This window comes from Lepidochelys olivacea (genome assembly GCF_965140295.1).
Source record: "Lepidochelys olivacea isolate rLepOli2 genome assembly, chromosome: 2".
NCBI classification, from domain to species: Eukaryota; Metazoa; Chordata; order Testudines; family Cheloniidae; genus Lepidochelys; species Lepidochelys olivacea.
In genome coordinates, this window is record NC_140412.1 from 269,879,973 (window position 1) to 270,024,151 (window position 144,179).

At 45.9% G+C, this 144,179-nt stretch overlaps 1 pseudogene across 1 annotated transcript; it reads right to left on the reverse strand.

Annotated features, from left to right (window-relative positions):
* Window positions 1–4,240: 4,240 nt before the first annotated feature.
* Window positions 4,241–101,509, reverse strand: LOC311516810 (GTPase IMAP family member 1 pseudogene; annotated as a pseudogene). Its single transcript, XR_014714669.1, has 3 exons — window positions 101,056–101,509; window positions 12,331–12,881; window positions 4,241–4,264 (listed from the first exon to the last, which is right to left on the reverse strand). The product of XR_014714669.1 is annotated as a GTPase IMAP family member 1 pseudogene (transcript).
* Between the last annotated feature and the right edge of the window lie 42,670 nt (window positions 101,510–144,179).

The window sequence follows — 144,179 nt, forward strand, 5'->3', positions numbered from 1 at the left end:
CCAGCATTCTTTCCGGTCCATTACATGGGTGGTGCACCCCAGAGAATGGTGGGTGGACCAGGTACACCCCAACTGCAGCACATACAGAGAAGGGTTGAAGCAACAATTTGATTGAGCAGTGAGAAGACGCACATAGAAAGGTCGCTGGAGAAGGGATGTGTGGGCAGCACGAAACACAGGGTTGGGTGTATGAAATCGGGGGGACCTTTTGGTAGCTAAAAGCAACTGATAAGCCAGTATGTAAAATTGCAGCAGCAAATCAATGAGCGACTGGCACAGCAACGGTCTGCAATCTCAATGGGATGGAAAAGGGCAGCAAAAGTGAACCTGTGGCTCACACAGTGGACAGGAAACCTCGCGACATGGGTGGGGGATGGCTTCAGAAGGCTAACTTGGGAAGGGGAGGTGTGTATGGGGATACAGAATGCTCAGCTCTGGGGCTGGCACCTGTTTAATAGTTACCATGGTGCCTTGGAATGGGACCGCTACTAAGGTGGTCCCCATGAGCTCTATGGGAATAATAAGACAGCGAGGAGCTATCTGGGAACCACTGGAGGATAGGTGGGGAGAATGGAATGGTGTAAAATGGACAATAATTCAGTTAAGTAATTGTTTGTCCAGAGAATATATTTGAATGTGTCCCATCCCAGTGGCCATGGAGGTGCAGAATTAATGGCCTGTTGCAAATGGGGACCATTAGGGGTGATATGTATGGAGTGTTTTCTGAGAATGTACACAACGCTTGGGGTCCAAGCATCTGGCACAGTTACAGACATCTACACGCTGCCATCAGGACTATGGTACACGAATGGATCTGTGGAACTCATGGCTGTGAACAATTGAACCAGTGTGTACTACCCAATTCCATACCATGTGGTCAAGCTGGCTTGGACAAAACCCCATTTTTCTGTGAATATCCAGTGGACTTGTGATATGGACAAAAGTACATGGACACTGCAGATGCAGCTCACTGCAACTGCCAATAACTAGACACATTTCAAATATACACTCCAGAATGGTGTTACCGGGTTTTAACCCTGTCAAAAGAGAAGAAGCAGGGTTTTTGGTAGTGGCCTGAATGTTGGACTATATCACAAGGGTCAGGGTTCCCGATGTTACTGTGGATCATTATGGTTGTTGACCTATTATTAAGTACACTAATCCTGCAATGTACACTGTGCTGGCTAAGGGGCGCACAGCCCCACAAAGCACAATCTCTGCTTCTCACGTATAAGTAATGTAATAGGCCCTCCACCAAAGTGTAACGGATAACCCGGCCCCAACCTTCTCGGCCCATCACTGTGGGGAGTCTGACACACTAATTGCACTCTACGTGCAGCACATCCGTACAAGGGAAGGTGCAGGGCACTATACTGCATAGGGAGCAGTGGGGCAAATGGAGCCCTGACACATTCCATCTTAATACCTGGCCCTCTCAGGAAATGTGCCACCACGTGCCCTGTGTTTTTCCCGGATACCTGGGCAGGAGGATCCCAGAAGAAAGAACGGGGTGGAGGGTTAGCATATAAGCCTGTTTGTTAGCCTGAGCTACAATTTTGGGTTTGGCTTTTGATACTCTTACATCCTTCCTAATGTGTGAAGAACAAAGAAACTGTGCTTCATTTTCCACAGCCAGCTGGGTTTGTCAGTATAATGGGAAGAGAAAAGGGATGGAGCAGGGCACGGTGGGAATGCAATGTAGAGGCGCACACTGTCTCAGCTCCTATCTTGAGGCAAGGTCAAGCAACCAGTCAGGAGGGGCAAGAGGGATTAGGGGGTGGTACAACACACTAAAAGACCAGAGAAATGCCTGCCCCTGACTGGAGTATAACCTCACGCCTGACTCCTCCCGTGGGGTACAAAAGAGGTGGGACAAAGACCCCAATTCACGACTTTCCAGAACAGAACATGACCAGAAGTGGTAAGGGGTGTGACTAGGGGTGTACAGTACAGGTATATTTGAGCCTGCTAAGAAGGAGGAGGGGGGAGTGGGAAGGGGAATGGTAATGGGGCAGTTGGGAGTTGGGAACAGGGGAAGTGGGCCATGGGGTAAAGGCCTGTGGTGTCAGAGCTGGGAACAGACTCAATCAGCGTATAGAGATAAGCCCGACAGGTGTGAAGGGCTTCAGAATATGCTTGCTTGGAAACTAAACCCCAATAAACATTGCATTGTCTGCACTTGGACTTCTGGTCTTTTGCTGCTTGCTGTCTGCATGAGAAGAACCAGGGGAGGGGGTGAGGGAAAGCCCTCCGATAGCAAGCAGTCAGAGCAGCTGCTTTACTAAGGGCCATGTGTCTTGTGTCAGTTGTAAGAAGCAGAGCTTAGGAGCAGAAAGCAGGCTGTGTTCCCTAACGCCGAAGCATTTTTGCAGCAGGTTAGTTATACTGTTAACCATCTCCCAGGGAAGCATGGGCAATGCTAATGATAGCAAGGAGAAATTGGGAGGGAAAAATAACTTCTTCTATTTTAATTGTATGCATTGAATGTTTTGATTGTAGCCAAATGGTTCTAGTGACTTTCTCAACCAGTCTGATTCTCCAACTCTTCTTTAAATGTAGTAATGGGGAAAGAGTCATTTATATTTTGTTATTCTCCGTTTTTGTATTTTCTTGTGACCGTTTTTTAAAAAATCTATAGACTTAACCTACTGGTTGGTTAATCCGTTAGCTGACTGGCTAGCAGTGATTTCAGCGGAGGAAGAGGAAGAGTCTATGTGGATTCCAGCGGAAGATTCTGTTTGAGACTCAGCAGACTGTACAGATTTGGTGATCAAAGACTCCAGCTGAGACTTAGATGAACTAAACCTAAGCTTTTGGGGCTCTCAGTTTCTTCTCACTGTGTGTTTCTGTGGGGACTGAACGGTTCAGATTTTAATTTGTTTTCTGAAGATAATGTCTGTGGGTTATAAAATAGTCGTGCTGTAAAAATTAGTATTATTTGTTTCTTCATCAAAAGATTTTATAAAGTTATTTAATTAAATTAATTTCTTTAGTTCCTTTTGGGACTTGAATGTGGGAAGGTTGACCCTGTGCAATCCTTGCTGAAAATCCTGAGACTGAACTCTGGGTCTACAGCTACTATTCTGTAGGAGTTGGAGTTTCTTTTAGGCACTGGAGAAGGGCAATGAAATGAACTCTAGCCCACCCAAAGGTTACATATGCATGCATCATTTTTGTATCTGAAGTTAGGAATATTGACTATGTATCTGTATTTCAAATGTGCTACTTTGGGTGACACCCACAGCTAACCCTTCAGGTACAGCAAAGAAAAAGTCAGACAGGGCTGATGGCCCATCTGCAAGGACAATGGACTGTGAAAGAGCGTAGTCTTCCTGTTGACACTCTAACAGCCTCTGCCTCATAGCGGCCGTGACACTACAGATGCAAGTGACCATGTCACCTGGTCCTAAACTCCATCTTGAACTGCTGGTATTTTTCCTCTAGCAAGAGTGAGGATCAAACAGGGAAACAAAGAGTTTCCATTTTATGGAAATCCTTTCTATTTCTTTGGCTGTAGTATATTATTTCTACTTTTCTTAACTGATAAATTCTGCAACAGAGGGAGGAATATGTCATAGGGTATGTCTTCACTACGAAATTAGGTCGAATTTACAGAAGTCGGTTTTGTAGAAAGCGGTTTTATACAGTTGATTGTGTGTGTCCCCACACAAATGCTCTAAGTGCATGTAGTCAGCGGAGTGTGTCCACAGTACCGAGGCAATCATCGACTTCCGGAGTGTTGCACTGTTGGTAGCTATCCCACAGTTCCCGCAGTCTCCGCCACCCATCTGAATTCTGGGTAGAAATCCCAGTGCCTGATGGGGCTAAAACATTGTCGCGGGTGGTTCTAGGTACATATCGTCAGGCCCCCGTTCCTTCCCTCCCTCCGTGAAAGCAAGGGCAGACAATCGTTTTGCACCTTTTTTCTTGAGTTACCTGTGCAGATGCCATACCATAGCAAGAATGGAGCCCGCTCAGCTCACGGTCACTGTATGTCTCCTAGGTGCTGGCAGACGTGGGACTGCATTGCTACACAGCAGCAGTTTATTGCCTTTTGGCAGCAGACAGTGCAGTATGACTGGTAGCCGTCATCGACGTAGTCCTGGGTGTTCTTTTAATTGGGCACCTGGGCAAACATGGGAGTGACTCAGCCAGGTCATTTCCCTTGTTTTGTCTTGTGGCGATTGAGTCCTACCGGCAGTGCACTGTCTTTTAACCTCCAGCCAGCAGAAGATGATGGCTAGTTGTCATACTGCGCGATCTTCTGCCGAGCACCCAGGAGATGATGACGGCCAGTGGTCGTACTGCACAGTCTGCTGCCAGCAAGATGTATAAAGATAGATGAAGTGGCTCAAAACAAGAAATAGACCAGATTTGTTTTGTATTCATTTTCTCCTCCTTCCCTCTGTGAAATCAACAGCCTGCCAAACCCAGTTTTGAGTTCTATCCTTGAGGTTTTGAGTTCTATCCTTGAGGGGGCCATTCAGTTTCTCGCAAAGCCACCCCCTTTGTTGATTTTAATTTCCTGTAAGCCAACCCTGTAAGCCATGTTGTCAGTCACCCCTCCCTCCGTCAGGGCAACGGCAGACAATCGTTCCACGCTTTATTTCTGTGCAGACGCCATACGACAGCAAGCATGGAGCCCGCTCAGCTCACTTTGGCAATTAGGAGCACATTAAACACCACATGCGTTATCCAGCAGTACATGCAGCACTGGAACCTGGCAAAGCGATACCGGGCGAGTAGGTGACATCAGCGGGGTAATGTGAGTGATGAGGACATGGACACTGCCTTCTCTCAAAGCAGGGGCCCTGGCAATGTGGGCATCATGGTGCTAATGGGCCAGGTTCATGCGGTGGAACGCCAATTCTGGGCTCGGGAAACAAGCACATAGAATCATAGAATCATAGAATATCAGGGTTGGAAGGGACCTCAGGAGGTCATCTAGTCCAATCCCCTGCTCAAAGCAGGACCAATCCCCAATTAAATCATCCCAGCCAGGGCTTTGTCAAGCCTGACCTTAAAAACTTCTAAGGAAGGAGATTCTACCACCTCCCTAGGTAACGCATTCCAGTGTTTCACCACCCTCTTAGTGAAAAAGTTTTTCCTAATATCCAACCTAAACCTCCCCCACTTCAACTTGAGACCATTACTCTTCGTTCTGTCCTCTTCTACCACTGAGAATAGTCTAGAACCATCCTCTCTGGAACCACCTCTCAGGTAGTTGAAAGCAGCTATCAAATCCCCCCTCATTCTTCTCTTCTGCAGACTAAACAATCCCAGTTCCCTCAGCCTCTCCTCATACGTCATGTGTTCCAGACCCCTAATCATTTTTGTTGCCCTTCACTGGACTCTCTCCAGTTTATTGCCCTTCGCTGGACTCTCTCCCACAGACTGGTGGGACCGCATAGTGTTGCAGATCTGGGACGATTCCCAGTGGTTGCAAAATTTTTGCATGCGTAAGGGCACTTTTATGGAACTTTGTGACTTGCTTTCCACTGCCCTGAGGTGCAAGAATACCAAGATGAGAGCAGCCCTCACAGTTGAGAAGTGAGTGGCAATAGCCCTGTGGAAGCTTGCAACGCCAGACAGCTACCGGTCAGTCGGGAATCAATTTGGAGTGGGCAAATCTACTGTGGGGGCTGCTGTGATGCAAGTAGCCAACGCAATCAAAGATCTGCTGATATCAAGGGTAGTGACCCTGGGAAATGTGCAGGTCATAGTGGATGGCTTTGCTGCAATGGGATTCCCTAACTGTGGTGGGGCCATAGACGGAACCCATATCCCTATCTTGGCACTGGAGTACCAAGCCAGAGAGTACATAAACCACAAGGGGTACTTTTCAATAGTGCTGAAAGCACTGGTGGATCAGAAGGGACGTTTCACCAACATCAGTGTGGGATGGCCGGGAAAGGTACATGACGCTCGCATCTTCAGGAACTCTGGTCTGTTTCAAAAGCTGCAAGAAGGGACTTTATTCCCAGACCAGAAAATAACTGTTGGGGATGTTGAAATGCCTATAGTTATCCTTGGGGACCCAGCCTACCCCTTAATGCCAGGGCTCATGAAGCCATACACAGGTAGCCTGGACAGTAATCAGGAGCTGTTCAACTACAGGCTGAGCAAGTGCAGAATGGTGGTAGAATGTGCATTTGGACATTTAAAAGTGCGCTGGCGCAGTTTACTGACTCGGTTAGACCTCAGCGAAACCAATATTCCCACTGTTATTACTGCTTGCTGTGCGCGCCACAATATCTGTGAGAGTAAGGGGAGATGTTTATGGCGGGCAGGAGGTTGAGGCAAATCGCCTGGCTGCTGGTTTCGCACAGCCAGACACCAGGGCAGTTAGAAGAGCACAGGAGGGCGTGGTGCATATCAGAGAAGCTTTGAAAAACAGTTTCATGACTGGAAGGGCTACGGTGTGAAAGTTCTGTTTGTTTCTCCATGATGAAACCCACCGTCCCTTGGTTCACTCTACTTCCCTGTAAGCTAACCACCCTCCCCTCCTCCCTTCGATCACCACTGTCAGAGGCAATAAAGTCATTGTTGCTTCACATTCATGCATTCTTTATTCATTCATCACACAAATAGGGGAATAACTACCAAGGTACCCCAGGAGCGGTGATGGAGGAGAGAAGCACCAGGAGGGGTGGTGGAGTAGGGAAGGACAAGGCCACACAGCACTATGAAAGTTTAAAACTTTAGAACTTATTGAATGCCAGCCTTCTGTTGCTTGGGCAATCCTCTGGGGTGGAGTGGCCGGAGGCCCCCCCACCGCGTTCTTGGGCGTCTGAGTGAGGAGGCTATGGAACTTGGGGAGAAGGGCGGTTGGTTCCACAGGGGCTGTAGCGGCGGTCTGTGCTCCTGCTGCCTTTCCTGCAGGTCAACCATACGCTGGAGCATACTGGTTTGATCCTCCAGCAGCCTCAGCATTGAATCCTGCCTCCTCTCATCACGCTGCCACCACATTTGAGCTTCAGCTCTCTCTTCAGCCCACCACTTACTCTCTTCAGCCTGCCACCTCTCCTCCCGGTCATATTGTGCTTTCCTGCACTCTGACATTGTCTCCCTCCATGTAGTCGTCTGTGCTATGTCAGTGTGGGAGGACACCATGAGCTCAGAGAACATTTCTTCATGAGTGCGTTTTTTTCGCCCTCTAATCTTCACTAGCCTCTGGGAAAGAGAAGATTCTGTGATCATTGAAACACATGCAGCTGGTGGAGAAAAAAAAGAGGCAGTAGTATTTAAAAAGACACATTTTCTAGAACAATGGGTACACTCTTTCATGGTAAACCTTGCTGTTAACATTACATACATAGCACATGTGCTTTCGTTCCAAGGTCGCATTTTGCCTCCCCCCACCACGTGGCTACCCCCCCTCCCCCTGGCTAACAGCGGGGAACATTTCTGTTCAGCCACAGGCAAACAGCCCAGCAGGAACAGGCACCTCTGAATGTCCCCTTGAGAAAAGCACCCTATTTCAATGAAGTGACCATGAATGATATCACTCTCCTGAGGATAACACAGAGAGATAAAGAACGGATGTTGTTTGAATGCCAGCAAACATACACTGCAATGCTTTGTTCTACAATGATTCCCGAGTATGTGCTACTGGCCTGGAGTGGTAAAGTGTCCTACCATGGTGGACGGAATAAGGCTGCCCTCCCCAGAAACCTTTTGCAAAGGCTTTGGGAGTACATCCAGGAGAGCTGCAAATGCCAGTGCAAATTAATCATTAAACATGCTTGCTTTTAAACCATGTATATTATTTTAAAAGGTACACTCACCAGAGGTCCCTTCTCCGCCTGGCGGGTCCGGGAGGCAGTCTTGGGTGGGTCCGGGGGGGCATTGCCTCCAGGTCCAGGGTGAGAAACTATTCCTGGCTGTCGGGAAAACCGGTTTCGCCGCTTGCTTGCTGTGAGCTATCTTCAACTTCATCATCATCATCTTCCTCGTCCCCAAAACCTGCTTCTGTGCTGCCTCCATCTCCATTGAAGGAGTCAAACAACATGGCTGGAGTAGTGGTGGCTGAACCCACTAAAATGGCATGCAGCTCATCATAGAAGCGGCATGTTTGGGGCTCTGACCCGGAGAGGCCGTTCGCCTCTCTGTTTTTCTGGTAGGCTTGCCTCAGCTCCTTAAGTTTCACGCGGCATTGCTTCTGGTCCCTGTTATGTCCTCTGTCCTTCATGCCCTGGAGATTTTGACAAATGTTTTGGCATTTTGAAAACTGGAATGGAGTTCTGATAGCACAGATTCCTCTCCCCATACAGCGATCAGATCCTGTACCTCCCGTTTGGTCCATGGTGGAGCTCTTTTGTGATTCTGGGAGTCCATCATGGTCACCTCTGCTGATGAGCTCTGCACTCACCTGCAGCTTGCCACGCTGGCCAAATGGGAAATGAAATTCAAAAGTTTGCGGGTCTTTTCCTGTCTACCTGGCCAGTGCATCTGAGTTGAGAGTGCTGTCCAGAGCGGTCACAATGGAGCACTGTGGGATAGCTCCCAGAGGCCAATACCGTCTAATTGCTTCCACAGTACCCCAAATTCGACCCGGCAAGGCTGATTTCAATGCTAATCCCCTTGTCGGGGGTGGAGTAAGGAAATCAATTTTAAGAGCCCTTTAAGTTGGGAAAAAGGGCTTCATCATGTGGGTGGGTGCAGGGTTAAATCGATTTAATGCTGCTAAATTCGACCTCAACTTCTAGTGTAGACCAGGGCTAAGTCACCTGGCCTCCACCTATTGCTTTGTTCTCCAACACGACTGTCTGGCTCTTTCAGAGAATGGGCATTGGTCATCAGTTGCCAGGATACAGAGTGTCAGGAATTACCTGGGACCAGGAAACCATATGGCAGTCACACCAGCCCTCTAGGCGGTCTCTGTAATGATTACACACCCTTGGCCCACCACCTAGAAACTTGAGTAACACATAAGGGAAAGTGAGTTAATTTGCAAACATCTAGCAGATAATAAGGTGACAAGTAATAGCATGGATTTGTCAAGAGCAAATCATGTCAAACCAACCTGATAGCTTTCCTTGACAGGGTAACAAGCCTTGTGGATAGAGGATAAGCTCTAGATATGGTATATCTAGACTTTAGTAAGGCTTTTGATACTGTCTCACATGACATTCTCATTGAAAACTAGGGAAATACAACTTAGATGGAGTTACTATAAGGTGGGTGCATAACTGGTTGGAAAACCATTCCCAGAGAGTAGTTATCAGTGGTTCACAGTCATGCTGGAAGGGCATAACTAGTAGGGTCCTACAGGGATCAATTCTGGATCTGGTTCTGTTCAATATCTTCATCAATGATTCAGATAAAGGCATAGATAATTTGCTTATAAAGTTTGTGGATGATACCAAGCTGGGGGATGTTGTAAATGCTTTGGAGGACAGGATTAAAATTCAAAGTGATCTGGACAAACTGGAGAAATGGTCTGAGGTAAATAGGATGAAATTCAGTAAGAAGAAATACAAAGTCCTCCACTTAGGAAGGAACAATCAGTTGCACACACACAAAATGTGGAATGACTGCCTAGGAAGGAGTATTGCAGAAAGGGATCTGGGGGTCATAGTGGACCACTAGCTAAATATGAGTCAACAGTGTAATACTGTTGCAAAAAAGCAAACATAATCCTGGTATGTATTAGCAGGAGTGTTGTAAGCAAGAAACAAGAAGTAATTCTTCCCTTCTACTCTGTGCTGATTAGGCCTCAACTGGAGTATTGTGTCCAGTTCTGGATGCCCCATTTCAGGAAAGATGTGGCCAAATTGGAGAGAGTCCAGAGAAGAGCAACAAAAATGATTAAAGGTCTAGAAAGGTCTATGTGGGAAGATAGAAAGAATTGGGATTGTTTAGTATGGAAAAGAGAACACTGAGGGGAGGACAAGATAACAATTTTAAATTACATAAAAGGTTGTTACAAGAAGGAGGGAGACAAATTGTTATCCTTAACCTCTGAGGATAGGACAATAAACAATGGGCGTAAATTGCAGCAAGGGAGGTTTAGGTTGGATATTAGAAAAAAAACTTCAGGGTAGTTAAGCATTGGAATAAATTGCCTAGGGAGGTTGTGGAATCTCTATTTATGGAGATTTTTAATAGCAGCTTAGACAAACACCTGTCATGCATGGATGATCTACATAGCACTTAGTCATGTCTTGAATGCACAGGACTAGACTAAAAGACCTCTTGAAGTCCCTTCCAGTCCTTTGATTTTATGATTCTGTGAAACGATGTATGTTCATGAGCAGATTCAAGTTTTTGTTGTGATCTTTTTGGACATTTTGGACTGAACTAAGTAGTTAACTGGTGTTCAGCAGCATTCTCAAAGGAGAAACATGAACTTGTTGACAACTTCCCACAGTGCTTCATGGTACTCCCTCCAAACCCTCACTTGAACCTCAATCTCTTTTGCACATGCAGCCACCAACAAGTCACAAGTTGTACATCTCTCTGATCCATCCACCTCTCCAATAAAACAGACTCAGACTGCTTGAACTAATGTCTCCAGACACCCAAGGCGGCAATGTGTCCTTCCCTCAACAATACCATTCTCTTGTCTCCCCAGCAGCCATGCTGCCAATCATGTCCCTTCCTTCCCACACTTCTACCTCATTCTCTTACGCACCCATTCATCCCCAGCCTATGGCCATGGGTCATCAATCATAGAATCATAGAATATCAGGGTTGGAAGGGACCTCAGGAGGTCATCTAGTCCAACCCCCTGCTCAAAAGCAGGACCCATCCCCAATTAAATCATCCCAGCCAGGGCTTTGTCAAGCCTGACCTTAAAAACTTCTAAGGAAGGAGATTCCAATGAAGTGACCAACATGGGAGGTCTTCAGACAAGTTTCCCCCTGAATTGGCATGTTATAGTGAAGCTCCTGACAGCAAGTTATACTGCATCCTTCACTCGTCAGCAAAACTGTGGCCCAGTCATTATGCATATTTTAAAATTTATTCAGTACCTGTGACTGTGTAGGGAAGCAGCCATCAGCGTCTGGTCAGCATCTTTTAAAGTCACTGTGCAGTAACAGGACTTCGGTGTGTGTGGAGCGTTATTTCTTACATGCACAAAGCAGGGGTCTTCTGGATCATAACCATGTTGGGCTTCCTATGGAGAACTGTGGGAATGTTGGTGCTACTGTTGGCATTCTTGCTTTGCCTCATCCATCCTTCTACTTGCCCAGACATTTTGCAGGGTGATGAGACAGTCTCCCCTCCTTCTGAGCCAGTTTGCTAGTGTTTACCCTTTAATCCCCTGAGTATATGCATGACTATGAATATACTACATATGGTTTTACACAGTCAAATCAAAGCCATGCTGAAACCCTTGCTGGCACATCAGGCAAACTAGAAGGGTTTGATTCCTGGCATCAGTGAAGAAATACTCCCACCCCCATGACAGCAGAGCATTCTCTGGGAGGGGCTCTGAGCTTTGGAATGTCACCTTCTGCACGCTGGTCTGACACAGCCTGACGCTGCTCACCTTCTGCACACCCTGCAAAGTTCACATTCTAAAAGACGGAAGCAGTTGTAGGGGGCGGCTCTATTGGGAAGAGAGTCTGGTGTGAGGGGAGAGTTTAAATCTACACTGGGCGTGCTGACTCTTCATCGCTATAAATTACGTATTGTTTGAAATGACCAAAATTTGATACAATGAGATTTTAATGGAAATGCCGCCATGTTTATTATATTGCCATCATTTGGTTTTCCGTAAAAAAGTACAGATTTGACACATCTGTATACAATCTCTTGCGTGAAGTTATTGTAAAACAAATCTAAATGACTTCATCTAATCATAATTTGCATGTTTGTCTTTTGCTGTACTCGTGGTAAGAAGCTGAGCTATAGAACATAGGAAGCTGTAGGATTAGAATGAAGAGAAATTCTGTCCATGATTATTAATAAACTACATTTCAACTCCAAGAGGAAAACAGATAGGAAACTGAGTTATCATCATTAACCAAACCAGTAATTATACAATGAAAGAATGCACCTCCATCCTCTCCTACATATAGCACATCCTATCCTACATATAGCATATATCACAAATATCACAGGTCTCCATAGATAAACTGGAATTATATGACAACATACTTTCCTAATTCTGTTTAATACCCAGTGATGCTCAGCTTCTGCTATGTCTTTTTGGTTTGTGATGTGCTGTTTCACTTTTTCTCCAAAGTTTCTGCATTTGTCTTCAAAGTTTCCATTATCATAACTGAGCATCACCTCTGCCTTGAAATATAATTCACTAGTATAATATGAGTTTCCGTTCTCCCACACCATTCTCTCAGCTATTTCTATCAGCTTACTAACCTGCTCTTTCTGTTCTGCTCCAGTTGCTTTGTTATTGAAAGCACAGTATCGGTCCCCACACTTTTGAATCAGCGTCTGGAGATCTCTGTTATCCGAGTGTCTCACATAGTCACTCAGTGAACCATCCCCTAAATCTTCTTTTCGGGTGAACAAGACGATCATGTACCTCATGGCCTCAACTCCAAAAATCTCCTCTACTCTCCTCACCGCGTCCTTGTCTTCTTCAGTGTAACGGCCCAGCTGGGTCACCAGCACCAGAGCGTGCGGGCCTGGGACAGAGAGCGCGATACAGCGACTGATCTCTTGGTAAGTGTCTGTGCTACAGATCTTTGGATCAAAAATTGCAGGAGTATCAAGCACTCGAACTGTCTTCCCATTCCAGATCCTACTGCCAGCTTTACAAATCTTAGTTACTGTCTGTGCTCCCAGTATGGATGCAAACACTCTCTCACCAAGGATGGTGTTTCCTGTTGCACTTTTCCCAGCTCCTGTTTTACCTACAAGGACGATTCTCAGTTCTGATTCCCCGTATTGGCTGTGGTAACACGAATCTGTTCAGAACAAAAATAGTAATGTCACTTCAGAGATAACAAAGTTCAGCCATGGGGGAGAGATTGATGTTTTGACATTACAGCAACGACAGGGATTTTTTGGGTGCAATCTTGCCTCCCGCTGCTTTGCTGTGTGGCCTCCCTGTGTCTCAGTACCACCACCCCGTAATGGAGTCGCAGTACTGCTATAGTTAGGGCTGAGAATCACTTATTGTTTAAAGGATGACTTTTCTAAATCCTCTAAAACCTGCTTGGATTGTCTCCACATTTGCTGTGCCTCCTGGAGATCTAGGGCAGGGTCATTGATCTACATTTGGGGTAATTTGAGCCAGGAGTTCCTGACAGAAAGCCCCCCTAAAAATATCATGTGACATCAACACTTTTTGATTCTTCTAAGATTTGTTTTGCCTGCAGCTGGGGCTCCGACTGTGATGCTGATCCTCCCTAAACGGGGATATAACCCATTCAAGATTGATCTCGGCTAGTGCACCCACCCAGGTCTCCTTTGGGGAAGGAATACTGAACCAGCTATTGTGGCTAAAGTGTAGAACTCCAATAGGGGTTGACTCAAACTGATGCTCTCGAGAGAGTGAAATGGGCATGTGCGGCAGCAATGGGGCTCTGTTGCAAGCCAGAAGCTTGCAGGCTCTGTAGTCACTGCAGCTTGATGGCTCCAGGTGACATGCTGTGGTCATTGAATCTGAACACTTCTGGTTTAAGAAGATATTTTAAAGTGCTCTAAAATCCATGTGCAGACTCCAATTTTAGGGCATGTTTTTGCAGCAAAATTAAGTTGACCTAACTTACATTGGCATAAGCGGCTACAGTAATTAGATCTCTTGTGCGTGTCTATACTTAGCCCCTTGTGTTGGCGATGTACGTCCTCACTAAGAGCGCTTGCACCAAGTGAACTGTCAGTGAGGGGCATTGTGGGATGGATTCCGAAAGCCAACAACAGTCAATGTGAGCAAAGCAGCTTCTACACTGATACTGCATCAACCTAACTACGTCGATTTTGACTCTACGCTGCTCATGGAGGTGGAGTTATTAAATCAGTGTAGTGGGAGAGTTTCTATCAGTGAGAGTGAAATGTTAGTGTAGACACTTACAGAATTAGTCGACGTAAGATGCCTTGCATCAACCTAACTCTAATGTAGACCAGGGCTTACTTTGGAAGTTTTGTAAAGGAAAACAGCATTGATTTACTAGAGGGAAGATAAAAGATTCTGGAGACCAGTTAGGCTCATACAATCATGACTCATGCTCCTCACCTGATTCTGAAAGGGCCAGGGTTCTGTGGCTGGAAGGAGCTGACGCAGGCCAGAACAATGGAGGAGAGAGACAATTTTCAAAAGAGGATATACAAATGCCCACAACTATGCATAGCCACCCATTAGCATTTCATTATCATAAGGAAATAGTCATATGTTAGTGATGTCTTCATGATCAGGGAACTGCTTGGAACCCAAAGAGAGTTGTTTCCAGAGATGTGTTCAGTGTCCTACAACACACACACATATATACACAAAGACACAGCTTGATGCACCAGGTGCTGGAAGTGCTGTGTAACAACCTCAGGGTAAGGATGGGTCTGAACTAGTGGGGTGGAAAGAAAGGGGAGAAAATTCAGTTTGTTTTTTAATTTTAAATTTTTGAAACATTCCAACCAGGTCTTGTCTGGCCAGCACAAGAGCAGAAGGAACAAGAAGAGAAGGGGAACCTCTCGGAGGATGATATTCCTGTATGAGACTTATAGGCTTTAAGACCTGAAGGGACCATCACAATCATTTAGTCTGACTTCCTGCACATTGCAGGCAACAGACCTCATCATCCACTCTCCAGTTTAAACCTACAAGTGATGCAGGTCCCATGCTGCAGAGGAAGGCTAAAAACCCACCAGGGTCTCTGCCAATCTGACCTGGGGGAACGTTCCTTCCTGACCCCAAATATGGCGATCAGTTGGCCCCTGAACATGTCAGCAAGACCCACTGGCCGGACAACTGGAAAAGAATTCACTGTAGTAACTCAGAGCTTTCCCCATCTAGTACCCCATCTCCGGCCATTGGGGATCATAGAATCATAGAATATCAGGGTTGGAAGGGACCCCAGAAGGTCATCTAGTCCAACCCCCTGCTCGAAGCAGGACCAATTCCCAGTTAAATCATCATTGTTCATTTTGGTCAGGTACCAGCGAGGTTATCCTAGCTTCTTAACCCTTTACAGGTGAAAGGGTATTTCCTCTGGCCAGGAGGAATTTTAAAGGGGTTTACCCTTCCCTTTAATATTATGACATGCCCCCCAAATCACAGATAGGGTGAAACGCTGGCTGGGATTTCTTCCTGGAGCTCTAGGAGAAAACAGAGTTAATCAGACACATGCACTTCTAAATATACTACCAAGAATATAAAGACTAACAATCTTTTCCACATCTCAAGGACAATTTTAACCAGTTGATTCTGGGAAACTTTCACGGGAGAGTGCATCAGCCATTTTGTTAGAAGCTCTTGAGATGTGTTGGAGACCTAAACTCCACCGAATAAATTTTTTGTTAATTCCCATGGCGGTATGAAGCCACTGTAGCGCAGCATGGTCTGTTTGCAGGTGGAAATGCCACTTTCCCTCTCAGACAGTTTTTTGCTGAGAAACACTACAGGGTGGAATTCTTGATCTGGTCTTTTCTGCATTAAAACTGCTCCCACACCACGCTCGGATGCATCTGTGGTTACTAGGAATGGTTTGTCAAAGTCTGGGGCCCTTAGTACAGGGTCAGACATGAGTGTCGCTTTAAGCTGGTAAACGCCTTCTGACACTCTTCGGTCCACTGAACGGCATTTGGTTGTTTCTTTTTGGTTAGGTCTGTCAGTGGGGCGGCAATCTGGCTGTATTGTGGTACAAATCGTCTGTAATAACCAGCCAAACCAAAGAAGGATTGAACCTGTTTCTTTGACTTTGGGACAGGCCATTTTTGGATAGCATCCACTTTGGCCTGTAGGGGGTTGATAGTTGGGAGGGATAGCTCAGGGGGGGAGGGATAGCTCAGTGGTTTGAGCATTGGCCTGCTAAACCCAGGTTGTGAGTTCAATCCTTGAGGGGGCCATTTAGGGATCTGGGGCAAAAATTGGGGATTGGTCCTGCTTTGAGCAGGGGGTTGGACTAGATGACCTCCTGAGGTCCCTTCCAACCCTGATATTCTATGATTCTATGATTCTATATATTCCTTGACCCACCTGGTATCCAAGGGAAGTCACTCTGTTTAGGCCTATTTGACACTTCATAGCCTTAACAGTTAGTTCTGCCTCCCTTATGCGCCCAAAGACTTTTTGTAGATGTTCCAGGTGTTCTGCCCAGGAATCCGAAAATATGGCCACATCGTCAAGGTGGGCGACTGCATATTCTCCTAATCCCACTAGGAGACCATCTACAAGTCTTTGGAAGGTGGCGGGTGCATTTCGCAGCCCAAAAGGGAGTACATTAAATTCATACAGCCCGACATGGGTGGTGAAGACTGACCTTTCCTTGGCGGATTCATCTAGCGGTACCTGCCAGTACCCCTTGGTTAAATCCAAGGTAGAGATGAACTGGGCCTGTCCCAGTTTCTCTAATAGTTCATCTGTGCGTGGCATTGGATAGTTGTCTGGGTGAATTACGGCATTTAGCTTACGGTAGTCCACGCAAAAACGTATTTCCCTATCTGGTTTGGGAACTAGAACCACTGGAGATGCCCATGCACTTCCAGAGGGGTGGATTACACCCACCTGTAACATATCCTGGATCTCCCGTTCTACAGCAGTTTTAGCTTGAGGAGACACCTGGTAAAGTTGGACTTTAATTGTGTGAACATTACCTGTGTCAATGGAGTGGTATGCCCGTTCAGTCAGTCCTGGGGTGGCTGAGAATGTCAGCGTGTAGCTAGTGCACAGCTCCTGGATCTGCTGTCGCTGTATACGCCCAAGGGTCATGGAGAGGTTCACCTCTTCCACACCACCAGCACTTTTCCTTTCGTAGTAGACACCTTCAGGCCACTCAGCGTCATCTCCTCCCTGGGCTGTAAACTGACAAATCTTTAATTCTCAGGAATAAAAGGGCTTTAGAGAATTAATATGGTACATCTTAGGCTTTCGGTTGGCTTTTTGCTCTTTTTGAGCATCCTGTAAGTTTTCTTTATCAAGGGCTAAAGAGGTTCAGAGGGTGTTTTGTACCTCATGGCCATATACAAGTTCAAATGGGGAAAACCCTAAACTGGGGTGTGGTACAGGTCTGTAGGCAAAGAGCAACTGCTGCAACACTAGGTCCCAATCATTGGAGTGCTCATTTACGAATTTACGTATCATGGCCCCCAAAGTCCCATTAAACTTCTCCACCATGCCATTTGTTTGATGGTGGTAAGGAGTGGCAACCAAGTGATTTACCCCATGAGCTTTCCAAAGGCTTTCCATAGTTTCTGCCAGGAAATTAGTTCCTGCATCTGTGAGGATGTCAGAGGGCCAACTTACCCTGGCAAAAATGTCTGCTAGAGCCTGGCACACACTTTTAGCCCTGGGGTTGCTTAGAGCTACTGCTTCCGGCCATCGGGTGGCAAAATCCATGAAAGTCAGTATGCACTGCTTCCTTCTGGGTGTCTTTTTCGGAAAAGGACCCAGAATATCCACAGCTACTCGCTGAAATGGAACTTCAATGATGGGGAGTGGCTGGAGAGGGGCTTTGACCTGGTCTTGGGGTTTTCCCACTCTTTGGCACACCTCACAAGACCGGACATAGGTAGAAACATCCTTGCCCATTCCCTCCCAGTGGAAAGACCTCCCCAAATGGGCCTTGGTCCTGTTCACCCCAGCATGGCCACTAGTATGATCGTGGGCTAAGCTCAAGAGCTTGACCCGGTACTTAGTTGGAACTACCAACTGTCTCTGAGGATGCCAGTCTTCCTGGTGTCCACCAGAAAGAGTTTCCTTGTATAGAAGTCCTCTTTCTACAACAAACTTGGATCAATTAGAAGAGCTGAGAGGTGGCGGGTTGCTCCATGCTGCCGTCCAAGCTCTCTGGAGACTTTCATCTGCTTCCTGTTCGGTCTGGAACTGTTCCCTTGATGCTGGAGACATCAGTTCCTCATTGGATCGTGGACCTATGCTTGGTCCCTCTGGAAGCGATGTAGGGGATGGGGCTGTTTCCGTTGACTGTGAACCGCTCTCCGCTGGGGCACTATGTTGGTGTTCAGGCTCCGGCTGAGCCTCTTGTGTAGGGTTATAGGCTGCTGCCGGTTCAGGTTCGGTGGGGCCCTCTGGTGTTGGTGTTGCAAGTACTGGATTCAGTGCTGGCAATGGGTCTGGTGCTGGTTGTTCCGCCGGTTCTGGTTCTGGGACTGGCTCTGTCTGGGTGTCTGAGACTGGATCCACTACTGCTGTTGCAGACATTGGCCTGGGGTCCAGATCCATCACCTCTGACCGGATCCTGGTAGAAGTTTCCAGAACAGAGCTAGGCATGACGGCCTGTTTAGCCTGGCTGCTGGTGACCATTCCCACCCTCTTGGTTCGCATCACATGATTGGCCAAGTGTTCCCCCAACAGCATGGGGATGGGATAATCATCAGCCAAATCGCCGCCCCACTGAGAGATCTAACCAAAAAGAAACAGCCAAATACCGTTCAGTGGACCGAAGAGTGTCAGCAGTCCTTTAACCAGCTTAAAGCAACACTGATGTCTGACCCTGTACTAAGGCCCCAGACTTTGGCAAACCGTTCCTAATAACCACAGATGCATCCAAGTGTGGTGTGGGAGCAGTTTTAATGCAGGAAAGACCGGACCAAGAATTCCACCCTGTAGTGTTTCTCAGCAAGAAGTTGTCTGAGAGGGAAAGCAACTGGTCAGTCAGTGAAAAAGAATGTTACGCCTTTGTCTACGCTATGGAAAAGTTATGCCCATATGTTTGGGGATGGCGTTTCCACCTGCAAACCGACCATGCTGTGCTACAGTGGCTTCACACCGCCATGGGAAATAACAAAAAACTTATTCGGTGGAGTTTAGCTCTCCAAGATTTTGATTTCGACATCCAACACATCTCAGAAGCTTCTAACAAAGTGGCTGATGCACTCTCCCATGAAAGTTTCCCAGAATCCACTGGTTAAAATCGTCCTTGAGATGTGGAAAATATTGTTAGTCTTTATGTACTTAGTAGTATATTTAGTGGTGCATGTGTCTTATTAATTCTGTTTTCCTAGAGCTCCAGGAAGAAATCCCAGCCAGCGTTTCACCCTATATGTGATTTTGGGGGGCATGTCATAAATATAAAGGGAAGGGTAAACCCCTTTAAAATTCCTCCTGGCCAGAGGAAAAATCCTTGCACCTGTAAAGGGTTAAGAAGCTAGGATAACCTTGCTGGCACCTGACCAAAATGACCAATGAGGAGACAAGATACTTTCAAAAGCTGGGAGGAGGGAGAACATCAAAGGGATCTGTGTCTGACTGTGTGATGCTTTTTGTGGAGAAAAGGAATGGAGTCTTAGAACTTAGTAATTAATCTAGCTTTATAGGCATTAGATTATGATTTCTTTAAATGGCTGAGAAAATAAGTTGTGCTGAATAGAATGCATATTTCTGTCTGTGTGTCTTTTTGTAATCTAAGGTTTTGCCTAGAGGGATTCTCTATGTTTTGAATCTAATTACCCTGTAAGGTATTTACCATCCTGATTTTACAGAGGTGATTCCTTTACTTCTATTAAAAGTCTTCTTGTAAGAAAACTGAATGCTTTTTCATTGTTCTAAGATCCAAGGGTTTGGGTCTGTGGTCACCTGTGCAAATTGGTGAGGATTTTTACCAAACCTTCCCCAGGAAGTGGGGTGCAAGGGTTGGGAGGATTTTGGGGGGAAAGACGTTTCCAAACTATGCTTTCCCAGTAATCCAGATAAACGTTTGGTTTTGGCAGTGGAAGTCCAAGGGCAAAGGATAAAAATAGTTTGTATCTTGGGGAAGTTTTAACCTAAGCTGGTAAAAGTAAGCTTAGGAGGTTTTTCATGGAGGTCCCCACATCTGTACCCTAGAGTTCAGAGTGGGGAAGGAACCTTGACAGGCCGCATGTGGCTCATTAGGGTAAGCCACTGGCTGGCCACAGGAGTTTGTTGATATTGAGCGTCCACAGGCACGGTCACCTGCAGCTCCTACTAGCCATGGTTCACCGATCCCGGTGAATAGGAGTTGTGGGAACCGGCGACCAACACGTCCCTGTGGCTTGTGCCACTTCCCACAACCCAGCTGCCACTTCCTGCAGCTCCCATTGGCTGGAAAGAGTGAACCGTGGCCAATGGGAGCTGCGGGCAGCCATGCCTGCTGACGCTCAACATCAGCAAACTCCCACGGCCAGTCAGCGGCTTACCATGATGAACCGCAGGTGGCCCACTGGCCGCACAATAAATACTACAGATCTAGATGATCCCCAAGAGGTGTTTGGCTAACCTGCTCTTAAAAATCGCCAATGATGAAGATTCCACAACCTCCCTAGGCAATTTATTCCAGTGGTTAACCACCTTGACAGTTAGAAAGTTTTTCCTAATATCCAACCTAAATCTCCCTTGCTGCAATTTAAGCCCATTACTTCTTGTCCTGTCATCAGAGGTTAAGGAGAATATTTTTCTCCCTTGTCCTTGTAACAACCTTTTATGGACTTTTCTCCCTCATCCTTGTAACAACCTTTTATGGACTTTTTCACGAGGAGGGTGGTGAAGCACTAGAATGGGTTACATAGGGAGGTGGTGGAATCTCCTTCCTTAGAGGTTTTTAAGGTCAGGCTTGACAGAGCCCTGGCTGGGATAATTTAGTTGGTGTTGGTCCTGATTTGAGTAAGGGATTGGACTAGATGACCTCCTGAGGTCTCTTCCAGCCCTAATATTCTATGATTCTATGATTGTATGTTCAATGGTTGGGTTATCGGTCTGGCTACACACGCAGGCAGAGGAGACAGGAACAGCTTTGGCCCTGGCAATGTGTCCCTTCCTAACCCTACTGATTTATTATGACTCCCTCTCACAAATTCCCTCTCAATCTCCCCTGTTTGTGGTTCCCTGTTCGTTAGCTCCCCCTGGTTGTTTAGCCTCTGGCTTTTAAGGCCTTCTCTCCTAGGTCAGCCCCACGCCTTCATTAATCACACTGGGGGAGGGTGAGCACACGGCTGATTGTGGCTTATCAAAGATGATTAAGGATGATCAATGTAACAAAGGCTCAAACAGTCCCCAGACATACAATCCCAACTGATCCAGTAACTTACTGACCTGTAGTTGCCCGGGTCACCTCTGAATGACCGCTAGGTGAAATCCTAGCGGATCTTAAGCATAAAAAAGAAGCTTACAAGAAGTGGAAGGTTGGGCATATGACCAGGGAAGAGTATAAAAATATTGCTCGGGCATGTAGGAATGAAATTAGGAGGGCCAAATCGCACCTGGAGCTGCAGCTAGCGAGAGATGTTAAGAGTAACAAGAAGGGTTTCTTCAGGTATGTTGGCAACAAGAAGAAAGCCAAGGAAAGTGTAGGCCCCTTAATGAATGAGGGAGGCAACCTAGTGACAGAGGATGTGGAAAAAGCTAATGTACTCAATGCTTTTTTTGCCTCTGTCTTCACGAACAAGGTCAGCTCCCAGACTGCTGCGCTGGGCATCACAACATGGGGAATAGATGGCCAGCCCTCTGTGGAGAAAGAAGTGGTTAGGGACTATTTAGAAAAGCTGGACGTGCACAAGTCCATGGGGCCGGACGAGTTGCATCCGAGAGTGCTAAAGGAACTGGCGGCTGTGATTGCAGAGCCATTGGCCATTATCTTTGAAAACTCGTGGCGAACTGGGGAAATCCCGGATGACTGGAAAAAGGCTAATGTAGTGCCCATCTTTAAAAAAGGGAAGAAGGAGGATCCTGGGAACTACAGGCCAGTGAGCCTCACTTCAGTCCCCGGAAAAATCATGGAGCAGGTCCTCAAAGAATCAATCCTGAAGCACTTGCATGAGAGGAAAGTGATCAGGAACAGTCAGCATGGATTCACCAAGGGAAGGTCATGCCTGACTAATCTAATCACCTTCTATGATGAGATTACTGGTTCTGTGGATGAAGGGAAAGCAGTGGATGTATTGTATCTTGACTTTAGCAAAGCTTTTGACACGGTCTCCCACAGTATTCTTGTCAGCAAGTTAAAGAAGTATGGGCTGGATGAATGCACTATAAGGTGGGTAGAAAGCTGGCTAGATTGTCGGGCTCAACGGGTAGTGATCAATGGCACCATGTCTAGTTGGCAGCCGGTGTCAAGTGGAGTGCCCCAGGGGTCGGTCCTGGGGCCGGTTTTGTTCAATATCTTCATAAATGATCTGGAGGATGGTGTGGATTGCACTCTCAGCAAATTTGCGGATGATACTAAACTGGGAGGAGTGGTAGATACGCTGGAGGGCCGGGATAGGATACAGAGGGACCTAGACAAATTGTAGGATTGGGCCAAAAGAAATCTGATGAGGTTCAATAAGGATAAGTGCAGGGTCCTGCACTTAGGACGGAAGAACCCAATGCACAGCTACAGACTAGGGACCGAATGGCTGGGCAGCAGTTCTGCGGAAAAGGACCTAGGGGTGACAGTGGACAAGAAGCTGGATATGAGTCAGCAGTGTGCCCTTGTTGCCAAGAAGGCCAATGGCATTTTGGGATGCATAAGTAGGGGCATAGCGAGCAGATCGAGGGACGTGATCGTCCCCCTCTATTCAACATTGGTGAGGCCTCATCTGGAGTACTGTGTCCAGTTTTGGGCCCCACACTACAAGAAGGATGTGGATAAATTGGAGAGTCCAGCGAAGGGCAACAAAAATTATTAGGACTCCGGAACACATGACTTATGAGGAGAGGCTGAGGGAACTGGGATTGTTTAGTCTGCAGAAGAGAAGAATGAGGGGGGATTTGATAGCTGCTTTCAACTACCTGAGAGGTGAGAGGTGGTTCCAGAGAGGATGGTTCTAGACTATTCTCAGTGGTGGAAGAGGACAGGACAAGGGGTAATGGTCTCAAGTTGCAGTGGGGGAGGTTTAGGTTGGATATTAGGCAAAACTTTTTCACTAGGAGGGTGGTGAAACACTGGAATGCGTTACCTAGGGAGGTGGTGGAATCTCCTTCCTTAGAAGTTTTTAAGATCAGACTTGACAAAGCCCTGGCTGGGATGATTTAATTGGGGATGGGTCCTGCTTTTGAGCAGGGGGTTGGACTAGATGACCTCCTGAGGTCCCTTCCAACCCTGATATTCTATGATTCTATGATTCCTAGCGGGATTAGGAGAATATGCAGTCGCCTACCTTGACGATGTGGCCATATTATTGGATTCCTGGGCAGAACACCTGGAACATCTACAAAAAGTCCTTGAGTGCATAAGGGAGGCAGAACTAACTGTTAAGGCTATGAAGTGTCAAATAGGCCTAAACTGAGTGACTTACCTTGGATACCAGGTGGGTCAAGGAACTATCAGCCCCCTACAGGTCAAAGTGGATGCTATCGAAAAGTGGCCTGTCCCAAAGTCAAAGAAACAGGTTCAATCCTTCTTAGGCTTGGCCGGTTTTGTACTGCAATGCAGCCAAATTGCCGCCACACTGACAGACCTAACCAAAATGAAACAGCCAAATGCCGTTCAGTGGACCGAAAAGTGTCAGAAGGCCTTTAACCAGCTTAAAGCGACACTCATGTCTGACCCTGTACTAAGGGCCCGAGACTTTGACAAACCATTCCTAGTAACCACAGGTGCGTCCGAGCGTGGTATGGGAGCAGTTTTAATGCAGAAAAGACCTGATCAAGAATTCCACCCTGTAGTGTTTCTCAGCAAAAAACTGTCTGAGAGGGAAAGCAACTGGTCAGTCGGTGAAAAAGAATGTTACGCCATTGTCTACGCTCTGGAAAAGCTACATCCATATGTTTGGGGACGGCGTTTCCACCTGCAAAACGACCATGCTGCACTGAAGTGGCTTCACACCGTCAAAGAAAATAACAAAAAACTTCTTTGGTGGAGTTTAGCTCTCTAAGATTTTGATTTCGACATCCAACACATCTCAGGAGCTTCTAACAAAGTGGCTGATGCACTCTCCCGTGAAAGTTTCCCAGAATCAACTGGTTAAAATAGTCCTTGAGATGTGGAAAAGATTCTTAGTCTTTATGTACTTGGTAGTATATTTAGAGATGCATGTGTCTTATTAACTCTGTTTTTCCTAGAGCTCCAGGAAGAAATCCCAGCCAGCGTTTCACCCTAGCTGAGATTTGGGGAGCGTGTCATAAATATAAAGGGAAGGGTAAACCCCTTTAAAATCCCTCCTGGCCAGAGGAAAAATCCTTTCACCTGTAACTCCCATAGAAAAGTAGCTGGAGACCCGGAGTTCAGTCTCTAAGGATTTTCAGCAAGGATTGCATGGGATCAGTCTCCCCACATTTTTGTCCCAAAAGGAACTAAAGAAATGAATTAAACAACTTTATAAAATCGTAAGATAAAGAAACAAATAATAATCTATTTTTACAGCATAACATGGCTATTCTATAATCCACAGACATTATTTTATACTTATAAAACGATGGGGTCTAAATGATCTGTTCCCACGCAAGAAAGAGATCTTGGAGTCATTGTGCATATTTCTCTGAAAACATCCACTTAATGTGGAGTGGCAGTCAAAAAAGCGAACAGAATGTTGGGAATCTTTAAGAAAGGGATAGATAATAAGACAGGAAATATCATATCGTCTCTATATAAATCCATGGTACGCCCACATCTGGAATACTGAGTGCAGATGTGGTTGCCCCACCTCAAAAAAATGATATACTGGAAATAGAAAAGGTTCAGAAAAGGGCAAGAAAAATGATTAGGGGTATGGAACAGCTTCCATATGAGGAGAGCTTAATAAGACTGGGACTTTTCAGCTTGGAAAAGAGACGACTAAGGGAGGATATGACAGAGGTCTACAAAAATCATGACTGGTGTGGAGAAAGTAAACAAGGAAGTGTTATTTAGTTCTTCTCATAACACAAGAACTAGGGGGTCACCAAATGAAACGAACAGGCAGAAGTTTTAAAGCAAACAAAAGGAAGTATTCCTTCAAAGAACACACAGTCGACCTGCGGAACTCCTTGCCAGAGGATGTTGTGAAGGCCAAGGCTATAACAGGGTTAAAAAAGAACTAGATAAATTCATGGAGGTAGGTCCATCAATAGGTATTAGCAGGGATGGGCAGGAATGGTGTCCGTAGTCTCTGTTTGCCAGAAATTAGGAATGAGCGACAGGGGATGGTTTGTTTGAAGATTATCTGTTCTGTTCATTCCCTCTGGGGCACTTAGCACTGGCCACTGTTGGAAGACAGGATACTGGGCTAGATGGACCTTTAGTCTGACCCAGTATGGCTGTTCTTATCTTCACAGTTGTACATAAACATAAATAAAGAAAACAATTCAAAATCTGAACAGTTCAGGCTCCACAGAAACACAGTGAGAAGAAATAGAGCATTCCCAAAAGCTTAGGTTGAATTCACCTAAGTCTCAGTTACAGTCTTTGACCACTAAATCCATACAGTTTGCTGTGTCTAAAACAACATCTTCCTTCCACTTGCTTGTAGGAATCTTGAGTTGGAATCCATGAAGACTCTTCCTCTGCTGAAATCACTTGAAGCCTGTCAGCTAACTGATTAACCGGTCACTCAGTTAAGTGTATAGATAACCAAAAAAACCCTGCTGCAAAATGCTTCAGAGTTTGGGACAACAGCCTGCTTTCTACTCCTGGGCTCACCTTGCCCCGACTCACACAGGGCACGCGGTCTTTATAAAGCAGCTGTCCTGACTGCTCGCCCTCATGGAGTTTGACCCCAGCAATAGGGAACCTATTGGATAGGGTTGCGAACTTGATCAGACCGGACGGACCAGACACTATTGCCACAAATGGTGTCCAGTCTGGCCGACGTGGCAACCCTACTATTGGAGCAGACCCAAAACTACCACACCCAATTCCAGAAGCCGCTTGATGTGGAGTGCTAAATCTTCCTAGCAACAATGACCCAGTCACAACTCACTCCTACCTCCCCCAATGGGTTTCTTAAAAAGATATCTCCCTATTTAGGCACATGCGTTACACAAGGATCAAATCCAGGGTGCTGACCTCTAAAAAAAAGAGACTTTATGTCTTCACCTGCTTTCAATTAATCATTTACCCTCATTATGCAGCTGCCATATTATTAGGTATGAATTTGCTCAGGGCTCAGCAGAGATCCCACACTAGGAGAGCTGAGATTTCCAGCTAATTGCGGTGGCGGCTGGGGACAGCTCCATCCCGTTAGCTGTTTGGATATTCACTGCCTCTATTTCACCAGGCTCAAAGCCACCATCCCTCTCCAGTGGGATGTGAAGCTGCCTAGGGGTACCCAGGGTTGGGAGACACCTCACCACCACCTGCCCTTTGTGTGCAACTGCCTTGTCTGGGCCTGCTGTGGATCAGCTCCCTCAAACCAAGCACTGCCCTCCAGGCCCCTGCAGGCCTTGCTCTCTCTGAACAGGTAGCAAGTGGCACACAGCAACCCCTGAGTCCTTGGGGCATTCCCCGCAGTGTCCATCCCCTGCTTCACCGGACACTCATAAAATTACCAGGCCTGCTGGTCCCCAGGGACCAGAATTCACCAGCGTATCAATTACACCTTAGAACACAGCTCTGCTTAAAGGACTGCACTGAGATATGTTTATAGTGAAAACAAGAATAGGTTTACTATCAGAGAACAGAGATTCAAGTGATAGCGAATAAGAATACTGGAAACAAACAGTTACATATAAAACAAAATCATAACACGCTTTCTAGAGACTAAACTTAACTAACAGAGCTCCTGTCTAAAGAAGCTTCTCTCACTCCAAGTTCTCCCCAGTGATTTCAACCAAGCCTGGTTGAGACTCCTTTTCCCATGAAGCAAAAGTGCTGTCCTTTTACTTCCTCAGTGAAGGGTACCTGGGCCTCCGCTTTGTCCCATCAAATATTCTCCAGAAAACTGCTGAAGTGCACCCAGAGATACAGCTCTGTTCTCACGCTGTGTTTGTATTCCTGTTAGTTACTTTCTGACAGTTTCTTACAGTCCTTCATTTGCATTCAGTCCAGGCTGGTGACGGGGGACCCATTGTGAATGAGGCAATACTCAATTCACATGTAAACAGATAGATGAATGAACATCTCCCATCTGACAGAAAACCAATTAGTCGCCTTTGCCGGTGACTAATACCTTGATACAGCTGTTAAGAACATGTTTTCAGTCTCTATGCATATAACTCCTTAGATAGAACCTGACCATACATTTCACAGAGATATTAATAACCAGTGTGACACTGGCTTTCATTTGTCATTCACATGACATTTTTTGGTGAACCAGAATCAGGAGATTCCTGTAACCCCTCAGCACCCTTTGTCAGTTGGCATTAAGAGGTTCTTAGGGGATATGATAACTCACTGTGAGGGAAAGGAGAACTGTCTCCATGATCATTAGCCTATATATGTCACCCCATGCCCTAAGGAGGATTGAGCCTAGGACCTCAACACATGAGCCTTTACTGTGTAAGCCAAGTCTCAGCTCTGTGAGCTAAAGCTGAAGCAGGCTTATCAACCTCTGTGTCCCAGCCACCACTAGCAGGATACAGAGCACCACACTGAGCGGTTATGTAGGTTTCACTCCCGGCAGAGAGTTCTCCCTTTCAGCTCAGGGCTCTGGTGAGTGTAATTCATCAGACATCAAACACAGCACAGCAGGATGAGTCTGTGGAGTAAGATGTATCCCAGCACCATGGAATGCACTGAGATGTAAATCAGATTGTGGGACCTGGATACTGCTGTGATTGGCAGCCTGTACATATCATGAAGACCACATGTGCCATTGTCATAAATATAAAGGGAAGGGTAAACCCCTTTAAAATCCCTCCTGGCCAGAGGAAAAATCCTCTCACCTGTAAAGGGTTAAGAAGCTAAAGGTAACCTCGCTGGCACCTGACCAAAATGACCAATGAGGAGACAAGATACTTTCAAAAGCTGGGAGGAGGGAGAAAAACAAAGGGTCTGTGTCTGTCTGTATGCTGCTTTCGCCGGGGATAGAACAGGAATGGAGTCTTAGAACTTTTAGTAAGTAATCTAGCTAGGTATGTGTTAGATTATGATTTCTTTAAATGGCTGAGAAAAGAACTGTGCTGAATAGAATGACTATTTCTGTCTGTGTGTCTTTTTTGTAACTTAAGGTTTTGCCTAGAGGGATTCTCTATGTTTTGAATCTAATTACTCTGTAAGGTATCTACCATCCTGATTTTACAGAGGGGATTTCTTTACTTCTATTAAAAAGTCTTCTTGTAAGAAAACTGAATGCTTTTTCTTTGTTCTCAGATCCAAGGGTTTGGGTCTGTGGTCACCTATGCAAATTGGTGAGGATTTTTACCAAACCTTCCCCAGGAAGTGGGGTGCAAGGGTTGGGAGGATTTTGGGGGGGGAAAGATGTGTCCAAACTACGTTTCCCAGTAAACCCAGTTAAAGTTTGGTGGTGGCAGTGGCTATTTCAAGGACAAAGGATAAAATTAATTTGTACCTTGGGGAAGTTTTAACCTAAGCTGGTGAAAGTAAGCTTAGGAGGTTTTCATGCAGGTCCCCACATCTGTACCCTAGAGTTCAGAGTCGGGGAGGAACCTTGACAGGGGTTTTATTTTTTTCGGCACTGCAGAAGGGCAATGAAGTGAACTCTAGCCCACCCAAGGGTTACACTTGCTCATGATCCTCCAGCAGGGGTGGTGCTGGGGGGTTTGTGGGGGCTATAGCCAGCTCAAAATTTGTTTTATGCCCCCTTTAGTCACTCCTCCCAACACAAAGCTCAAATGGAGTGAAGCCCAGCTGGGGCTGTCTGGAGTCATGCCTGCTCCCCAGCACAGGGCAGCGGCTGGGCCAGGCTGTGGGGCGCAGTGTGTCCTTGGGTGACTGCAGCTGAAGCCCTGCCAGCTCTGTTCTCTGCCCTCTGGCAGCAGCCCAGGGATGGTTAGTGCATCTGGGCTCTGTGAGTGGGGTGGCGGGAGCTCCTTTGGGTGGGGCAGGCAGGGAACTGAGTGGGGGGGGGGGGTCAATTGGGGTGAGGGGGACAATTCAGGCTGTCTTGCCTTGACTGAACTCACTCCAAATTTCCAGGCCCTTGTCCAGCAGAGGACCTGTCACTTTTCCCACTAATGGCGAGTATTATAATTACACATTATTCACATATTTTATTTTAAATTTGCATTGCTGTATAAAATTACATTTTCAGTCATGATACTACAGTTTTAACAGGTATTTCACTGTAATTATTCATGATTCTTTTCTTAATACATGTGTTTGGGTGTGTATTGGTTATTGGAAAGACTTGAATTATAAAGCTAAGATAGAGAGTTCTTGTGTACAAAGTGTTATTTTATAGAATCATAGAATATCAGGGTTTAAGGGACCTCAGGAGATCATCTTGTCCAACCCCCTGCTCAAAGCAGGAGCAATCCTCAATTTTTGTCCCAGATCCCTAAATGGCCCCCCTCAAGGATTGAGCTTACAACCCTGGGTTTAGCAGGCCAATGCTCAAACCACTGAGTTATCCCTCCCGCCTACGATGCTGTCATAAATATAAAGGGAAGGGTAACCATCTTTCTGTATACAGTGCTACAAAATCCCTCCTGGCCAGAGGCAAAATCCTTTTATCTGTAAAGGGTTAAGAAGCTCAGGTAACCTGGCTGGCACCTGACCCAAAATGACCAATGAGGGGACAAGATACATTCAAATCAGGAGGGAGGAAAAAGGCTTTTGTCTGTCTGTGTGATACCTTTGCCGGGAACAGATCAAGGATGCAAGCCCTCCAACTCCTGTAAAGTTAGTAAGTAATCTAGCTAGAAAATGTGTTAGGTTTTCTTTGTTTTGTCTTGTGAAATTTGCTGAGCTGGAGGAAATGTGTGTTCCTGTTTTTGTGGGTTTTTTTGTAACTTAAGGTTTTGCCTAGAGGGATTCTCTATGTTTTGAATCTGACTGCCTGTAAAATTATCTTCCATTCTGATCTAACAGAGTTGTTCTCTTATCTTTTTTGTTCTTCTAATGAAGTTCTGACAGGTTTCAGAGTAGCAGCCGTGTTAGTCTGTATTTGCAAAAAGAACAGGAGGACTTATGGCACCTTAGAGACTAACCAATTTATTTAAGCATAAGCTTTTGTGAGCTACAGCTCACTTCATCGGATGCATTCAGTGGAAAATGCAGTGGGAAAATTCAGTGGGGAGGTTTATATACATAGAGAACATGAAACAATGGGTGTTACTATACACACTGTAACCAGAGTGATCACTTAAGGTGAGCAATAACCAGCAGGAGAGCGGGGGTGGGGGGGAACCTTTTGTAGTGATAATCAAGGTGGGCCATTTCCAGCAGTTGACAAGAATGTCTGAGGAACCGTGGGGGGTGGGGGATTAACATGGGGAAATAGTTTTACTTTGTGTAATGACCCATCCACTCCCAGTCTCTATTTAAGCCTAATTTAATTGTATCCAGTTTGCAAATTAATTCCAATTCAGCAGTCTCTCCTTGGTGTCTGTTTTTGAAGTTTTTTTGTTGAAGAATTGCCACTTTAGGTCTGTAATCGAGTGACCAGAGAGATTGAAGTGTTCTCCAACTGGTTTTTGAATGTTATAATTCTTGACATCTGCAATACTTCAACAAAAAAAAACTTCAAAAACAGACTCCAACGCGAGACTGCTGAATTGGAATTAATTTGCAAACTGGATACAATTAATTTAGGCTTGAACAGAGACTGGGAGTTTATACACCGATAGTTATTTGCCAAATTCTGTCCCTTAGGTAGAAGATATCAATTGATTAATTATCAATGCCTCAGGTACTTGAATGACTGTTGGTCTGTCCAGTATGGGCTCTGAGATTCCAAATGGACCGGATCACAGGTAGCTCCCAGAACTGAGAAGGCCCTCACATGTGGAACTCATTCCCTAAACCTCCACCTGAGTCCCTCAGTGGAGGTCTCCAGGAATTAGTACAACAAATTTCTATTTGGGTCAGCTCATCATGGACTACCTTTTTCAATGTTTTAGTTGGTTTATTTTTGCTTATTTTTTATCAGATTACTTATTACCTGGCCCAGTTTGTGTCAGTTTTATCAATTCATAGTTTAGTAATCGATGTTATAGGACTAAATCCTGCAAGATGCTGAGCACTCTGGCCCTGCTCCATTAAAGCACTTAAGCATGTGGTTATCCTTGAGCTTAAAGCACATCTTTAAGCACATGTGTAGTCAATGGGACTACTTGTTCTTAAAGTTAAGCACACTTTTAAGTACTTTCCTGGATCAGGGCCAGAGTGCTGAGCACCTTAAAAATGTTTAGAATTTTCAGATTGTGTGTATTTGATTGGGGTTTGATTTGACTGGAATGGAAATATGGGCTCGATCAGCTAGGGAAAAAGGTGTACTTAATTTAGATTGGCTGGTGTTTATTTTGCTTCAAAAAGTAGTGTGTGTGTGTGTATGCGTTTCATTTTCTTTGTGTGCAAATGGCTAATTTTGAAATATAATACAGTACTTTCTCCATTTTAAAGTAACTTCTCCTCCCAGTCTCCTGACATGACAAAGCCAATCACAACCTCCTCTTCTTGATAGTAGTTTCTAAGTGTATCAGTCCCGCTCACTTCAGCACCTCTGTGTTTTGCATTTTGTCTTCCCACTTTTGTTTTGTTATCTGATTAAAATATGACCATGTCGATCATTGTTGCTACCACTGTTATATGATTGCAACAAAACTTATACAAAGTTTGTAAGGTAAGGTGTCAATAGAAAATTTATGATTTGCTGAATATGATTATGCTATTTGTATGCATGTATCATGTTTGTATTTGAAGTTATGAGTTTTGGCTCTATCCCTGGATTTCAAATGGATTTCTATACCTGGATTTTAGCACATTGTGAAGGAACTATTCAAACTGAATGGTCCATTAAAGAACACATAACTCACAATGGAAGATGCCTATCTACACTTAATGGACTTTCCTGCTATGACTAAGCGAAATCATGCATGGACATGTGACTTACCCCTGTGACTCCAAACACCATCTTGCTATCTGTAATTTTGTGAGAACAATTGGTTTCCCTTCACTTGAGAGAAGCTATAAAAAGCACTGGAAACATCTCCATTTTTCCTCTTTCCTTCTCAAACCTCTGGACTATGATGACTTTGTACTAATGGGAGCATTAAAACCAATGGAATGAGGACCTTCCACTGGTTTGAAAGCAACCAGAGACATAACAAGCCAGCAGTTTATTCCATCCTGTTACAAACCTGAACCAAGAACTTTGCAATTGTTGTATGTATTTGATTCCTTTAACCAATTTTAACTCTCACCTTTCTCTCGTTGTTGTTGTTTTACAAATAAACCTTTAGATTTTAGATATGAAAGGATTGGCAATGGCATGATTATTGGGTAAGATCTGAGTTATATATTGACCTGGGTATGTGGCTGGTCCTTTGGGATCAGAAGAACCTTTTGTTTGATGAGTCTGGTTTTAAATAACCACTCATCATTAAGTCTAGTGTTTTTGGTGGTGATTCAAGGATGGGACTGCCCAAGGAAAATGCTTGTCTGACTTCGTTAGCCAGTGCTGTGAAACAGAAGTTTACTTTTGTTCCTTGTTTGGTATATCTTATGGGAGAAGAACCACCAGTTTTGGGGCGTCTGCCCTTTTTCTCTGCAGCTTGTCCTGAATCTGGTATTCTCAGTTGTGCCCCACAGAGGCACTGTGACAACTTTATTTCCAGAATCTCATTTGGAAGCTGTTCAGTCTCATGATGTGCCTAGCATACGTAGTCCATGTTTCTGAACCATAGAACAGGTGTGACAGAATGCAAGTCTCAGAGATTCCCATCTTCACCTTAGTTGATAGTTTGCTGTTATTCCATGCAGGTTTCTGTAATAGCCTGAAATTCTTAGAATCTCCTTCCTTAGAGGTTTTTAAGGTCAGGCTTGACAAAGCCCTGGCTGGGATGATTTAACTGGGAATTGGTCCTGCTTTGAGCAGGGGGTTGGACTAGATGACCTTCTGGGGTCCCTTCCAACCCTGATATTCTATGATTCTTCACTGCTTTTCCAATTCTGTCAGTCAGTTCAGTCCAAAGGTCATGATTCCTGCTAATTGTAGAACCCAAGTAGCAAAAGCTGTCGACAATGTCAAGAGATTTACCCTCCAGAATAACGTCAGGCATTGGTACTTCCATCCCTTGGTACGTGATCACAGTCTTCTTGAAACTGATTGTCAGCCTGAAGCTCTTGCATGACACAGAAAATCTGCCCGTGAGACTTTGCAGAGAAGATTTACTGTGGGCAACCAAGGCTGCATCATCTGCAAATAGTACATCTATCAGTACCAGCTCTTTCACCTTGGTTTTCATTCTGAACCTTGTGATGTTAACAAGCTTCCATCTAATCTGGTATGAAGATAAATGCCATCATTGCTGTCCTTGAATGCATGGGAAAGCAGGAATGAAAAATAGATGAAGGATATGTACAGTGGTATTTTTTGTCTACCCTTCTTTTGCAGTTGTTTGACCAAAAATATCCTGGAGTGTCCTGAGCAAAACACACACATTGACTTTCAGGATAGATTCTTTCACCTAGGTTTGCAGCCTAGGTAGCATAATCCGAGTGACCACTTTTCCGATGATACCTCTATAGATATCACAGTCACTTCTATCCCCCTTGTTTTTCTTTAATTGTACAAACTGAACACCTTTGAAATCTGGCGGTACCACTTCCTCTTTCCAGCAGACTAGTATAACTTCATGGAGTTTTCAGAGTAGTTTGTCATCTGCAAATTTGTAGATTTAAGCAGGCAAGAAGTCACTGCTGGATGCCTGGTACCCAGTAATCAATTTAATGGCTTTCTGCAAATATTCAAATATAGGTTCATGTTCCAAATCCATCGTAACTTTGAACTGTGGTAATCCTTCGAGCTCTTCGTGTTTGATTTCAGTCTCACTGGAGTATAGAATTCCATAATGTTCAATCCAATGCTTGAGTTGTTTTTTATCAGTGATGATATTTCCATTTAAGTCTTTCAACTGAGAGGTTTTCCTTTTCACTGGACTAATTGCTTGTTTGATTCCTTTGTACGTTCCATCACTATTCCTTACTTCAGCTGCTTTTGGAATATCATCACAGATTTTCAGTTAAAAATCTTGGGCACATCATGCTTTTGAATTTCTCTTTGAGCCTTTCTCAAATTTTCCAAGGTTATGGCATTGGGAGATTTCTTGTAAATGGTTAATCCTGTCCTTTTTTTCCTCAGTCGGTGGTAAAGGGTTTCAGAGTGTTCTTCAAATCAGTCTGCATTTTCCCTGCATTTTTCCCCCAAACACTGTTATAGCAGCATTGTACGTGTTACTTTTAAAGATTTCCCAAGCCGTGGTGGCTGAGTTTGTAGGTAAACATACTTGCACAACTTCTTCATTGAATAGTCTGCATCTTTCTACATCTTTAATTTGGTTGATGTGAATCTGAGGACAACTGGTAGCTTTGCTACAGTGGATCTTTTTGGCGTTGGTTCTGACTTTGCAGCAGACTGAAGTGTGACAATGTCACAGACTCACAGTCAGCACTGTGATAAGACCTCATGTGTAAGATATCTTTTCGTGGTTTGCTCCTGATCTGTACTAGATTCTAATTGGTGCCAGTACCCTGATCTGGGATGTTCCCATGATGTCTTTCTTGTGATTTTCCCAGCAAAGTAGGTATTGGCAACACACAGATTTTGACTTGCGCAGAGTTCTAACACTAGTTGGTCATTTTCATCAATTTACTCATTCTGTGTTAGCCCAGAATCAAGCCCAGGTCAATTCTCAAAACTACATCCAACTCTCGCATTGAAGTAGCCAAGTACTATAATGGTTGCATTTCTGTGAGTTTTTTCAATCTCTTCTTCAAGTTGTTCATAGAAAGCATTCTTGCCTTCATCGCTAGCTTGAAGGGTCGGCCTATAGATACTAAACAGCTTGATGAAACCCTTGTGTGTGGACTCTGAGTGCTTTCACAAGGAAGATAATAAGCTGTTTCGAATAGCAAAGCCTACTCCCTGCTCTCTCCTTTCTCCCGCTGGCTTTCCATGCCAGAATATGGTTGTGACATTAACCAGGGTACAATCTGGGCAGATGGAAAGCTATATCCCCTCAATTCTCCAACCTGGGGTGCCTTTTACACTGCTTTGCTGTGAGTGTAACCACTCCTGGTCCGCTTACATGCAGCCTCCTTCCTATAAATCACTCATGGTTATATTGTCTGAGTGTTATAGCCAGACACTCATGAATTATATTATCGGGTGATCCCAGAAAATTCCCAGTCCCACACTTTCCCTCAGAAATGTGTGTCTTGTACTGCCCAGCACTCTACCGGACAATGTGAGCTCACATGAAGTCTATCATTTTATTAATAGAAAATGATCAGCACAAATCTTGTTATCAGAAATGGAATTTCCCACACTTATTAACAATAGAAGGAAGGACTTTACCTAACTTAATAAGGTAAATTAATTCAAAGCAAAAGTCTCTCACCATGTTTCAGCAGCCTTCAGCCAGGACTCTTCTCCCAGTTCAGTGTGGCTTTCTTTGTCTTCCAGGCATGGTTGATGCCATGAGCAGAGAGAAAGGAAGGAGTGCCTTAGGGCATTTCTCCCCTTTTCGTATTGGTCATTTTCTTGTGCAAGAATCATCTCTAGCTGAGGTTTATCTGACAGAAAGTCTATTTGAATGGGAACTTCAAGCCATTCCTTTGATTACATGTCAAGTATCAGAGGAGTAGCCGTGTTAGTCTGGATCTGTAAAAGCAGCGGAGTCCTGTGGCACCTGATAGACTAATGGACGTATTGGAGCATAAGCTTTCATGGGTGAATACCCACTTCGTCGGATGCCCGACAAAGTGGGTATTCACCCACGAAAGCTTATGCTCCAATATGTTCATTAGTCTATAAGGTGCCACAGGACACTTATGATTAAATGGAGATTTCTTGCTCAGACCCTCCTTCTGCCCGAGAATGGCCACTTAACCACATGAGTCCATTTGATCTTGTTGACATCTGGCTGAGGTGCAAATTTGCCTTTGTCTCAGAGGAACTAGTCTGTGGGTTTTCCCCAGAATTGCAACATGTCCAAGCAACACTATATAATACAATCTTATAACTTTACATACTGTGGTGTCACACATTTAAATAGGACAATAATGTTGAGCAGATTATCAATTTCCAAATGATACCTCAAAGCATACTTTGTACAAAATTTATCATAATCCCATAAAAGGGTGAACATAGGAGTATAGACTGTCACAATGGTGTAATCACTGTTGGATAGAACCTGTATTTAAGAGCCGGGTTTCTGACAATGCAGCAAGATCGATTCCTGGTTTGATAGTGCTGTTTTCTGTAAATCAGAGTCCGAATCAAATCCAGGATTCAGAGTCCAAACATGCCAACATGCAAGTCGCTTTATTTCATTTTGGCCAGGATAAATTGGACTGGGGCATAGCTTTTTTCACTCACCTTTTCTAGGATGCCTTGGTAGCTGTTTGGATGCCTTGGCAGCTACCTCATGTTCCTTATTCCCCTTACTGAGTCGTACAATCATAACACCAAGACCTTCAATGTGTACGCCTAGGCAAGAGTACGGAGGAGTGGAGGCTGCTCTAGACCTACCATCCCCCCTTTAGACCACTGAGACAGAATCCAAAGGCCAGTTGCCTCCCTATTCCCGGGCCCAGGGGCTCGGCTGCCTCCCTGCACCTGGCGGCCCAGCTACTGTCCTGCTCCCGGGACTCTGCTGCCTCCTGGGCTGAGCATCCTGGCTGCTAACCCATGCCCGGGACTCCGCTGCTGACCCACACCCAGGGTCCCAGCCACTGGCCCCCGTGCCCGGCATCCTGGCCGCAGCATAGGACTCGGCTACATCCCCATGCCTGGGGTCCCTGCCACTGGCCCCTCACCTGGGGTCCTGGCGGCTGGGCATGGGGGCCGGCAGCCAGGACCCCGGGTGTGGGGTGGCAGCTGAGTGTAATCGTTAACCAAAACCAAAAAGCCTGTGCTTACCGGTTAACTGATAAACCGGTTAAACTTTGATGCCTCAGACTATGTGGAGCCAATGGCTTCCCCTCTGATTCAACAAAGCATGTGACTTAAGAGATCATCTTTGACACTAACTTTCCATGGACATGAGGGAGGGTATAAATTGCAACTGAAACATTTCCATTTTGCCTCATTCCTGCTCCAGTTCTCTGGACTGTGGATTTCTAACAAAAGGAGTATTTTGAACAATAGACTGAGGACCTTCCAATCTTTTGAAAGTTTGCAGAGAAACTTTTGCAAGCCAGCATCCATCATGGCTACAAATCTGATATAAGGACTTTGCAATCATTTATAATGTATATGATCTTTTCACCTTTTAATAGCTCTCTTTTCTTTTTACATAAATAATCCTTTAGTTGTAAGTTAGTAAAGGATTGGCTACAAGAATGGTTTGGGGGTAAGATCTGAGTTCCATATTGACCTGGGGAAGTGGCTGATCCTTTGGGATTGGAAGAACTTTATATATGATGAATCTGGTTTTAAGAAATCACTCCTGTCAAGGCTGAATCCCCACTCCAAGAGCAGAAGTGGGAGCCCACAAGGATTTTAAAAATTAATACTTGCCACTCCAGGCTTGTATTACACTCCGAAGGTTACAGCTTTTCTCTGACCTTGGCTTGGTAAACACTGCCACCATCAAAAAAACCCCAAACCCTTTGAACCCTTGGGAATTCCTCCCTATGGGGTACCCTCAAGCCCTTTCACCCCCCTCCAGGGAAGAGCTGAGAAAGAAAATGAAGGGAATTAGCTGTGGTTATCAGCTAATCAAATAACATGGATAAACCTCTTAGGATACCAGAAATCCAACCCTGTTCTTTAAAAAGGTAAATTGTATTAAACAAAAAGGAAAAAATTACATCTGGAACTTAGGCTTTTACTAGATTTTAAAAGAGCAATTCCAAAAATCAAGCACCCAAAATAGCTTTCTTGGGGGTTCAACTTAAAGGTTATAAGCAAACAATAGCAGCTGGGGTTAGCACAGAGGAGATCCACAAGCCAAAATAAAAAATAAACCTGACTGTGTCTAGCTAAACATTCCCTATCCAAATAATTTCTCCTAGGTATGGAAGATGAATTTTCATACCTGGTTCAAGCCTTACACAGCATTGCTGCCAGCACAGAGAACAACAGACAAAGGGAAAGTTTCTTTCCCAATTTTAACATTTCTACCTTCCCACTGGCTCTTTTGGTCAGGTGCTGTCAAGGTTCCTTCCCCACTCTGAACTCTAGGGTACAGATGTGGGGACCTGCATGAAAAACCTCCTAAGCTTATCTTTACCAGATTAGGTCAAAACTTCCCCAAGGTACAAAATATTCCACTCTTTGTCCTTGGATTGGCTGCTACCACCACCAAACAAATAGTGGTTACTGGGGAAGAGTTGTTTGGAAGCGTCTTTTCCCCCAAAATACTTCCCAAAACCTTGCACCCCACTTCCTGGACAAGGTTTGGTAAAAAGCCTCACCAATTTGCCTACGTGACTACAGACCCAAACCCTTGGATCTGAGAACAATGAAAAAGCATTCAGTTTTCTTACAAGAAGACTTTTAATAGAAATAGAAGTAAAGAAATCCCCTCTGTAAAATCAGGATGGTAGATACCTTACAGGGTAATTAGATTCAAAACATAGAGAACCCCTCTAGGCAAAACCTTAAGTTACAAAAAAGATACACAGACAGAAATAGTCATTCTATTCAGCACAATTCTTTTCTCAGCTATTTAAAGAAATCATAATCTAACGCATACCTAGCTAGATTACTTACTAAAAGTTCTAAGACTCCATTCCTGGTCTATCCCCGGCAGAAACAGCATATAGACAGACAGAGACCCTTTGTTTCTCTCCCTCCTCCCAGCTTTTGAAAGTATCTTGTCTCCTCATTGGTCATTTTGTTCAGGTGCCAGCAAGGTTACCTTTAGCTTCTTAACCCTTTACAGGTGAGAGGAGCTTTCCCCTGGCCAGGAGGGATTTCAAAGGGGTTTACCCTTCCCTTTATATTTATGACAGGTGCCCACTCCTTTTCTTTTATCTGTGGGCTTGTTAACCCTTTACAAGTAAAGCAAGCAGAGAACAGACCAAGAGGAATTTTACGGCTAACTGGCTGGCTGGGTGTCCATCAAAGGGAGTTACTCCTCTCCCCGGTTGCCATTCATGTATCGCAGCTCATCATAAAAACCAGATGTCTGGATGGTGAAAAGGGCTGGATTGCCTAAGGGGACAGTGTTGTTAGCTTCTTGTGAACCAGTGTGGTGCTACAGAAAGTCATTGTGTTCCTGGCTTGGTGAAACTAATTATAGAATAAACCACTAGTTTTGGGGGAGTGTCTGCCCTGTTTCTTACAATGCGGCATTCTCAGTGGTGATCCATAGCAGGCATCGGTCACAGGGTGGGCATCCCACTCAGGCTCTGAAGGGGTTAATGTGAGCCTAAAAGGCCAATTATGATACCTGCCTGCATCTGGAGGGAAAACCAGGCTTAACTGAACATGAAGTCCAGCTAGAGAATCTGCAGTCACTCTGGGAGCAGAGAGGTAGGGAGAAGAAAACACAAGGGGGAGAATAAGGCCTGGGATCCTAGCCCTGAAAGAAAGGTCAACCCCAGAGGAGTAATGAGATATTTGCCCTAGGAGTATTATCAAGGAAATATCATTAGTTAGACAGCGGAGGAAAGACTTGAGCAAACACCAGTACTAAGCTAATGTAATCAGGCTGCGTGCTCCTCACCCATTTTCTGAAAAATGTGACTGACTGTAATAAAAGAAAAATAAGTAGCTCTGACTTGTCCATGACAGCATACTCCAAGGGGTTGCTGAGCATGAGGAAACAAATCTAGAATAGTGGGTTCTAATAGTCCAAGAACTGGGCTATGGTCTACATTGACTAGTGTAGTGGCAGGATACCATCATCACTCAAATCAGTGACTTATGGTTATCCTGAAACATGAGCATAGAAAAGCCTGTCAACTTTTCACAACATTCTTTCCAAACTACACAAACTCAGGGATCGCAGATATCAGCTTCACTCCTCAAAGTGCTGTCCATCCTTGGAAAAAGGTTCTGAAGAAAAGATCAGACACTAGAAAAAATGTAGTTAGATAACCCTTTTTAAAGGATTCCAGTGGGTCCGAGGCCATGAAAGCTTATGCCCAAATAAATGTGTCAGTCTTTAAAGTGTCACAGGACTCCCCACCCTTTTTAAAGAGTCATAGTAAACCTCTAATGATATTTTTCTTCCACAAGCTGCTATGGAAAAATCAAACAGTGCACAAATGACAATAAATATTTACAAATAATATTCTAACCTGAAAGAGTATAGAAATCAGAGAAATGTAGGGCAAGGGACCTCAAGAGGTCATATAGTCCACCTCCATGCTTTGAGTCCAGACCAAATAAACCTAGACCATCCCCAACAGAAGTCTACCTTTGCCCTTCTCCAATCTATTGGGACCTCACCCATTCTCAATTAATTCTGGAAGATAATTGTTAACAGTTCTGAGATTGCTTCAGCTCGTTCCTTAAGTACCCTAGGATGAATTTCTTCAGGCCCTGCTGACTTGAACACATAAAACTTATCTAAATATTCTTTAAGGTGTTCTTTCCCTATTCTGGCCTGTGCTCCTTCCCCCTTGTTGTTAATATTAATTGTGTTAGGCATGTGGTCACAATTCACCTTTTTGGTGAAGACTGAAGCAAAATTGGCATTAAATACCTCAGCCTTCTCTGTGTCATGTTATTTGCACTGCTTCCCCATTAAGGGCTGGACCGACACGTCCTTGAGCTTTCTCTTGTTCCTACTGTATTTATAGAATCTCTCCTTATTGCCTTGTATGTCCTTTGCCAGTTGTCACTCATTTTGTGCTTTAGTCTTTCTGAGTTTGTCCCTACATGATTTTATCCTCATCCTTAGCTTTTTTTCTAAATTCTTTTCACCACTGTCAAAATGGAAATCCTGGTGTGCAACCTGACCTGTCCCATCCTAATATTGCTGTGCCACATGAGTGCCAGGTTAGTTGTGCATGTGGTCAAGGGACTCATCACGTACAATAAGGAGACCATTTTAATAATCTAGGTGGTCTAAAATCCACATGCGATTGTCTTGAAAACTGGTATGTCACAACCAGAGCCCAGGTAGCTCTGGTCATGCAGATTGAGAGTCATTTGGTTTAGAGGTTCCAGAGACACAGCCTTCCCCCAAATGAGTTGCTTATAATTTTCTCAGTGCCCTGAAATCCACATGCGTATGTGCGTTGCTTAAAACTCAGTGACCTTCAACAGTGTTTGGAGTACACTTTGTGGATAAATTTGGGGGTCATTTGGCCCCGGGGTTCCCAAGATAGAGCCTCCACCCCAAAATATGCTGCCTTTATTATTTTCAGTTTCTTATAACTTGTTTTGATGCAGCGTAATTGGGGGGGAAATCTAAGGGTCTACCTAGTTAAAATGTCTACCTCTGGACTTCCCCTGAACTTGGCCAGTCAATGGCACCAAAGACTAGTTTAGAAATCGTTCAAAAGTTATTGCAATACAAAAACATTAGCACCTCTGCTTACATACAGTTTGCATCTATGCCAGCTAATGCTTTTTCAGGAACTCCTTTGTGAGTAACGCAAATTGAGCAACGGACTCACCCAATGGCTTCACATAAAAAATGAGGAGGAGTACTTGTGGCACCTTAGAGACTAACCAATTTATTTGAGCATGAGCTTTCGTGAGCTACAGCTCACTTCATCGGATGCGTACTGTGGAAACTGCAGAAGACATTATATACACAGAGACCATGAAACAATACCTCCTCCCACCCCACTCTCCTGCTGGTAATAGCTTATCCACTTTAGATAAGCTATTACCAGCAGGGGAGTGGGGTGGGAGGAGGTATTGTTTCATGGTCTCTGTGTACATAATGTCTTCTGCAGTTTCCACAGTATGCATCCCATGCAGTGACCTGTAGCTCACGAAAGCTCATGCTCAAATAAATTGGTTAGTCTCTAAGGTGCCACAAGTACTCCTTTTCTTTCTGCGAATACAGACTAACACGGCTGCTACTCTGAAACATAAAAAATGCTGTCCCTACAACCTAAGGACAAGGAGTTCAAATTCTCTCCTCGAGTGTTTTGCCTCCTGTGCACATTAGTGCTCTCAACCTGCCCTTGTGCTTCACAGAGCTCCTTTAAGAAGCAGTGAATTCACTTTTGATGAAGTTCAGCACCCCAGAAATGCAGCCCCACTGGCATCCACCTATCTGCCCAAGTCTCACCCTGGGACAGTCTGGTGGGTAGTGCTGTCCTGGGGATGTGAAGCCCGGCTGGTGGTGTGAGGTCGGGATGATATGGAAGGGACTAGCTGCCACAATAAAAACGATACCAAAGACTCCAGCACAAGAGTCGCAGCCAGGAAGAATCGGTTCTCTGCTAAACTCCTGCTGGGCAGCACTAGGCATGCTGGAGCAGGTCTTTGGCAGGCACTGGGAACAGGCATGCTTGGTGCATGGCACAGGCACACAGTGCTGAGACTGGGCTGGGGAGCTGGGAATAGGTACAGTACATGACTCTGAGATCATAGCTGGGAGCTGAGAACAGGCAAACTCACAGCATTCGCCAAGTACACGGGGCTGAGACTGGGGAGAATGGGCATGTTTGGTGTATGGCACAAGCACTGACACTAGGTGAAGGCTATGTGAGAAGACCGAATGAGAAGAATGGAGCAATTCATACATCTCAGAGCTATTGTTTCAAGCTGTATTCATCTCCCTAGGATGTTCTCATTCACCTGAGAACATCTCATTGAGGTGAATGAGTCACTTCACACTTCCCTGAGCCTCCTATGATGCAGACAGATGTGTAAAGATCTTTTTCCAAACATTGAACCTGGATTTGGGGTAGAGACTCTGTATTACTACTCGCTTCCCGCTTCCTAGCACCAGCTAGGTACACATGCAGCTTGTGACGGGTTTGGTCACAGAGACGCCCTTGGGACTGTCACCTGATGTGCTGAAATTACCTCAGAGCCCATATTCCCTGCCAGCCTGGGCCCCCAGAACCAACGTCTTGTTGAGCCAGACACACAAGCCTGCTGCAACACAGACCGTGGGTCATCTTGGTGCTCCCACTTACCAGGACAATTGGCTGTAAATGGCTTTGCTGACCTGCAAGCCTTCCTGTGTATGTGTCAGTCAGCCCAGGAAGAATGGGGACTGGAATCCATCTTAAACCTTGGACCTTTCTGTTGAGAAGTGGGGGTGGGGGCCAAGCATAGACAAAAGGCTCCTGCCTTGTGCCAAAGCTATAAAAGGGGGGTGGAGCAGGACAAAGGAGACTTTGGAGGAAACCCCTGTTTACCACCTGAGATGTCCACTGGAACTAACAAAGACTGAACCAGGGGAAAGGACTGGGCCCAGACTAGGAAGGAGTCTAGTCTGTGAAAGAAACTTATTGGAATATCTTTGAGGGTGAGATCTTACATAAAATCAGTTTATGAATGTATTAGGCTTAGACTTGCATGTTTTGTTTTATTTTGCTTTGTAACATTGTTCCGTCTGTTATGACTTGAAACCACTGAAATCCTACTTTTTATACTTAATAAAATCATTTTTGTTTATTACTAAACCCAGTGTAAGTAATTGTTACCGGGGGGAGAGGGGGAAAATAGCTGTGCATATCTCTCTTTCAGTGATAAAAAGGGTGGACATTTATGAGTTTACCTTGTATCAGCTTTATACAGAGTAAAGCTGATTTATTTGGGGTTTAGACCCCATTGGGAACTGGGCGTCTGAGTGCTGGAGACAGGTATCCTGCTGAGCTGTTTTCAGTTTTGATCTGCAGGTTTGGGAGCATGGCCCATGGGGCATGGCAGAAACTGTAGCACATTGCTTTACAGACTGTCCTTGGGCAAAGGAAGTTAGGGAGGGGCTTGCTGAGATGATTGTTCTCCATATTTTGTTGAGGCAAAAGAGGACCCATTTGGCTTTGAGAGATTTCTCACAGGTGAGATTTTGGCAGTGGGAAGAGGGATATTCTATTCCTGATTAATATAATTACTTCCTTTTTAAAGAAGACAAGATGTGAGGTGACTCTGGGCATGCATATGCTCACTCAGGCCACCCTGCTGGGCGTGATCCATAAAATTAAAGATGAGTTGGCCCATATGAAGCAAAGGGATGTTCCGGCTAAGCTACTGTTCCTTTTTCTTTTACATGGAACAAAACAAAAATGGTTTAAGGCACAGAGAAAAAAAAAGTTAAAAAATAACTTGTGTGGATCTTGTATTGGCACATGTTCTTGCATCAATTCCATGATGAAGAAGGACAACTCTGGCTAAAGCCCCATCCTTGTTCAGTAGCATGTGAAGGAAGCAATTAGAAAGAAAAAAGCAATATAAAACTAATGGAAAAGTGGGTAAATAGATAATCAATATAAATTAGAATTTATGAAGTGCCAACAATTGATAAGGGAAGCTAAAGACTTCAGGTGAAAAAAATCCATGCCTGATAGGGCTAGGGACATGAAGGAGTTTATAAATATTAGGGAAGGGGGGGTAAAAAGAAATCCTGGCAATGCAATAGCCTCATTACTAGATGACATAGTAATATTGTTAATGATTAGTGTAACATGATAGTGGAACTAGAGTCAGAGGGTCAATGCTCCCTGGAGGGATTGTTATTGATGGGACACCAGGGAACGTGGGGGAGTTAGGCTGGAAGTAACTCAGCCACATGGATAGAGTAGTCCGCAGTGTCATCACAGTGTTATATTGGTTTAAAGCTTTAAAAAAAGCTAAATAAAAAGAGAAACAAAGGCCTGTGTGTGAGTTGAGCTGGAGAGGAAATGGAGGAGGTGTAAAAAATAACAAGAAACTTCCGACCTTAATTGATTTAATTGGGGATTGGTCCTGCTTTGAGCAGGGGGTTGGACTAGATGACCTCCTGAGGTCCCTTCCAACCCTGATATTCTATGATTCTATGATTCTATGACCTGAAAACAGCATAATGTAGATGACAGTGTGTGCACTGAGATATTCAACTTCCTTAGTAGTTTTATAAAGTTCAGAGAGAAGCTTCACAACTTACTATGAAACTGTGACTCCTGGTGGTTCCCTGTGAGAGCTGATGTTTCTGAAATTCTAATGTGACAGTAAAATAAACATTTTATTTTTTTCTGGAAAATTTCTCCAAGCTGTCTTCACCCTCTCCACTCTCTCAAAATTGCTCTCAGCAGGATCTTTAATGACCTCTTCCAGGGCCTCTGCTCCATATCGGGGTGCCAACTCAGTCGGACCGGACGGCCCAGACACCATTACTGGCAATGGCATCCGGTCCATCCAGTCTGACTGAGTTGGCAACCCTAACTCCATCTTCATCTTTTTTGATTTCACCGCTGCTTCTCTGTAGTCTCACTGGGCTTTGTCTTTGGTCTGCTCTTCTTCCACCTGAGCATTTTCATCCATTCACGTAATTTCAGCTAGCAATGTACATTGGTGACTCACAAATCTGTCCTTCCACACCTGACCTATCATGTAATCCTGAATTTCCAGTTCTCTCTGACTTCTCTTGGATACGTTGCCATAAGCTTAAATTTAACATGGCTAAAACTGAACTCCTAGTATTTCCTCTTATATCCTCCCTTGTCCCTCCCTTTGTCTATCACTTCTGACATCATCACCATTCTCTTTGAAACTCAGGCCTGTAACTTGGTGTCCTCTCTGATTCCACCCTCACTGCAGGCCACTTACAACTCTTGCCAGTTCTTTGTGCTAACTTTTTCACAATCCAGCATTTCTCTCAACCAACACAGAGAAAACCCTTGTCAAGATCCGCATAATTTCTCCTCTGCATACAACTCCTTCTTCCCTGGCCTTTCTACTCCAGTCCTTACAAAATGCAGTTGGCAAAATCAAGTTCCTTTCCCACTGGTCGTGCACAGCGTCACCCGTCTCTTTGAATTCCTTCATTGCTTCCCCAGCCTCCACTGAATCAAAATGAAGTTTCTTATTCTCACTTTTAAGGCCTTTCACAACTCTGATCCTCCCTATTTATCCATTCTGTCCTCTAACTCCTTCCATTCCACCAGAGACTCCAGTCTTGACCTCCTGCTTGTCCAAGGAGGGGTCAGCTGTGCCAGGTCAGAATCCTGTGAAACCAACCCCCCTCCACCCACTGCCCTACTCTCAGAGAGCATTAGAGGCTAAGGGGGCTCTGCCCCTCCCCTCTCCAGCCCCAGCTCCGCTATCAAAGGATATGAAAAGTTAGAAACAGATGTCTCAGAGTCCACCACCCCGCAGCCTCAATCGTCACCGCAGAGGCCGCAGCCCTTTCCTCCTCCTGACCTCTCTCCGGCACTACCGCCCTCTCTGACCTCTCCCCACCTGTGCCAGGATCACCCTTATGCCCACACGTCTCTCCCTGCAGCTTCCTTTGCCAAGCCCCAGGCACCATCGTCCATGCACAACTGAACAGCCAATCTCCAAACGAATCACCTTCTGCAAGCTCTTCCCCATGTCCTCTAAGCTCAGAGGGTGACTGTTCAGACCTTGCCAGCAGGTTCCCCACTTGTCATCTACTTGACATTCTACCTCCTGGGTGTCTTGCAGTCACCGGTCCAAGGTTCACCATGGCTGGCTGCAGGCTGCAGCCCCTGCAGCCCCCCTAGACAATCTTCCCATGGCTTCCACCATTTCTGTCCCTTGAGCAATGACTGATCTCTGATAGAGCAACACTTCTATTCCTCCCTCTGCCCAGTGCCCCTGCTCTTCCTCTCCCAGGGGCATTCTCAATCCCCTGTCCCTGCTAAAGACGTCCCATGCCAAACCCCAGCTCCAGCAGCCCACGGTCTAGTAGTCTTCTCTCTTTTACTCTCCAGACCACCCCGTCATGGCTGCATCCACTGTGAGCTCCTCTCTGACCCAACAGGCACTGGAGGTCCCCTCTGAACCCTCCCATTCCAAACCACAGCAGCACCAACAGGTCGGAGAAAAGATCTGGGAAAAGGGCCAGGGAGCCCGTGTAAGTTTCTCTGTTTGATTTATATTGAAGTGTTTTGGTTTTTAAAAATAAACCCATCCCTGAAGAGAGGGACAGATTCTGCCCCTCCTGATGTCCTGGTTGGTGATTTGGCCCACCAGCTTCCATGTGGTGGTGATGCAGGTATCCTGCTCAGCCTGGAGGATGAAGGAGGTCGACAATAGCAGCAGCAGTTCCTGATATAAGGGGAGAAAAAGAACGGTGGATGTTATGCACCCCAGCAGCAGCAGGAGGCCGCACAACGGAAATTCAAGAAGCTGAGAGAGCCCCCGCCACTCTCGTACAGCTGTGGGCAGCAACCGTGGGCAGCAAAAGGTGGCGCTGTGGTAGGCCGGGGGCCTCTGCCAACACCTCAGCAACCTGAAGGCCGTCCATGTAGAAGCAATAGAGAGTGTGTCTACACTGAGGCTGGTAAACTGAGGCATGCCTCAAACAGGCTCACCTGGCTGCAGGAAGACTGGTGAGCCAGAGAATGGAAGCTGGATGCCTAGCAGAGCACTACAACTGGAAGTGGCAGGAGTCTCATTAGACTGGGGAACCGGGAGATTATGGGATGTGAGGCCTGGGCTTAGGGGTTTCTGCTTGTGGTGTTCCAGGACACTGCCAGGAGAACCTGTCCTTTTAAGACCCATGGGAACTGCGGGGCTGCTCCGTGGGAAGGCCCAGGGGGCTGGGGAAACAATTCCCTGAACAGGCAGTTTGCAGCTAGAAGAATTCAATGGGGCAGAGGTGAGGCTGCTTTTCACTGAGGGTGGGAAGTCTCAGCAGCAGAGGGCACTCAGGCACCTGTCCGGTGTTGGGAGCATTTGGAGGCTCCTGTTATGTGTGATCGTGACTCCAAGCTAAAATTCTTGCCGATCCGGTTGGAGCCACCAAGGAGACAGCTCCTGAACTGACTCGAAACCAAACCACACTTTCGAGGCCTGTCCACAGGCTCCCAGTTCAGAGACAGCAAGGGAAAGAGACTCCATCTCACTGGGGGTAACACATGCACCCACAGGCACCCTTATAGATTTGGCCAGTGCTGCAGATAGAGACAGGAAGGGAAAGAGAAATTCCTCTGAGTGAGGGAGACAGAGAGACCTGCAGCTGCTGCTGGGAACAAAAACTCAGCAGAGTGTTGCTGGTGACCACAGTTATTCAGAGATGTTTCCAGGAACACATAACAGATACAAACACAGGAAGGGGAAGAGAAGCTAGCACAGTGTGGGTAACCACCACACCTCAGTTGTCACATCGCAGATACAGACAGGAAAGAAAGACTTGAGCATGAAGGTACTCAATTATATTTCATCATAAACAAACTGACTTTTCCCTCTCAGCCTGCCCTTTTAGCCATCCAGCACATGAGATTATACAGACACCTTTCAGATAGCACAAGAACATTTCACAGTGCTATTCACACAATTCAGGGCAGTTACGATAATGGGAATGGGCACTATGAAGGGGGAACAGTGGAACAGGCAAGGTGGGAAGGGGCGTGAGGAACTGGTAAACAGCTCTCTGATAACAGGTGGCAGAGGAATGCATTTTAAGATGGACTGGGAAAGCAGAGAAGTCCAGGGACATGGGCAGAGTAGTGCAGACAGCTGGGTGTCAGCAAGCAAGAGTCAGTCCCTGATGGAGGAGAACAAGGAGCAGGGGATGGGGGTGGGGGAGGAGAATTGGCTGAACGAAGGGATCACGTAGGAGCCTAATGTGAGATTACGGATGTAGATGGTCAGCAACGAGGGACGGATTATGGAGACGAACCCTGGCGCAAAACTTTGTAAAGAACAATACTGGGTAGTGGGAGCACCACAGGCTCACTCGGCAGATCCCACATCTCAAGCCACATGCCTGAGAAAACCCACTGCCTCCCACTAGGCCCAGTCCCTGGTTCCCTTCCACAATCCTTCGGGAGGGGAATTCACCCCAGAAACAAACGCTGCACTCAGCTATAAACCGACACTTTTATCTGGGCAGAGACAAACCCTCCATCAGCCCCATGGACCAGAGGGGGCCCTGTGGGGAGTCATACAGGCCTTCCCCGCCTAATAACAACACAATGTACTGAGTGCCCAGCATCTGAATGTGTGGATGAAAACCCTCTACCCGGATTTTGAATCCAAACAGCTCCCTAGCCCTAGTTTCTTAGTCACTGTCAGGGTCCCCTCCCCTCTTTGAAAGACCCCCTAAGCTTATTTTTACCAGCTTAGGTTAAAACTTCCCCAAGGCACAAATCCTTCCTTGTCCTTGGGCAGTATGCTGCCACCACCAAGTGAGTTAGACAAAGATTCAGGAAAAAGGACCCCTTGGAGTTCCTGTTTCCCCAAAATATCCCCCCAAGCCCCTTCACCCCCTTTCCTGGGGAGGCTTGAGAATCATATACCAACCAAATCCCTGGGTTTTTAGGACACTGAAAACTAATCAGCTTCTTAAAAAAAAAGAACTTTATTATAAAGAAAAAAGTAAAAGAAGCACCTCTGTAAAATCAGGATGGAAGGTAATTTTACAGGGGCGGCAGATTCAAAACATAGAGGATTCCCCTCTAGTCAAAACTTTAAAGTTACAAAAAACAGGGATAAACCTCCCTCTTAGCACAGGGAAAATTCACAAGCTAAAACAAAAGATAAGCTAATGCATTTCCTTCCTTTTACTTACAATTTCTGTACTCTTAGATGCTTAGTTCAGCTATGGCTTTGGGAGATGTATTTTCCCGGCCCTGGTTCCTTGCTGACCCGGAGAGAACAAAGGAACACCAAAAAAAAAAAACCCCACCTTCCCCCACAGATATGAAAGTATCCCCTTATTGGTCCTTTTGGTCAGGTGCCAACCAGGTTATCTGAGCTTCTTAACCCTTTACAGCTAAAGGAGGGATGTTATGCTACCCTTAGCTAAATGTTTATGACAGTCCCAAACAAGGGAACTTATAGAATCATAGAATCATAGAATATCAGGGTTGGAAGGGACCTCAGGAGGTCATCTAGTCTAACCCCCTGCTCAAAGCAGGACCAATCCCCAATTAAATCATCCCAGCCAGGGCTTTGTCAAGTCTGACCTTAAAAACTTCTAAGGAAGGAGATTCTACCACCTCCCTAGGTAACGCATTCCAGTGTTTCACCACCCTCCTAGTGAAAAATATTTTCCTAATATCCAACCTAAACCTCCCCCACTGCAACTTGAGACCATTACTCCTTGTCCTGTCCTCTTCTACCACTGAGAATAATCTAGAACCATCCTCTTTGGAACCACCTCTCAGGTAGTTGAAAGCAGCTATCAAATCCCCCCTCATTCTTTCTGCAGACTAAACAATCCCAGTTCCCTCAGCCTCTCCTCATAAGTCATGTGTTCCAGACCCCTAATCATTTTTGATGCCCTTCGCTGGACTCTCTCCAATTTTTCCACATCCTTCTTGTAGTGTGGGGCCCAAAACTGGACACAGAACTCCAGATGAGGCCTCACCAATGTCGAATAGAGGGGAACGATCACGTCCCTCGATCTGCTCGCTATGCCCCTACTTATACATCCCAAAATGCCATTGGCCTTCTTGGCAACAAGGGCATACTGCTGACTCATATCCAGCTTCTCGTCCACTGTCACCCCTAGGTCCTTTTCCGCAGAACTGCTGCCTAGCCATTCGGTCCCTAGTCTGTAGCTGTGCATTGGGTGCTTCCGTCCTAAGTGCAGGACCCTGCACTTATCCTTATTGAACCTCATCAGATTTCTTTTGGCCCAATCCTCCAATTTGTCTAGGTCCCTCTGTATCCTATCCCTGCCCTCCAGCGTATCTACCACTCCTCCTAGTTTAGTATCATCTGCAAATTTGCTGAGAGTGCAATCCACACCATCCTCCAGATCATTTATGAAGATATTGAACAAAACCGGCCCCAGGACCGACTCCTGGGGCACTCCACTTGACACTGGCTTCCAACTAGACATGGAGCCATTGATCACTACCCGTGATTCTGCCCGTCGTGGTGGTCACTAGTGCCTGATTGTGGTGCAGGCTCTGAGGGGGAAATCCCAGACCCTGCTGGGTTGCCTGGTGTCCCTCCCCATGGTCACAGTGCTCCTCTACTGGGTCCAGGCTGCTGCTCATTCACCTTAGCTGGGTCTGTGCCCCGGCCTGCTCCCTGAGCTGATCCCTTGGCCCCAGGTTCAGGGCTGCTTCGGGCCTGCTGCTCACAGCTGCAGGCACCTCGGCCATCCCTTCCCTCCAGCCCTGCCCACCTGGTGCCAGCCGACTGCCCCACAACCAGTCATGTGGCTGCAAACCGGCCCAGCAAGAGAAATTCTGCACTCTGGTACATTGTGTTCATTAGCCCCTCCCCGTCCCATTTCAATTTACACAGACATTACAGATGTTTGGGGGACCCCCTTGAGGTCAGGCCCCAGTGCAATTGTCCCACCTTTCTCCCGCCCTCATCAGCCCGGTGCAGCCAATCCCCTGTCTCCACTTGGGCAGGGGCTCCTGCTCTGGAGTGGCATTCCTCTGCTTCATTGAGGAGACAGACTGGCACCAGGGAGCCAGGAGTGGGATTTTCATGCAATTCTCTAGCCAACTCATTCTCTGGGGCTGGCTCCTCACTCTGCCTGGCCCCTAATCAATCAGGACTGGTGGGGATAGGGCTGGTCCTTTCACACTAAGGCCATTTGCATGGGCTCACAAGTCCTTTTTTTTTTTTTTTTTTTTGGTTTCTCTCTGAGATTGACACACAGAAAATGCTCCAAAGCAACCTACAGCAGAGGGGAGTGATTCCCTCCCATTGTTCCACATAGCGATGCCACGGCTGGCACTGTGTTACCTAACCCTAGTTTGCAACATTTCTCTGCTCCAGTTCATTAAGTACAATGTAAATAACCTTCAAAACATCAGCCCTTTGCAACTGCATAATCTCCAGCTCCCCAAGTCATGTAAATATATAAAATGACTTACCACACAAAAGCATATCTGTTACGTACATTCTAGCCTGTAGGACACATCTATGGCCCAGATACTCCAAGGTATTTAGGCTACTAACTTCTGCTGAAATCCATGGAAGTTAGGAGCCTGAATATGTTGGAGGATCTGGGCCTATTTGCCTGTATTCTTTGGAGTGTGTGTCTCTTTTAGAGCCTGCCCTCTCTGTGTCCTTCCTGGGTACCTCTTTCTAGCTTTGCGAGTACACAGCCAGTTCCTTTGGGGCAGCAATTTGCTAGGCAGGTGTCTCAAGATGCAGAAAAGAGGAGAAGTCAGAGAAGAGAAATGGGAGATCTGCAGCAGGAAGCAGGAACATAAGAACATAAGCATGGCCATACAAGGTCAGACCAATGGTCCATCTAGTCCAGTATCCTGTCTTCTGACAGTACTGGTGCCAGGTGCTTCAGGGGGAATGAACAGAACAGGCAATCATCAAGTGATCCATCCCTGTCATCCAGTCCCAGCTTCTGGTGAACAGAGGCTAGGGACACTTCAGAGCATGGTTTTCCATCCCTGCCCATCCTGGCTAATAGTCATTGATGGTCCTCTCCTCCATGAACTTATCCAGTTATAGTCTTGGCCTTCATCACATCCTGTAGCAAAGAGTTCCACAGGTTGACTGTGTGCTGTGTGAAGAAATATTTCCTTTTCTTTGTTTTAAACCTGTTGCCTACTAATTTCATTTGGTGACCGCTAATTCGTGTGTTATGAGAAGAAGTAAATACCACTTTCTTATTTAAACTTTTAATGAAAGGAAAGAAGTCACTCAACATTAGTTAGGAAAAATTCTGCAAGTAGGATTCACAAACATAAAACTGTGAGCAGGACACCCACTCCAGGATGCATGGGGCAGAGTCTTCTTTCTGTCTCATATTCTTGAATTCTACAACCCAAAGTTCCTTTACTGTGCTCCTCTTCTCCCAGACCGTACCCCACTCACACTGGTTGTCCTGGGTCAGTGAGGACCCAGGCTTCAGAAGTGCATCTGTGTGAGTTCACCTCCCACCTGGGGAAGAAGGCACCTGGCTTGTTCTGCCATCTGAGCACTTGCTCTGGCTGCTAGCTTGGCCAGCCGCTATTCCTGACTGCCTGGCCAGCTGCTGTTCTGCACTGCCTGCCACCGGCCACTCCCACCCGCTGGCCGCCTACCACTCCCGCCGGATCCCGCTCGCCGGCCACCTGCTCGCTGCTCTCGCCAGCCACCCACTTTCCCATCAGTCACCTTCTGTTGCCGCCTGTCTCTCTTCTGTGAGCTTTGTAGGTCAATCTCCCAGTGACTGTCAGATCTTTCATGATTTTTAGCTCTCAGCAGCCTGGGCAGAAACACTGCTCCACCACATGTGATTTCAGCTCTGGACTGAGCACTTAAAATAACAAAAGGCTCTTAATGAAGACTATTTAGCTCTATCTTTGCACAGTGGGTAGAAATAGATTTAACCAGACCAGGGACCCTTAGGGGGCACCCACATTTCCTGGCTGTGATACCTGTCCCCACTCCTGTTACTTTCACAGGGGTCTAGCATTCAAGCCCCTGGCTCAATGAGTCCCTTTCAGCTGAGGGTGACCCCTCGATCAGGACAGGCTCAGCACAGTTCTGCTCCTCTTTACTCATGCAATAAAGACAACAACACTGACAACAACATTTCACTACCCCTGCATTCAGTACTACAGTGTATTGTAACCCAACACCAGCCAAAGCTGATCACTTTTGAGCAACACAGCTCCTGTCTGCTGGATATCTAAGCAGATAAGGTGTGTTAATGTAAATACAGTTTGCTCCTGAAGTCTCTCCCCCTCCCAGCTAGCTGTCAGAGGAGAAATCATTCAGACCCTGCTTACGTCAGTAAAGACACAAAGTTTGTGTTTTGAGGCTTGGGTAGAGGGGGACCCAGTGGAGGGACAGAGAGGGAAGGTCGGGGGGGGGGCATAATGTGAGCAACAAGCCAATTTATCAGCCCAATTTTGCATGGATTCAAGACTGGCTTTGAAGCAGACAGTGAGGCCACAAAGGAGAACGCTGAAGTAGTCAAGATGTGAGATGATCAGGGTCTGAACAAGAATTTGGGCAGCGTGTGCTGGAATGAAAAGGTGAATTTGGAGATGCTGTGTAGAAGGAAGTGGCAGGATTTTAGACACAGCCTGGATATCTGGGTCAAAGAAGAGGGCCAAATCATAGATGAATCCAAGTTTAGAGACTTGGATGGCAGAACAAATTGTTGTGTTGTCCACAAGGAGAGAGAAAGGGGGAGAAGAGGAGGGGCTTAGGGATAATGATCAGAAGCTCAGGTTTGGCCAGGATAAATTTCAGTTGGCAGCTTGCCATCAGTGAGGAGCTGTTAGAAAGACCGGCTGAGGTTTTAGTTTGGATACAGAGAGCCACATCCAAAATGCAGAAGTAGACCTGAGAGCCATCAGCATTCAGATGGTATTCAAAGCCATGTTTGTGGATGAGAGCAATCAGAGATGGGGTGTACATAGAAAAGTGGAGAGGGCCTGGGACAGAGCCCTGACTGACGGGGAAGAGCGGAGGTGGAAGACCTATCATCTGAGACACCAAAGAAGTTATCCAGGTGGTAAGGGGGGGAGAGAGTGACAAAAGCCAAGAGTAGCATGGTTTTGGGAAATGAGTATGGTTGGCAGTGTTAAGACAGCTAATACGCCAAGGATTATGAGGGTGGAAAGCCAGCGATCAAATCTAACCAGGAAGAGGACATTGGAGACCTTGGTGAGAGCCATTTGTGTGGTTTGCCAGGGCAGAGCCAGACTGGAAGAGGTTTAGAATGGAATTAGAGGAGAAGAATTTAGACCAGCAGTTGTAGGTGTCGCTCTCAGGCACATCTTCACTGCAGAGTTAACTCCGGTGATCTGTACCCAGGTTAGCCTAGCCCAGGTTTGAGCTGCCACACTGGAAAGCCACACCCGCGTTACTGTGTCCTTGCTGCTGCTGCCCTCACCTGCATGTGTTGCTAAGTCTTCTGGGGGCCCTTTCCATGGTATTTGGTGCTGCAGTAAGATGAGCCGCTCTGTGATTCTTTCCCAGTGAATGGTGGGAGAATTTGTCCTTCTGGGAACACAGGGGGAATTGTGGCATGGCACTGGAGAACTATCAGCATTTGAATGATTTAGCTTGTGTCCTGACTGGAAAGTGGGCGGGTTACCAGCCTGAGTGAAAGTGGCACCCGGCCCTAGCTGATACCCCATCCAGGCCATCCAAGACTGGGTTTAAAGCACCACTAAGCTTGGGTGAGAAGGGTTTGTTTGTAGCCAGGAAGGGGGTTGGGGCAACCCCCAGGTAAGAGTCTAGGCTAACTCTGCAATGCAGACAGACCCTCAGTAACTTTGAAGATGATGGAGAGGAAGTGGGTCAAGGCTGGGTTTATGGATTTAGTTGGGGTTGGTCCTGCTTTGATCACGGGGTTGGACTAGATGACCTCCTGAGGTCCCTTCCAACCCTCATATTCTATGATTCTATGATGCTGGGGGGTTTTAGGCTGGGAGGCACCAATGCCTGTCTACACTGTGAAGGTGTGACAAAGAGGAGGCTGCGCTTTAGCACCTACTGACCCTGTATCTGGAGCTGTCTGGGTAGCAGAGCTGGGGGCAAGGAGGAAGGGGCTCTCTCTAGTAGTCATCTAATAGGTTACACTCAGGTCTCCTCACCAGACAACGCTGGCGCGAGGAGCTGCAATGGCTCTAGCCTGCTCAGCTCGGGGGTCTCCACACTTCAGTTTGAAGAGGATGGGTCAGAGGGGAATCAGATTGAGAGTCCTACAGATATACGGCAGGATCTGTTAGAAGAATGTTCGGTGGTTCTGATCTGTCCCTGTCACTTAAGAGGAAGGTTATCTACATTAGCTTGTAGTGAAATGTATGATTAGATGACACTAAATATTCAGGCAGGCCTTTCTTGTTTTAACATCTTTTCATTTCTTCTCTCTAATGCTTTGTTTCAAAGGCTAAATACAAACAATTTCCACTCACACTTTCCACCAAAATCAGGCTTGTTGAAGTGAGGGAGGTCAGGGGCCTGACTGGTGGGATTTGCTGGAATGGGGTGAGGGCCCCACTAACCCCAACCCTGAGGTCACTGCCTCACTCCTGTATCCAGGCTCGGTGCAGTTCCTCATCCCTGTATCCTGCCTGTCAAAATGGGTACACTGTGGGCCTGTTATTAATGGAAATCAGCCTTTTCTGGTTTGATTGGATGCAGTTTTCAAAATGAATAGCATTACAGACAGCCAAACAGGGAGTTGCCATCCAGTTGAGGGTAGAATTTGTTCTAAGAAGGCTATTAGTCAATCGCACTGGTCTCAGGTTCCTGCAGGGAAGAAAGGCAGGGTGGTAAGCAATTGCTAGGCACTGGGTAGTGTACCTGGGTCCCTGCTAAGGGTGTGTCCTCTCTTCGAGCTGAGAGTGTGATTCCCAGCTCAAGGAAAGATGTTTGTGTTAGCTCCGATAGAGCTAGCATGCTAAAGACAGAGCATAGTGGCAGCGGCAATGAAGGCAGGTCAGGCTAGCTGCCCTGAGGACCTGCCTCGTGTCTCTGATGGGTTTGTACGTGGGGCAGCTAGTCCCTGCTGCCTCTCATGCTGCTGCAGCTACACTGCTATTTTTAGTGCCCTGCCTGCATCAGCGCGAGTGTGGGTATGTCTACACACGCTGGGAACCACAGCCTCAGCTCCAGTGAGGTTAGGATGATTGTCCCTGGCAAAGGAAACAGTTTTCACACAGAGAAGAAAGTAGCAGAACCACAAGTCATCTGGAAGAGCAGCTCAGAACAGCTGAATCCATTGGAGAGCAAGTCATTTAAGCCAATGTGATACCGAAGAAATTCCCCAACTCCATTTTGTATTCTTAACCTCCATTTTGTGTCCCTGGCTTCCCTCTTGAATAAGCAGGAGTCACTTCACCAACTGAAAGCTGCAGGTCACTTATCATCAGCTGTTGTAGGTCACATGACCCGAGCTGAGAGTGAAATGAGGTATGGCCTTGAAGTAAATTAGATCTGGATCATGGACAGTAGGGTTGGATGAGGTAATCATGGCTCTGAGGTAAAACCCATGCAAGTGAACTTGTGCAGAATGAGGTAATGCTTAGCAATGAGCATGTCCTGCTCTGGGCAGGGAGTTGGACTAGATGGCCTCCAGAGGTCCCTTCCAACTCTGTTATTCTATGATTCTATGTGCAGTATATGGGCAGGGAGAGGTCAAACAGCTCCAGCCTGCTCTGCTTTGGGGCTGCTTCTTCTGGTAGCTACGAATGAGGTGATGCCTGGACGTGAGCATGTGCAGTAAGGATCTGATGATATCATGGGTCTAAAAACAGTACAAAAGTCAATAGCTGGCAGGACAGTCGAGAGGACAGATGGTTAGCAGGCAGACGTCAGTCCGAGCATGGTGGGCAAGCAGCTGCTGGAGGAGGGAAGTTGGAAGCCAGTGAGAAAGGTGCTGGAAAGGAATTAGAAGAGCGGCTGCTGGAGGAGAAAGCGAAGCTGCAACAGTAGCAGAACATCCTGTGCAGCAGCAGCAACCAAAGAGAAACACTAACAGATTCTTAAGTCACCCTGCTAGTTTCTAGCTGTAATAGAGGGTGGTATAGCGTAGGCCCCGTGATGAGCTGCCAAAGTCTTAACAACGGGTTCCCTCCTCACCCCACGAGGGGGTCGTTGCCCACCCCCACTCCCCCGGACCCCTGCCCCATCCACCCCCCTCTCCTGTCCCCTGACTGCCCCCAGAACCGGGCAGGAGGGTCTCGTGGGCCACCGTAGTGGGTGCCCACCCCGCCCCTAAGAGCCAGAGGCACGTGCCGGGGGGGCGAGGTGGGGAGTCCCGGCGGTGCTTACCTGGGGCAGCTCCCAGGAAGCGTCCGGCATGTCCCTCGGACTCCTAGGGGTGGGGGAGCATAGCTGGGGGATAGTGGGGGAGTGGCCGCCCCCCCACTGATCATATCAAAAGTGGCACCTTAGGCGCTGACTCCCTGGGTGCTCCGGGGCTGGAGCACCCACGGGGAAAATTTGGTGGGTGCAGAGCACCCACCGGCAGCTCCCTGCCCCACCCCCGGCCCCAGCTGACCTCCGCTCCACCTCCGCCTCCTCCCCTGAACGCGCCACCCCGCTCTGCTTCCCCACCCCCCGGCTTCCCGTGAATCAGCTGTTTGCACAGGAAGCCGGGGCGGGCTGAGAAGCAGGTGGCGGCTTCCTGCTCAGGCCCAGGGAGGCGGAGGTGAGCTGCGGGGTGGGGCAGCGCGAGGAGTTATTCCTTGACTTTAGCAAAGCTTTTGACATGGTCTCCCACAGTATTCTTGGCAGCAAGTTAAAGAAGTATGGGCTGGATGAATGGACTATAAGGTGGATAGAAAGCTGGCTAAATCGGTGGGCTCAATGGGTAGTGATCTATGGCTCCATGTCTAGTTGAGTATCGGTATCAAGAGGACTCGGTCCTGGGGACAGTTTTATTCAATATCTTCATTAATGATCTGGAGGATGGCATGGATTACACCCTCATCAAGTTTGCAGGTGACACTAAACTGAGAGGAGTGGTAGATATGCTGGAGTGTAGGGATAGGATACAGAGGAACCTAGACAAATTAGAAGATTGGGCCAAAAAAAAAATCTGATGAGGTTCAACAAGGACAAGTGCAGAGTCCTGCACTTAGGACGGAAGAATCCCATGCTACAGACTAGGGACTGAGAGGCTAGGCAGCAGTTCTGCAGAAAAGGACTTAGGGGTTACAGTGGACGAGAAGCTGGATATGAGTCAACACTGTGCCCTTGTTACCAAGAAGGCTAACAGCATTTTGGGCGTATAAGCAGGAGCATTGCCAGCAGATTGAGGGATGTGATCTTTCCCCTCTATTCGGCACTGGTGAGGCCTCATCTGGAGTACTGTGTCCAGTTTTGGGCCCCACACTGCAAGAAGGATGTGGAAAATTTGGAAAGAGTCCCCTGGAGGGCAACAAAAATGATTAGGGGGATTGAGCACATGATTTATGAGGAGAGGCTGAGGGAACTGGGATTATTTAGTCTGCAGAAGAGAAGAATGAGGGGGGATAGGTGCTTTCAACTACCTGAAAGGGGGTTCCAAAGAGGATGGATCTAGACTGCTCTCAGAACAAGGAGTAATGGTCTCAAGTTGCAGTGGGGGAGGTTTAGGTTGGATATTAGGAAAAAGTTTTTCACTTGGAGGGTGGTGAAGCACTGGAATGGGTTACCTTGGGAGGTGGTGGAATTTTAAAAACCTCTAAGGTCAGGCTTGACAAAGCCCTGGCTGGGATTATTTAGTTGGGGATTGGTCCTTCTTGGAGAAGGAGGTTGGACTAGATGACCTCCTGAGGTCCCTTCCAACCCTGACATTCTATGATTTCAATTCATTCAAATTGGTCAGAAGATCTGACTTGTTCTTTACTTATCCCAGTCTGCATCCCTTCCACTTGTCTATGGTAACTTCACTAGTTGTCTGGTCACATTTTATTTTTTGTGAGAAGACTGAAGCAAAGTAGGCAGTGAACAGCTTCTTTTCTATCATCTTCTGTTATCAACTCACCTTCCACACTGAGCAGCAGAACCATACTGTCCTTGATCTTTCTTTTTTGCCTGACATTTGTAGCACCTTCTTGTTGTCTAACATTCCTTGCCAACTGTAACTCATTCTTTGACTTGGCTTTCCTGATTTTGTCCCTACACGCTCGTGCTATTCCCATATATACTTCTTTGGTGCCATGGCCCTCCTTCCATTTCCTGTATATAGCCCTTTTGGATGTTAGATAGCTAAAAAGCTGTTTGTGAAGCCACATTGGCTTCCTGTCACTCTTCTTATCTTTCCTATGTGTTGCAATAGTTCCATGTTGAGCCTCCAGAAATCAGAATTACATCTTTTTAGGAATTGTCTACCCTCTTCTACTCCTTTTCTTCCTAACTGGCCTTTCCATGGGACCTTGCCTGCTATTTCTCTGAGTTGGTTGAAATCTGCCTTTCTGAAGTCCAGTGTCTTTGTTTTGCTCATGTCCTCCTTTCCACAAGATCTTGAATTCTGTCAGATCATGATCACTTTCTCCCAATTTCCTGACCACCTTCATGTCCACAACTAATTAATTCCTGTTGGTAAAAACCAAATCCAAAATAGATGACCCTTAGTTTTTTCCTCAACTTTTTGAATCAGAAGGTTGTCCCCTACACATGCTAAATTGTTGATCACCAGGCTTTTGATAACAAACTTTAACATATTTGAAAATTGATATCTGGGTCTCTTAAGGGGAGAACCTGATTAACAGTTTTCAAATATATTAAAAGGCTGTTATGTAAAGCAAGATGATGAATTGTTCTCCAAGTCCACTGAAGGCAGCACAACAAGTAATCAGTTTACTCTCCAGCAAGGAAGATTTAGATTAGATACTAGGAATAACTTTCTAACTATAAGTATAGTTAATAATTGGAATAGGCTTCCAAGGGAGGTTGTAGATCTTCATCTGTGACAGGGTATATAGACCCCTTACTGGCCAGAAGCGGTTTAAGGAACAGTTATGGACTAAGTAGGCTCCACTCCTTAGCTCTTGCAGAGCATGCCTGGACTGGAGGTGGGGTTTGAAAGCCAGCCAGGCAGCTCAGTCTGGATTTGACCAGACAGAGCGGAGGATGTAACCTGGGAACTCCCAGGGAGACCTGGATCTGAGCCTGCCTCAAGCTGGTGAGCTAGAGAGATTCTGCACCTAGCAGCAGGAATGAGGGCTGGGAGTCCTGAAGGCAATGTTCCCCAGAGTCAGAAAGCAGCTAGATGGGATGCAGATTGAAGTAGGAGGTGGCCCAGGGAAACTGATGGGAGGCTGGACACCATAAGGAGCCCAGTGAGCAGCCAAGTCAACCTCATAGGGTCCTGGGTCAGAATGCAGTGGAATAGGGTGAGCCTGGGTGTCCCATCCTTGCTTTAGCGGTGACTACTAAGTGGGATTGCCACCATAGAGACCATAGCCATTAGGTGGGATTGCTGCCACATTGAAATGTTGCCACTGGGTGGGACTGCCACCCACCGAATTGAGCCACTAGGCAGAACTGCCATGAATTGAACTATGACCACTTGGCAGGAGCCCCTGCACCAACCCCAATCACAACTGGTGGAGAATGTGAGCAATGTGACCCAGGTCTGCCGGAAGACCTAGGAAAAGAAAAAGAAAGAACAAAAGAGAAGAGGGAGAGAAAAAAGAGGGAAAAGCCCCCAAAGGTAAAAGAGTACTTGGGGCGGGGAAGCTATATGGAGATGGACAAGCTGCTGAAATGGCTGGCTGGCAGCCAGCAATGACAAATGACACAACAGCGGCTACAACAGTGGCAGTTGTTCCAGCAGATGGCCATCCACCACCAACCACAGGCTGCCCAACAACAGCAGCAGCTCATAGGGGAGTTGGCTGTGCAAGAAGACGAACAACAACAATGGCTGGTCCAACAGATGGCCACCCTCTCTAACCAAAGGGGGTCAACATCAGCCCAGGGTCAGAAATACCCTATACCATGGCTACAAGTAATCCCCTGTTGAAGTTGACGAAGATGGGCTCTGGAAATGACCCGGAGGCATTTTTATTCATCTTTGAGAGAGTCATAACAGTAGCAGGATGGTCACGAGATCATTGGACCATCTTACTGGCCCTATACCTGACAGACCTGGCCCAGATCACTTATTAGGGCATTGAACCTAAAGAGACGCAGGACTACTCCACGGTTAAAGTTTCTATCCTGGACGCATTTGACATCATACCTGAAACTCACCACCAACATTTCCACCAAGAAAGATTCCCCATGGGTGCTTGACCCTGGGCCATGGCCCTGTCATAAATATAAAGGGAAGGGTAAACCCCTTTAAAATCCCTCCTGGCCAGAGGAAAAATCCTCTCACCTGTAAAGGGTTAAGAAGCTAAAGGTAACCTCGCTAGCACCTGTTCCAAAATGACCAATGAGGAGACAAGATACTTTCAAAAGCTGGGAGGAGGGAGAGAAACAAAGGGTCTGTGTGTCTGTCTATATGCTGCTTTTGCTGGGGATAGACCAGGAATGGAGACTTAGAACTTTTAGTAAGTAATCTAGCTAGGTATGTGTTAGATTATGATTTCTTTAAATGGCTGAGAAAAGAATTGTGCTGAATTTCTGTCTGTGTGTCTTTTTTGTAACTTAAGGTTTTGCCTAGAGGGATTCTCTGTGTTTTGAATCTAATTACCCTGTAAGGTATCTACCATCCTGATTTTACAGGGGTGATTCCTTTACTTCTATTTCTATTAAAAGTCTTCTTGTAAGAAAACTGAATGCTTTTTCATTGTTCTCAGATCCAAGGGTTTGGGTCTGTGGTCACCTATGCAGATTGGTGAGGATTTTTACCAAACTTTTCCCAGGAAGTGAGGTGCAAGGGTTGGGAGGATTTTTGGGGGGAAAGACATGTCCAAACTACGTTTCCCAGTAAACTCAGTTAGAGTTTGGTGGTGGCAGTGGATATTCCAAGGACAAAGGATAAAATTAATTTGTACCTTGGGGAAGTTTTAACCTAAGCTGGTAAAAGTAAGCTTAGGAGGTTTTTCATGCAGGTCCCCACATCTGTACCCTAGAGTTCAGAGTGGGGGAGGAACCTTGATAGCCCAGTGCCTCAAAGAACATTGGTGGTGGTGGTTGCAACCAGAGAGGCAGATGGGGGAGCAGGTAGCAGAACAGGTGTCTCTGGAATAGTACACTCAGATATTCCACACAGGAAGTAGGAACTGGGTTCTGCGACACTGGCCGAGAACATTAGCATAGGCTGTCAAGCTGACTGATGACTTCTTAGCCACCAAAGGTAACCTGGGAGTGGCCACCCTCCCCAGGAATCTGAAGATTAAGGGCATTATGTTCCAGAGTATGCAAGGCTACCAGGGATGATGTGCATCTGGGGGACTGGTCATAGGCCCCAAATCATGACCCAACAGCAGCCCGGATATGGTCATGGGCATAGGGGTCTGGGCATACGAAAATTCCTGGCTGCCATCCAGTATGAGAATGGAGTCCCCTGACCAAACCCAGATGGCAAGAAGGGAGAGGGGGAGCCTCCTGAAAGGCCCGATTCTCCTGTGGGCAGTTGGCCGTTTCTGCCAAGACCTTCCATTTATGGATTATTCCTATGGGCAGGCATGGATGGCAGGCACCAGTGACAGGAAAAAAGGGGGCTACCAAATTGACTATCCCAGTGTGGATAAATGGAGTGTGGGGACCCAGAAACACCCAAAAGCCCCACTAGTCCCGCTCCCAATAATCAGGTTGCCATTCAAAAGGATCAGGATGGATCTGTTGGGACTGCTGAAAAGACAACAACTAGCTATGAATATTCTCTCAAAATATCAATGGTGAGGAACACCCCATACTATACCTCAGTCAGAAGATGTTTCCACAGGATATTTCCTATTCAGTCATCAAGAAGGAAGCCCCAACCGTAAAATGGGCTGTGGATGTGCTGAGGTGTTACCTGTGGAGGAACTCCTTCAAGCTAGTGATGGTCCATGCCCCGCTGTGCTGGCTGAACACTGTGAAGGATACCAATCACAGGATCATGAGATGGCACCTCTCGTTAGAGCTGTATAGTTTTGAATCCTTCACCGGGCCAGGAAGGACAATAAGAAAGTGGATTTCTTTTCATAGAATCATAGAATATCAGAGTTGGAAGAGACCTCTAGAGGTCATCTAGTCCAACCCCCTGCCCAGAGCAGGACCAATCCCCAACTAAATCATCCCAGCCAGGGCTTTGTCAAGCCTGACCTTAAAAACTTTTAAGGAAGGAGATTCCACCACCTCCCTAGGTAACGCATTCCAGTGTTTCACCACCCTCCTAGTGAAAAAGTTTTTCCTAATATCCAACCTAAATCTCCCACACTGTAACTTGAGACCATTACTCCTTGTCCAGTCATCTGCTATCACTGAGAATAGTCTAGATCCATCCTCTTTGGATCCACCTTTCAGGTAGTTAAAAGCAGCTATCAAATCCCCCCTCATTCTTCTCTTCCGCAGACTAAACAATCCCAGTTCCCTCAGCCTCTCCTCATAAGTCATGTGTTCCAGACCCCTGATAATTTTTGTTGCCCTTCGCTGGACTCTCTCCAATTTTTCCAAATCCTTTTTGTAGCATGGGGCCCAAAACTGGACACAGTACTCCAGATGAGGCCTCACCAATGTCAAATAGAGGGGCACGATCACGTCCCTCGATCTGCTGGCAATGCCCCTACTTATACAGCCCAAAATGCCATTGGCCTTCTTGGCAACAAGGGCACACTGTTGACTTATATCCAGCTTCTCGTCCATTGTCACCCCTAGGTCCTTTTCTGCAGAACTGCTACCTAGCCATTCAGTCCCTAGTCTGCAGCGGTGCATGGGATTCTTCCGTCCTAAGTGCAGGACTCTGCACTTGTCCTTGTTGAACCTCATCAGATTTCTTTTGGCCTAATCCTCCAATTTGTTTAGGTCCCTCTGTATCCTGTCCCTACCCTCCAGCATATCTACCACTCCTCCCAGGTTAGTGTCATCCGCAAACTTGCTGAGGGTGCAATCCACACCATCCTCCAGATCATTAAAGAAGATATTGAACAAAACCAGCCCCAGGACTAACCCTTGGGGCACTCCACTAGATACTGGCTGCCAACTAGACATGGAGCCATTGATCACTACCCGCTGAGCCCGACAATCTAGCCAACTTTCTACCCACCCTGTAGTGCATCCATCCAGCCCATACTTCTTTAACTTGCTGACAAGAATACTGTGGGAGACAGTGGCAAAAGCTTTGCTAAAGTCAAGGAATAACACGTCCACTGCTTTCCCTTCATCCACAGAACCAGTTAACTCATCATAGAAGGCAATTAGATTAGTCAGGCATGACTTTCCCTTGGTGAATCCATGCTGACTGTTCCTGATCACTTTCCTCTCATCTAAGTGCTTCAGAATTGATTCCTTGAGGACCTGCTCCATGATTTTTCTGGGGACTGAGGTGAGGCTGACTGGCCTGTAGTTCCCAGGATCCTCCTTCTTCCCTTTTTTGAAGATTGGCACTACATTAGCCTTTTTCCAGTCTTCCGGGACTTCCCCGGATCGCCATGAATTTTTAAAGATAATGGCCAATGGCTCTGCAATCACATCTGCCAATTCCTTTTCAAGAGACCGGGGGGAGAAGAATTGCAAAAAGGCACCCCAAGCCTCCAAAAGGGATCTCAGGAGGAGGGTGTATGAGATGGGATGTATAGACACCTCACTGGCCAGGAGGGGATTAAGGAACAGTTATGGGCTAAGGAGGCCACACCCCTTAGCCCTTGCTGAGCATGCTCAGACTGGAAGTGGGGTTTAAAACCAGCCACTCAGCTCAGTCTAGGCCTGATCAGTCAGGGAGATGCACATACCCTGAGAGCTCCTGGGAGGACTGGATCTGAATGTCACAGGCAGGAATGTCTGTGAGGGGAGGGCTCCTGCCTCATACTGGCAATGAGGGGCGATCAACAGGTTATCTCAAGTGCTTATATACAAATGCACAAAGCCTTGGAAACAAGCAGGGAGAACTGGAGGTCCTGGTGATGTCAAGGAACTATGACGTGATCGGAATAACAGAGACTTGGTGGGATAACTCACATGACTGGAGTACTGTCATGGATGGTTATAAACTGTTCAGGAAGGACAGGCAGGGCAGAAAAGGTGGGGGAGTAGCCCTGTATGTAAGGGAGCAATATGACTGCTCAGAGCTCTGGTACGAAACTGCAGAAAAACCTGAGTGTCTCTGGATTAAGTTTAGAAGTGTGTGCAACAAGAGTGATGTAGTGGTGGGAGTCTGCTATAGACCACCGGACCAGGGGGATGAGGTGGATGAGGCTTTCTTCCGGCAGCTCACGGAAGCTACTAGATCGCATGCCCTGATTCTCATGGGTGACTTTAATTTTCCTGATATCTGCTGGGAGACTATACAGCGGTGCATAGACAATCCAGGAAGATTTTGGAAAGCGTAGGGGACAATTTCCTGGCGCAAGTGCTAGAGGAGCCAACTAGGGAGGGCACTTTTCTTGACCTGCTGCTCACAAACCGGGTAGAATTAGTGGGGGAAGCAAAAGTGGATGGGAATCTGGGAGGCAGTGACCATGAGTTGGTTGAGTTCAGGATCCTGACGCAGGGAAGAAAGGTAAGCAGCAGGATACGGACCCTGGACTTCAGGAAAGCAGACTTCGACTCCTTCAGGGAACGGATGGCCAGGATCCCCTGGGGGACTAACTTGAAGGGGAAAGGAGTCCAGGAGAGCTGGCTGTATTTCAAGGAATCCCTGTTGAGGTTACAGGGACAAACCATCCCGATGAGTCGAAAGAATAGTAAATATGGCAGGCGACCAGCTTGGCTTAATGGTGAAATCCTAGTGGATCTTAAACATAAAAAAGAAGCTTACAAGACGTGGAAGGTTGGACATATGACCAGGGAAGAGTATGAAAATATTGCTCGGGCATGTAGGAATGTTATCAGGAGGGCCAAATCGCACCTGGAGCTGCAGCTAGCCAGAGATGTCAAGAGTAACAAGAAGGGTTTCTTCAGGTATGTTGGCAACAAGAAGAAAGCCAAGGAATGTGTGGGCCCCTTACTGAATGAGGGAGGCAACCTAGTGACAGAGGATGTGGAAAAAGCTAATGTACTCAATGCTTTTTTTGCCTCTGTTTTCACTAACAAGGTCAGCTCCCAGACTGCTGCGCTGGGCATCACAAAATGCGGAACAGATGGCCAGCCCTCTGTGGAGATAGAGGTGGTTAGGGACTATTTAGAAAAGCTGGACGTGCACAAGTCCATGGGGCCGGACGAGTTGCATCCGAGAGTGCTGAAGGAATTGGCGGCTGTGATTGCAGAGCCACTGGCCATTATCTTTGAAAACTCGTGGCGAACCGGGGAAGTCCCGGATGACTGGAAAAAGGCTAATGTAGTGCCAATCTTTAAAAAAGGGAAGAAGGAAGATCCTGGGAACTACAGGCCAGTCAGCCTCACCTCAGTCCCTGGAAAAATCATGGAGCAGGTCCTCAAAGAATCAATCCTGAAGCACTTGCATGAGAGGAAAGTGATCAGGAACAGCCAGCATGGATTCACCAAGGGAAGGTCATGCCTGACTAATCTAATCGCCTTTTATGATGAGATTACTGGTTCTGTGGATGAAGGGAAAGCAGTGGATGTATTGTTTCTTGACTTTAGCAAAGCTTTTGACATGGTCTCCCATAGTATTCTTGTCAGCAAGTTAAGGAAGTATGGGCTGGATGAATGCACTATAAGGTGGGTAGAAAGCTGGCTAGATTGTCGGGCTCAACGGGTAGTGATCAATGGCTCCATGTCTAGTTGGCAGCCGGTATCAAGTGGAGTGCCCCAAGGGTCGGTGCTGGGGCCGGTTTTATTCAATATCTTCATAAATGATCTGGAGGATGGTGTGGATTGCACTCTCAGCAAATTTGCGGATGATACTAAACTGGGAGGAGTGGTAGATATGCTGGAGGGGAGGGATAGGATACAGAAGGACCTAGACCAATTGGAAGATTGGGCCAAAAGGAATCTGATGAGGTTCAATAAGGATAAGTGCAGGGTCCTGCACTTAAGACGGAAGAACCCAATGCACAGCTACAGACTAGGGACCGAATGGCTAGGCAGCAGTTCTGTGGAAAAGGACCTAGGGGTGACAGTGGACGAGAAGCTGGATATGAGTCAGCAGTGTGCCCTTGTTGCCAAGAAGGCCAATGGCATTTTGGGATGTATAAGTAGGGGCATAGCGAGCAGATCGAGGGACGTGATCGTTCCCCTCTATTCGACATTGGTGAGGCCTCATCTGGAGTACTGTGTCCAGTTTTGGGCCCCACACTACAGGAAGGATGTGGATAAATTGGAGAGAGTCCAGCGAAGGGCAACAAAAATGATTAGGGGACTGGAACACATGACTTATGAGGAGAGGCTGAGGGAGCTGGGATTGTTTAGCCTGCAGAAGAGAAGAATGAGGGGGGATTTGATAGCTGCTTTCAACTACCTGAAAGGGGGTTCCAAAGAGGATGGCTCTAGACTGTTCTCAATGGTAGCAGATGACAGAACGAGGAGTAATGGTCTCAAGTTGCAGTGGGGGAGGTTTAGATTGGATATTAGGAAAAACTTTTTCACAAGAGGGTGGTGAAACACTGGAATGCGTTACCTAGGGAGGTGGTAGAATCTCCTTCCTTAGAGGTTTTTAAGGTCAGGCTTGACAAAGCCCTGGCTGGGATGATTTAACTGGGAATTGGTCCTGCTTTGAGCAGGGGGTTGGACTAGATGACCTTCAGGGGTCCCTTCCAACCCTGATATTCTATGATTCTATGAGCCTAGTCTTCTGCTGGCAAGCCAGAGAGATACAGCACCGGGTGGCAGGAACAAGGGCTGGGAACCCCAAAGGTGACATTCCTTAGCCATTGGGTGGCAGCTAGATGGGATGCAGACTGGAGTAGGAAGTGGCCCATGGAAGTTGACAGGAAGCTGTGCCTTTGTTAATGTCTTTAGCCCTGTCTCTGGACTAAGTCCTCATAGTCTTCCGGACTACCTATAAGTCCATGCCTGCCCTGGTATGCTCCAAAACAAAACGTGTTCCCTCCTCAGGGCCAGTGGGCGCCCACTACTCCGGATCCCAAACCAGGGACCTTACAAATAGCAGCCACATGCTGCTTTCTTTAACAGCTGCTGGTGCTGCATTCCCTGGGCTGCTGCCCATTCTGTCCCACAATCTTTACCCATTACTTTAGGATTACGGTCCTTGGATTCTGTGTCTGTTCCCAGTTTGCGCAGAGTTTCTCCCCTGTCCTCTTTGCCTGGAGATTCCTTCTGTCTTATCCCTTCTGATCCTAGGCAGGAACTGACCTGCTCAGGCCCAGCAATTCCTTTTAACTGAGTTTGCTGTGCTCTGATAGGCTCCAGGGAAGCAGCCATTCTAGGCAGGTCTGGAGGACTCACCTTCATTGCTCCTTTCCTGGGACAGGATGTGTTAGGAACCCCGAGGTCTCCAGCAGGGGGCCTCAAAGGTCCTGCTACACCCATCACAGAAGGTCTAGGCTTACTTGGTCCTTTCCCAACATGGGGGAATGCACTAGATGATCTCTCAAGATCCCTTCCAGCCCAACATTTCTAAGACCATGTTCAAGAGAGGGCATATCAATGATAATACAATGAGCATAAATAAGATACTACCACTCACCCCCCCTATCCACCGAACCTGCACAAAGGACTATGCTTGCGGACTGCCTCTACCCACTACTGGCTCTCTTGTTTTGCCTTGTGCCTAGTATTCACCTAAGACCACTGTTTCCCTCTTTGTGCCTCTGCTCAGGGGTTTATGCACTGTGGCCAGATTTATAGAGGTATTTTGGCATTGCACCATGCAGCATTGTGAGGCCTCAGAGACTTTGATCGTAGAATCATAGAAGATTAGGGTTGGAAGAGACCTCAGGAGGTCATCTAGTCCAATCACCTGCTCAAAGCAGGACCAACACCAACTAAATTATCCCAGACAGGGCTTTGTCAAGTCGGGCCTTAAAAACAGCCAAGGATGGAGATTCCTCCACCTCCCTAGGTAACGCATTCCAGTGCTTCACCACGCTCCTACTGAAATAGTGTTTTCTAATATCCAACCTTGACCTCCCCCACTGTAACTTGAGACCATTGCTCCTTGTTCTGTCATCTGCCACCACTGAGAACAGCCTGAATCCATCCTCTTTGGAACCCCCCTTCAGGTAGTTGAAGGCTACTATGAAATCCCTCCTCACTCTTCTCTTCTGCAGACTAAATAAGCCCAGTTCCCTCAGCCTCTCCTCGTAAGTCATGTTCCCCAGCCAGCTAATCATTTTTGTTGCCCTCTGCTGGACTCTCTCCAATTTGTCCACACCCTTTCTGTAGTGGGGGGCCCAAACCTAGATACAATATTCCAGATGTGACCTCACCAGTGCCGAATAGAGGGGAATAATCACTTCCCTCAATCTGCTGTCAATGCTCCTACTTATACAGCCCAAAATGCCGTTAGCCTTCTTGGCAACAAGGGCACACTGCTGACTCACATCCAGCTTCTCATCCACTGTAATCCCCAGATCCTTTTCTGCAGGACAAGCGGCAAAGAGTCCTGTGGCACTTTATAGACTAACAGATGTATTGGAGCATAAGCTTTCGTGGGTGAATACCCACTTCGTCGGATGCATGTAGTGGAAATTTCCAGAGGCAGGTATAAATATGCAAGCGAGAATCAGGCTAGGGATAACGAGATTAGTTCAATCTGGGAGGATGAGGCCCTTTTCTAGTAGAGGAGGTGTGAACACCAAGGAAGGAGAAACTGCTTTTGTAGTTGGCCAGCCATTCAGAGTCTTTGTTTAACCCTGAGCGGATAGTGTCAAATTTGCAAATGAACTGAAGCTCAGCAGTTTCTCTTTGAAGTCTGGACCTAAAGTTTTTTTACTGCGGGATGGCTACCTTTAAATCTGTTATTGTGTGTCCAGGGAGATTGAAGTGTTCTCCTACAGGTTTTTGTATATTGCCATTCCTAATATCTGATTTGTGTCCATTTATCCTTTTAGGTAGGGACTGTCCAGTTTGGCCGATGTACATAGCAGAGGGGCATTGCTGGCACATGATGGCATATATTACATTGGTGGACATGCAGGTGAATGACTGAGGCCCTTGTGGCCAGATTTTTGAAGGTCTTTAGGTGATTATAGATGCAGACAGGTATCAAGATGGATTTTCAAAAGTATCCAGGCACTTAATTTCTTAACACTCCAAAACTGTTCGAAGGAAGCTACAGGGAAGCAGTGGGACACTATGGTAGCTCAATTTCACTGCCCCAGGGGGTAGGAAGGAAAGGTTTATGCACATGGCTAGTGGACATGGCTAGTCAAAAGATTCTGGACTCGTGCACATGAGGCACACACACACCTAGTGGGGTCTGTGTGGACAAACACTCAAAGAAGAATTCTCCTTGAGCCCCCCAAAGAGGACTTTATGACCCTGTGTGCTCCCACAGAAGTGTCCAAGGGCTGTAGTAGAAGGGAGGATCCCTTCACTCATTTATAAAAGAAAGCAAATACTAATTTTAACTATAAGGAGGCAATAACTGATCCATAGTAAATGTCGCCTTTTACTTTATTTAAAGTGAATTTAGTGATGTTGTTTGGCTCTGGTTGCTACAGTTTCCACTTCAGAGTAAAATTCCCTCTGGAGTTTTTATCAAATGTGGAGGCTCTCAAGTCTAAGGATAATGGCCACAGACACAATCACAAGTACAAAGTCTTATATGTACTACAAGTTTTATTAAAATGATAAGTAAAATTACAATTATCCATGTGTGATGGATTCAGTCACAGAGACCCCCTTGAGACTGTCATGTGATGTGCTGAAAATACCTCTGAGCCCATTTTGTATGCCAGGCTGGGACTTCCAGAATCCTGCCTTGTTGATCCAGACATGCTATCCTGCTGCAACACAGACCCAGGGTCCGGATCACACCCCCAAAACTGCAGACTTTAACTAAAAACAGCTCAGCAGGTTATCTGTCTCCAGCACCCAGACACCCAGCTCCCAATGGGAGGCAAACTCCAAATAAATCCATTTTACTCTGTATAAAGCTTATACAGGGTAAATTAATGAATTGTTTGCCCTCTATAACACAGACAGAGAGATATGCATAGCACTTTCTTCCTCCAGGTATTAATCACTTACTCTGGGTTTACTAATAAACAAAAGTGATTTTATTACGTATAAAAAGTAGGATTTATGTGATTTCCAGTAATAACAGACAGAGCAAAGTAAGTCACAAAGCAAAATAAAGCAAAAAACACACAAGTCTAAGCCTAATACGTTAAGAAACTGATTACAGGTAGTATCTCACCCTCAGAGATGTTCCAATAAGCTTCTTTCACAGACTAGACTCCTTCCTAGTCTGGGCCCAATCTTTTCCCCTGGTACAGTCCTTGTTAGTTCCAGCAGATATCTTAGGTGGTAAGCAGGGGCTCTCTCATGACTGGCCCCTTTTGTCCTGCCCCCCCACCCTTTTATAGCTTTGGTACAAGGTTGGAATCTTTTGTCTGTCTGGGTCCCCACCCCTCCTTCTAAATGGAAAAGTACCAGATTTAAGATGGATTCCAGTACCATGTGCCATGGCCAAATGTCCTGTGAGACCCCAGCCTCCATTCTTCCCGAGCTGGCCCACATGTACACAGGAAGGTTTGCAAGTAAACAGAGCCATTTACAGTTAATTGATTCTGAAGCACCCTTAACGGCTTCCACTTAATATGTTTACTTCAGTAATACAAGTTTATATCTTATTCTCCTAACTCCAGACATAGAAATAATGCATGCAAACAAATAGGATGAACACACTCAGTAGATTATAAGATTTGTAATGATACCTTACAAGAGACCTTGTGCATAAAGCATATTCCAGTTACGTCATATTCACACTCATCAGCACATTTCAATAAAACATATGGGGTGCAACGTCACAACATGCATATAGAAAGCCTACAAAAACCTACTGAATAATTATAACTGTAATGAGACTCACATCCTGAAAAATATTCTAGGGTCCGACGACCTTCTCACCAACTGATCATCAGTCGAGGGATAGTTCCTGCTGGGATTTTTCCCGTGGGTGTTCCCACTTTTACTTAACCAGGGAACCCTTTATATATTGCAATTCTAACTGCACCTAACACCTTATGCATATGTATGAAGGTGTCAGTCCTCTTTCCCTTATCTGTACTTTTACATCTCATAAATATTGGGGTCCCCATTTTTCATAGGTTGTTTGTAGTTCCTCTTATTCTCATTAGCATCTATGCATGACACGTACCCTGTGATCAAGAGAGACATTCAAAGATGTTACAATCATGTCTCTCATAGTCTCGGACAATACATTGCGATCTATTGCAATCACCTATTGGCACATCTTAACAGTAATCTTGGGACCTTTGGGGCATAGGGTTATTCATTGGTCAACCACTCATGTCAAGGATTCTTAAGTGTATGGCCTAGTGTGGTTAAGATGAAAACTTACAAGTCTCAGCCAGTAGGCCATGCATTTCAGTCATGTTTTATTTATATACCTAGTACACATTCATTACTTGTAAATACTTATCAGCCGTATACCTCTGTAATCCTACAACTTTAATCTATTTAGCATACATTGATTGTATATGAAATAGCATATAAATTGATCATAACATGACATAGCACAATGATACATGGAAGAGAAAATTAACTAATTGGCTACAGAAATGATACCTGGGTTAATGTGTCTTAAAATTCAGCATAAAACTACATAATGTCATCAAATTCTATAACCCCAAGTGCTGACATATGCTTAAATGTAAATAGAATTTATTTTTATAACATCATTTATAATTAATGGAAATTATCACATGACATTTCACAGCAAATCAGAAGCTGAAACAGGAAAATATAGAAGTACATTACATAATTATAGGTAGGCTATATCTATAGGTAGATGTGGTAGAACTGTGAATATTTTTAAAGCATTTAGTCACAAATAGTTTAGTGAATAGAGGTGCTGATTTGAATGTGAAAAAATATTTGCAAACCTTGAAGGTTTCATGAATTTTCAGATTATTGATCGGAAAATCCACATCATGCATCACTGATTATTCTCTTGTTTACAAAATTTTAATCCAGAAGCATAAACAATATCATGTGACTTGGGTGGCCAGTCATAATTACAAATACTGAATACTGACAAGTCTGAATGAACTGCTTGTGAACAACCAATGAGCTGAGAACTGTTCATCCAAACTGATGAGTGAATGCTTATGAATGGTTATTTTTATGAACAGATTGATTTCAGTAAGTGATTCCTGAACAGAATTAACATCTACATTTACAACCATATTGTCAACAATAGTAGTCACAATTAATATCTTATATCAACCCAAGGTTATTCCAACTCATAGTTCAGAAGAGATCAAATAACTGTAGCTGGAACCACCACCTAATGTTAAGAAAGAACAAAAGCTAATAGCTTCATTTACTCATGCTTTGTATGCATCTGCTGTAGGGTATGAAAGTATAAGCCTGACTATGAAGCTGATACAAATATAAATTTCAATGCAGAAAAAAATTAGGAGGTTAAATGGTTACAAAGCACTGAAATTTAATTTATGACTATTGAAAAACTGGCAAAGTGACAAGAGAAGGAGAAATTATAGTAAGTCAATCGTTATTAAAACCAGCTTTTGATTTTTGAAAATATATGCCTGAATTCTAATAAAATGGCTTCTATTATAGAAGCATCGTCAGCTTGTTCCCTGAATTTACGTAGCTCTTCCTGGTAGTGGTTATTTATTTTCTCTAAATCTTTTTCCAGTTTTTGTCCTAGGGCCTCCTTCTGTTGGGTCTTTTGTTTCAAAGTGATTTCATCATGTGAGCCTTCCTTCTTTAGTTCCTTATCTATATTTTTACATTCCTCATCATGCTCGCTTTCTTTTCTTTCCATCTCTTCCTTACAGCTTTCTCTGAGTAGCATGATTTTTTCTTGAAGTTTCATGTGAGCATATTTATAGATGTTATTAGTATAATGTAAGCCTCCTTTCATTTGCACCATTTTATCAGTTATTGTAATTAGCTCTGAAATCTGGGCTTCCTGGTCCTGTCCTTTTGCTTTGTTATTGAAAGTGCAGCATCGATTCCCGCACTTTTCCATCAACTTCTGAAGATCTTTGTCATCCAAAGCTTTTAAATATTCATCTAAAGTCACGTCACCTAAGTCATCTTTTCTGGTGAACAAGAAGATCATGTACTCCAAAGCTTTTTCCCCAAAAATGTCTTGTATTCTTTTAATTGTTTTTTTCTCTTCTTCAGTGAAACGACCCAGCTGCATCACCAGAACTATAGCATGGGGTCCTGGGGAGGAGACTACAACACAACGCCCTATTTCTTTCATAGTTTTTTCTAAAGGAACTTTTGTGTCAAAAAGACCAGGAGTATCAATGACTGCAATGTCCCTGCCGTTCCAATCTCTTTTCCTGACAGTACATTTGTCTGTTACTGATTGTGCTGTGATTTTAGACTCAAATAATTTCTCACCGAGGATGGTGTTTCCCGTTGCACTTTTCCCAGCTCCAGTTTTGCCAACAAGAACAATCCTTAGTTCGGATTTCTCAATGTAATGTCTGGCAGCTCTTGGGCCTGGAAGAAGTAAGTTTGACAATGTCATGGTAAAGATAATAAAGTAACAATGTGTGAGTTTGGGGGAATTTCCCTTTCTGTAATTATATCTGTTGTAAGGCCTTAGTTAATTGGCATGGAAACATTTTGCATGTTGGAGCAGAGCAGCAAAGTGGGTGGTTAGCACTGACAGCCGGTCACCTTTGGAGGCCTCGGTTCAGATTTGAGTGAGTTCTAAGCACACAGCAGGCTTTGGGCTGGAGGGGCCAGCACAGGGAGCAGGTGTTGTTTCTGGGAGGGATGCTAATCTGGATCCTTACTGTTCTGGAATCACTGCTCATGGTGCAGTGTTGCCACCAGGTCTCATTAGCTCCCTGTCCAGCCTCTACTACATGCAGAAAGGAGCAGCAGTCACCAGGAGCCAGCCCAGCAATGTGGGAGCAGCAGAAAGAGCCAGGGCAGACTAGAGAATGGGTCCCCTAGTTGCCAGAAGATGCCCAAGGAGTTTAACTTGGACCTGACTTCCAGAGAAGTGGAGCACGCCCAGCTCCCCCTGACTTCAGCTGGAGTTTTGGGTGCTCAGCACCTCTACAAATCAGCCCCTCTGTTTTATTTTTGGGGTAATGAGGTAAAAAGAGAAAGGAAGGAGACTAGGGAGATAAAGAACGGAATTAAAAAAAGATGAAAAGGGAAATGGGACAAATAATTGGGACAGATGGATGAAAGGGGAAAAGAGTGAAGCCTGTGGAGCAGGAGAAGAAAAACAGGAGTGAGGAGGGAAAACAGTGAAGGAAAAGAGGGCAGGACAGGAAGAAAACACTGTAGAAGAGGTACAGACAGTAAAAGTAGATGGAGAACATGCACCATGCCCACAATAGCAGCTCTTGACACTCTTAGTTAGGGGAGCTGATTAACACACCCGGGGAAATAAATGCAATAGAGCTGCATTGCCTGGCTTTAGAGCCAAATCCCACCTTCTCCGTGGCATGGAGCCCTTAGGACCTCCATGGGTAGCCGGTCTGCACAGCAGCAGAGGAGCAATGGGATCCTAGAGAGGAGCCCTCTCTCGGCAATGGCCACAGCATCCCCCTGGCTCTTCCCCTTGCATGGAGTCGGCATGGCACTCAGCTAGGGGGGACTTATACCAGGGGAAATAGTGCCTTCCCAACTGTTTCAGCCAGTAAGGCTATTCATCATCTGGGTAACAGCCCAGGACACTGAATGGGTGAGCAGCCCAGGGAAAGCCGCTCTGGCTGACAGGTGCTAAGTGGAGCTGTCAGCTGGGGAGGGTGGGCCTGTCAGGGTGAAGAACAGCCACCTAGAGAAACTGGCCTGGGAGGAAGAGAAAATGGCCCTTGGTGATTTAGAATCATAGAATATCAGGGTTGGAAGGGACCCCAGAAGGTCATCTAGTCCAACCCCCTGCTCAAAGCAGGACCAATTCCCAGTTAAATCATCCCAGCCAGGGCTTTGTCAAGCCTGACCTTAAAAACCTCTAAGGAAGGAGATTCTACCTCCTCCCTAGGTAACGCATTCCAGTGTTTCACCACCCTCTTAGTGAAAAAGTTTTTCCTAATATCCAATCTAAACCTCTCCCACTGCAACTTGAGACCATTACTCCTCGTTCTGTCATCTGCTACCATTGAGAACAGTCTAGAGCCATCCTCTTTGGAACCCCCTTTCAGGTAGTTGAAAGCAGCTATCAAATCCCCCCTCATTCTTCTCTTCTGCAGGCTAAACAATCCCAGCTCCCTCAGCCTCTCCTCATAACTCATGTGTTCCAGTCCCCTAATCATTTTTGTTGCCCTTCGCTGGACTCTCTCCAATTTATCCACATCCTTCTTGAAGTGTGGGGCCCAAAACTGGACACAGTACTCCAGATGAGGCCTCACCAATGTCGAATAGAGGGGTTTTTTTCATTAAAACTCCCCTTCCAGGTCCCCTCTCCCTGTGGTGTTGGGCTGCACTGGGTCAGCAGTAACTGCCCTGGCCCCTGAATGGGGGAGAAATGGGGAGTAGGATCAGTAGAAGGCTCATTGGAGGAAGGGAGCTAAGTTGCATGGGAGCAGCTGGCCTGCCCACAAGTGACCCCCTCACTCTTGGTCAGGGAGGAGTTGCAGAGTCCCACCGAACCTGTGTCCACATCAGCATGACTGCCCTCAGACCAGCAAGATTGTTGCAGAGATGGAGTATGCCACAGCTCATCATTCCTACCATGCCAGGAAGCCGAGATTGTCTGTGGAGCTGGCAGTGCAGCTTGGGAAAAGTCTCTTTGCAAACTCAGAAGAAATGCAGGGACAGGATATGGAGAATTAGGAAAACACTGAGAAAACTGGAAAAGAATTATTTAAAATTTGGGGGTTTTTTTGAAGGCATTTGTGGGAGTGACTGCAACCCTCAAAGGCGTGGGATTGAGTGAGAAAATGTTTAGCCAAGTACAGTGTGAACTATGATCATTTCCAGTATAAGGACTGCTCTTCAGTAAACCTATGTTGGTTCCTCCTTGAACATAGAAAACAATTTCCCACATCACAAAACCACTGCATGATTTGGCTTGATTGTTAGTCTTCATTCAGGAGAAAACCAGGACCGAAACACCAGAGTCTATTGCAGGTCAGGACTAAGGTGCATTGGCAAAGATTTGAAGAGGCGGCTGAACACACACCAACAGTATCAAACATTTATCTGCACATGCAAAGACATTTCAAACAGTATTGTATCTAAAATGTAAATATGTTTCTTTAACCCAAACACCAAAATCCCATCAGTACTGTCAGAAGTAGAGCTGGTCAGAAAAATTTTTTTTTTTTGGACAGAAAATTTCAAATGTTCATAAAAAACAAGAGAGTATTCAGCCTAAATCCATTGGCCAAAAGACAACAACTTTTTGGTTTTCTGATGAAAAGTCCAAATTTGCCATGGACTTCGCATAAAAAGTTTTGTTTAGTAGAAAACCCAATTTTTTCATCAAGAACCCAGCTTTGATGGAAACTTTTCGACCAATCCTGGTTAGAATCCCACAGCACCCAGCCAGGTGACCTAGCAACTTCTTCTCTTGTTTTTAAAGCAATTGCATCTGCCCTTGCTGCTGAACAAAGAAGCCAACCTCGGGAGTGGGTACTATTGAGCCCTGTCCAAACCTGCTGAGTGAGAGGAAAAATTTCTGGAGCATGGATCAAACTCCCAATGCTAGTGATGCTCTCAATTTCATTTCAGAAAAATCTGAGCTGATAATTCCTGCAGAAATAAGGACAGCAGAGGAGAAATGTCATTTTCTTACCCTTTTCTCCTTCAGTTTTCTTTCCTGGATCACACTTTGACTGAAATATTTGATTTTTTTAAAATGCAATTATTGCAAAATGATTAGAATGCAGACATAAAGAATGCATGAAATAGCAATTGTTAATATGTAGGCTTGTTTGTCAGCCTCAGATAGAATTTTGAGTTTGACTTTTTGATACTCGTATATATTATACTAATATGTGAGAACAAAGACACTTTGTATGTTGCTTTGGCCTAGCCTAGGGTTGCTAACTTGGTTGGACCGGATGGACCGGATGATATTTGTGGCAATAGCATCCAGTCCATCTGATCCAAACGAGTTAGCAACCCTAGCCTGGCCAGATGGGTTTGTTAGTATATTGGGAACAGATAAGAACAGTTAAAATATTACTGGGCATGGTGGGAGAATAATATACAAGCTCACATTTTAAGACTCCCCCAACTCCTATATCAAGCAACGAATTAGGATGGGCAAGGAGGGCTCAGGGTGGAGGCATAAGAAACACTAAAAGCCAAAGAAAAGCCTGGCGTTGGCCAGAGCAAAACCTCATTCCTTACCCCCTCCCCCAACGGGATACAAAAGAAGTGGGATGAAGACCCCAGACTCACGGCCCTCCGAAACGGAGCATGACCATAAGTGGTAAGGTGTGTGAGTAGGGGCGTGCACTGCATGTATATTTGGGGCTGCTAAGAAGGAGGAAGTGGGAATAGAGACTGGGGAATGGGTAACAGAGACATGGACAAAGGCTCTGTGGTGTCAGAGCTGGGAAGGGGACATGGGGTAAACACTCTGCGGTGTCAGAGCTAGGAATGGAACCCTGGGAAACAGACTCTGCCGGCATGTAGAGCTATGGATATGTTTGCTTGGAACTATCCCCAATAAACATTGCATTGCCTGCACTTCAGACTTCTTGGCACTTCAGACTTCTTGTCTTCTGCTTTCTGTCTGCATGACAAGAACCAGGGAAAGGAGTTCAGAGAAAGCCCTCTAACAGCAGTGTATCAACCTGAGCTGCCATCGCCCACTTTGGGCATCATGCAATTACATTTGGCAAAGCTTCTCTGCTCACAAACTGAGAAATGAACGTATCTGAGAATTACACCATACCCCAGCTCTCATGCTTACTTCCTCAGAAAGGCCCTGCCGCGTCACTTCTCTCCCCCATGAAGACCCCACTCCCCTGGCCAGGACAGCAGCTGGAGCCCGGGCGGGGATCCCTGGCAGCTGTGGGGCACTGCACCATGGACCCTCCACCTGCCCTTGGTTGGGAGGTCTGCAGGGTGGGGACATGGGCGGGGGAATGCTCTTGGTCCCTGTCAAGGTTCCTCCCCCACTCTGAACGCTAGGGTACAGATGTGGGGACCTGCATGAAAACCTCCTAAGATTATCTTTACCAGCTTAGGTCAAAACTTCCCCAAGGTACAAAATATTCCACCCTTTGTCCTTGGATTGGCTGCTACCACCACCAAACAAATACTGGTTACTGGGGAAGAGCTGTTTGGAAACGTCTTTCCCCTCAAATACTTCCCAAAACCTTCACCCCACTTCCTGGACAAGGTTTGGTAAAAAGCCTCACCAATTTACCTAGGTGACTACAGGCCCAGACCCTTGGATCTTAAGAACAATGAACAATCCTCCCAACACTTGCACCCCCCCTTTCTTGGGAAATGTTGGATAAAAAGCCTCACCAATTTGCATAGGTGACCACAGACCCAAACCCTTGGATCTGAGAACAATGAAAAAGCATTCAGTTTTCTTACAAGAAGACTTTTAATAGAAATAGGAGTAAACAGAAGTAAAGAAATCCCCTCTGTAAAATCAGGATGGTAGATACCTTACAGGGTAATTAGATTCAAAACATAGAGAATCCCTCTAGGCAAAACCTTAAGTTACAAAAAAGATACACAGACAGAAATAGTTATTCTATTCAGCACAATTCTTTTCTCAGCCATTTAAAGAAATCATAATCTAACACATACCTAGCTAGATTACTTACTAAAAGTTCTAAGACTCCATTCCTGGTCTATCGCCAACAAAAACAGCATATAGACAGACACACAGACCCTTTGTTTCTCTCCCTCCTCCCAGCTTTTGAAAGTATCTTGTCTCCTCATTGGTCATTTTGGTCAGGTGCCAGCGAGGTTACCTTTAGCTTCTTAACCCTTTACAGGTGAGAGGATTTTTCCTCTGGCCAGGAGGGATTTTAAAGGGGTTTACCCTTCCCTTTATATTTATGACAGTCCCCCATCCCAGGCAGGTGGAGAACCTGTGGTTCCCGGCCTACTCCGGCTTTTGGCTTGGCAAGGGCAGGGACTCGGGTGGAAGAGGAGGGGTAGGGAGCCCTGCCCCCCCCCCTTTTGGGCAGGCTCTGCCATTCTTGCCATCAACAAAGGGGCGAGAAGACCTCAGCCTACATACAGAGGCTGGAGAAACTGCTTCAGAAAGCTGTCAAGAGGGGAGCAAGAGGGGTAACTGCTGAGCAGATGGAGCTGACCAAACTGGCTCAAATTGTAAGAGGAACTGAATATCAGAACCATAGTCCAGTGTGGCCAGGATGGACATGGAGCTGCCAAGTGTCATAATGAAGAAAATCCCTCCTTAGTATATGGAAAGCTGAGGACCAGTTAGGAGATGAGGAACTGCCAAAGGGGCTTGGGAATGGGGCCACCCAGGTCCACACGACTTGAAGGCTTCCCTGGAAAAGGCTGCCTAGCTGGGATAACAGCAGGCCTGATAGGGCCTTGAGCAGAGGTGAGGATTAAAGGGACAGAATGTAAGGCATTGCTCGACAGTGGATCTCAGGTGACTATTATATTTCAGTCCTTCTACCAACAGATGCTTAGGCACCTGCCTATACTGCCACTGACTGGCCCTGGTCTGTGTGGCCTCAGCATATATGAATACCCCTGCCAAGGGTACGTGACAGTGCACCTGGAATGTTCAGAAGATGTTGCCAAAGTAAGACAAGATGTGGACACCACTGCACTGATATGCCCCAACCCTAAAGGAGATTCTTATGTGTTTGTGCTGATAGGGATTGTCAAGGTTCCTTCCCCACTCTGAACTCTAGGGTACAGATGTGGGGACCTGCATGAAAACCTCCTAAGCTTACTTTTACCAGCTTAGGTTAAAACTTCCCCAAGGTACAAATTATTTTACACTTTGCCCTTGGATTTTCACTGCCACCACCAAACTTTATCTGGGTTCCTGAAAAAACAGAGTTTGGACACGTCTTTCCCCCCAAAATCCTCCCAACCTTTGCACCCCACTTCCTGGGTTAGGTTTGGTAAAAATCCTCACCAATTTGCATAGGTGACCACAGACCCAAACCCTTGGATCTTAGAACAATGAAAAAGCTTCAGTCTCCTTACAAGACGACTTAATAGAAGTAAAAAGAAAAGAATCACCTCTGTAAAATCAGGATGGTGAATACCTTACAGGGTAATTAGATTCAAACATAGAGAATCCCTCTAGGCAAAACCTTAAGTTACAAAAAAGACACACAGACAGGAATATTCATTCTATTCAGCACAGCTATTTTCTCAGCCATTTAAAGAAATCATAATCTAACACATACCTAGCTAGATTACTTACTAAGTTCTAAGACTCCATTCCTGTTCTGTCTCCGGCAAAAGCCTCACACAGAAAGACACAGACCCTTTGTTTTTCTCCCTCCTCCTAGCTTTTGAAAGTATCTTGTCTCCTCATTGGTCATTTTGGTCAGGTGCCAGCGAGGTTACATTTAGCTTCTTAACCCTTTACAGGTGAGAGGATTTTTCCTCTGGCCAGGAGGGATTTTAAAGGGGTTTACCCTTCCCTTTATATTTATGACAGGGATCAACTCCAGTCTCTTCAAGGTACCCTATGAGTACTGCAACCAGTCAGCAGGGGACCAATACCGAAGCATCCTGAGGATCCATACGCTTTGTGCTTCAGCCTATAGAAAAACCAAGAACCCTAAAAAGGAAAGGTCTGAGCTATCAATGAGAGTGTTGAAGTACAGGGCCACAACTCTGTTAGTAGTCTCTGCAGTGATGGAGAGAGAAGTGCTTGCTATGAGTACCTGTCTAAAAGGCAGGAAAGGGATATTAGCAATGGTAGAGCAGCTGGCTAAGGGAGGGCTCCCTGAAGGAGTGCTGGTTCTCAGTGGAGTCATAACCCTACCTGCTGAAGCCCAGGAAAAGGTGATTATACTGATTGCTAACGAAACAAGCCATGATGTTGTTGTGAAATATGGACTGAAGATAGCAGACCTCTTTGAGCCTGAAACCATTGTGAGACTCAATGTGAAGCTGAGGGTCCACCAATAGACCTGACAAAGTTTGACTTTGGAGATTCCCCATTGTCTGAGGAGTGGAAGGATCATGGAAGGAAGGAACTTTGGGAAAAAATCCAAGTATTTTCACGCATGCGTAGGATGTGCAAAGGGAGTGGAACACAACATCAGACTACAAGACTCCATAACCCTTCTGGGAGAGATCTAGGAAGATTGCTCTCTCAGAAATGGAGAATGTGCAGCATCATCATCAGGAGCTTACCGTGATCATATGCCTGAAACCCATATTCCTCCCCCATTGTGGCATCTGTTAGAAGAGTGGGAAAATCCAGATGTGTTTTGACTACTGCACTCTAAATAGGTGTACTGTAGTTGACCAGCACACCATGCCTCAAGTACAAGAGGCCTTGGACTGTTTGCTGGTGAGACAGTAGTTCCTAGTGTTGAATCTTCTAAGTGGATACTACCAGATTCTGCTGGGAGCAGAAGATAGGGAGAAGACAGCCTTCATCAGCCCATTAGGTTTCCATCAGTGTGAATGCATGCCCCAATTAATTTCTGGAGTCCCTGCCACGTTTCAATGTCTTATGGAGATAGTTGTGGGAGACATGAACTTACTGCAAGTCTTTGTTTATTTGGATGACCTGATTGTGTTTGGAAGAACCTTGGAGGAACATGAAGACAGACTTCATAAATTGCTAGAACAGCTGTAAGCCTATGGACTGCAACTTTCAGTTGATAAATGCCAGTTCTGCAGGTCAAATCCATGGGTCACATTGTGTCCCGTGCAGGCATGAGTATTGATCCAGATAAAATAGAAAAACTCACTACCTGACCACAGCCACATAATTACAGAGAGCTCAGGACCTTTCTAGGATTTAGTGGCTACTATCACTATTTGTGAAGAAGTATGCTACCATTGCAAAGCCTCCGATTGATCTCACCAGGAGATACCTGTCCAGCAAGAGTAACTCTAGGACCAAAGGTAAGGCCATCCTGAGCAGTGACATTATGGCCCCTTAGAAGCCTTTGGACCCCGATGGGATGAGAGATGTGAGGAAAAGCTTCTCAATAAATCATTAATTGCCTAGCTCATGCTCCAGTCCTCATCTTTGCTGACTCAGGCAGCTGATGCCAGTTTGGAGGGCTTGGGAGCAGACTTATACCAGGAAGTTGAAAGTAAAAGTTAACCTGTGGTCTTTGGCAGAAGCAGACTCTGTGATAGCAAGACTCACTACCCCATTCACTAGCAGGAGTTCTTGGCCTTGAAATGGGCTGTCACTGAGACGTTTCAAAACTACTTGTATGTGCTCAGTTTCAAATGTGGACAGACAACAATTCATAGACTTACATGTTAACAAGTGCTAAGCTGGATGCTACAGGCCACCTTGCCTAGCTATGAGTTCAGCATTCAGTACCAATCAGGGAGAAATAATAGAGATGTGGATACATTGCCCCAGCATCCACAGACATCAGAAATTGCTGTGAATCCTATAGGTGGAGTGAGAGCTATTTGCACTAGGTCATCAAGAGTCAGAGGTGCATGAGTCTCCATGGTTGTGTTTCTCTGGGGCTGTCCCCTGAAAGTATGCCATTAGCCATGGTGAATTACATTGTATTGGACCAATCTCCATTGCCTAGGCTCAATGCTGTTGACTGGCAAGAAGCCCCACTGTAAAATAAGGATGTTCGTGAAACACTGCTTGCTGAAAATGAGGGTCAAGCTGTGATTATTCCATCTACCACTGAGGGTAAATTACCATTGAGAGAATGGAGCAAACTAAAACTGATTCAGGGAGTGCTGCACCAAATCAGAGCAGATCCTTTACAAAATCAATGAACACATCTAGTACTACCAAAAAAGTGCACACTCATGGCCATGAGGGCTCTGCATAATGACTTTGGACATTTGGGAATGGAGTTATTGTTCGTAAACAGTAATACTTTTAGTTCTTTCTTTCTGTATATTTGATTCATATATACATTAACTATTCTTTAGAATCTTTATCTTCAACAAAGAGTGTCTGAATTCTAAGGCCTAGAACACTGGTCTGTTGACCAATAAGTAATCTTATTTAGGAATTTATTCATTATGCTGTATTTAATAACTGGGATGCCTTCATGTCTTTAAAACTCCAGATATTCTTGGAAAAGATCTCCTGAACATATATATATTGTGACAAAGCTCTGTCCTTGTCTACATGGGTCCCGCGTTTCCTGGCGGATTTCGCTAGCCTCAGAGACTCACTGTAACCCTCCACGTAACCCTTCTCTCTCTCTAGAGCCATTTTCATCATAAGCCAGTGAGGGAGGTGAGGAGAAGCTATCCTCCCTTGCTCAGTCTCTGTTGTCTCCCACACTCAGTGATTAATCTGGGGGGGGGGGGCAAAGAGGGGAGCCCAGGCCCACCCTCTACTCCAGGCTCCAGCCCAGGGACCCTAATAGCATCAGTTATGGTAGCTGACCTTTTAGAAACATGACACATACAATTCCCTGGACTACTTCCCCCACAGCAGGCCCCGCTTCCTCAAGCTCCACTTCACCCTTACCTCAGGGCCTCCTTCCTTTCGCCTGATATGATGTGTACTGCTCAGTCTTTCCAACAGCGCAACTTCCTCCCACAGCTCCTGACTAACTGGGAGGCCTTTAACCAGCTCCTGATTGGCTTCAGGTGTCCCAATCAAACTAGCATTTTCCCTGCCTTCTGGAAAGTTCTTAATTGGCCCCAGGTGTCTTAATTGACTTGGAGCAGCTGCCATTTAACGTATCCTGATACCAGGGATTTGTTTAGCCTGGAGCTAATATATCTATCTCCCACTACTTTTCTATAGCTCTCTGACCTTGCCCCGTCACAATATATAAAATGCTGACATAAGCATACATAGACTTGGGGAACTAATAAGAGATTATTGTTTGCCATATGTTTTCAATGGGGGAAATCAACATGGAAGAATTATTGTGGGGTAAGAACAAACCTCAGAGAGATATTAGTTTGGAGAATTGTTAGTGCTCTCACCTGTAAATAATCATGCCTTCACATGAGTCAGGTAAAGTGAGACTGTATCGAAATGACATCACAACATATGTTTCTGGGAGCCTATTCTTGGCAACTTTCCTTTGTCTGAAACTCCATATAATGATAATGATATGAAAACTTAGGTTGGGGGAATGAAAATTGCGTGTCTCTTCCAGATGCGGGAAAGACACATATCCAGTTCTCAGTCTGCTAACAAAAGGTGGTAATGTGTCTATTTCTGTATTCTGTAGTGGTGTACTAATCTCAGATTAATAATCTTAGATTAAATACTTTTAATTGAGCCTGTTATTTTGACAATCTGAAATCATTAACTCAGACACTGAATGGGGGAGGTGACATACTGACAGATGATGTTGAAAAAGATGAAATACTCAATGCCTTTATTGCCTCGGTCTTCACAGACAGAATCAGCTCCCAGACTGCTGCACTGGGAAACACAGTATGGGGATGAGATGAGCAGCCGTCAGTGATGAAAGAACAGGTTAAGGACTATTTAGAAAAGCTGGACATGCACAAGTCCATGGGTCCAGATCTAATGAATGCAAGGGTGTTTAGGGAGTTGGCTGATGTGATTGCAGAGCCATTGGCCATTATCTTTGAAAATTCATGGTGATCGGGGGAGGTCCAGGATGATTGGAAAAAGGGAAATACAGTGCCCATTTTTAAAAAAGGGAAGAAGGAGAACCCAGGGAACTACACACCGGTCAGCCTCACTTCAGTCCCCAACAAAATCATAGAGCAGTTCCTCAAGGAATCCATTTTGAAGCACTTGGAGGAGAGGAAGGTGATCAGGAACAGTCAACATGGATTCACCAAGGGCAAGTCATGCCTGACCAACCTGATTGCCTTCTATGATGAGATAATTGGCTCTGTGGATATGGGGAAAGCAGTGGATGTGATATATCTTGACTTTAGCAAAGCTTTTGATATGATCTCCCACAGTATTCTTGCCATCAAGATAAAAAAGTATGGATTGGATAAATGGCCTATAAGGTGGATAGAAATCTGCCTAGATTGTCAAGCTCAATGGGTAGTGATCAACAGCTTGATGTCTAGTTGGCAGCTGGTATCAAGCGGAGTGGCCCAGGGGTTGGTCCTGGGGCTGATTTTGTTCAACATCTTCATTAATGATCTGGACGATGGAATGAATTGCACCTCAGTAAGTTCGCAGATGACACTAAGATGGGGGGAGAGGTAGATACACTGGAGGATAGGGATAGGGTCCAGAGTGACCTAGACAAATTGGAGGATTGGGCCAAAAGAAATCTGACGAGGTTCAACAAGGACAGGTGCAGAGTCCTGCACTTAGGAAGGAAGAATCCCATGGACTGCTACAGGCTGGGGTCCGACTGGCTAAGCAGCAATTCTGCAGAAAAGGACCTGGGGATTACAGTGGATGAGAAGCTGGATATGAGTCTAGAATGTCCCTTGTTGCCAAGAAGGTCTATGGCATATTGGGCTGCATTAGTAGGAGCATTGCCAGCAGATCAAGGGAAGTGATTATTCCCCTCTATTCGGCACTGGTGAGGCCATATCTGGAGTACTGTGTTCAATTTTGCTTCCCCCACTACAGAAGGGATGTGGACAAATCAGAGAGAGTCCAGCGGAGGGCAACAAAAATGATTAGCTGGCTGGGGAACATGGCTTACGAGGAGAGGCTGAGGGAACTGGGGCTATTTAATCTGCAGAAGAGAAGAGTGAGGGGGGATTTGATAGCAGCCTTTGACTACCTGAAGGGGGGTTCCAAAGAGGATGGAGCTCAGCTGTCCTCAGTGGTGGTAGATGACAGAAAAAGGATTAATGGTCTCAAGTTGCAGTGGGGGAGGTCTAGGTTGGATATTAGGAAACACTATTTCACTAGGAGGGTAGTGAAGCACTGGAATGGGTTACCTAGGGAGGTGGTGGAATCTCCATCCTTAAAGGTTTTTAAAGCCCAGCTTGACAAAGCCCTGTCTGGGATGATTTAGTTGGGGCTGGTCCTGCTTTGAGCAGGGGATTGGACTAGATGACCTCCTGAGGTCTCTTCCAACTCTAATCTTCTATGATTCTGTGATTCAAATGAGCTCTCCCCTGTCATAGACACACCCATGGACACAGTGTTGTTGTAGCCATGTTGGTCCCAGGATATCAGAGACACAAAATGGATGAGGAAATGTCTTTTATTGGAGTAGGTTATGTTGTTATTTTTGTTGAATCAGCTGTGACACTCTGAGTACATTTCCCAGACCTGAAGAAGGGCTCTGTGTGGCTCAAAAGCTGGTATCTGTCACCAACAGAAGTTGGTCCAATAAAAGATATCACCTCCCACACCTTGTCTCACTAATAGACACACCTACAGTGCTTCAGTGATCAATTTTGGCTGGTATTGGGTTACTATTCACTTTAGCATTGCATGCAAGGGTAATGCATCAACTACTTAACATGCCCTGATTGAGGGGGTCACCTAAACTGAAGCTCACTTGCTAAGCAGGGGGTAGAGATGCCAAATCCCAATGAAGGGCGGGGGGGGAGGTGTTCCTACCTGATGGAGTGAGTTTTGCCTGAAGAGTCCTAGACACCATTTGACCCTCCCCTGTGCAGTGTTGACAGGGCTGATTGGATTCACCTGAGAGCACTTGTTTCTGTTCAGTGGTTACTAGAGCTGACATAATTGAAGATGTCAATTAGGAGGAGCTAAGCCTTAGGTCTGGTCTGGGGACAGTGTTGCAGTAAAAGACAGTGAAGCAGCCCAGTAGCAGAGAGGTTCCCTACCACCTGCTAAAATCACTAAGAGCTGGGCTAAGCGGGAGAGTCTCAGAACACGACAGCGCAGAAGTGGCAGTGAGCCACGAGCAGCAGCCGTGAACAGCAGCAGAGATGAGTGGTGGCAGCAGTGGAGGCATTGGTCAACACCCACCTCCCATTTCAGGGAGGGGAGGTGGGCCCAGGCAAATGCACCTCTGAGCTCTGCACCTTCGTGACCAAGGACAACCAACTTTGAGTCGGGTGGAGGAGAGGGAAAGGGGAGGGGCATGTAAAAGGGACAGTTATTTGTTGGACTTTCACACTGTAAGGTGGGAAACTGAGGCAAAGGACACTGCCCAACGTACTGGGGGTGAGTATTCACTTAGGGTTTCATGCTTTTAAATCATGATTGTGGTGTTTTCCCAAGTGAATGCTGAGTTCCTTTTTTAATAAAAATTTTCTTTTGCTATACACAGACTCAGTGCTTGCTACAGGGGAAGTATTGCCTCTTAGAGGTGCCCAGATCTTTAGTTTTCCCAGCTTGCTGGGTTGGGGTTGTTCTGGTTCTGTTTTTTTTTTTTTTTAAGTGTCAGGGGTTAAGAGGCTGTGATATACACCAAACATGCCTGTTCTCAGCTCCCCTCCAATAGGGGCAGGACTTATTCAAATGCCTGCTCATGGGGTGGGGGCGGAGAGAGGGAGAGGCTCACACACTTTCAGAGGGCCAGGTCCCCCAGGACCATGGATCACATGGGGGAAAGGGAGAAGGGCTCTGACCCCCTTAATAGAGATGGGCTCCTCCAGATCCCAGACACACACACACACACACACAGGGACTCAGACCCCTTCAAAGGGACAGACAGACATATGTGGGGGGCAGGGAGAAGGTCTCAGACCCTCCAAGAGATTCAAGGTCCCTCCACATTCTCGCTCCTACATGAAGGGGTGACAGGGTGAATGGTGGAGATAACCCAAGAAGGGAAGCCCACCACAGATCCCAGCTCATGTGAGGGGAGCAGGAGGAGTCAGACCCTCATAGAGAGGTAGAGGCTCCCCATATCCCAACACACACATAATGGCAGGGAAATGGGCCCAGACACCACCAGAGAGGCAAGGCCCCTAGATCCAAACTTCCCTGGGGAGGGAAAAGGAGGTCAGACTTTCTGACCTCAGCTAGTATTTTTCATAATGACATATTGGATTAGATCAGCAGTTCTCAAACTGTAGGTTGGGACCCCAAAGTGAGTCACAACTCCATTTTAATAGGGTTGCCAAGCCTGGCATTAGATTTGCTGAGACCCAGGGAGAAAGATGAAGTCTGAGCCCCACCACCCAGGGACAAAGCCAAATCCCAAGGGCTTCATGCCCCAGTGGTGGGGCTCAGGTTACAGACCCCCACTCCCTCACCCAGTGAGATGGGACTCAGGATTTGCTCCCCTCCCCCACCCAGAGCAGTGGGGCTGGGGTGGGCTCAGGCTTCGGGCCCCCCTCCCTGGTGTGTGTAGTAATTTTTGTTGTTGCCAGAAGGAGTCACAGTGCAATGAAGTTTGAGAACCCCTGGATTCGATCAATTCATGGTGCTGCTGCAGACACCCTGGAAGGAGAAAGGGCAGTGCAGCCAGCTTTCCTGTCTCCCCACCTTTTGGGCAAGGTCAGGCCCCATATCACAGAACTGTCTGTCTCTGAAGAAGGAATGGATTCCATGAGTATTATTGCCCTTGTGAAGCAGAGCCAGAGTGAGGGAGAGCAGTAGCCTCAGGAGGAAAATACTCTCTTGGATTATGGACTATTTTCTTTAATATTAGCTTCTGTATGCTCAATATTTCACTTCTCCCTGATCTTCTAGCCCTGTGGGCAATTCTACTGCTGTCAGTCCACAACCTGGGCCTTGTTTTCATCTCCTTTCAAGCCTCCTCCCCATTGCTGCTGATGCTGTTGTCTCCTGAAAGGTTTTTCCTCTTGAACATCATTTCAATGTCACTTCAACTCAGACCCTTTCCTAGCGGCTGTGTATGCACAGCCTGTTGCCTTAGAATCATAGAATATCAGGGTTGGAAGGGACCCCTGAAGGTCATCTAGTCCAACCCCCTGCTCAAAGCAGGACCAATTCCCAGTTAAATCATCCCAGCCAGGGCTTTGTCAAGCCTGACCTTAAAAACCTCTAAGGAAGGAGATTCTACCACCTCCCTAGGTAACGCATTCCAGTGTTTCACCACCCTCCTAGTGAAAAAGTTTTTCCTAATATCCAATCTAAACCTCCCCCACTGCAACTTGAGACCATTACTCCTCGTTCTGTCATCTGCTACCATTGAGAACAGTCTAGAGCCATCCTCTTTGGAACCCCCTTTCAGGTAGTTGAAAGCAGCTATCAAATCCCCCCTCATTCTTCTCTTCTGCAGGCTAAACAATCCCAGCTCCCTCAGCCTCTCCTCATAAGTCATGTGTTCTAGACCCCTAAGCATTTTTGTTGCCCTTCGCTGGACTCTCTCCAATTTATCCACATCCTTCTTGTAGTGTGGGGCCCAAAACTGGACACAGTACTCCAGATGAGGCCTCACCAATGTCGAATAGAGGGGAATGATCACGTCCCTCGATCTGCTCGCTATGCCCCTACTTATACATCCCAAAATGCCATTGGCCTTCTTGGCAACAAGGGCACACTGCTGACTCATATCCAGCTTCTCGTCCACTGTCACCCCTAGGTCCTTTTCCGCAGAACTGCTGCCTAGCCATTCGGTCCCTAGTCTGTAGCGGTGCATTGGATTCTTCCATCCTAAGTGCAGGACCCTGCACTTATCCTTATTCAACCTCATCAGATTTCTTTTGGCCCAATCCTCCAATTTGTCTAGGTCCTTCTGTATCCTATCCCTCCCCTCCAGCGTATCTACCACTCCTCCCAGTTTAGGATCATCCGCAAATTTGCTGAGAGTGCAATCCACCCCATCCTCCGGATCATTTATGAAGATATTGAACAAAACCGGCCCCAGGACCGACCCCTGGGGCACTCCACTTGACACCGGCTGCCAACTAGACATGGAGCCATTGATCACTACCCATTGAGCCCGACAATCTAGCCAGCTTTCTACCCACCTTATAGTGCATTCATCCAGCCCATACTTCCTTAACTTGCTGACAAGAATACTGTGGGAGACCGTGTCAAAAGCTTTGCTAAAGTCAAGAAACAATACATCCACTGCTTTCCCTTCATCCACAGAACCAGTAATCTCATCATAAAAGGCGATTAGATTAGTCAGGCATGACCTTCCCTTGGTGAATCCATGCTGGCTGTTCCTGATCACTTTCCTCTCATGCAAGTGCTTCAGGATTGATTCTTTGAGGACCTGCTCCATGATTTTTCCAGGGACTGAGGTGAGGCTGACTGGCCTGTAGTTCCCAGGATCCTCCTTCTTCCCTTTTTTAAAGATTGGCACTACATTAGCCTTTTTCCAGTCATCCGGGACTTCCCCGGTTCGCCACGAGTTTTCAAAGATAATGGCCAATGGCTCTGCAGTCACAGCCGCCAAGATTAGATTCTATTTAGTTGCTTTGGTGCCAGGGACAATGGGGGTGGGTGTGGAGAGAGGTAAAACTGGCTCAGCCAAAGCATTCTTGGAACAGGGCTTGGTTTTGTGTTCTAAACATTTCCCAGAAACACAGAGTGTTGTGCCAAGGAATTTCCTGGGCTTGTCCCCTAGCCCTACTCCACATACCTGGGACTGCCACCTGACTCATCCCTGAAGCTAGACAAACATCAGTGGGGAAGATGTGGGGAGATCATTGGGAGCTGAAAGAAAAATATACAGGAGTGATGGTTGTGGGTGCTCCTCCGGAAAGTTTTGGAATTCCACATTAACGGATCTGAAAAGCAACTAGTAAAGAAACAAAAAGTAACAACAAAAAAAGGTTTAAGCATATCAGAAGCAGGAAGTCTGCCAAACAAATAGCGGGGCTACTGGCTGGTCGATTTACAAAATGAGCACTTAAGGAAGACAAGGCCATTGCAGAGAAGCTAAATTAATTCTTTGCATCAGTCTTCACTGCAGAGGATGTGAGGGAAATTCTCAGACCTGAGCCATTCTTTTTAGGTGACATGTCTCAGGAACTGTCCCAGACTGAGGTGTCAATAGAGGAGGTTTTTGAAAAAAAATGATAAATTAAACAGTAATAAGTCACCAGGACCAGATAATATTCATCTACAAGTTCTGAAGGAACTCGATTTTGAAATTGCAGAACTGTGGTATTTAACCTTAAATCAGCCTCTGTACTAGATGACTGGCACATAGCTAATGTAATGGCAATTTTTCAAAATGGCTCCAGAGGCGAACCTGGCAATTACAGGCTGGTAAGCCTAACTTCAGTGTCAGGCAAATTGTAAAGAATAGAATTATCAGACATACAAACTAATACAATTTGTTGAGGAAGAGTCAACATGACTTTTGTAAAAGGAAATCATGCATCACCAATCTATTAGAATTTTTTAGAGGGTCAACAAATATGTGGACAAGGGTGATCCAGTGAATATAGTGTATTTGGACTTTCAGAAAGCTTTTGACAAGGTCCCTCACTAAAGGATCTTAAGCAAAGTACGCAATCATGGGATAAGAGGGAGGGTCCTCTCATGGATCAGTAACTGGTTAAAAGACAGGAAACAGAGGGTAGGAATAAATGGTCTGTTTTCATAATGGAAAGAGGTAAATGGCAGGGTACATCAGGGATCTATACTGGATCCAGTGCTGTTCAACATATTCATAAATGTTGTGGGAAAAGGGGTAAACAGTGAGTAGGCAAATGCGGCAGATGGTACAAAATTACTCAAGACAGTTACGTCCAAAGCAGACTGTGAAGAGTTACAAAGAGGTCTTACAAAACTGGGTGACTGGGCAACAAAATGGCAGATTAAATTCAGTGTTGATAAATGCAAAGTAATGCACATTGGAAAACAATCCCAAATATTGTTAAGGAAAAGTTAGCACATGTGATTCCATTTTGGTTTGGGGCCCACCATTGTCTAAAAGCAAGCACATTATACACCAGGAGGAGTGATCCTTAGATACTGAATCCCTGTGAAAATCCTCCTCCTTGTCTCCAGCCTGCCTTGACTCCCAGTATCTGTTTTTTGTCAGTCCCTAACTCCCTATCTCTTGGCCTTTGATGTGAGGCCTCCCATCCTGATAATAAAAGTTACTGATGCATGGCTTTAGGACCATGCTGTGTAATTAATATACTGGTTTAGCACGAGGAATGCACCAAGCAGGGATAGGTGGTAGATAAGAAAAGGGTTTGTTTATTGGCTAAGGTTTCCGATGCACGAGGGCAACATGCTTTGCTAAAAAGTATATAACCTTTGTATAATCTGCATTCAGGGTCCCCTCCTGGCGAGCAGGGGGGCACCACGCTCGAGCGTAATAAACTTAGTGTCTTTTGGGAACTCTGCAGTTGTGGACTTTGTTTATGTGCCTCAGCCTAGATTCGAACTGTGCGTGACCTATCAGGTATAATTCGCAGCATTTGTGTGCGTGTCCTACCAGGTATAATTCATAGCAGTTGTGTGCGTGTCCTCTCAGGTGTAATTCGTAACAATATATATATTGTGTGGTGTACTGTGTATTGTGTGGTGTATTGTGTGGTGCAATATATATGCTGTGGTGTAAATCAGTGGTTCTCAATTAGGGGTATGTTTACTTTGGGGGGTACACAGAAATCTTCCAGGTGGTACTTAACCTCATCTTGATATTTGCCTAGTTTTCCAACAGGCTACATAAAATGCAGTAATAAAGTCAGTACAGACTAAAATTTCATACATCTTGTTTATACTGCTCTATTTAGTTGGGGATTGGTCCTGCTTTGAGCGGGGGGTTGGACTAGATGACCTCCTGAGGTCCCTTCCACCACTGATATTCTATAATTCTATACACTATACATTGAAATGTAAGTACAGTATTTATATTCCAATTGATTTATTTTATAATTATATGGTAAAAATGGAACATAAGCAAATTTTAAAGTAATTGTGTGCTGTGACACGTCTGTATTTTTATTTCTGATTTTGTAAGCAAATAGTTTTTAAGTGAGGAGAAACTTGGGGGTAGGCAAGACAAATCAGGCACCTGAAATGAGTACAGTAATCTGGAAAGGTTGATAGCCACTGGTCTAAATTAACTGTTACTCAAGAAAGAGACTTTGCAGTCATTGTGGATAGTTCTCTGAAAACAGCCACTCAATGTGCATCGGCAGTCAAAAAAACTAACAATGTTAGGAACCACTAGGAAAGGAATAGATAATAAAACAGTAAATATCACAGAGACACTATGTAAATCCATGGCATGCCCACATCTTGAATACTGCATACAGTTCTGGTCACCCATTTCAAAAAAGATAAACTGGGGCAGGAAAAAGTACAGAGAAGGGCAACAAAAATGATTAGGGGAATGGAACAGCTTTGGTATGAGGAGAGACTAAAAAGACTGGGACTTTTCAGCTTGGAAAAAAGACAGCTAAGGGGGCATAGGACAGAGGTCTATACAATCATGAATGATGTGGAGAAAGTGAATAAGGAAGTAAGTGTTATTTACTTCTTCACAGAACACAAGAACCAGGGATCACCTGATTAAATGATAGGCAACCAGTTTAAAACAAACAAAAGGAAGTACTCCTTCACAGAATGAACAGTTAACCTGTGGAAATCGTTGCCAAAACTATAACTGGGTTCCAAATAACTGGGTTCCAGATAAATTCATGGAGGATAGGTCCATCAATGGTTATTAGCCAAGATGATCAAGGATGCAACCCCATGCTCTGAGTGTCCCTAACCTCTGTTTGCCAGAAGCTGGGAGTGGATGAATCATAGAATCATAGAATTCTATGGATGGATCACTTGATGATTCCCTGACCTGTTCATTCCCTCTGGGGCACCTGGTATTGGCCACTGTAACCTTTCCAGATTACTGTACTCATTTCAGGTGCCTGATTTGTTTTGCCTACCCCCAAGTTTCCCCTCACTTAATAACTATTTGCCTACAAAATCAGAAATAAAAATACAGAAGTTTCACAGCACAAGATTACTTTAAAATTTGCTTATGTTCTCATTTTTACCATATAATTATAAATATTGTACTTACATTTCAATGTACAGTATATAGAACCAGCTGAGCGGCGAACAGCAGAGAGGGAGTTTGCCTGGGATCTGCCTGAGAGGAGGTATGCTAAGGGCTGCATTAGGGAGGCTGTGTTGGTGAATACCTGAGTGTCTGTTGTGGGGACAGTTTGACCGTGTGCTTGATTGGTTGTTTGAAAAGTGTGAATTGGGAGTGCTTTGTTCCAGATGAGCCTTGAGTGGGCCTGACTGTATAAAAAGCCTGTCAGCTGTGAACCAGCTGAGCAGCGAACAGCAGAGAGGCTAACAGAGGGAGTTTGCCTGGGAGTTTGCCTGGGGAGAGCCCACTGAGGCTGACATCTTGCCGGCTTCTCTGAGTAGTTACTACAACTCCTGAGGAAGCTCGTAGAAGGAAGGTAATATGGATGGGGAGTGTTCAGCTGTTGCGACCTCCAGTGGATGTGCCATGTTTGTCTTTCTTCCACAGGACAGAAGCGACTTTGTCTGTACAAAGTGCAAGCTGGTCTCCATATTGGAAGAGAAGATTCAAGGTCTGGAGCAACAGGTATCGACCCTGCGTTGCATAAGAGAAACTGAAGATTTCCTGGACAGACGTCAGGATATGCTTCTACGGACACAACGTTCTGAAGATTCAGAGCAAGCTGCACTGCGGGGACAGGAGGACGGTGAAGAAATTTGGCAGCATGTGACCTCCAGAAGAAGAAAGGGGAGCGTCCATGTACCGGCAACGCAGATACAGGTAAGTAACAGTTTTCATGTTCTCTCCACAGGTACTAATGCGGAGAGTGGACTAGATGATACATCTGAGGGAAGGGAGCAGAAGGAGACTCCGCCGATTGGAAGGCATGAGATCCACTGTCCTAGGGATGGGGGTTCCACGATCACCACTCCCAAGAGAAGGAGGTGGGTGGTGGTGGTCGGGGACTCTCTCCTCAGGGAGACTGAGTCATCTATCTGCCGCCCTGACAGGGAAAACCAAGAAGTCTGCTGCTTGCCAGGAGCTAGGATTCACGATGCGACGGAGAGACTGCCGAGACTCATCAAGCCCTCGGATCGCTACCCCTTCCTGCTTCTCCACGTGGGCACCAATGATACTGCCAAGAATGACCTTGAGCAGATCACTGCAGACTAGGTGGCTCTGGGAAGAAGGATAAAGGAGTTTGAGGCGCAAGTGATCTTCTCATCCATCCTCCCTGTGGAAAGAAAAGGCCTGGGTAGAGACCGTCAAATCGTGGAAGTCAACGAATGGCTACGCAGGTGGTGTGGGAGAGAAGGCTTTGGATTCTTTGACCATGGGATGGTGTTCCAAAAAGGAGGAGTGCTAGGCAGAGACGGGCTCCACCTAACGAAGAGAGGGAAGAGCATCTTCGCAAGCAGGCTGGCTAACCATAATGAGGAGGGCTTAGAATCATAGAATCATAGAATATCAGGGTTGGAAGGGACCCCAGAAGGTCATCTAGTCCAACCCCCTGCTCAAAGCAGGACCAATTTCCAGTTAAATCATCCCAGCCAGGGCTTTGTCAAGCCTGACCTTAAAAACCTCTAAGGAAGGAGATTCTACCACCTCCCTAGGTAACGCATTCCAGTATTTCACCACCCTCTTAGTGAAAAAGTTTTTCCTAATATCCAATCTAAACCTCCCCCACTGCAACTTGAGACCATTACTCCTCGTTCTGTCATCTGCTACCATTGAGAACAGTCTAGAGCCATCCTCTTTGGAACCCCCTTTCAGGTAGTTGAAAGCAGCTATCAAATCCCCCCTCATTCTTCTCTTCTGCAGGCTAAACAATCCCAGCTCCCTCAGCCTCTCCTCATAAGTCATGTGTTCTAGACCCCTAATCATTTTTGTTGCCCTTCGCTGGACTCTCTCCAATTTATCCACATCCTTCTTGTAGTGTGGGGCCCAAAACTGGACACAGTACTCCAGATGAGGCCTCACCAATGTCGAATAGAGGGGAACGATCACGTCCCTCGATCTGCTCGCTATGCCCCTACTTATACATCCCAAAATGCCATTGGCCTTCTTGGCAACAAGGGCACACTGCTGACTCATATCCAGCTTCTCGTCCACTGTCACCCCTAGGTCCTTTTCCGCAGAACTGCTGCCTAGCCATTCGGCTTTAAACTAGGTTCATCGGTGGAAGGAGACCAAAGCCCTGAGATAAGTGAAGAAGTGGGATATCGGGAGGAAGCACGAGCAGGAGTGCGCGAGAGGGAAGGGCTCCTGCCTCATACTGAGAAAGCGGGACAAACAGCGAGTTATCTCAAGTGCCTATACACAAATGCAAGAAGGCTGGGAAACAAGCAGGGAGAACTGGAAGTCCTAGCACAGTCAAGGAATTATGTTGTGATTGGAATAACAGAGACTTGGTGGGATAACTCACATGACTGGAGTACTGTCATGGATGGATATAAACTGTTCAGGAAGGACAGGCAGGGCAGAAAAGGTGGGGGAGTTGCACTGTATGTAAGGAAGCAGTATGACTGCTCAGAGCTCAAGTATGAAACTGCAGAAAAACCTGAGAGTCTCTGGATTAAGTTTAAAAGTGTGAGCAACAATGGTGACGTCGTGGTGCGAGTCTGCTATAGACCACCGGACCAGGAGGATGAGGTGGACGAGGCTTTCTTCCGGCAACTCATGGAAGTTACTAGATCGCAGGCCCTGGTTCTCATGGGAGACTTCAATCACCCTGATATCTGCAGAGAGCAATACAGCAGTGCACAGACAATCCAGGAAGTTTTTGGAAAGTGTAGGGGACAATTTTCTGGTGCAAGTACTGGAGGAACCAACTAGGGGCAGAGCTCTTCTTGACCTGCTGTTCACAAACCGGGAAGAATTAGTAGGGGAAGCAAAAGTGGATGGGAACCTGGGAGGCAGTGACCATGAGATGGTTGAGTTCAGGATCCTGACACAGGGAAGAAAGGAGAGCAGCAGAATACGGCCCCTGGACTTCAGAAAAGCAGACTTTGACTCACTCAGGGAATTGATGGGCAGGATCCCCTGGGAGAATAACATGAGGGGGAAAGGAGTCCAGGAGAGCCGGCTGTATTTTAAAGAATCCTTATTGAGGTTACAGGGACAAACCATCCTGATGTGTAGAAAGAATAGTTAATATGGCAGGCGACCAGCTTGGCTTAACAGTGAAATCCTTGCTGATCTTAAACACAAAAAAGAAACTTACAAGAAGTGGAAGATTGGACAAATGACCAGGGAAGAGTATAAAAATATTGCTCGGGCATGCAGGAGTGAAATCAGGGAGGCCAAATCACACCTGGAGCTGCAGCTAGCGAGAGATGTTAAGAGTAACAAGAAGGGTTTCTTCAGGTATGTTGGCAACAAGAAGAAAGTCAAGAAAAGTGTGGGCCCCTTACTGAATGAGAGAGGCAACCTAGTGACAGAAGATGTGGAAAAAGCTAATGTACTCAATGCTTTTTTTGCCTCTGTCTTCACAAACAAGGTCATCTCCCAGACTACTGCACTGGGCATCACAGCATGGGGAGGAGGTGACCAGCCCTCTGTGAAGAAAGAAGTGGTTCGGGACTATTTAGAAAAGCTGGACGAGCACAAGTCCATGGGGCCGGATACGCTGCATCCGAGAGTGCTAAAGGAATTGGCAGATGTGATTGCAGAGCCATTGACCATTATCTTTGAAAATTTCATGGCGATCGGGGGAAGTCCTGGATGACTGGAAAAAGGCTAATGTAGTGCCCATCTTTTAAAAAGGGAAGAAGGAGGGTCCTGGGAACTACAGGCCAGTCAGCCTCACCTCAGTTCCTGGAAAAATCATGGAGCAGGTCCTCAAGGAATCAATTCTGAAGTACTTAGAGGAGAGGAAATTGATCAGGAATAGTCAGCATGGATTCACCAAGGGCAAGTCATGCCTGACTAATCTAATTGCCTTCTGTGATGAGATAACTGACTCTGTGGATGAGGGGAAAGCAGTAGATGTGTTGTTCCTTGACTTTAGCAAAGCTTTTGACACTGTCTTCCACAGCGTTCTTGCCAGCAAGTTAAAGAAGTATGGGCTGGATGAATGGACTATAAGGTGGGTTGAAAGTTGGCTAGATTGTCGGGCTCAACGGGTAGTGATCAATGGCTCCATGTCTAGTTGGCAGCTGGCATCAAGTGGAGTGCCCCAAGGGTCGGTCCTGGAGCCGGTTTTGTTCAATATCTTCATAAATGATCTGGAGGATGGTGTGGATTGCACCCTCAGCAAGTTTGCAGATGACACTAAACTGGGAGGAGAGGTAGATACGCTGGAAGGTAGGGATAGGATCCAGAGGGCCCTAGACAAATTAGAGGATTGGGCCAAAAGAAATCTGATGAGGTTCAACAAGGACAAGTGCAGAGTCCTGCACTTAGGACGGAAAAATCCCATGCACCGCTACAGACTAGGGACCGAATGGCTCGGCAGCAGTTCTGCAGAAAAGGACCTAGGGGTGACAGTGGACGAGAAGCTGGATATGAGTCAATAGTGTGCCCTTGTTGCCAAGAAGGCCAATGGCAATTTGGGATGTATAAGTAGGGGCATTGCCAGCAGATCGACGGACGTGATCATTCCCCTCTATTCGACATTGGTGAGGCCTCATCTGGAGTACTGTGTCCAGTTTTGGGCCCCACACTACAAGAAGGATGTGGAAAAATTGGAAAGAGTCCAGCGGAGGGCAACAAAGATTCTTAGGGGACTGGAACACATGACTTATGAGAAGAGGCTGAGGGAACTGGGATTGTTTAGTCTACGGAAGAGAAGAATGAGGGGGGATTTGACAGCTACTTTCAACTACCTGAAAGGGGGTTCCAAAGAGGATGGACATTAGGAAAATCTTTTTCACTAGGAGGGTGGTGAAACACTGGAATGCGTTACCTAGGGAGGTGGTGGAATCTCCTTTGTTAGAAGTTTTTAAGGTCAGGCTTGACAAAGCCCTGGCTGGGATGATTTAGTTGGCGATTGCTCCTGCTTTGAGCAGGGTGTTGGACTACATGACCTCCTGAGGTCCCTTCCAACCCTGATATTCTATGATTCTAAGACAGGATACTGGGCTAGATGTATCATTGATCTGACCCAGTATGGCCGTTCTTATGTTGATCCACTCTGTGATCTGGGTCTGGGGTATCGATCACCTAAGCCAGTGTTTCTCAATCTTTTTGATACCAGGGACCAGCGTGCTGCCTTCCTAAACTGTGTCAAGGAAATCTCAGGGACCAGCAAGGAGGCTGCCACAGACTGGCACCGGTCCATGGACTGGTCATTGAGAAACATTGACCTAACCCATCTAGTCCATGCATAGGAACCAGCTTGGGTGTTTAAGTGGATGCTAAGATTTATTTGTAATTTTATTCCTTATTTGAATCAAAGCTGATTCTGCATTATACACTCAGGATATTTTAGATTCATTCCCATGATAAGGATTCTCTTACCTGATCCAGTAGCTCCAGGCACTAGAGGGCTTTAATTGAGGGGAAAATAGGCAGATTTATTTATGTTTACCTTTCTTTAGGGTTGAGATGCAACTCTCCTCACTTGCGTCACTTACAGCCCCGTCCGCACACACAGCTGACACTCGAAATCTGTAGGGCGTCTCAGGCTTCAGTTCATCAATGTTACAAGATCCAATTCTGTCTCCTGTCCTCCGTTCCAGCCATTTGTCTTTCTGCTCATTTCTTTCACCTCCAGCCTCCTCTTTATATTCTACCTTATACTCCCTTATACTGACTCCATCTTCAATGACACTTGGACTCTGCCAGGTGAGGGTGATGGAAAATATTTCTACAGTAGCCATTGCCAGGTTTCCAGGAGGGCTGGAAGGGGGAAGAGTCTTCACAGTATGACTCATGTCACTGCTTTCGCTGAGCCCTGGTTTGCTCACTGCCGCGTATCGGAACTGGTACTCGGTGTTTGGACGTAGCCCTGTTACTGTGAATGGCTCTTGTGTGTTATTTACATTCACAGCCGTCCAGTTCTCCTCCCCTACAATTCTGTACTCTACCAGATAGCCAGATATTGCAGCCCTTCCAAAGTCTGATGGGTTAAATGTGAGCTGCGCACAATTGTGTCTGATTCCATCAATCAGAGGAGGGAGAGGTTTTGATGGGGGCTCAAAGTTGGTGCTGACCAGCTCTCCATCTGCATACAGGTAAATTGAAGCTCCTGGATTGTCCTCATCTGGAACAGAGGCCACAATGAACTGGGTGTTTCCATGAGATTTATTGACGTTGGTAAAGTCTAAGAAGGACTTTGTGATTTTTTGTACTTTTCTTCTTATCTCTTCATCCTCAAACCACTGTTTGGAGTTTGATTTCTCATGGGGAGAACTGGCTGAGGCTGAATCATGAATTTTCTCCAGAAACTCTCTTCGAAGCCAGAAGTTCAAATCTGATAAATATGGTTCTTTGTTGTGTAATGAAGTAAGTGTGAAAGACACAACAGAATCATGCTCAGGGCTGAGTACTATTTTTTCTAGTTCACTCTCAGAGGATATGACTTCCACATTCTGTAGCCTAGTAAGGTAGGAATCCACTAAATTCATCTCTCGCTCCTTTGTATCCAGAAATTCATTGAGTCTCTGTGTATTGAATAGTGATTGATTTTTGCTTATTAAAATGTCCACCAGGACTCCTTCCTCTGCTCCACCGCCACGGATAGCAGGTAAGATTCCTGCTAGTTGTTTCTGGAAAGTCTGTCTGTGTTGCTGACACTGATCTCTGAATTGCTGGATTTTCTTTTTGAATTCAGGGAAGGTTGTGGCAATTGGATTTTTCATCATGTCATTGCATCGCATGTCCAGTTCTGTCAGTTGCTCCAAGGCTATTTGAGTATCAAAAATCAGTACGCTGCTGATCTCACTCACCAGCTTAGCAGCTTTGGAATCCAGCAGCTGCAATGGGTACAGCCAGGCTCTCACTGGTACAGCCATATCCCAGTGGTCACCCAGCAGCTTCGGGAGGGTGGAGTATGTTTCCATGGCATCTAGATAAGTAAGTGGATTGTTCTTAAGAGCAAAATCACCATAGAATGTGCAACTGAAGTCTTCAGCATTTGATGCTTTCTTGTACTCGGGCCCCTCTCCTCCTCCTGCAATTTTTGGTAATTTTTCTATCATACGTTTCATGTTTCCCTGTATCTCTTCTATACTCTCTGATGAAGAAACTTCCCTATCAAACACAAAGAAAGCCTGAGCCCCATACAGCACAGCTGTGACCACATGGGTGGCTTTCTTTTGGTCATATACAGCAGGATAAGAGATATTCTGGCGCTCTGAATGGCTTATAGCCAGCTGCTCAAACCTGGTTGTTGCTGAATATTTCAAAGTAACTCGGGCTTGATTTTTGGATTTCTTGGTATCATTTAAAAATCCTGCTGCTCCACTCACTTCTACTAGGCCTCCCAGGAAACTTGCCTTCAGGGATCCTGAGAGACTGAGAGCAGAGGCCTTATCTTCCATGGTGTCAGATGCAATGATCTGAAATTCAGTCTTGTGCTGCATCGTCATCCCCACTTGTTTGTTAAGGGTATCGGTGTTCCATAAAGCGATACCTGAGAAATTCCACACAAACACTCAGTTAGTGACAGATTAATATGATATGAAATCCTTCTCATTTAATTTAATTGTCTCATATTAAAGTAACATGCAACCAGTGAGAGGTGTCGAATGACAGTGCTCTCTTGGAAGGTCTGTCCGTCGGTCTGAGGCTTTTATTTAGCATATATTTTGTGTCTAAGGGCCAATAATAGAACTCCTTGACAGAACACGGAGTAATGGTCTCAAGATGCAGTGTGGGAGGTTTAGGTTGGATATGAGGAAAAACTTTTTCACTAGGAGGGTGGTGAAACACTGGAATGGGTTACCTAGGGAGGTGGTGGAATCTCCTTCCTTAGAGGTTTTTAAGGTCAGGCTTGACAAAGCCCTGGCTGGGATGACTTAGTTGAGGTTGGTCCTGCTTTGAGCAGGGGGTTGGACTAAATGACCTCCTGAGGTCCCTTCCAACCCTGATAGTCTATGATTCTATGACCACCTATCAATACCATATTAGGGTTATAATGAGTTTGGGGTGCTGAGTATAACAGTAGTTAGCACATGAAGAATTCAAACACCATCGGAGGCAATTTAAAAGGAGAGATTTTATTTCACATCATCTATAGTACATGTCATGAAAGTATTGTAGTGTTTTATATTTACTGTATCATCCTTTAAAAACAACAGAGCTCTGTGATTTAAATGTCTAACGACTACTTCAGCAAATGAAAAAAGACCTGGAGTTGTGGGGGGAGTATGCAATTTCTTGGCGGGGGAGAATAGCCACAGTCCAAATGAATATTCTGCCAAGGATATTTTTCTTATTTTCAAAAACTTTCTGTGATTATTCCAGATAAAATCCAAGCAGGAACACAGAGGATGTTGTTAGAATTTATATGGAATAAGAAAAGACCAAAAGTGAGACCAAATACATTACACAGACCTATTAAGCAGAGTGGACTAGCTGTTTGAAATATTCTGTGGTACTGTCAAGTCAGCCAGCTCAAAGCAGTAGTGGACTGGGGGCCCTTTAACCTAGCCAAACACTGGGTCTTTATTGAACGAGAAAATTGCGGCAGTGTACACATCGTTAGGCTACCACGGATTAATAAATAAATCACACCTGCCAGAAATGGACACGCATCCTTAATAAAGGTTACTCAATGGGTCTGGAATAGAAGTAGAGATAGGATCAGTTCTCACCAATGATACCCAATGCAAATAATCCCAATCTGAACCCAAATCAAGAACCAGAGGGCTTCAAAGTTTGGGAAAGCAATGGAATACACACAGTTGGCTGGTTATTCAATAAAGAAATGTTCTAATTTATTTAGAGATTAAAACTAACTTTAACTGGCCCACTGTCCCCTGGTAGCAGTACTTTCAAGTCAGGCATTAATGTTTCTCAACTTTCTAGAAAACCTGTCTGTTACAGAAAGCCAACTTTAATAGAAGTGATAGCATCTGGTCAGTTAAGAAACAAAAAAATAACTAATTTATCAATCTTTGCAGACAGCTTTCCTGACCCAAAAAAAAAGTGTCCCTACATGACATGCAGGGAAAAAAATGTGGATAGACAAATTATCCCAAAGGAATGGGATTTGATCTGGAAAAGAGGATGAGAAACCGCAGTTTGTAGCACAACAAAAGAGAAAAAAATAAGATACTGTTTCAATGGTACCTCACACCAGTCAGGTTAAAAAATATAGAGACACTAAATGGGGATAAATGTTGGAGAAATTGTGATGAAAGATTTTTATGCATGTATGGTGGATATGTCCAGTCATCAGAGTACTGGGATGTAATCAGTAACCAAATATCACAAATTGTTGGATATTTATTTACAAATGATCCTCTGGTAATCCTCTTGGGGCTTCCTAGTAGAAATGGTCATACAGAAGGAAACTAATAATATCTCATCTGCTAATAGCTGCTCAGTTATTGGTATCCTCTCATTGGAAAAAAAATAACCCAACCATTGAGGAATGGTTCTAAAAATATGGGCGGTTGTGTTTATGGAAAAATTAACAGACCATGACATAGCCAGCAAAGTAGACAGAGGACAGGTAGATACTTAGATATTTGGTTACCTTTCATTCAGTACTCAGACAAAGTAAATTTACCTGCCCCCCCCCCAATAAAAAGTACACATATCCATTTTTTTGGAATATTAACATTTGATAGATATGTCTGATCTGTCAAATGAGTATGTCATAAATATAAAGGGAAGGGTAACCACCTGTCTGTATACAGTGCTATAAAATCTCTCCTGTCCAGAGGCACAAAAACCTCTTACCTGTAAAGGGTTAAGAAGCTCAGATAACCTGGCTGGTACCTGACCAAAAGGACCAATAAGGGGACAAGATACTTTCAAATCTGGCCCGGGGTGGGGGGGAGGCTTTGTCTGTTCCTTGTGGCTTTTCCCGGAGACAGAACAAGAAAGCAAGCACTCCAACTACTTAGTAAGTATTTAGCAAGGAAATGCATTAGATTATCTTTTGTTTTGGCTTGTGATTTTCTCTGTGCTGAAAGGAAGGTGTATTCCTGGTTTTTCTTTTTGTAACTTTAAGGTTTTGCCTAGAGGGAAATTCTCTGTGTTTTGAATCTAATTGCCCTGTGGGATTATCTCCCATTCTAATTTCACGGAGGTGCTTCTTTTACCTTTTTTCTTTATAATAAAGTTCTGATTTTTTTTAAGAATCTAATTGGTTTTTTTAGTATCCTAAAAAACCCAAGGTTGGTCTGTGCTCATCTTGTTTATTCTCAAGCCACCCCAGGAAAGGGGGGGTGTAGGGCTTGGGGGGATATTTTGGGGAATTAGGACTCCAAGTGGTCCTTTCCCTGATTCTTTATTAAATCACTTTGTGGTGGCAGCATTTACCTAATCCAAGGTACAAGGGAGAATTTGTGCCTTGGGGAAGTTTTAACCTAAGCTGGTAGAAATAAACTTAGGGGGTCTTTCATGCGGGACCCCACATGTGTACCCTAAAGTTCAGAGTGGGGAGGGAACCCTGACAGAATACCTAGAGATTTAACTCAATTTAATAAATCACTAGAAACAACGTACATTTTGTAATGATGCTCATTCTGTAATGTGGTAACACCGTGTTAAACAGAAAGATGTGATGACTATATTCCTGTATAATGTTTCTTTAAACAAAAGATAACTGTTGTAATGATTGTTTTGTTTTGTTTCTGTTATTTACATGGCAAGGATTTCTAAACTTGTTAAAACTTCCTAAATAAACAGAGTAAAAAGTGAAATTTTAGCATACCAAAAGAAACAAAAGTAGACATCCCTCCCCACCCCAAATGAATTTTTACAAAAATGTAAAACTAAACATTTTTTTTCCTCAAGTAGGGCTTGAAGTTCCTATTTAACAAGATAAAACAACTGAGGTGTCCACGCCAAGCTATTGCTGCTACTAAAGAGAAAGAACTGTACCAAGACACCTACACTGAATTTTAGCATTGCATTACTAGGATTATAGATCAATTGAAAAGCGAGCTATAGAAAATCACACTGATTCACCTGGTAAAATCCCAATATAGACTAATTTTATTCCATGCACAAAAACTATATTAAAATGAAAAAGTCACTAAAGCAGGGGTCTCAAACTTAAATCACCAGGAGGGCCACATGAGGACGAGTACATTGGCCTGAGGGCGGCATCACTGACACCCCCCCACCCTGCAGCCCCCGGCCCTTCCCCCCACTCCACCCCTTCCATGAGGCCCCGCCCCTTCCCACCTCTTCCCACCCCTTCCCTGCCCCCATTCCAACCCCTTCCCCAAATCCCCACCCCTGCCCCGCCTCTTCTCCACCTCCTGCCCTGAGTGTGCGGCTCCCTTCTCCTCTCCCCTCCTAAGTGCTAAGTGCCACCAAACTGTTTAGGGGTTTGGAACAGGTCCCATATGAGAAGAGATTAAAGAGGCTAGAATTTTTCAGCTTGGAAGAAAGGAGAATAATGGGGGATATGATAGAGGTCTATAAAATTATGAATGGTGTGGAGAAAGTGAATAAGGAAAAGTTATTTACTTGTTCCCATAATATAAGAACTAGAAGCCACCAAGTGAAATTTATGGGCAGCAGGTTTAAAACAAATAAAAGAAAGTTCTTCTTCATACAGTGCACAGTCAACCTGTGGAACTCCTTGCCTGAGGAGGTTTAAAAGAGAACTGGATACATTCATGGAGGTTAAGTCCATTAATGGCTATTAGCCAGGATGGATAAGGAATGGTGTCCCTAGCCTCTGTTTGTCAGAGGGTGTAGATGGATGGCAGGAGAGAGATCAGTTGATCATTACCTGGTAGGTTCACTCACTCCAGGGCACCTGGCATTGACCACTGTCGGTAGACAGGATACTGGGTTGGATGGACCTTTGGTTTGACCCAGCTCGGCCATTCTTATGTTCTTATGAAACAGTGGTTTGTAACCTATCATTTAAATCAGATTCTGAACCAGATGACTGGAGGATAGGTAAAGTGATGCCAATTTTTAAAAAAGGCTCCAGTGGTGATCCCAGCAATTACAGGCCAGTAAGCCTCATTTCAGTAATGGGCAAATTGTTTGAAACTATATTAAAGAACAGAATTATCAGACACATAGATTTGTTAGGGAAGAGTCAACATATTTTTTGTAAATGGAAATCATGCCTCATCAATCTACTAGAATTCTTTGAGGGGGTCAACAAGCATGTGGATAAGGGTGATCCACCTCGCCAAAGGCTCTAAAGCAAAGTAAGTTGTCATGGAATAAGAGAGAAGGACCTCACAAGGATCAGTAATTGGTTAAAAGATAGAAAACAAAAGTAAGGAATAAATGGTCAATTTTCAGAATGGGGAGAGGTAAATAGTGGTGTCCTCCACTGGTCTGTACTGTGACCAGTACTGTTCAACATATTCATAAACAATCTGGAAAATGGGTAAACAGTGAGGCTGCAGGGCCTCATGGGAATGGGCGTGCAGGGACACTCAGGAACAGAGGCAGAAAGATCTAACTGAATGTGAGACTCTCTGGGTCAGCAAGGGTCTGCATGGGGGAGGCTCCCTAACACTCTAACAATCACTCTTCCCCCAACCCCCTCCCCGCCATTCCACACATCTTCCACCCACACCCAGCAATCCTCCGGGATCACTCCCATGCTCCTTCCCTCTCCCTCAGCACTTCCGTTAACCCTGACTCCCCTGAGCCTTTGCACTGCTTCTCAGGGGTGTGGGAAATACATGTCTGTATTGTATCTTAAATGAATTACTCAGTGTTCTGTAGCAATATGTCTAGTAAAGAATATATTTGTAAAATAAAAACAAAACAAAAAAAACCACCTGTTGCTGAATTTTTGTTTGTATAGTTACAGACATACTTGCTGATAAGTATTTTGAAATAAATTATCAAAGTAATTGAAACTGGTGTGGTTATATTGTGTTATTTTGACAAATAAAATATACCATATTTTAAAATATTGTGCGCAGAATTTTTAATGTTTTGGTACAGATGTCCTCCAGCATAACTTAATCATTTTCAGTACTACTTTAGCCAACATTTATATGAAAATTCATATTGATTAACCTCTTTTTGATTGCATTAAGAGAGCATTAGCTTACTAAGTTTAATGCTGGTTTCCTTTTTTGGAAAAACTTCTACTTTGGAGAGTACTCTCAAATCAGGACACTTTGATTTAAAAACTACCAAGTGTTTATTTTTATATATAATTGTAACAATATGATGAGATATATATCAATCAGTTGAAAAATGACTTATGAATCAAGTCTGGAGGCATGTGAAGTTTCATAGAATTTATGGCCATAAAGGGCAGTTAGATCATCCAGTCTGACTTCCTCCAACATAGTTCTAGGCATAATTTACAGAGTTTGTATTAAGGCTAAATATTTCTATAGAAATAACAGTTAATTTCCACATTTGTTTGTAACCTTCAGTTATTAAATATCTCTCGTAATTCTAATAGTCCAACCATGCAACACAGTAACTCTCAAAGGAAAATAGGTTACACTGTCTTAACATGGCAAGAAATCATAATGTTTCCTTATGTTCTTAAACTGGACATTAAGAACATTAATTGACATGGAGGATGTGGCACTGGATGATCTAGGGTTAAGCTTCTTGCTTTATGCAGATGGCACTGTATAACTGACAGACACATTTGAAGTAATAATAATACTTTGGGACTAACAATAAATCCCAAGATAACAAAGTGGTTGCATCATGGAAAAGAGACAATAAAAATTTTGAAATCTAGCAGCGATGAATTTGTAGAATGAGCACATAAGTTTGGCCGTACTGTATGGGGAGATGTCAGCAAACCAGTAAAGTGCCTAAAACCACTATGGCTTATTGCTAAAAGCAGCCAACTCAGCGGGCTGTAAATTGAGCATGCTGCAGCCTCACCTTGACCCAGGCAGGAGGGGAGAGGATTTTGGGTGCCACAGAAAGGGCAGCTTGACCCTGCGTCCTTCCAGATAAGAATTGTGTTAAAGTTGCTGATACATGGATTTTAGAAGAGCAGGATGTGCCCCCAGGATTGTCTATTAGGGTCTCAAGGCTGCAAACTCTGGAAAAACCCACACCTGGTTAATCAATGATCAGAAGGAAACCTCTTGCTGACCATTGAAACGGAATGCATCTGATGAAGTGAGCTGTAGCTCACAAAAGCTTATGCTCAAATAAATTTGTGAGTCTCTAAGGTGCCACAAGTACTCCTTTTCTCCTTGCTTAACAAGTTTTCTTTAAGGGACATGTCATTCTATTAATAATGTATAAATAAGGGGGGGAAATTTGAAGTAGTTGGACTCTTCTGGACTCTCCCTCTGGATACATCTTGCAGTCCCCACCAGCAGATTGAAGATTTGGCCACCGGAAGCCTGCTGCTGTGCCACTCAAGAGCCACACTCAGCTTTGGTAATTATCAAGGGTTGGGGGTATCTTACTAACCTGTTGCGGACGTGTGTATAAGTGCTTGAGACTAAGTAAAGTTTAGCTTTAAGTGAAAGCACTCTTGTGTTGTCCTGTTTGTGCCAGCCATCGATCAGTCGGACAGCCACGTCTCCCCTGATTTATTTCCTTACACTACCTCTCACAGAGTGAAAGTTACCAAGAGTTTTGGGTAAGAAAACTGGGTAACAATACTGGGTCAGACCAAAGGTCCATCTAGCCCAGTACCCTGTCTTCCAACAGTGGCCAATGCCAGGTGCCCCAGAGGGAATGAACAGAACAGGGAATCATCAAGTGATCCATCCCCTGTCACCCATTCCCAGCTTCTGGCAAACAGAGGCTAGGGACACCACCCCTGACCGTCCTGGCTAATAGCCATTGATGGACCTATCCTCCATCAATGTATCAGTTCTTTTTTGAAACTTGTGTGTCCTAGGAAGTTTGATCAGTGCTAATCGTTCCATCGAGGATGGGGTTAAAAAGAGATGTGTTTTAGCTACAAGTGCTGCACAGAAATTGATGAAATTATGGACTGGTAAAAGTTATGTTTGCTACCAAAGGGAAAATTTATCAAACCAGTGTAGTAACAATATTACTCCATGGTCTAGAAGCAGCTGCATTAAATGAAAAAAATCAACAAAAGGCTGGAGGCAGTAGAGATGAGATGGTAGATAAAAAAGTGGAATGATTTTAAGAGAAATGAAGAAGTTAGAAGGAGAGAAGAGTGGGAAACCAAGGTGTGGGACTGGCTAAAATCAAAATGATTATGGTGGTGGAGATTTTCTGCTCCACTAACAGAGGATAGGATGCCAGAGAAGTAATGCAATCATGATTAACATCAGTCTGACCTAGAGGCTGATCACTGACTAAATTGTAGAACATATTATTTAGGGATGTAACAATGCTGGACTTAATGGAGGAACAAGCCAAGGACAGGAAGGGATGGTGATGCTGCATAGCTCCCTATGTCTGCAAAGATGCTTGGGAATGAAAAGAAAGAAGGGGAGGAGGTTCCTAGCCCTTATGGCTGTGATCATAACATGGAAAACATGAACCAAAAAATCAGCCAATGCCTGGATGCCTGCCCAAGTCTCCAGAGAGCCTGAAACAACAGCTCGAAGAGGTGTGAACTGCTCCATTCATCTCTATCATTCCGTGTCTACAGAATCTGGCATTTTTATATCAAATTAGATAGACAGATAGATAGATAGATTAGATTAGATAGAAGGGTGTATGGGGATAGACAGATAGGAGGGGTGTATGGGAATAGATGGATAGAGAGGGTATATAGTGATAGATGGATAGATTCATGGGGGGGATAGGTAGATATAGGGGGTGTATGGGGATAGATGGAAAGAGATAGAAGGAGTGTATGGGGGTAGATAGATAGATAGGTAGATTAGATAGATAGATGAGTGGTGTATGGGACTAGATGGATAAATGTGGTGCATGAGGATAAATAGATAGATGGGGTTTATGGGAATAGATAGATAGATCGATCTTGTGTACGGGAATAGATGGACGGATAGATAGATAGATTAGATGAGGTGAATCAGAATAGATGGATAGATCGATCTTGTGTATGAGGATAGATAGATAGAGGAGGTGAATGGGGATAGATAGATACATACATACACGGGCTGTATGGGGATAGATGGATAGACAGACAGATTGATAGAGAGGGTGTATAGGGATAGATGAATAGACTGATAGTGGGGTTGTATGGGGATAGATCGATAGACAGATAGAGGGGGTGTATGGGAATAGATAGATAGATAGATTAGATGAGGTACATCGGAATAGATGGATAGATCGATCTTGTATACGGAGATAGATAGATAGATGGGGTTTATGGTAATAGATGGATAGCTAGATAGAGGAGGTGTATGGGGATAGATAGATAGATTAGATAGATGGGGCGCATGGGGAAAGATAAATAGATTTGTGTATGGGGATAGATAGAAGAGGGGGTACATGCGGATAGATGGGGTGTATTGGGATAGATGGATAGATGGGGTGTACGGGTATAGATAGAGGGGGTGTGTTGGGAGAGATGGAAAGCTAGATAGAGGGAGTGTATGGAGGTAGATAGATAGATAAGATTAGATATAGAGAGGGTATATGGGGATAGATAGATAGAGGGGGTGTATGGGGATAGATAGATAGATGGTTTGAGGATAGATGGGGTGTATGGGGATAGATAGATAGATAGATAGATAGATAGATAGATAGATAGATGGGGTGTATGGGGATAGATGGATAGATGGGGTGTATGGGAATAGATGGATAGACGGATTGATGGGGTGTATGGGATAGATGAAAAGATTTGGTGTATTGGGATAGATGGGGTGTATGGGGATAAATAGATAGAGGAGGTGAATTGGGATAAATAGATAGATGGATAGAGGGGGTGTATGAGGATATGTGGGAAGATAGATAGATGCGGTTTATGGGGACCGATAGATAGATGGGGTGTATGGGGACCAATAGATAGATAGATAGAGTTTATGGGGATAGATGGAAAGATAGATAGAGGGGGTGTATTGGCATTGATGGATACATAGATAGATGGGGTGTATGGGGATAGGGTCAGATAGATAGACGGGATTGTGAGGCAAGAGATAAAATTTTGGGTGATCCATCCATCCCCTGTCGCTCATTCTCAATTTCTGGCAAACAGGGGCTTGGGACACCATTCCTGCCCATGCTGGGTAGTAGCCATTGATGGACCTATCCTCCATGAATTTATCTAGTTCTTTATTGAACCCTGTTATGGTCTTGGCCTTCACAACATCCTCTGGCAAGGAGTTCCACAGGGTTGACTGTGCATTGTGTGAATCCATGAGAGTACCTTCCCTCTTATCCTGTGTCAGCTTATTTTGCAGAAGAGCCTTTAGTGAGGAACCTTGTCAAAGGCTTTCTGAAAATCTAAGTACACTATATTCCCTGGATCCCCTTTGTTCACATGCTTGTTGACCCCCCTCAAAGAATTCTAGTAGATTGGTGAGGCATGATTTCCCTTTACAAAAGTATGTTGACTCTTCCTCAACAAATTATTTTCATCTATATGTCTGACAATATTATTCTTTATTATAGTTTCAAACTGTTTGCCTGGTACTGAAGTCAGTCTTACAGGCCTGTAATTGTTGGGATCACCTCTGGAGCCCTTTTTAAAAAATGGCGTCACATTAGCTATCCTCCAGTCATCTGGTACAGAAGCTGATTTAAATGATAGATTACAGACTACAGTTAGCATTTCCGCAATTTCACATTTGAGTTCCTTCAGAACTCTTGGGTGAATACCATCTGGTCCTGGTGACTTATTACTGTTTAATTTATCAATTTGTTCCAAAACATCATCTAATGATACCTCAATTTGGGACAGTTCCTCAGATCTATCACCTAAAAAGAATGGCTCAGGTTTTGGAATCTCCCTCACAGCCTCAGTCATGAAGACCAATGAAAATAATTCATCCTTTTTTTAAAATAACCAGTGATGGAGAACACAGCATTACCCTTGGTAAACTCTTTCAATAGTTAATCACTCTCACTGTTAAAAAGGTATACCTTATGTCAAGGTTCCTTCCCCACTCTGAACTCTAGGGTACAGATGTGGGGACCTGCATGAAAACCTCCTAAGCTTACTTTTACCAGCTTAGGTTAAAACTTCCCCAAGGTACAAACTATTTTACCCTTTGCTCTTCGACTTCCACTGCCACCACCAAATGTCTAACCGGTATTATTATTAGGAAAGCGTCCGTTTGGAAACGTCTTTCCCCCCAAAATCCTCCCAAACCTTACACCCCTCTTCATGGGGAAGGCTTGATAAAAATCCTCACCAATTTGCAGAGGTGAACACAGACCCAAACCCTTGGATCTTAAGAACAATGAAAAAGCATTCAGTTTCTTAAAAGAAAAACTTTAATAGAAGAAAAAAAGTAAAAAAGAATCACCCCTGTAAAATCAGGATGGTAAATACCTTACAGGGTAATTAGATTCAAAACATAGAGAACCCCTCTAGGCAAAACCTTAAGTTACAAAAAGACACAAAGACAGGAATACACATTCCCTCCAGCACAGCTTATTTTTCTCAGCCATTTAAAGAAATCAGAATCTAACGCATCTCTATCTAGATTACTTACTAAGTTCTAAGACTCCATTCCTGTTCTGTCCCTGGCAAAAGCATCACACAGACAGAGAGAGAGAGGCTTTGTTTCTCCCTCCCCCCAGCTTTTGAAAGTATCTTGTCTCCTCATTGGTCATTTTGGTCAGGAGCCAGAGAGGTTATCCTAGCTTCTTAACCTTTTACAGGTGAAAGGGCTTTTCCTCTGGCCAGGAGGGATTTTAAAGGTGTTTACCCTTCCCTTTATTTTTATGACACCTTAATATAAACTAATTAATAATAAATAATAATAATAATCTGGACAAAACAGAGAGAAGGAGATCAAAGTAATAATATAAGCATGTATTAATAACATGAAGCGATTGCTGGGTGGGTCAGAGCTGGTCCATGGGACAGTGATGAAGCTGGTTCAGGATGGACGCCTGAGGTGAGCTGGTCGGGACCCGGAAGGACCAGAGCTGAAGGTGGGGGAGATCAGAGTTGGATCAGGCCAGAGATCAGTATAAGAACTGGGATTGGGGGATCTGAGCTGGGTTGGGATTGGACAGAGGAAAGTGGGTTTGCACAGGGGCCGTTAAGGATGAAAATAGGGCTGTGCGGGGGAGGAAGCAGAGAGCCATGTACCTCAGCCTGTACTGTCCTGCCTCCTTGCTTCCTTCTCTTCTAACACAAGAGGCTGATGTTAATGGGAACACATTAGGATTTACTTTGAGTGCACTAACAAGTGATCTGGGATCTGCTGTTATAAAGATCCTGCAGTGTGGGTAAGTTGGCAAGATGGATGGATGGGAGCTACCATAAAGAGGTGTTTGGTGCAGCTCTAACTGTACCTGGTATGAGACTGTCGCTGAGGCAGTCGTACAGCATCCCCAGCCGGAGAGGGCGGCCCAGGGCTGGCATCTCAATTGCTGCAGTTTCAGAACAGGCCATGGTGGCAACAGAAGTTCAGGCAACCCTAAAACACAACAGTAACACTATTATACTGAGGATGTGATCTGCTCTTGTTCCTGCTCTCCCTGTTTGACTTTTATCCCCTATTCATTTTCTACTTGCTACACATTAATAACAGAAACACGAAAAATTCTGTTCTCTAATCAGCAAACAATTGTACTGAAACTGAGGCAGCTACACAATATACTGCTTGTGGCAATGGGATTTATCTATTTTTAAGCGTATTTTAAAAATGCTCTTTTTAAACAAATCACAGAACAAACATACTGCACAAAATCTAACTGAGTAGGGCTGGCCAGAAAACAACAACTGTTCTGTGAAAAATGTTGAGGGTTTGAAAGTAAGCTGGAGCCACAGTTCTTGCAGAGCAGTGCTTTGTGCTCCTCTCGCCCTTCCTCAACGAAGGGAGGAAGCAGAGCTGGGGAACTGTAATGAGAGCACTCCACGGGTCAGTGCTTCTCCCTGGGCAAGTGACTTCAAGTTTGCCCCACAGACTCTGCTGGGCCCAGAACTGGCACAGCAGTTTTTCAAACCTATGTCTGTTGACCGAAGGGAGGAGTGACAATTCGGATTTCAACAGTAACCATGTTATAACCTTAAATATGGTATGAATAGTCACCACCCCATAAAAATGTATGATTGGTCTGTAATGGCCTAGGTGATCTACAGCTGACTCTATGCAGACCCCTTCTATACTGTACACAACTGAAAATAATTTAATGTATCTGGTACCAAGGGATGGTGCAATAAAATCCTGCTAAGATACAGAAGTGGGGGTAGAGTAAAATTGCTGACAACACTGCATTAAATAACCCCATATGAACTATCAACCATTTCCTAAAGCTGTATCTAGAGGGCAAGTTACTTTAATAGCTGCACAAAGGGATTTCTGACCAAAAACACAGCAGAGACAGAGGACTCGTCACGTACAAAGAGAAACCAACCAGGGAAAAACTAAACAAACTAAACACTTAACTGAAGACATATCAAAGCAAATGAGCTGGAGTAAACCATATTCTTATGGCAGAGGAGCAGACGCAGACATATGACTTGCTTTATTGAATCTGGAGACAGTCAAAGTAATACAATGGGCTTGGGAGGGTGCTGGTCTCTTGAGAGTGCCCCTTGGTGTGTTGATGGGGTTGTAAACCCATTCTGGAACTGGCCTCTCTAGTGGGGAAAAACTGTAGCACTGCAAAGGGGACAGAGTCTCAGCCCTCCCGCCCTCTGGGTGCTCACCCTGTGCAGGTTCCCAGGATACAGACAAGTTAGCAGCAGGAAAACGAACAAAAGAAAAGGTAATATCCAGACACTCCCAGCTGGGCCACTGGCCTCTTTTCCAGAAGGGCCTTGGATGGGCTGCAGTCCAGCTCAGTGTCTGCTGTTTCACCAGCAGAGGAATATGGTACAATCCCCATCACATCAGGAGACTTAGCCCTACCTTCAGGCCCGGGCATAGGCTCTGCTCTCCACCAGGTCTCTTGCTTAGAGCTCAGCACCCAGCTCTCCTCCTAGAACTGCTCACCGCTGAGCTTGGCTACCCCCATCTTGAACTCCCACTCCGCTCTTGACATGGCTCGTGGGTGCGCTGGGGGTGGGTTTGCTCCATCCCAGAGCAGCTCATTGACCACTTCTTGCCTGGTGCAAGGATTAAACACCCCCTCACAGAGCTCAGCCTAACACACAAAGGGCATCAGGATGAACCACACACACACAATAAATGGGATTTTAATGGGCTATATAAATAATACTGCTCCCATAGGAATCCCGACCCTCCCCACACAGAGAAGCTTCCAGAATGTATCCCATCCAGCACTCAATACACGCCCTCCGGTTCAGTTAAATAATATCATTTTTACAACTGAGAAAAAAAGCACTTTGGCAGCACCTGACACTTACCCTGTAGATTTCTATTCAAAATTCAAACCCCAGTTGCTTGCCCTCTAGCCCTTGAGACTACATTTAACAGCTCATCTCCAAGGCTGACAGGCTCAGACACAGCCCTGGAGACAAAAGTGTCACCAGAAAAAGAACAAATAAAGAATTCTGAAGTTTGTACAGGCCAATATCGTTCCATTCTGACAAAGAGATTTGCTTAAATCCTTACCTGGAGGGTGGATTCCCGGGCTCTAATAACATAAATTAAACAGGAGAGTTCACAAAATGTCACCACTTTATCCAACAGCTTCACACAGAATCTCCTCGGAGAATGAGATGAAACCTGAAAGTGAAATCAGCTCTGAATGCTGCATTTCTTAAATGCAGTCAGCAATAGACCACTCCCATCCCAGAGACCAGAGGCCCATCTACCGTAAACCAGACACTTTTGCAGAGACACAGACTCTAGTGAGATAAGAGCAAATCTAGAGACAAAAATCCTGTTTGAAGAGGGCCACACTGTAGAATGTGCCTAGGTACAAACCCCACATCACCATCTTACACATAAAGTAGTAGGGTTACACATCCAGCTTCCCAGCAGGAAGAGGAGATCCACTGAACAATGTTGGCAGAGATCAAAAAGACAATCTTCTAATTGAACCCTGACTGACACTGGAGTGTGGGAAGAGCTTCAGCACAAAGGTGTGTCCGCTGTCAAGAGGCAGAGAGAGAAGAAATTATTTAACTGCCTGTATAGCACAGATATGAGCCTGGGTAGTAAACGAGGCTTTGTGAAGGTATAAGGGTCAGCCACAGCTAGCTGGCTGACTGATTAGCCCTGTCCACTGCACCTGAGAAAGAGCTGGACTTGAATTAGCTCACTTTTATAAAAGAGGGTAGCTGGACATGGAGGGGGTGGGGGTGCACCATTCCTCAGAACATGGATGCACGAGGAGTTATTGCTCTCAATGGACTACTGCTGGAGCCACCAAACATCGGAATGGCTCCAGAAACCAAGTGGTCATAAGGTGTGTGTGTAAGGTCCTTTACGGCTAAGACTCTGCGATAAAAGCCAGGGAACTTTGGTTTCTGTAGTTACTGGTGTGAGGGAAAGACTTGGGAAAGGGACTGCTGGGCTTGCACAGACCGGGAGGACAGAGTCTGCAAGGTTTTTGATTTGTTTGCCTTAAAATAAAATGTAATGTTGATGTAGATATGTCACTCAGAGGTGTAGGTTTTTTTACACCTCTGACCAACATAGCTATGCCAATATAACTTTCAAGCTTAACAAACGTATTCACAGAATCATAGAATATCAGGGTTGGAAGGGACCTCAGGAGGTCATCTAGTCCAACCCCCTGCTCAAAGCAGGACCAACCCCAACTAAATCATCCCAGCCAGGGCTTTGTCAAGCCTGACCTTAAAAACCTCTAAGGAAGGAGATTCCACCACCTCCCTAGGGAACCCGTTCCAGTGCTTCACCACCCTCCTAGTGAGATAGTGTTTCCTAATATCCAACCTAAACCTCCCCCACTGCAACTTGAGACCATTACTCCTCTTTCTGTCATCTGCTACCACTGAGAACAGCCTAGATCAGGGGTGGGCAAACTTTTTGGCTTGAGGGCCACATTGGGGTTCAAAATTGCATGGAGGGCTGGGTAGGGAATGCTGTGCCTCCCCAAACAGCCTGGACCTGCCCCCTATCTGACCCCTCCCACTTCCAGCCCCCTGACTGCCCCCCTCAGAACGCCTGACCCATCCAACCCCCCTGCTCCTTGTCCCCTGACTACCCCCTCCAGAGACCCCCTGCCCCAACCACCCCCCCAATACCCCACCCCTATCTAAGCCTCCTGCTCCTTGTCCCCTGACTGCCCCAACCCCAAGCCACACCCCCACCCCCTGACAGGCCCCCTGGGACTCCAACGCCCCCGTTCCCCCTCCGCTGATCGCCCCCCGAGACCCTCTGCCCCTTACCCAACCCCCTGGCCCCGGCCCCCTTACCATGCCACTCAGAGAAGAGTGTCTGTGTGGAGCCAGACAGGCTGCCGCGCTGATCTTCCAGAGCACGCAGCCCCACCTCCCAGGGCACTGGCAGCGCGGCACGCTGGGGCTGCGGGGGACAGCGGGGGATGGATGGACAGACTGCCGAGACTCATCAAGCCCTCGGGTCGCTACCCCTTCCTGCTTCTCCTCGTGGGCACCAATGATACTGCCAAGAATGACCTTGAGTGGATCACTGCAGACTACGTGGCTCTGGGAAGAAGGATAAAGGAGTTTGAGGCGCAAGTGGTGTTCTCGTCCATCCTCCCCGTGGAAGGAAAAGGCCTGGGTAGGGACCATCGAATCGTGGAAGTCAACGAATGGCTATGCAGGTAGTATCGGAGAGAAGGCTTTGGATTCTTTGACCATGGGATGGTGTTCCATGAAGGAGGAGTGCTGGGCAGAGACAGGCTCCACCTAACGAAAAGACGGAAGAGCATCTTTGCGAGCAGGCTGGCTAACCTAGTGAGGAGGGCTTTAAACTAGGTTCACCGGGGGAACAAGACCAAAGCCCTGAGGTAAGTGGGGAAGTGGGATACCGGGAGGAAGCACAGGCAGGAACGTCTGTGAGGGGAGGGCTCCTGCCTCATACTGAGAATGAGGGGCGATCAGCAGGTTATCTCAAGTGCCTATACACAAATGCACAAAGCCTTGGAAACAAGCAGAGAGAACCGGAGGTCCTGGCACAGTCAAGGAATTATGAGGTGATCGGAACAACAGAGACTTGGTGGGATAACTCGCATGACTGGAGTACTGTCATGGATGGATATAAACTGTTCAGGAAGGACAGGCAGGGCAGAAAAGGTGGGGGAGTAGCACTGTATGTAAGGGAGCAGTATGACTGCTCAGAGCTCCGGTATGAAACTGCAGAAAAACCTGAGTGTCTCTGGATTAAGTTTAGAAGTGTGAGCAACAAGGGTGATGTCGTGGTGGGAGTCTGCTATAGACGACCGGACCAGGGGGATGAGGTGGATGAGGCTTTCTTCCGGCAACTCCCAGAAGCTACTAGATTGCACACCCTGGTTCTCATGGGCGACTTTAATCTTCCTGATATCTGCTGGGAGAGCAATACAGCGGTGCACAGACAATCCAGGAAGTTTTTGGAAAGCGTAGGGGACAATTTCCTTGCGCAAGTGCTAGAGGAGCCAACTAGGGGGGGAGCTTTTCTTGACCTGCTGCTCACAAACCGGGAAGAATTAGTGGGGGAAGCAAAAGTGGATGGGAATCTGGGAGGCAGTGACCATGAGTTGTCTGAGTTCAGGATCCTGACACAGGGAAGAAAGGTAAGGTTTGACTCCCTCAGGGAACGGATGGGTAGGATCCCCTGGGGAACTAACATGAAGGGGAAAGGAGTCCAGGAGAGCTGGATGTATTTCAAGGAATCCCTATTGAGGTGACAGGGACGAACCATCCCGATGTGTCGAAAGAATAGTAAATATGGCAGGTGACCAGCTTGGCTTAATGGTGAAATCCTTGCGGATCTTAAACATAAAAAAGAAGCTTACAAGAAGTGGAAGATTGGACAAATGACCAGGGAAGAGTATAATATTATTGCTCGGGCATGTAGGAATGAAATCAGGAGGGCCAAATCGTACCTGGAGCTGCAGCTAGCAAGAGATATTAAGAGTAACAAGAAGGGTTTCTTCAGGTATGTTGGCAACAAGAAGAAAGCCAAGGAAAGTGTGGGCCCCTTACTGAATGAGGGAGGCAACCTAGTGACACAGGATGTGGAAAAAGCTAATGTACTCAATGCTTTTTTTGCCTCTGTCTTCACTAACAAGGTCAGCTCCCAGACTGCTGCGCTGGGCATCACAGCATGGGGAGTAGGTGGCCAGCCCTCTGTGGAGAAAGAGGTGGTTAGGGACTATTTAGAAAAGCTGGACGTGCACAAGTCCATGGGGCCGGACGCGTTGCATCCGAGAGTGCTAAAGGAATTGGCGGCTGTGATTGCAGAGCCATTGGCCATTATCTTTGAAAACTCGTGGCGAACGGGGGAAGTCCTAGATGACTGGAAAAAGACTAATGTAGTGCCAATCTTTAGAAAAGGGAAGAAGGAGGATCCTGGGAACTACAGACCAGTCAGCCTCACCTCAGTCCCTGGAAAAATCATGGAGCAGGTCCTCAAGGAATCAATCCTGAAGCACTTACATGAGAGGAAAGTGATCAGGAACAGCCAGCATGGATTCACCAAGGGAAGGTCATGCCTGACTAATCTAATCGCCTTCTATGATGAGATTACTGGTTCTGTGGATGACGGGAAAGCAGTGGATGTATTGTTTCTTGACTTTAGCAAAGCTTTTGACACGGTCTCCTACAGTATTCTTGTCAGCAAGTTAAAGAAGTATGGGCTGGATGAATGCACTATAAGGTGGGTTGAAAGTTGGCTAGATTGTCGGGCTCAACGGGTAGTGATCAATGGCTCCATGTCTAGTTGGCAGCTGGTATCAAGTGGAGTGCCCCAAGGGTCGGTCCTGGGGCTGGTTTTGTTCAATATCTTCATAAATGATCTGGAGGATGGTGTGGATTGCACTCTCAGCAAATTTGCGGATGATACTAAACTAGGAGGAGTGGTAGATACGCTGGAGGGGAGGGATAGGATACAGAGGGACCTAGACAAATTGGAGGATTGGGCCAAAAGAAATCTGATGAGGTTCAACAAGGTTAAGTGCAGGGTCCTGCACTTAGGACGGAAGAACCCAATGCACCGCTACAGACTAGGGACCGAATGGCTAAGCAACAGTTCTGCGGAAAAGGACCTAGGGGTGACAGTGGACGAGAAGCTGGATATGAGTCAACAGTGTGCCCTTGTTGCCAAGAAAGCCAATGGCTTTTTGGGTTGTACAAGTAGGGGCATAGCCAGCAGATCGAGGGATGTGATCATTCCCCTCTATTCGACATTGGTGAGGCCTCATCTGGAGTACTGTGTCCAGTTTTGGGCCCCACACTACAAGAAGGATGTGGAAAAATTGGAGAGAGTACAGCGAAGGGCAACAAAAATGATTAGGGGTCTGGAACACATGACTTATGAGGAGAGGCTGAGGGAACTGGGATTGTTTAGTCTGCAGAAGAGAAGAATGAGGGGGGATTTGATAGCTGCTTTCAACTACCTGAAAGGGGGTTCCAAAGAGGATGGTTCTAGACTATTCTCAGTGGTAGAAGAGGACAGGACAAGGAATAATGGTCTCAAGTTGCAGTGGGGGAGATTTAGGTTGGATATTAGGAAAAACTTTTTCACTAAGAGGGTGGTGAAACACTGGAATGCGTTACCTAGGGAAGTGGTAGAATCTCCTTCCTTAGAAGTTTTTAAGGTCAGGCTTGACAAAGCCCTGGCTGGGATGATTTAATTGGGGATTGGTCCTGCTTTGAGCAGGGGGTTGGACTAGATGACCTCCTGAGGTCCCTTCCAAGCCTGATATTCTATGATTCTATGATTAAGTGGGAGGAGCCTCCCCAGTCAGGAGCTCAGGGGCCGGACAGGACGGGCCTGTGGGCTGGATGTGGCCTGCGGGCCATAGTTTGCCGACCCCGGTCTAGATCCATCCTCTTTGGAACACCATAATAGAGGCTCAAATTCAATGTATACCCCAAATTAAAAAAAAACATAATGAAGACAAAAAAAGTGCCATGGTGGCTAAACAACAAGGTAAAAAGTAGTTAGTGGCAAAAAGGCATCCTTTAAAAATTGGAAGTCATATCCTGCTGAGCAAAATACAGTAGAAGCATAAACTCTAACAAGTCATGTGTAAAAGTATAATTAGGCAGGCCAAAAAAGAATTTGAAGAGCAACTAGCACAACACAAACTAACAGCAACATTTCTTTTATGTATATCAGAAGCAGGAAGCAATCATTTGGACCACTGGATGATCAAGATGCTAAGTGGAGAAGCTAAATGAATTCTTTGGCATTGGTCTTCACTGCAGAGGATGTGAGGGAGATTCCCACACCTGAGCCATTCTTTTGAGAAATCTGAGGAACTGTCCCAGATTGAGGTGTCAATAGAGGAGGTTTTGGAAGAAATTGATAAATTAAACAATAAGTCACCAGACCAGATGGTTCTCGCTCTAGAGTTTTGAAAGAACTCAAATGTGAAATTGCAGAATTATTAACAGTGGTATGTAGCCTATCATTTAAATGAGCCTGTATACCAGATGACTGGAAGATAGCTAATGTGACATCATTTTTTTAAAAAAGGATCCAGAGGTGATCCTGGCAATTACAGGCTATTAAGACTAACTGAAGTACCAGGGAATCGATTGAAACTGTAGCAATATCACTGCAGCATATCACTGCAGGCCATGTGGCTCCAATAAATGAGTTTGAAATGCAAGTGGTGTTCTCGCCCATCCTCCCTGTGGCAGGAAAAGGCCCAGGTAGAGACCGTCGAATCATGAAAGTCAACGAATGACTATGCAGGTGGTGTCGGAGAGAAGGCTTTGGATTCTTTGACCATAGGATGGTGTTCCAAGAAGAAGGAGTGCTAGGCTGAGACGGTCTCCACCTAACAAAGAGCATCTTCACAAGCAGGCTGGCTAACCCACTGAGGAGGGCTTTAAACTAGGTTCACCGGGGGAAGGAGAACAAAGCCCTGAGGTAAGTGGGGAAGTGGGATACCGGGAGGAAGCACGAGCAGGAGAGCACAAGAGGGGAGGGCTCCTGCCTCATACTGAGAAAGCAGGACGATCAGCAAGTTATCTTAAGTGCCTATACACAAATGCAAGAAGCCTGGGAAACAAGCAGGGAGAACTGGAAGTCCTGGCACAGTCAAGGAATTATGATGTGATTGGAATAACAGAGACTTGGTGGGATAACTCACATGACTGGAGTACTGTCATGGATGGATATAAAGTTTTCAGGAAGGACAGGCAGGGCAGAAAAGGTGGGGGAGTAGCACTGTATGTAAGGTAGCAGTATGACTGCTCAGAGCTCTGGTATGAAACTGCAGAAAAACCTGAGAGTCTCTGGATTAAGTTTAGAAGTGTGAGCAACAAGGGTGATGTCGTGGTGGGAGTCTACTATAGATTCAAAACATAGAGAACATAGAGAATCCCTCTAGGCAAAACCTTAAGTTACAAAAAGACACAAAAACAGGAATATACATTCCATCCAGCACAGCTATTTTACCAGCCATTAAACAAAAGAAATCTAACACATTTCTAGCTAGATTACTTACTAACTTTTTACAGGAGTTCTGAGCTGCATTCCTGATCTGTTCCCGGCAAAAGCATCACCCAGACAGACAGACCCTTTGTCCGTCCCCACTCCAGCTTTGAAAGTATCTTGTCTCCTCATTGGTCATTTTGGTCAGGTGCCAGCGGGGTTATCCTAGCTTCTTAACCCTTTAGAGGTGAAAGGATTTTGCCTCTGGCCAAGAGGGATTTTATAGCACTGTGGAAAGAAAGTTGGTTACCCTTCCCTTTATATCTATGTTTTGAATCTGATTACCCTGTAAGGTATTTACCATCCTGATTTTTACAGAGGGGATTCTTTTACTTTTTCTTTAATTAATATTCTTCTTTTAAGAACCTGAGTGCGTTTTCATTGTTCTTAAGATCCAAGGGTTTGGGTCTGTGTTCACCTGTACCAATTGGTGAGGAGTTTTATCAAGCCTTCCCCAGGAAAGGGGGTGTAGGGCCTGGGGGGACATTTTGGGGGAAGACATCTCCAAGTGGGCTCTTCCCCTGTTCTTTGTTTAACACGCTTGGTGGTGGCACCATAGGGTTCAAGGACAAGGCAAAGTTTGTATCTTGGGGAAGTTTTTAACCTAAGCTGGTAAGAATAAGCTTAGGGGGTCTTTCATGCAGGTCCCCACATCTGTACCCCAGAGTTCACAGTGGGGAAGGAACCTTGACAGGGATAAATGCCTGTTTTTGTCAAAGAAGTCAGGATGGCGGGAACAGAGCTTAAAAAGGGAACTGTCCCAGCCAAATGGGGACGTGTGGTCATCCTATTTTCAGGCAAGTGGGTCCTGAGGGAGTCCGGCCAGGGTGTTGGCAGACCCTGACCTGGCTAATCACGCCACTCCTAAAAGGTGGGCATGATTCCCTGCCCTGGCACTGGACCGGCCCTGGCCATGCTGCCAGCTCAGCCTGGCAGACTCCGTCACCTTCCAGCAGGGCCAGTGAGTGTGGCTGGGGGCAGGGTGTGAGGGAGTGGGTCTCTGGAGGTGCGTGTGGGGGGCTGCTGACCAGTGGGGGGTCTCTTGGGCGGCGGTGGGGGATGTCTGTGTGTTGGGATGCTGGGCAGTGCGGGGTCTGAGTGGGGTGCTGTGTAGTTATGGTACTGGGCTGTGGGAAAGTGCATTGGACAGTAGTGGTGCAGCTATGGGGCAGGTGCTGGGCAGGGGTGGGGGTGCGCAGGCCACTGTGCATTTGTGGTGGAGGGTCTGTGTGGGGGGCTGCTGGGCATAGCAGTTCCAGGGGATGCTGGGCATAGGGAGTCGGGGGCTGTGTGGCATGGCACGGGCCCACCCCCAAGGGGAAGGGGCAGGCTGGCAGCTCAGGACTGGGTGGGCCAGTGTGCATCTGGCTACTGCTGGTTTGTATGCAGTACCCTTGCATTGAGCTGGGTGGAGTGGGGCTGGCCCCACCAGGCTATGCCCTATTGCCCCTGGCTGGCCCCTTGATCCGGGGACCAACCTCCCCATGCCATGCTCCTTTGCCCCCATGGGGGCCCACAAATATGTTTGGCGCTGGGCCCACAACAGGTTAATCCAGCCCTGCATGTGCTTGGTCCCCACTTTTCTCTGTGCATCCCCCCCTGCCCTCCTTGGGGCTGTGTGTGCAGAAGTGCCTGGGCACCAGGCACTTTGAGTGCAGAGAGCGGGAGCCAGCCCCCAAACCTCCCTGCAGCATCCAGTGGTGGCAGCTGAGGCACCTCCTCGCTGCTGTGCAAAGTTTGCTGGGAGCAAGGACCAAAGTTGACAAACGAGAGGCATCTCCCGGCTGCCAGGATGTTTGGGGGTCATCCCTCCCCCAGCCAGGAGCTCTGCTGCTTCCCCACCCTGCAGGGCAGTCTCTTGGTCCTGTTCAGCTTTCTGTCCCTTGCTCCTGCCCACCCTCCCTGGGGCTGTGTGTGCAGTGGTGCCCAGGCAGCATGCACTGAGAGGGTGGGGAGTAGAAGCCAGCTCCCAAAGTTCCCCACAGCCTCCCAGGAGGGATCAGGGACCCCAAGCAGGGATCAGGGATCCCCGGGAGTGCACCCCAAGCCTTACCTCTCTGTAGCCAGCAGCACCAACGCTGGAGTGTGTGTGCACACTTTCCCTCTGAAACCCACTTTTCATGCCAAACTTCAAAATGAACAGACAAAAATGAATAAAAACACCTTCTTTGAACAGTCCATTTAACTAATTAAGAATTACAAAGTTTTGTTTTAATAGTTTGCCAGCCCTGGAGGCTGATTTGTCCTCAGAAGAGGTGCACATGGGTATTTTCCTGCCAACACGACACAGCCTAGAGCTGGAGAGTCCAGTTCTCAGATTAGATGGTAGTTCAGCTTCTCCAACTCTAGGCAGTCTAGAGACGGTCACCAAAGGAGCTAATTGTGCCACCAATGTGCTCTTTGTGGGCCGCCTGAGTCCCATGAACAGCACCATCACAGTGAGGATACAGGGTGGGTTGCAGAGTTTTCCTACAGTGCAACACATTTGAAGGGCTAGAGTGTTGACAGTAGTGAGACGGTGGGAGTGCTACATACCCTGGGGTAGGGTTTCTTTGACTCAGTCTGTGCACTGCAGTGTGGATGCCAGAGCCCTAGGTTCAAGCACAGATGAGAAAATCCTTAAGCTAGGGCTCAAATGCAGTGTAGAGGCTCAAGCCCAAGATGAAGTGTTTCATCTTACTCAAGTACCACTAACCCTATGCTTACATTGCTCTGTAGATATACCCTCTTGGGCCAGTTTGCTTGGACTTGTGTAAAGGAGGACACGGACATAGCATTGGTTGGTGGCTGAAATGCAAAATAAAGTTACTTAATGTCTCACTAAAGAGTGTAGAATCAAAACGCTAACCTTCAGTTATTGATATTATAGACCAGAAGGGGAAATAGTATCTTTGAAATGAAATCTCGGTGCTTCTTCTTATCTTATCCTGATAAGCTGGGAATAAAGGAGAGTCCAGTCCAGACAGCTGGCTTGGGTGTGTGTCAGTCACACTTCTGGATGCTGCAGCTGATTTGTGGGTTCAGTCAACTCTCCTTAGTCCTGTGACCCTGACACGAAGTGGCGGGATTTCCTACCACCTCTGGAGGGTGAGGAATCCCTGTGGGCCAGCCCATATTCCACCCTGGTCCCGAGGCCTGCCAGGGCATCAGCTGGTGGCTCCTTCATGGAGCCGTGAGCACAGGCATGTACTTGGCACGCTTCACCCCCGTCCCGGACACCTGCCTCTTCTGTGGCATGAAGGAGACCCTGGAGCACGTTTACCTGGAGCGTGCTAGGTTGCAGCCCCTATTCCAGCTCCTTTTGAACATCATGTTACATTTTTGGTTGCACTTTTCCCCTCACCTTCTCATCTTCGCACTCCCTATCCATGGCCCCACAATGTCACGGGACCTCCTTGTCAACCTCCTCCTAGCCCTGGCCAAAATGGCCATCTACAAAACCAGGGAGAGGAGGTTGGCCGACAGGGTCTCCTGTGACTGTGGGGCCTATTTCTGATCCTACATCCGCTCACGCATCCGGGCAGAGTTCCTCTGGGCAGCATCCGCTGGCTCTTTTGACACCTTCGAGGAGCAGTGGGCGCTGTCTGAGGTTCTCTACTCGGTGTCCCTGTTAGGTTCCCTTCATTTGGCCCTCTGACCTCAATCCTGTACCTGTTTTATCTTTAGTTGTCCCCCGTACTTGCTTGGTATCCCGGTCCTGTGGATACTCCCCTTTGGCTGAGGGGAGATCCCAAAGATCACTCTCCTGTAGCCATCTGGCCTTACCCTGTCACACTGGTCACATTCCTCTGTCCAAAGAAAATTGGGTATTTTAGTAGGACCCCTCTGATTTCTCCCTCTGGTCCGGGCTTCCCCTGTAGTTAGTCTGAATAATGGGGCTGCCAATTTGGAGTAGCCTTTGATGTATCTCCTGTAATAGCCAGTGAATCCAAGAAACTGTAACACTTCCTTCCAATCCCTCATCTGCTGTATCTTGTGTGGATCTGTTGCAATGCCTTGGACAGACACTATAAACCAGTCGGAGAACACTTCAATCTCTCTGGTCACGCGATTACAGACATGAAAGTTGCGATATTACAACAAAAAAACTTCAAAACCAGACTCCAGCGAGAGACTGTTGAATTGGAATTCATTTGCAAATTGGATACAATTAACTTAGGCTTGAATAGAGACTGGGAGTGGCTAAGTCATTATGCAGGGTAACCTATTTCCCCTTGTTTTCCTACCCCCCCCCCAGACGATCTTGTTAAACCCTGGATTTGTGCTGGAAATGGCCCACCTTGATTATCATACACATTGTAAGGAGAGATCACTTTAGATAAGCTATTACCAACAGGAGAGTGGGTTTGTGGGGGGGTGGGGGGGAGAGAAAACCTTTTGTAGTGGTAAACACCCATTTTTTCATGCTTTGGGTGTATAAAAAGATCTTGTGTACTTTCCATAGTATGCATCCGATGAAGTGAGCTGTAGCTCATGAAAGCTTATGCTCAAATAAATTGGTTAGTCTCTAAGGTGCCACAAGTACTCCTTTTCTTTTTGTGAATACAGACTAACACGGCTGTTACTCTGAAATATGTGCCTTAGGTATCCTACCTCTTCTCATTGCAAGTGACACTTCCTGGGCTTCAGCTTGAGACTGTGTTGATGGAATCTATCAAAAAACATCTCCAGGTGCTGCAGATGCTCCTCAAAAGTACGGGAGAACACTATCATGTCATCAAGGTAAATCAGTACTGCTGAGAAATTTTAATCCCCCAAGACATGTGTCATCAGCCTCTGGAAGGTAGCCGGGGCATTCTGTAGACTGAAAGGCATCTGATTACATTCAAACAGCCCCAGATGGGTGATGAATGTGGTTTTGGGTCTATCTTTCTCTGCCATTTCGACCTGCCAATACCCTGAGGTAAGATCTAGCATGGAGTAATATCTGGCTCCTCCTAGGGCATGCAGGGCTTCTTCAATACAGGGTAGAGGAAATGCATCTCAAGTGGTTTTAGCTTTCAACTGTCTGTAGCCAATACACACTCGCATAGAACCATCTTTCTTCCTTGCCACCACCATTGGTGAAGCATAAGGGCTTTGGCTCGGTCTGATCGCTTCCACCTCTGCCATCCCCTACAAGTGTTTGCGGATCTCCTGGTATTGTGCTGGAGGTATTCTCTGATAGGGTTGTCTCACAGGAATAGTGTCAATCAGGGGTATCTCATGCTTGACTGCGGAAGTGCAACCCAAGTCAAGATCATTTTAAGAGAATACATCTGCATTCCGCCTCAGCAATTCTTCCAATATCTTCAGTTGATCTGGGTCCTGCACAGCTGTTTGACTCAGGTCCACTTCTGGCACAGCAGCATCAGACTGAGCCACTTCCCTCAGTTCTTATCCTGGAGAATATTTTAAGTTGCTGCTCATTCTATCCATGCTGTAGACTACTGAAGCTGTAACTAGATGTTGGTTTCTCTTTATTATAGCTGTTGTTTGGCCTACATTCTGCAGATAAATATAAGCCTTCCCATGTTCAACATCCGTTATGCCTTCCTCCACCCTCAGATCTTCTGGCAGGTGAGTCTTAACATCAGGTTCTACCAGAATCATGTAAGGTCCCCATTCTGTACCCCAGGAGGGCTTCACAGGTACACGTCTTCCTTTTCCAGCTCTTAACAAGATGGGCTGTTTGCCAGTGTATCTCAAGGATGGCCTCTCTGGGTCAGAGATCACTTGCTTATAGGCTGCACACCAGGCTGGTGACTTCCCTGTCAGGCAGGCTGGGAATTGGTTGCCCCACTGGTTAGCTCAATCCTGCCAGCTGGAACAGATGACATTTGTCCCTAACAACATGGGGAATTCCTGGCGGCACTTGGTCCCAGGCACCACAAGGGCAGGGACTCCCTTGTTGGTTTGGCTAAGGAAAGATAAATCTAATTTAATTGCTCCTTGATGGGAGACTCGTTGGCCACTGGCTCCCTCTATTAGGATATCTACAGGCATGGGATGCAGCTTGCTCAGGGTGGGGTGATTTCTCCAGAAATCCTCTGTGATGGTTGTGACCTGAGACTGTGAATCAATTAGAGCCTTGCACAGGTTACCATTCACTTCCACAATTTCCTCGTTCAAGGGCCCTCCCAGACTGGGATGCCAGGTGCCAGCTGGTAGAGTATGCTGGGAAGTTGTGCACACTGAAATTACTGGGGGGCTTCTCACCCGCTCTGTGCCCTTCACCTGCCCCTCGGTGTCAGGCTTCAGCAGTTTAAAGAAGAGGGAGCCTTGCCTTGCCCTGATCCCGTGAGGTGAGGCTGAGGGGGTCAAAGGCAGCCCCGGGATATGTAACCTTCTTGACCACAACGGTGGCATATGAAATGGCCTCTGGCACCATGGACACTAACATCGGGGGTTCTTTGACCACTTTCCCATCTAGAATTTTGGGGTGTCGTCCTCCCTAGTGTGTCCTTCTTCAGCACCTGTGCCTCTAGTTGTCCCATTCTCTCATGGCTGTGTCTCTGGAGGACAGTTAGCTCTCGGACTAGCCTGGTCAGGCCCTTGACTGCCTCCAGCATCACATGATCTGGGGTACTGCTGGATGGAGGCACTTCAGGAGCAGCCTGCACAGCGCCATCTGACAGAGCAGCTTGTTGCATGCTGTTTATCCTCTAGGCTGGCCTATCCATTCTGCCCTCCACGTTCCTCTCCTGGGCCAGCTGACACAGTTCTCCTTGCAGCTGTCGGAATGTCATGTCACAAGGCCACATAGGTGCCAGCCTGTCCCTTGCTTCTCACTCCCAGATGCCCTGCATGAACTGCTGTGTCAATTTATAGTCCTGACCAGGGAAAGGTTGGCCCTCTTGGAGCTTCTCCTCTACTACCCGCAGTAGGGCCTCTAGCTTGATGGCATAGGATGAAGCTGTCTCTCTAGGGTGTTGGCGTCTCTCATAAAAGTCTGCCATGGAGTCCATCGATAAACAGCAGTCACAGTACTCTGCTCTAAGCTCTTCAGTAGCTCAGGATGGAAACTGCTCCTGAGGAGAAAGGTTAAGGACTAGTTTACACCCCACCCACCCCCCACTTAGGTATCTGATGAGGGTGGGGAACTTCAAAGGCTCAGGAATTCCAGTGGCTGCTAGCAGATACTGTATATCCTTTATGCAGTCCTCTGTGTCTAACATGCAATCTGCACCACCACTGAACACACAAGAACCCCATAGATTTGGTGCTGTGCAGGGAGGTATGGCATTACCATGCCCCCCTGCCCCAAGACTTTTCCCCCACTACCTTCAGCCTTAGCAGAAGGAGTCTCCTGTCTACAACACCCACTGGGGGGTTTCTACTTTCACTGACACCAAACCATAGAATCATAGAATATCAGGGTTGGAAGGGACCTCAGGAGGTCATCTAGTCCTACCCCTGCTCAAAGCAGGATCAATCCCCAACTAAATCATCCCAACCAGGGTCAGACCAACCCCCCGTGGGCTCCAAACTATGAATCCATGCTGTCCTGTCTCTCCTGTGTGGCAGCTTCCTTACTGTGTGCAAAATATCAACCTTCCCCTATCCCAGTCACACCACAAACGCAAAAAATGTAGTGCCCCCACCCACCCCCACCCCCACCCCGCATTCACTGGCCCAGTATGAGGTTGTTCAAGACAGGAGAAACCTGCTTGTGACTTTTTACACAACTTTTGGGAACTTGGCCTGAGGCTCCTTTCTATGCTCTGTGTTGTGTGTCAGTGTGTTCACCTCAGACCAGACCCACTTAGATAAACCACTAAAAACAGGCTTTATTCTGTAAAGAACATGATACAGGATAACAGTTCAGCACCTCTCCTCTCTGCTTGCCTGGTAAGTGCTCCCAGCCTAGACAGTGCTGAGACCCCAGGTGAGGAGGGCAGGAACCAGGAAGTTCTCCCAGCAAGCTGAAGTTTGTAGTCCACAACTTGTAGTTCCCAGGGCTGCTGTTGACGGACACTGGACCGTGGGCTACACACATAACAAAATTCATTCCACTCAGGGGTGGGAAAAATTAGAGGGACCACTGCTCAAGACCATCTCTTCAACACTGAAAGCTCAGTAATTAGTTTGCCACTTCATCAAAGGATAGTGATTATACACCAGCCTTTGTAATCTGAGCAGGTTCCCAGAGAACTTTAGACAAACTCACTGGTAAGGATAAAACATTAAAATAAGTTTAACTACAGAAAGATAGATTTTAAGTGATTATAAGTTATAGGCAGAAAGGTCAGAGATAGTTACCAAAGAAAATAAAAAGTAAACACACATTCTAAATCCTAAACTTTCAGAAAAAAGAACAGGAGTACTTGTGGCACCTTAGAGACTAACAAATTTATTAGAGCATAAGCTTTCGTGAGCTACAGCTCACTTCATAGAATCATAGAATATCAGGGTTGGAAGGGACCTCAGGAGGTCATCTAGTCCAACCCCCTGCTCAAAGCAGGACCGATCCCCAACTAAATCATCCAAGCCAGGGATTTGTCAAGCCTGACCTTAAAAACTTCTAAGGAAGGAGATTCCACCACCTCCCTAGGTAACGCATTCCAGTGTTTCACCACCCTCCTAGTGAAAAAGTTTTTCCTAATATCCAACATAAACCTCCCCCACTGCAACTTGAGACCATTACTCCTCGTTCTGTCATCAGCTGCCACTGAGAACAGTCTAGATCCATCCTCTTTGGAACCCCCTTTCAGGAAGTTGAAAGCAGCTATCAAATCCCCCCTCATTCTTCTCTTCTGCAGACTAAACAATCCCAGTTCCCTCAGCCTCTCCTCATAAGTCATGTGTTCCAGTCCCCTAATCATTTTTGTAGCCCTCCGCTGGACTCTTTCCAATTTTTCCACATCCTTCTTGTAGTGTGGGGCCCAAAACTGGACACAGTACTCCAGATGAGGCCTCACCAATGTCGAATAGAGGGAAACAATCACGTCCCTTGATCTGCTGGCAATGGCCTACATATACATCCCAAAATGTCATTGCCCTTCTTGGCAACAAGGGCACACTGTTGACTCATATCCAGCTTCTCATCCACTGTAACCTCTAGGTCCTTTTCTGCAGAACTGCTGCCGAGCCATTCGGTCCCTAGGCTGTAGCAGTGCATGGGATTCTTCCATCCTAAGGGCAGGACTCTGCACTTATCCTTGTTGAACCTCATCAGATTTCTTTTGGCTCAATCCTCCAATTTGTCTAGGGCCTCTGGATCCTATCCCTACCCTCCAGTGTATCTACCTCTCCTCCCAGTTTAGTGTCATCTGCAAACTTGCTAAGGGTGCAATCCACACCATCCTCCAGATCATTTATGAAGATATTGAACAAAACCGGCCCCAGGACCGACCCTTGGGGCACTCCACTTGATACTGGCTGCCATCTAGACATGGAGCCATTGATCACTACCCGTTGAGCCCGACAATCTAGCCAACTTTCTATCCACCTTATAGTGCATTCATCCAGCCCATACTTCTTTAACTTGCTGGGAAGAATTCTGTGGGAGACCGTGTCAAAAGCTTTGCTAATGTCAAGGAACAACACGTCCACTGCTTTCCCCTCATCCACAGAGCCAGTTATCTCGTCGTAGAAGGCAATTAGATTAGTCAGGCATGACTTGCCCTTGGTGAATCCATGCTGACTGTTCCTGATCACTTTCCTCTCCTCTACGTGCTTCAGAATTGATTCCTTGAGGACCTGCTCCATGATTTTTCCAGGGACTGAGGTGAGGGTGACTGGCCTGTAGTTCCCAGGATCCTCCTTCTTCCCTTTTTTAAAGATGGGCATTACATTAGCCTTTTTCCAGTTGTCCGGGACCTCCCCAGATCGCCATGAGTTTTCAAAGATAATGGCCAATGGCTCCGCAATCACATCCGCCAACTCCTTTAGCACTCTCAGATGCAGTGCATCCGGCCCCATGGACTTGTGCTCGTCCAGCCTTTCTAAATAGTCACGAACCACTTCTTTCTCCACAGAGGGCTGGTTACCTCCTCCCCATGTTGTGCTACCCAGTGCAGCAGTCTGGGAGCTGACCTTGTTCGTGAAGACAGAGGCAAAAAAAGCATTCAGTACATTAGCTTTTTCCACATCCTCTTTCACTAGGTTGCCTCCCTCATTCAATAAGGGGCCCACACTTTCCTTGACTTTCTTCTTGTTGCTAACATACCTGAAGAAACCCTTCTTGTTACTCTTAACATCTCTTGCTAGCTGCAACTCCAAGTGTGATTGGCCTTCCTGATTTCACTCCCACATGCCCAACCAATATTTTTATACTCTTCCCTGGTCATTTGTCCAATTTTCCACTTCTTGTAAGCTTCTTTTTTGTGTTTAAGATCAGCAAGGATTTCACTGTTAAGCCAAGCTGGTCGCCTGCCATATTTACTATTCTTTCTACACATTGGGATGGTTTGTCCCTGTAACCTCAATAAGGATTCTTTAAAATACAGCCAGCTCTCCTGGACTCCTTTCCCCCTCATGTTATTCTCCCAGGGGATCCTGCCCATCAGTTCCCTGAGGGAGTCAAAGTCTGCTTTTCTGAAGTCCAGGGTCTGTATTCTGCTGCTCTCCTTTCTTCCCTGTGTCAGGATCCTGAACTCAACCATCTCATGGTCACTGCCTCCCAGGTTCCCATCCACTTTTGCTTCCCCTTCTAATTCTTCCTGGTTTGTGAGCAGCAGGTCAAGAAGAGCTCTGCCCCTAGTTGGTTCCTCCAGCACTTGCACCAGGAAATTGTCCCCTACACTTCCCAAAAACTTCCTGGATTGTCTGTGCACCACTGTATTGCTCTCCCAGCCGATATCAGGGTGATTGAAGTCTCCCATGAGAACCAGGGCCTGCGATCTAGTAACTTCCATGAGTTGCTGGATGAAAGCCTCGTCCACCTCATCCCCCTGGTCCGGTGGTCTATAGCAGACTCCCACCACAACATCACCCTTGTTGCTCACACTTCTGAACTTAATCCAGAGACTCTCAGGTTTTTCTGCAGTTTCATACTTCAGCTCTGAGCAGTCATACTGCTCCCTTACATACAGTGCAACTCCCCCACCTTTTCTGCCCTGCCTGTCCTTCGGGAACAGTTTATAACCATCCATGACAGTACTCCAGTCATGTGAGTTATCCCACCAAGTCTCTGTTATTCCAATCACATCATAATTCCTTGACTTTGCCAGGATTTCCAGTTCTCCCTGCTTGTTTCCCAGGCTTCTTGCATTTGTGTATAGGCACTTGAGATAACTCGCTTATCGTCCCTCTTTCTTAGTATGAGGCAAGAGCCCTCCCCTCTCAGGCTCTCCTGCTCGTGCTTCCTCCCGGTATCCCACTTCCCCACTTACCTCAGGGCTTTGTTCTCCTTCCCCCGGTGAACCTAGTTTAAAGCCCTCCTCACTAGGTTAGCCAGCCTGCTTGCAAAGATGCTCTTCCCTCTCTTCGTTAGGTGGAGCCCGTCTTTGCCTAGCACTCCTCCTTCTTGGAACACCATCCCATGGTCGAAGAATCCAAAGCCTTCTCTCCGACACCACCTGCATAGCCATTCATTGACTTCCACGATTCGACGGTCTCTACCCAGGCCTCTTCCTTCCATGGGGAGGATGGACGAGAAGACCACTTGCGCCTCAAACTCCTTTATCCTCCTTCCCAGAGCCACGTAGTCTGCAGTGATCTGCTCAAGGTCATTCTTGGCAGTGTCATTGGTGCCCACATGGAGAAGCAGGAAGGGGTAGCGATCCGAGGGCTTGATGAGTCTCGGCAGTCTCTCCGTCACGTCGTGAATCCTAGCTCCTGGCAAGCAGCAGACTTCTTGGTTTTCCCGGTCAGGGTGGCAGATAGATGACTCAGTCCCCCTGAGGAGAGAGTCCCCGACCACCACTACCTGCCTCCTTCTCTTGGGCATGGTGGTCGTGGAACCCCCATCCCTAGGACAGTGCATCTCATGCCTTCCAATCGGTGGAGTCTCCTTCTGTTCCCTTTCCTCAGATGTATCATCTAGTCCACTCTCCACATTAGTACCTGTGGAGAGAACATGAAAACGGTTACTTACCTGTATCTGCGTTGCTGGTACATGGACGCTCCCCTTTCTTCTTCTGGAGGTCACATGCTGCCAAATTTCTTCACCGTCCTCCTGTCCCCGCAGTGCGGCCTGCTCTGAATCTTCAGAACACTGTGCCCGTAGAAGCATATCCTGACGTCTGTCCAGGAAATCTTCAGTTTCTCTTATGCAACACAGGGTCGATACCTGTTGCTCCAGACCTTGAACCTTCTCTTCCAATAATGGAGACCAGCTTGCACTTTGTACAGACAAAGTCGCTTCAGTCCTGTGGAAGAAAGACAAACATGGCACATCCAGTGCAGGTCACAACAGCTGAACGCTCTTATATTACCTTCCTTCTACGAGCTTCCTCAGGAGTTGTAGTAACTACTCAGAGAAGCCGGCAAGATGTAAGCCTCAGCGGGCTCTCCCCAGGCAAACTCCCTCTGTTAGCCGCTCTGCTGTTCGCTGCTCAGGTGGTTCGCAGCTGACTGGCTTTTTATACAGTCAGGCCCACTCAAGGCTCACCTGAAACAAAGCATTCCCAATTCACACTTTTCAAACCACCAAACTGTCCCCACAATAGACACTCAGATACTCACCAACACAGCCTCCTTAATGCGGCCCTTAGCGTACCTCCTCTCAGGCAGATCCCAGGCAAACTCCCTCTGTATGCATTCGATGAAGTGAGCTGTAGCTCACGAAAGCTTATGCTCTAATAAATTTATTAGTCTCTAAGGTGCCACAAGTACTCCTTTTCTTTTTGTGGATACAGACTAACACGGCTGCTACTCTGTAAACTTTCGGATTAAGCAAGAGTTGAATTAAACAGCCTTTTTCACCCCAGTGGATGTTACATGCAGTTTACATTTTTTAATACACAGGCTGAATTCCCTTCTGAGCCTGGGACCAGTTTCCTCAGTTCAAAATCATTGTCTTCCCAGTGTTCTTGCTGCCGTCAGTGTAGGTGGGGAAGAAGAGAAGTGATCTCATGGTGCTAGTGTCCCTTATTTTATACCCTCAGTCCATGTGCCTGGAAAAATACTGGCCCAGATGTGTCCTGGTGGGCTTTGCTGAATTAAAGTTGAGCAATTCCCAAGTGTGGTGCTTGTACAATTGTCTCTTATTGATTTGTAAATCTCTTGTTTACAATTCCCCTGCTGGTCAATGATTGTTTAACGCCCGTTTGAATCATAGAATCATAGAATCATAGAATATCAGGGTTGGAAGGGACCCCTGAAGGTCATCTAGTCCAACCCCCTGCTCGAAGCAGGACCAATTCCCAGTTAAATCATCCCAGCCAGGGCTTTGTCAAGCCTGACCTTAAAAACCTCTAAGGAAGGAGATTCCACCACCTCCCTAGGCAACACATTCCAGTGTTTCACCACCCTCTTAGTGAAAAAGTTTTTCCTAATATCCAATCTAAACCTCCCCCACTGCAACTTGAGACCATTACTCCTCGTTCTGTCATCTGCTACCATTGAGAACAGTCTAGAGCCATCCTCTTTGGAACCCCCTTTCAGGTAGTTGAAAGCAGCTATCAAATCCCCCCTCATTCTTCTCTTCTGCAGGCTAAACAATCCCAGCTCCCTCAGCCTCTCCTCATAAGTCATGTGTTCTAGTTTGAGTGTGGGTCACCACCTTTGTTGCCACTGGAGTTCTAGCTGTGGTGTCTCCCAGACACACAACATGTTTCCATAACAATCATATGATAGAATATCATAAATCCATATACAATGATGATACACATATTTTGACAGAACAATGAGTTTCAGGAGATCATGGCCTTTCATATGTGTGAAATATCACAACTATATGCAAGTGATGAATATGGGCATTACAGGGTCCTGCTCTGAGGTACAGTGCATCACACCTCCCTCTTAGTTTACTCAAAGAGGGTTAGTCACTGAATAACTTGAAGGCAATGTGTATTAGGGTCCGTTTTGAGTTTCAACAACATAACCCCCAAGTGTCGCTAAACATTGTACCAAACATGGATTGGTAACTGGTCAAAAGATAGGAATAGAGTAGGTATAAATGGTCAGTTTTCAGAATGGAGAGAGGTAGATAGTAGTGTCCCCCAGGGGGTCTGTTCTGGGACCAGTCCTATTCAACATATTCATAAATGATCTGCAAAAAAGGGGTAAACAGGGAGATGGCAAAACTTGCAGATGATACAAAATTACTAAAGATAGTTAAGACCCAGGCAGACTGCGAAGAGCTACAAAAGAATCTCTCAAAAATGGGTGACTGGACAACCAAATGGCAGATGAAATTTAATGTTGATAAATGCAAAGTAATGCACATTGGAAACATAATCCCAACTATACATATAAAATAATGGGGTCTAAATTAGCTGTTACCCATCAAGAAAGAGATCTTGGAGTCATTGTTGATAATTCTCTGAAAACATCCGCTCAATGTGCAGTGGCAGTCAAAAAAGCTAACAGAATGCTGGGAATAATTAAGAAAGGGATAGATAATAGGACAGAAAATGTCATCTTGCCTCTATATAAATCCATGGTATGCCCATATCTTGAATACTGTGTGCAGATCTGGTCACCCCAACTTAAAAAATATATATATTGGAATTGGAAAAGGTTCAGAAAAGGGCAACAAAAATTATTAGGGGTATGGAACAGCTTCCGTAAGAGCAGAGAATGAGCGACAGGGGATGGATCACTTGATGATTATCTGTTCTGTTCATTCCCTCTGGGGCACCTGGCACTGGCCACTGTCGGTAGAGAGGATACTGGGCTAGATGGACCTTTGGTCTGACCCAGTATGGCCATTCTTATGGTTTTTATGGGCAGGGACTGTACCTTCTCATATCTTTATGCAGCACTTAAGCACTTAGCGAATTGGGGCCCTAATCTTGACTGGGGCTTCTAGTTACTACTGGGAAAATATATATCACACTATATACATATACACATTCATGGATTCTGAAGGCCAGAAGGGACTGATGTGATCATCCAATCTGACCCCCTGTGTAACACTGGCCAGAGAACTTCCCAAAATAATTCCTAGAGCAGAGCTTTTGGAAAACATCCAATATTAATTTTAAAATTGTCAGTGACGGAGAATCCACCACAACCCTTGCTTAATTGTTCCAATGGTCAATATCCTCATTGTTCAAAATGTATGCTTGATTTCCAGTCTAAACTGGTCAAGCTTCAACTTCCAGGCATTAGATTTTCTTACATTTTTTTCTACTAGATTGAAGAGCCCATTATCAAATATTTGTTCCCCACGTAGACATGTATAGACTGTAATCAAGTCACCCTTTAATCTTCTCTTTGTTAAGTGTAGGCCTGGCTAAAAAGATTGAGCTCCTTGGATATATCACCATAAGGTGATGTGATATATCTTGACTTTAGCAAAGCTTTTGATACAGTCTCCCAGAGTTAAAAAAGTATGGATTAGATGAATGGACTACAAAGTGGATAGAAAGCTGGCTAGATTGTCAGTCTCAATGGGTAGAGATCAATGGCTCGATGTCTAGTTGGCAGCCAATATCAAGAGGAGTCGATCCTGGGGCCAGTTTTGTTCAACATATTTATTAATGCTCTGGATGATGGGATGAATTGCACCCACAGCAAGTTCGCAGGTGACACTAACCTGGGGGGAGAGGTAGCTATGCTAGAGGGTAAGGGTAGGGTCCAGAGTGACCTAGACAAATTGGAGGATTGGGCCAAAAGAAATCTGGTGAGGTTTAACAAGGACAAGTGCAGAGTCCTGCACTTAGGAAGGAAGAATCTCATGCACCGCTACAGGATGGGGACCGACTGGCTAAGCAGCAGTTCTGCAGAAAAGGACCTGGGGATTACAGTGGACGAGAAGTTGTATATGAGTCAGGAGTGTGCCCTTGTTACCAAGAAGACCAATGGCATATTGGGCTGTATTAGTAGGAGCATTGCCAGCAGATTGAGGGATGTGATTATTCCCCTTTAATCGGCATTGGTGAGGCCATGCCTGGAGTATTGTGTCCAGTTTTGGTCCCCCCGACTACAGAAGGGATGTGGACAAATTGGAGAGAGTCCAACAGAGGACAACAAAAATGATTAAGGGGCTGGGGCACATGACTTACAAGGAGAGGCTGAGGGAACTCGGGTTATTTAGTCTGCAGAAGAGAAGAGTGAGGGGGGATTTGATAGCAGCCTTCAACTACCTGAAGGGGGGTTCCAAAGAGGATGGAGCTCGGCTGTTCTCTGTGGTGGAGATGACAGAAGAAGCAGCAATGGTCTCAAGTTGCAGTGGGGGAGGTTTAGGTTGGATATTAGGAAACACTATTTCACTAGGAGGGTGATGAAACACGGGAATGCATTACCTAGGGAGGTGGTGGAATCTCCTTCCTTAGAAGTTTTTAAGTGGCTGCACCCACTAACCATATTTTATCCCTTTGGTTGGAAATACATATACCCTCTACCAGGATACAATTAAGAGAACTAAGAGAAATGAAGTAATTTATTAGAGTGGGGTGGGAGGAGGTATTGTTTCATGGTCTCTGTGTATATAATGTCTTCTGCAGTTTCCACAGTATGCATCTGATGAAGTGAGCTGTAGCTCACGAAAGCTCATGCTCAAATAAATTGGTTAGTCTCTAAGGTGCCACAAGTCCTCCTGTTCTTTTTGCGAATACAGACTAACACGGCTGCTTCTCTGAAACCAATATTAGATTAACAGTTGAGCTATATGAGGAAAAAATGGGAAACATGGAATGAACTGATTTAAAATAAATTGACAGAACTTTTTCAAAAATAATATAAATACCTGCTTGTGTTGCCTGATCCCTTTTAGTGCTTGATGATACTTGTACTTGTTGCCAATTGATCCTGATTAATGAGCTGAGGGTCACAAGGTTTTTGTTCCAGAACCAGGAAACACAGAACTAAAACCAATGAGTTAACTACCTTGGCAAGGTGCTTGGCAAGGACACTCACACAGAGGGCAAAGCCAAGCCTTGGTGGTTTTTATTAGAACCAATAATAAAGACAGAACAGATGCAAACCACAGAAACGGCTAGGCATAGAACGGTATTGGGAATAACTGTGGGATCATTCTTTGCATATGCTTTTAGACTTGCATGCTCACACCCTTCCTTGAGGACCTGGTGGTGAGAGACAAAGGACAAGCCCTGCCTCTGGCATGCTGAATGAGTCTGATGGTCCAGGTTCCTCAATGCCCACGACTGATGGAAGATAATAATAGTGCTGAAGGATCAAAAGATGGAAAGTTAACCCCCTCCCTGTGGTGGTTTGCCTTGTTATAGGGCCTGAGCCCTATCATGAATATTTATTCTAATGTCCAGCCTTCCATGTCCAAATCCACTTCTTCACCCTCAGAATATTGAGGGTGCATTTATCCTATAGGTTAATGTATTAATGTCATTTAACTCATTATCAGCTATGTCACCTATTGGTCAAGCAAGCTGGTGCTTAGACATCTGCCAATGATTCTACCCTAAAATATCCCAGTCCACTATAACTTCCATGTTCCTGCAGTTGCCTGGTACCATTAGGTTCCAAAGCCTGTTATTGACCAAGCTAGTCCTAGTTCCCCAAAATCTAAGGGTATCTGTCAGGCCATTTATCTAAGCCAATGGTCACAGGAAAGCAGACTTCGACTCCCTCAGGGAACGGATGGCCAGGATCCCCTGGGGGACTAACTTGAAGGGGAAAGGAGTCCAGGAGAGCTGGCTGTATTTCAAGGAATCCCTGTTGAGGTTACAGGGACAAACCATCCCGATGAGTTGAAAGAATAGTAAATATGGCAGGCGACCAGCTTGGCTTAATGGTGAAATCCTAGCGGATCTTAAACATAAAAAAGAAGCTTACAAGAAGTGGAAGGTTGGACATATGACCAGGGAAGAGTATAAAAATATTGCTCGGGCATGTAGGAATGATATCAGGAGGGCCAAATCGTACCTGGAGCTGCAGCTAGCAAGAGATGTCAAGAGTAACAAGAAGGGTTTCTTCAGGTATGTTGGCAACAAGAAGAAAGCCAAGGAAAGTGTGCGCCCCTTAATGAATGAGGGAGGCAACCTAGTGACAGAGGATGTGGAAAAAGCTAATGTACTCAATGCTTTTTTTGCCTCTGTCTTCACTAACAAGGTCAGCTCCCAGACTGCTGCGCTGGGCATCACAAAATGGGGAAGAGATGGCCAGCCCTCTGTAGAGATAGAGGTGGTTAGGGACTATTTAGAAAAGCTGGACGTGCACAAGTCCATGGGGCCGGACGAGTTGCATCCGAGAGTGCTGAAGGAATTGGCGGCTGTGATTGCAGAGCCATTGGCCATTATCTTTGAAAACTCATGGCGAACCGGGGAAGTCCCGGATGACTGGAAAAAGGCTAATGTTGTGGCAATCTTTAAAAAAGGGAAGAAGGATGATCCTGGGAACTACAGGCCAGTCAGCCTCACCTCAGTCCCTGGAAAAATCATGGAGCAGGTCCTCAAAGAATCAATCCTGATGCACTTGCATGAGAGGAAAGTGATCAGGAACAGCCAGCATGGATTCACCAAGGGAAGGTCATGCCTGACTAATCTAATTGCCTTTTATGATGAGATTACTGGTTCTGTGGATGAAGGGAAAGCAGTGGATGTATTGTTTCTTGACTTTAGCAAAGCTTTTGACACGGTCTCCCACAGTATTCTTGTCAGCAAGTTAAGGAAGTATGGGCTGGATGAATGCACTACAAGGTGGGTAGAAAGCTGGCTAGATTGTCGGGCTCAACGGGTAGTGATCAATGGCTCCATGTCTAGTTGGCAGCCGGTATCAAGTGGAGTGCCCCAAGGGTCGGTCCTGGGGCCAGTTTTGTTCAATATCTTCATAAATGATCTGGAGGATGGTGTGGATTGCACTCTCAGCAAATTTGCGGATGATACTAAACTGGGAGGAGTGGTAGATACTCTGGAGGGGAGGGATAGGATACAGAGGGACCTAGACAAATTGGAGGATTGGGCCAAAAGAAATCTGATGAGGTTCAATAAGGATAAGTGCAGGGTCCTGCACTTAGGATGGAAGAATCCAATGCACCGCTACAGACTAGGGACCGAATGGCTAGGCAGCAGTTCTGCGGAAAAGGACCTAGGGGTGACAGTGGACGAGAAGCTGGATATGAGTCAGCAGTGTGCCCTTGTTGCCAAGAAGGCCAATGGCATTTTGGGATGTATAAGTAGGGGCATAGCGAGCAGATCGAGGGACGTGATCGTTCCCCTCTATTCGACATTGGTGAGGCCTCATCTGGAGTACTGTGTCCAGTTTTGGGCCCCACACTACAAGAAGGATGTGGATAAATTGGAGAGAGTCCAGCGAAGGGCAACAAAAATGATTAGGGGTCTGGAACACATGACTTATGAGGAGAGGCTGAGGGAGCTGGGATTGTTTAGCCTGCAGAAGAGAAGAATGAGGGGGGATTTGATAGCTGCTTTCAACTACCTGAAAGGGGGTTCCAAAGAGGATGGCTCTAGACTGTTCTCAATGGTAGCAGATGACAGAACGAGGAGTAATGGTCTCAAGTTGCAGTGGGGGAGGTTTAGACTGGATATTAGGAAAAACTTTTTCATTCAGAGGGTGGTGAAACACTGGAATGCGTTACCTAGGGAGGTGGTAGAATCTCCTTCCTTAGAGGTTTTTAAGGTCAGGCTTGACAAAGCCCTGGCTGGGATGATTTAACTGGGAATTGGTCCTGCTTTGAGCAGGGGGTTGGACTAGATGACCTTCTGGGGTCCCTTCCAACCCTGATATTCTATGATTCTATGAATATACTTGGCTATTCTTATGCTAAGTTGTTTATACTGATGTCTTACAGGATACAGACCTGTAGTTTCCTTGTGTTACTGCTGAATATTATAAAAAGCTAAGCGAGCTCTATGAGCTACACTGGAAGGCACAACTTACAATGTCCTAGTTATTCCTTATGCCTTACCTTTTGTATTTTTCTCTCTCTCTTTTAATACTTACAGAAGGTTATGAAAAATTCTGTGTATTT